This window comes from Carcharodon carcharias, chromosome 29, assembly GCF_017639515.1.
Source record: "Carcharodon carcharias isolate sCarCar2 chromosome 29, sCarCar2.pri, whole genome shotgun sequence".
NCBI classification, from domain to species: Eukaryota; Metazoa; Chordata; class Chondrichthyes; order Lamniformes; family Lamnidae; genus Carcharodon; species Carcharodon carcharias.
The window spans coordinates 5,981,924-6,125,096 of record NC_054495.1 but is presented as its reverse complement, the minus strand read 5'-3'; the positions used below and the strand labels follow the sequence as shown (position 1 = coordinate 6,125,096).

The window sequence follows — 143,173 nt, the reverse complement described above, 5'->3', positions numbered from 1 at the left end:
ACACTCACACAGATAGGCTCACACATTTCCGCCATTCCTGGAAATGTGTGTGAACACTCCCAAGCCAAATACAGTACGGGGTTAGATATTGAATAAAATTCCCTCTGCTCTGTCCAAGGAATTTTTAATTGCAGATATTCATTTTTGTTGTTTGGATGAACAGAACTCAAATTGCACAGTATCTGGGATTTAAACTCTTGTATATTTCAATCATTAGTTCAGGGCTCCACATTAAACATGCAGATAATTATAACCTTCCTCATACAGTTGCCTCTCTGTCCCAGCGTTTGTGTATTCTCCCTTTCTCCTGTTTTTTCACTTGCCTGAAGTCTTTGAATTATAGACATTGGTTAATCATTCCTTTCTCATGAAAATGTAAACTCCCGTCAAGCTGCTACAGAAGCAATCTAATGCAGTTAACAAAAAAACTGCACCTTGATTCATCAACCCCATTTCCTACTTTGAAAAGATCACGCACATTTCCAGAATGCAGGAATGTCTGAATTCTAACTGCTTCATCTCTTTTCCCAATACAATTGATAACACTTGACTGTAGAAGCGACATTCCACTGACAGGATCTGAGCCCCAAACTGAAACTTTAAGAAAAGTGACTGCTTATTTTAAACAGTGAAACTGAACTATTTGAAGTTATGATTCAATCACATCAGACAGAAATTTTGACCCTGTGAGGTGGAAGTTATCAGAATTACATTGTAACATGAAGTTACCCTGCTTACTGAGCTTAACAACATTTGCAGCATTTCCAAAATATAACATACATTGCTGTCTGTGTTGTGTGAATCCAGCTATGAAATATTTGTACATTTTACTGTGATGTGCTGACAGGCATGTGAAGATAAGGCCAATCTTAGACTTAAAAATCAACCAGTGACTCAACATCAATTGCAGCTTACGGGAGACACCCCCAAACTAATAGCCCATCATTTCCCCTTAAAACTTTGACAGATTTGCCACTGGTTCCCCCTGATCATTCTGATCAAATAGCCCTGATCCTTCTCAATTCCAGCAATACAACACTGTGATCACGAATGTTAATTTAATCATAAGACCATAAGACATAGGAGCAGAAATTAGGCCATTCGGCCCATCGAGTCTGCTCCACCATACTGTCATGGCTGATAAGTTTCTCAACCCCATTCTCCCGCCTTCTCCCCGTAACCTTTGATCCCCTTACCAATCAAGAACCTATCTATCTCGGTCTTAAATACACTCAATGACCTGGCCTCCACAGCCTTCTGTGGCAATGTATTCCATAGATTCACCACTCTCTGGCTAAAGAAGTTTCTCCTCATCTCTGTTCTAAAAGGTTTTCCCTTTACTCTGAGGCTGTGCTCTCGGGTCCTAGTCTCTCCTACTAATGGAAACATCTTCCCCACGTCCACTCTATCCAGGCCTTTCAGTATTCTGTAAGTTTCAATCAGATCCCCCCCTCATCCTTCTAAACTCCATCGAGTATAGACCCAGAGTCCTCAAACCTTCCTCATACGTTAAGCCTTTCATTCCTTGGATCGTTCTCGTGAACCTCCTCTGGACCCTCTCCAGGGCCAGAACATCCTTCCTGAGATATGGAGCCCAAAATTGCTCACAATATTCTAAATGTGGTCTGACCAGAGCCTTACAAAGCCTCAGCAGCACATCCCTGCTTTTAACTCTTGGTGTCCAGGTATCATTCTGTGAAACCTATGCTGCACTCAAATGGACAAGGACCCCGAAGTCTCTTGGAACTTCCACAGTTTCTAGTTTCAACATTTATTCAGTGCACTGTTCTATCCTTTTTCAATACAAAGTGCATTATCTTACGTTTGCCTACAATGAAGTCCATCCAGCACAGTTTAGTCCATTCACAAGATATTCATATCTCTTTGTAATTTGATGTTTCCAGCTGCACTGCTGTCTAATTTATTATGTCATTCGCAAACTAGGATATGGAGCATTCTATCACATCATCTGAAATGGTTAATAAATACAGCAAAACTGTGTATGTGTGTGTGTGTGTGTGTGTGTGTGTGCATTTCTGTCACATGGGAGCATAGGAACAGGAGGATGCCATTTGGTCCATCAAACCTGCTCTACCATTCAAACTGATTAAGGCTGATCATCTACCACTCCATCATTTTCCCCATATCCCCATATTCCTGATGTCATTAGTCTCCAGAAATCTAAAGATTTCTCCCTTGAACATTGCCAATGACTGAGCTTCCACAACCTCTAAGGTAGAGAATTCCAAAGATTCACCACCCTCTGAGTGACGAAATTCCTCCTCATCTCGGTCTGAAATGGCCCACTCTGAGACTGTGTCCCCTGGTTCTAGACTCCCCAGCGAGGGGAAACATCCTACCCACATCTACTCTGTCACATCCTGTAAGAATTGTCTAAGCTTCAATGGGATCACCTCTCCTTCTTTGAAAGCCCACAGAATACAGGCCCAGTTTCCTCAATCTCTCCTCATAAGACAATCCCACTCATCCCAGGGATGAGTCTAGTGAACCTTTGCTGCACTCCCTCAATGCCAAGTGTATCCTTCCTTAGATAAGGAGACCAAAACTGCTCACGATCTCCAGGCGATGTCTCACCAAGTCTCGCGAGAATTTCAGAAAGGTATTTTTACGAGTTAGTGATGAAAGCTCCATCCACATCTGCCCCTTCACAAGGCGATTTGGATTGAGAAAAGGATTTTGAAAGTGTCAATTTTGGATTTAAACATTAGCCATTGACTCAGCCTGATTCTGTCTCTGTGTGTTCATGTGTTTTGTAATTTCTGGCTATATGTGTTTTTCTTCTACACAGTCCCCATCAAACACTCCCAGGACAGGTACAGCACGGGGTTAGATACAGAGTAAAGCTCCCTCTACACTGTCCCCATCAAACACACCCAGGACAGGTACAACACGGGGTTACATACAGAGTAAAGCTCCCTCTACACTGTCCCCATCAAACACTCCCAGGACAGGTACAGCACGGGGTTACATACAGAGTAAAGCTCCCTCTACACTGTCCCCATCAAACACTCCCAGGACAGGTACAGCACGGGGTTAGATACAGAGTAAATCTCCCTCTACACTGTCCCCATCAAACACTCCCAGGACAGGTACAGCACGGGGTTAGATACAGAGTAAAGCTCCCTCTACACTGTCCCCATCAAACACACCCAGGACAGGTACAGCACGGGGTTAGATACAGAGTAAATCTCCCTCTACACTGTCCCCATCAAACACACCCAGGACAGGTACAGCACGGGGTTAGATACAGAGTAAATCTCCCTCTACACTGTCCCCATCAAACACACCCAGGACAGGTGCAGCACAGGGTTAGATACAGAGTAAAGCTCCCTCTACACTGTCCCCATCAAACACCCCCAGGACAGGTACAGCACGGGGTTAGATACAGAGTAAATCTCCCTCTACACTGTCCCCATCAAACACACCCAGGACAGGTACAGCACGGGGTTAGATACAGAGTAAATCTCCCTCTACACTGTCCCCATCAAACACTCCCAGGACAGGTACAGCACGGGGTTAAATACAGGGTAAAGCTCCCTCTACACTATCCCCATCAAAAACTCCATGGACAGGTACAGCACAGCGTTAGATACAGAGTAAAGCTCCCTCTACACTGTCCCCATCAAACACTCCCAGGACAGGTACAGCACGGGGTTAGATACAGAGTAAAGCTCCCTCTACACTGTCCCCATCAAACGCTCCCAGGACAGGTACAGCACGGGGTTAGATACAAAGTAAAGCTCCCTCTACACTGTCCCCATCAAACACTCCCAGGACAGGTACAGCATGGGGTTAGATACAGAGTATAGCTCCCTCTACACTGTCCCCATCAAACACTCCCAGGACAGGTACAGCACGGGGTTAGATACAGAGTAAATCTCCCTCTACACTGTCCCCATCAAACACTCCCAGGGCAGGTACAGCACGGGGTTAGATACAGAGTAAGGCTCCCTCTACACATCTATGGAGACACTGAGACACATAGTACCAAACACGGGAAGAGAGAGATGGATAGAGAGCGACAGAGATCGGGGCAAGACAGAAAGAGTGACAAGGCGAGAAAGAGAGAGACAGACAGAAAGTGAAAGAAGGATATTGGCTAGAACACATGGAAAGAGTCAAACAGCCGGGTCAGGATCGAGACTCACCCTGTCTCAGTCACTCAGACGGTCCTGTACCACCTGCCTTACTGTAGTCGGATTATGTGTTTGGGAGCAAGACAGGCACACGGGATTAGGATGACTGCTCATGTGGAGGATAAGCACCAGGAATCTATCAGTTCAGGGAGAATCAAACAAGGAAACTCTTAAACAAAGAAACTAGGAGCAGGAGTAGGCCATTCGGCCCTTTGAGACTGCTCCGCCATTCATTATGATTATGGCTGATCATCCAACTCAAGAAAAACCAAAGAGGCTGCATTAAGGGATATGGACCGGTTGACTGAGTGGGTAAGAACGTGGCAGATGGAATAGCATGTGGAAAAACGTGATTCTCTTTGGGAGGAAAAACAGAACAACAGAATCTTTATGAAATGGCGAGAAGCTATGCAACATTGTTGTCCAGAGGGATTTGGCAGTTCTTGTACACAGATCACAGAAAGTGAACATGCTGGTGTAGCCAACAAGTGGGAAGGCAAATGGTGAGTTGCTTTTTATTGCCAGGGAATTGGGGTACAAGGGTAAGTCTTCCTCTGATGATACAGGGATTTGGGGAGAAAATGGCTACTGTGAAGGAACTTAAAATGACTGACTGATGTTTGTGGATGTTTTTTTACAGATCCCCAGAGAGAGAAGAGGAGAATTAAAAGAGGTTAATAACCAGGGATCATCGATTATTAATAGGGGCATTGAGTACGAGAGCAAGGAGGTTCTGTTGAACTTGTATAAGGCATGAGCTAGGCCTCAGCTGGAGTATTGTGTCCTATTCTGGGTGCCACACCTTAGGAAGGATGTGAAGCTATTGGACAGAGAGCAGAAAAGATTCACGAGAATGGTTCCAGGGTTGAGGAACTTCAGTTACGGAGATAGGTTGGAGAAGTTGGGACAGTTTTCCTTGGAGAAAAGATGGATGAGGGGAGAATTGTTAGAGGTATACAAGATCCTGGCAGGGGTTTTGTGACACATTGGTTAGTGCCCCTACCTCTGAGCCAGTAGCTCCGGGTTTGAGTCCCACTTCAGGACTTGATGGCCATGGAAGGTATGTTCATAACGTGGTCAAACAGATTGATGATCAGCCTGGAAATCCTTCCAATGCGTCTGATGGCAGGCGGTAAGAGTGGGAGAGTCTCCTGGTCAGCCAGAACCTGCAGAAGACAATGGCAAACCACTGCAGTACCTTGTCAAGCATAACCATGGAGCAAGACATGGAGACCAAGGCCATCTTAGGATATGGTACCTGAAGAGAAAGAGATTCAAGACCATGACAAGCCTGGACAGAGTAGCCAGGGAAAAAGTATGTGTGTGTATTGAGTGTAACAACGTTTGCAGCATCTGATCAGACACACACACACACACAAACACAGGAGACAATAATTGCCATGTGTCACATATCCGTTATCTTTCCTTAGGTCTGGGGATGAAAACGCTCCTCAGTATTCCACGTGTGGTCTCAGCAAAACACTTGCAGCAAGACTTCCATACTCCTGTACTCCAATCTCTTAAACTTAACTATTGCATGGCGGAGGGAGTTCCCTTCTCCACCTTTAAAATGGAAGGAGATATCTTCTCTGTTTTGAAAATGAAGAGAGATCCCGTCTCCATCTTTAGAATGGAGGGAGATCCCTCCTCCATCTTTAAAATGGAGGGAGATCCCTTCCCCAACTTGTGATGTGGAAGTGCTGGAACCTACAATGGAGCAAAGAGGAAAGCTTATTCGTATTTGAAGCTGAAGCAGAAGCTGACACTGAGACACACACAACAACAATTTGCATTTATATAGCACCCGGAATGGAATTGTCCCAAGAAGCTTCACCAAAGCTTTATCGTGAAAAATGTAACCCGAGGCATTGGAAAGTTTGGAGACACATGACTAAAGTTATGGTCAAAAGAGGTTGGTGTTAGTAAGTGTCTCAATGGAGGAAAGGGAATTATTAAGACAGAGACGTTTAGGGAAGGAATTCCAGCGTTAGAGCCCAGGCAGTTGAAGGCACAGCCACCAATGGTGAAATGATTGAAATTGGGGATGCTCGGAGAGAGCGCGAGTTAAAGGAAAACTGATATCGGAGGATGGTGGGACAGGAGGAGATAGGGAGGGCCATTTACAGAATTCTACATCCCCTTGTGTGAAGAAGTGTTTAATTTCACTCTCGAAAGGGGTTCAGACTATTGTTAAATATTTAGGCTACGGCCCTAGTCCTAGACTCCACAACCAGTGAGCATTTCTCTCTATCTAACTATCAGTTTCCATTCTTCTCCTGAAAATTTTGATCAAGTTGCCCCTGATCGTTCAATATTCCAGGAAATACAATTCTCGTTTGTGTCTGCACATCTGTGTCTCTGTCACCTTTAAAGTACTAATGATAACTTAGCGAGGAGACAAATCTGTCATTAATGTGTCGGTGCTGTGCTCACATAAAATGGCCACTGTAAATAAACCTAAAATGGCTGAGTGACATTTATGGATATTTTGCAGATTCTCACAGAGACACAGAGGGAAGGGGAGAGACTAAGAGAAGTCACAGGCCGAGCAAGTATGAAAGAGAGAGAGAGACACCAATCGAGAGGGGGACCGAGTGACAGAGAGTGAAAGGAGGATATAGGTCATAGCACATGGGAAGAGGAGGATTCCATTTAATCCCTCAACCCTGTTCCGACATTCAATGAGATCATGGCTGATCTGTGATCTTACTCTATATCGCTTTACACTTTTAGCTACCAAAAATCTATCAACATCAGATTTAAACATTAACAAATGACTTAGAATCAACTGCTGTTTGCAATTATTTTTCATTGCCAGACATGTGGTGTACAAGAATAAATCTTGCTCCGATGTGACAGGGATTTGGGGAGAAAATGGCCACTGTGAAGAAACTTAAAATGGCTGACTGATGTTTCTGAATTTTTTTCTTACAGATTCCCAGAGAGAGAGAGAGAGAGAGACAAAGAGAGGTCAATAACCAGGGAGCATCAATTATTAATAGGGGCATAGAGTACAAGAGCAAGGAGGTTATGTTGAACTTGTATCAGGCATGACTGAGGCCTCACTGGATTCCTCATCAAAACAGCCAGCTCATCTGGATGAGCCGAATAGCCTCCTCCAGTGCTCCAATATTCTAAGACTCTATCTCTGAGCCTTTTCTGACCACTATTATTTCTTTATGTCATCTTTGAAAAGGATTCTGGCTGATGTAAAAAATTTAGACTGTGAACTTAATCCTAGTCTCCAGAAACAGCAAGAAGTGTTTCTCTCCATCTACCCTATCGGTTTCCATTATTCTCCTGAAAACTTTGATCAAATCACCCCTGATCCATTGAATTTCCAGGGAATATAACCCTTGTTTGTGTTATTACACCTCTTTGTAATTTAACCCTTGCTGTCCAGGTATCATTCTGATAAATCTACACTGAAACAAATGGACAGGGACTCCCAAGTCTCTTTGGACCTCCACTGTTCCCAGCATCTCACCATTTATAAAGGAATCTATTCTAATCCATCTTTCTCTATTTTGCCCATTAGCTTAAGACATTCATATCTCTTTGTCATGTGAAGCTTGCAGCTACAATGCTGACAATGCTGCCTCTATTTGTGCGCTTTGGCAAACTTGTGGCATTCTATCCTGTTATCTTAAACCGTTAATAAATACAGAGAAGCTGAGACACACACACGGGCTTTGCAGCAGCAGACAGAATGTGAACCATTCCATCCTGGAGCTTTATTCATTCCAGATTCAATTTTAGAAAATTCAGAATTCAAAATCACAACAGCAAAGTATGGAATTGGAACCTGCTACTTTCTGAATCACTAGCTCAGCTTTACAGATTAAAATATAAAAATTCACAATGTGAAATAGGAGAGGGCCTCACAACTTCAATTCCGTGATTCTCTGACATTGCATGTTTTGTAAATTACAATCTCTCTGCCTGCTCCAAGTGTCCGAAGACTTGGAAAGTTAGGTCAGACATTGGGAAACCACTTCATTCTTTTGGGACATTTCCTGTGAACAGCTCCTGCAAAGAAACACAATCCACAGCTTCTGCAATCAACTAAACCCACAATCTCCATTCAAACGACCTTCTGTCTGTCTAAAGAGAACTCACAATTCCTCTATGCAGGAACGTCAGCTTTTGTCACACTCCCCAACACCATTGCTAACAGTTTCTCAGGATGAGAAGAGTAGCTTCAACTGACAGATTCTGAGCCCCAAATTGAATCTTTAAGATATAAAAATAAAACTGAACCCCAAATCTCTCTGCACCCATTTTAACCTGGTCCCATTAGGTTTATATGGCCCCTCCTCAGCCTCTTGTCCAAAATGCATCACTTCACATTTCTCAGCATTGAAGTTAACTGTCATGTGTCTGTCTGCTTCATTTCAATCTCCTCTGCACCCTCTCAAGATCCCAAATAATGGAGATGTATGAAATGGTCAGGGGCCTAGTTGGAGTGGATGGCAAAGCCCATTTCCCCTGGCAGAGAGGTCAATAACTATAGATTGAATGTAAATGGTGGCAGGATGGGAGATGAATTGGGGAGTAATATTTTCACCCAGAGACTAGTGGGGAACTGGAACTCACTGCCTGAAAGGGTGGGAGAGGCAGAAACCCTCATCATATTTAAAATCACTGGAATATGCACTTAAAGGAATAAATTCTCCACATCTACACGGTCCCATTATACAATCCCAGAGGTCGTGCATCACAGGGTTAGATAGTGAATAAATCTCCCTCTACACTGTCCCCATCAAACACTCCCAGGACAGGTACAGCACGGGATTAGATACAGAGTAAAGCTCCCTCTACACTGTCCCCATCAAACACTCCCAGGACAGGTACAGCACGGGGTTAGATACAGAGTAAAGCTCCCTCTACACTGTCCCCATCAAACACTCCCAGGACAGGTACAGCACGGGGTTAGATACAGAGTAAAGCTCTCTCTACACTGTCCCCATCAATCACTCCCAGGACAGGAGTGTGATCCCTTCCCCATCTTTAAAATGGTGGAAGAAGTGAAGAATGAGTGAGTGAGGGGCAGAGTATGAGAGTGAGTGAGAGAGTGTGAGAGGAAGTGTGTTAGAGAGAGTGTGAACACCAGAGTGAGGCAGAGTTTGTGTGAGTGTGTGTGTATGGGAAAGGGTGTGTGTAGGAAGGTGTGAATGTGAGTGAGTCTGAGAAATGGAGGGAGATCCCCTTTCCATCTTTAAAATGGAAGATCCCTTTTCCATCTTTAAAATGGAGGGCGATCCCTTTTCCATCTTTAAAATGGAGGGAGATCCCTTTTCCATCTTTAAAATGGAGGGAGATCCCTTTTCCATCTTTCAAATGGAGGGAGATCCATTCTCCATCTTTGGAGTGGAGGGAGAGTGAAGTGTGAGTGAGTGAGGGACAGAGTATGAGGGTGAGTGAGTGAGAGAATAAGTGAGTGAATATATCTGTGTGTGTGAGGTAGAGAGAGAGAGGGAGAGAAATTGTGTGTTTGTATTTGTTTGTGTGTGTGTGTGAAAGAGAGAATATATCTGTGTCAGTGTGACTGTGTGTCAGGGTGTATGTGTGTGTGTCTGAGTGTATGAGAAAGTATATATCTTTGCAAGTTAGTGTGTGAGAGAGAGAGTCAATGTGTGTGTATGTGTGTGTGAGAGGGAGAATATATCTGTGAGCGTGACTGTGTGTGCAAGAGTGTATATGTGTGTGTGTCTGTGTATGAGAAAGAATATATCTGTATGTGTCTGTGTTTGTGTGAGAAAGAGAATATATCTGTGTGTGTGCCCACATATGTGAGAGAGAGTATGTGTGTGTTTGTGTGTGTATGCGTGTGTGTGTGTGTGTGTGTGTGTGTGTGTGTGTGTGAAAGACAGAATATATCTCTGTGTGTAACTGTCTGTGAGGTTATGTGTGTATGTGCCTGCATATATGAAAGCATAGAGTGAGAGAGTGTTTGTGTGTGTGTGAGAGAGAGAGGGAATATACCTGTATGAGTGTGACTCTGTGTGTGTGTGTCTACGTATGAGAAAGAATATATCTGTCTAGGTGTGTTTGTGTGAGAGAGTATGTGTGTGTGTTTGTGTGTGAGAGACCATATAAAATGTATGTGTGTTTGTGTGTGTCAGAGAGAGAACATATTTGCGTGACTGTGTGTGACGGCATGTGTGTGTGTGTGTTTGTGTCTTTAAGAAAGAATATGTCTGTGCAAGTGTGTGTGTGTTTGTGTTAGAGAGAGACTGTGTGTGTATCTCTGCATGAGAAAGAATATATCTGCGTGGGTGTGTTTGTGTGAGAGAGAGAATGTGTGTGTGTCAAAGAGAGAATATATCTGTGTGAGTGTGACTGTATGTGTGTATATGTGTGTGTGTATATATATATATGTGTGTGTGTGTGTGTGTGTGTGTGTGCACACGTGTGACTGTGTTTGTGTGTGTCTCTGTGTGTATGTGTGAGAGAGAGAATTGGTGTCTGCAGGAGAAAGGATGTGTGTGCGTGTGAGAGAGAATATGTGTGTGTGTGTGACTGTGTGTGTGGGTGAGTGTGTGAAAGAATATACTTGTGTGAGTGTGTGTGAGAGAAAGAGAGAATGTGTGTGTGTGTGAGAGAGCAAATAAAATGTGTGCATGTTTGTGTGTGTCAGAGAGAGAACATCTCTGCATGAGTGTGACTATGTGAGTGTGTCTTAGTATGAGAAAGAATATGTTTGTGTGGGCGTGTTTGTGTGAGGCAGAGAATGTGTGTGTGAGAGAGCATATATCTGTGTAAGTGTGCCCGTGTGTGCATGTGTGTGTGTGAGAGAGAGAGAGAATGTGTGTGTTTGTGTGCAAGAGGGAGAATATATCTTTGTGAGTGTGACTGTGTGTGTGTGTGTGTGTGTGTGTGTGTGCATGCATGCCAGGGTGTTTGTATGTGTCTCTGTGTATGTGAGAGAAAGAGAATTGGTGTCTGTAAGAGAGGGAATGTGTGTGCGTGTGAGAGAATATATGTGTGTGACTGTGTGTGTGGGTGTGTATGTATGAGAAAGGATATACCTGTGTGAGTGTGTGTGTGAGAGAGAGAGAGAATGTGCGTGTGAGCAAGAAAATATCTGTGTGAATGTGTGTGCGAGGGTATGTGTGCGTGATTGTGTGTGCACATGTATGAGAAAAAATATATCTGTGCCAGTGTGCGTGTGTCTAAGAGAGAGAGACTGTGTGTGTGTGTGTGAGAGAGAAAATATATCCGTAAATGTGATTGTGTGTGTGTGAGTGTGTGTGTGTGCGAGAGAGAGAGTGAGTAAGAGAGAGAATGTGTTTGCAATGTGAGAGAGAATATATCTTTTTGAGTGTGACTGTGTGTGATGGTGTTTGTGTGTGTGCCTGTATGTGTGAGAGAGAAAGGGAAAGAGAGAATTGATGTCTGTGTATAAGAAAGAATATATCTGTGGTGTGTGTGTTTGTGTGTCTGTGAGAGAAAGAGAGAGAGAGAACATATGTGTGAGGGAGAATGTATCTGTGAGTGTGACTGTGTGTGTGCTGGAGTATGAGAAAGAATATATGTTTGTGTGTCTGTGTTGGTGTGTGAGAGAGAAAATATGTGAGTGAATGTGCCCGCTTGTGGGAGAGAGAGAAAATGTGTGTATGTGTGTGAGAGGGAGAATATATCTTTGCGAGTGTGACTGTGTGTGTGTGTGTGAGGGTGTTTCTGTGTGTCTCTGTGTGTATGTGTGTGAGAGAGAGAGAATTGGAGTCTGTAAGAGAGAGAATGTGTGTGTGAGAGAGAGAATATATCTGTGTGTGAGATTGTGTGTGTGAGTGTATGAGAAAGAACATATCAGTGTGAGTGTGTGTGAGAGAGAGAATGTGCCTGAGTGTGTGTGAAAAAGAGAATGTATCTGTGTGAGAGTGACTGTGTGTGTGAAGGCATGTGTGTCGTGTGTGTGTGTGTCTGTGTGTATGAGAAAGAATATATCTGTGCAAGCATGTGTGAGTGAGAGAGAATGCGTGTGTCTGTGCCTGAGAGACAGAATGCGTGTGTGTGTGTGTGTGTGTGTGTGAGGCAGAATATATCTGTGAGTGTGATTGTATGTGTGTGTGAGGGTGTTTGTGTGTGTGTGTATGAGGGTGTGAATGTGTGTGTAAGTGTGCGTGAAGGAGAATATATCTGTGAGTGTGATTGTGTGTGTGTGGTGGTGGGTGTGTGTGTGGCAGTGGGTATGTGTGTGTGTGTGCACATGTATAAGAGGGAGATCCCTTCTCCAACTTCAAAATGGAGGGAGAGCCCTTCCCCAACTTGTGATGTGGAAGTGCTGGAACCTACAATGGAGCAAAGAGGAAAGCTTATTGGAGATTGAAGCTGAAGCAGAAGCTGACACTGAGACACACAACAACAAGAGGGGAAGAGAGAAAATATGTGTGACTGTGTTTGTGTGTGTGTGTGTGTGTGTGTGCGTGAGACAGAGAGAGAGAGAATGTGTGTGTATGGGTGCGAGAGTGAGAATATATCTTGGTGAGTTTGACTATGTGTGTGACTGTGTCTATGAGAGAGCGAAAGAGAGAATTGGTGTCTGTAAGACAATGTGTGCGCAAGAGAGAGAATATATCTGTGTGAGCGTGACTGTGTGTTTGCGTACGAGAAAGAATATGCCTGTGGGAGTGTGTATGTGAGAGAGGGAGAGAATGTGTGTGTGTATGTGGCTTGTATGAGAAATAATATATCCGTGTGAGTTTGTGTGAGAGGATGTGTGTGTGTGTGTGTGTGTGTATGTGTGTGTGTGTTTGTGTGTGAGAAAGAGAATACATCTCTGTGAGTGTGACTGTGTGTGAGGGTGCATGTGTGTGTGTATGAGAGAATATATCTGTGCACATGTGTGTGTGTGTGTGAGAGAGAATGTGTGTGTGTGAGTGAGAGAGAGGGAGAGACATAATGTGTGGGCGACTGTGTGTGTGTGTGTGTGTGTGTGTGTGTGTGTGTGTGTGTTTATGTATGAGAAAGAATGTGTGTGGGTGTCTTTGTGTGAGAGAATGTGCATCTGACTGTGTGTGAGAGACAGAAAGAGAGAATTGGTGTCTGTAAGAGAGAGAATGTGTGTATGTGTGTGAGAGAGAATGTATCTCTCTCTGAGTGTGACTGTGTGTATGTGTATGAGAAAGAATATATCTGTGTGAGTGTGTGAAAGAGAATATATCTGTGTGTGAGTGTCACTGTGTGAGGATGTGTCTGTGTGTGGATGTGTGTCTTTGCGTATAAGAAAGAATATATCTGTAGTGTGTGTGTGTGTCTGAGAGACAGAGGGAGAGAGAGAGAGAATGTGTGTGTAAGGGAGAATGTATCTGCGGGTGTGACTGTGTGTGCGTCGGAGTATGAGAAAGAATATATCTGTGTGTATCTGTGTTTGTGTGTGAGAGAGAAAATATGTGTGAGTGATCTTGTGTGTGTGAGAGAGACAGAATGTGAGAGAACGTGTGTGTGTGTGTGTGTGTGCGAGAGGGAGAATGCATCTTGGTGAGTTTGACTGCGTGTGTGTGACTGTGTGTATGAGAGCAAAAGAGAGAGCATTGGTATCTGTAAGAGAGAGAATGTGTGTGAGGATGAGAGAGAGGATATCTGTCTGGGTGTGTTTATGTGAGAGAGAGAACGTGTGCATGTTTGTGTGTGTGAGGGCATATATGTGTGTGTGGAAGGGAGAATATGCCTATGTGACTGTGCGTTTGAGGGCATGTGTGTGTGTGTGTGTAAGAGAGAATATATCTGTGTGTGTGTGTGTGTGAGAGAGAATGTGTGTGTTTCTCTATGTGTGTGTGGAAGGGAGAATATGCCTGTGTGAGTGTGACTGTGTGTTTGGGGGCATGTGTGTGTGTGTGTGTGTGTGTGTGTGTGTGTGTGTGTGTGTGTATGTGTGTGTGTGTGTGTATGAGAGAATATATCTGTGTGAGTGCGTGTGTGAGAGAGAGTTTGTGTTTGTGTATATGTATGAGAAAGAATATATTTGTGTGACTGTGTGTGTGAGAGAATGTGTGTGTTTCTCTATGTGTGTGTGGAAGGGAGAATATGCCTGTGTGAGTGTGACTGAGTGTTTGAGGGTATGTGTGTGTGCGTATATATAAGAAATAATGTATCTGTGCGAGTGTGTCTGTGTGAGAGTGTGTATGTGTGTATATGTTCATGTGTGAGAGAAAGAGAAAGAGAGAGTGTGTGGGTATGTGTGTGTGAGAGGGATAATATATCTGTGAGTGTGGCTGTGTGTGTGTGAGGGTGTCTGTGTCTGTGTTGTGTGTGTGAGAGAGAGAGAGAATTGGTGTCTATAAGAAGAGAATGTCTGTGTGTGTGTGTCTGTGTGTGAGAGAGAGAATATATCTGTGTGAATGCGTTTGTGAGAGAGATTTTGCGTGTGTGTATATATGAGAAAAAATATATCTGTGTGAGTGTGTGTTTGTTTCTCTATGTGTATGTAGAAGGGAGAATATGCCTGTGTGAGTGTGACTGTGTTTGAGGGCATATGTGTGTGTGTGTGTGTGTGTGTGTGTGTGTGTATAAGAAATAATGTATCTGTGCGAGTGTGTCTGTGTGAGAGTGTGCATGTGTTTGTGTGTGTGAGAGAGAGAAAGAGAGAGAGTCTGTGTGTGTTAGTGTGTGTGAGAGGGATAATATATCTGTGAGTGTGACTGTGTGTGTCTGAGGGTGTCTGTGTCTGAGTTGTGTGTGTGTGAGAGAGAGAGAGAGAGAATTGGTGTCTATAAGAAGAGAATGTGTGTGTGTGTGTGTGTGTGTGTGTGTGTGTGTGTGAGGGAGCATATATCTGTGAGTGTGACTGTGTGCGTGTGAGGGTATGTATGTGTATGTGACTGTGCATGGGGAAGAATATATCTGTGTGTGTCTGTGTTTGCACGTGAGGGAGAAAATATATCTATGTGAGTGTGCCTGCATATGTGTGTGAGAGAGAATATATGTGGGTGTGTGTGTATCTGCGTGTACGAGATAATATATCTATGTGAGTTTGTATGTGTGTGTGTGTGAGAGAGATAATGTGTGTGTGATTGTGTGAGAGAGAAAATGTGTGTGTCACAGAGAGAATATATCCACGTGTGTGCGTGTGTGTGTGTGTGGGTAAGAGAGAGAAAGTGCTTTTATGAGTGAGAGAGGGAGAATATACCTTGGTGAGTTTGACTGTGTACGAGAGAAAGAGAAAGAATTGGTGTCTGTATGAGAGAGAGAATGTATGCGTGTGAGGGAGAATATATCTGTGTGGGTGTGTTTGTATGAGAGAAAGAATGTGTGCTTGTTTGTGTGTATGAGAGCATATATCTGTCAGTGTGTTTGTGTGTGTAAGAGAGAGAGAAAGAATGTGTTTGTATGTGAGAGAGAGAATGTTTGTGTGTGAGAGAGAGAGAAAATGTGTATGTGTTTGTGTGTGAGAGAGAATGCTTGTGTGCGAGAGAGAGAAAATGTGTGCGTGTTTGTGTGTGAGAGAGAGAAAATGTGTGTCACAGAGAGAATATATCTTTGTGTGTATGAGTGAGAGAGAGAATGTGTGTGTGAGAGAGAAGATATATCTTTGTGAGTGTGACTGTGTGTCTGTAAGAGAGAGGATCTGTGTGAGAGAATGTATTTGTGTGAGTGCGATTGTGTGTTTCTGTGTGTGTGTGTGTGTGTGTGTGTGTGTTTGTGTGTGTGTGTGTGTGTGTGTGTGTATGAGAAAGAATATGCCTGTGTGAGTGTGTGTGAGAAAGAAAGTGTGTGTATGAGAAAGAATATATCTGTATGAGCGTGTGTGATAGAGAATGTATGTGTTTGTGTGCGTGTATGAGAAAAAATATATCTGTGCATATGTGTCTGACAGAGATGTGAGACAGAGAGAACGTGTGTGTGAGAGAGCGAGAGCAAGAGAGAGAATCACTGTATGTAAGAGAGAGAATGTGTGTGCATGTGAGAATGAAAATACCCTTGTGAGTGTGACTGTTTGTGTGTGCAATGTGTGTGTGTGTGAGAGAGAATATACCTGTGTGAGTGTGTGTGTGAGTCAGAGAGTTTGTGTGTGTGTGCATGTATGAGAAAATATATATCTCTGTGAGTGTGTGCATGAGAGAATGTGTGTGTTTCTCGATATGTGTGTAAAAGGGAGAACTGAGAGAGGGGGAGAGAGATGGGGCGAGAGGGAGAGAGAGTTGGGGTGAGAGATGGGGCGAGAGGGGGAGAGAGATGGGTGGGATGGATGGGCAGTTGGAGTGAGAGAGATGGGGCGAGAGTAGGGAGGTCATGTTGGAGTTGTATAGAACTTTGGTGAGGCCACAGCTGGAGTACTGTGTGCAGTTCTGGTCGCCACATTATAGGAAGGATGTGATTGCACTGGAGGGGATGCAGAGGAGATTCACCAGGATGTTGCCTGGGATGAAACATTTAAGTTCTGTAGAGAGGTTGGATAGACTTGGGTTGTTTCGTTGGAGCAGAGAAGACTGAAGGGTGACCTGATCGAGGTGTACAAGATTATGAGGGGCATGGACAGGGTGGATAGGGAGCAGCTGTTCCCCTTAGTTGAAGGGTCAGTCACGAGGGGGCATAAGTTCAAGGTGAGGGGCAGGAGGTTTAGGGGGGAAGTGAGGAAAAATTTTTTACCCAGAGGGTGGTGATGGTCTAGAATGCGCTGCCTGGGAGGGTGGTGGAGGCGGGTTGCCTCACATCCTTTAAAAAGTACCTGGATGAGCACTTGGCACATCATAACATTCAAGGCTATGGGCCAAGTGCTGGTAAATGGGATTAGGTAGGTAGGTCAGGAGTTTCTCACATGTCGGTGCAGACTCGATGGGCTGAAGGGCCTCTTCTGCACTGTGTGATTCTGTGAGGGGAGAGAGATGAGTGGGATGGAGAGAGTTGCAGTGACAGGGAGGGAGAGTTGAGGAGAGGGAACAAGGTGAGGCTGACAGGGAGGGAGAGATGGGTGGGGTGGAGAGAGTGATGGGGTGAGAGGGAGAGAGAGGGAGAGACGGGTGGATTCTCTCAAGCGAAATCAAACAGAGGAGAATTCAAGGAGTGACAGCACAGGAAGATCCCAAACAACAGCAATCATGTGGGTTAACAGAAAGCAGCTGGGGAGAGGATACTGCTCAGTTTTAATTGAATCTAAATTAATCAGTTATAAATGATAATGTCAGGATTTCCCACACACACACAGTCACTCACACACAGACACACACACACACATGCAGAGACACACTCACACATGCAGAGACATAAACACAGACTCAGAGACATACACAAACAAAGAGAGACGCACACACAGAGACACACTCATACACACACACAGATACACTCACACACTCACAGTGACATACACACCCACACAGCAACACACTCTCACAAAGACACACACTCACACACACAGAGACACACACACACGCACAGAGGCACACACACACACAGAGACACACACACACACAGACACACAGATACACACACACACAGTGACACACACACACACACTCAGCAACACACTCACACAAAGACACACACTCACACACACAGAGACATACACACACACACAGAGGCACACTCACACACACAGACACACACACACACACACACACTCACACACAGAGACACACACACACACAGAGACATACTCACAGACAGAGACACACACACACACAGACACACACACAGAGACATACTCACACACAGAGACACACACACACACAGAGACACACACACACAGACACAGACACACAGAGAGACACACACACAGAGACATACTCACACACAGAGACACACACACACACAGACACACACACAGAGACATACACACAGAGACACACACACAGAGACACACTCACACACAAAGACACACACATACACAGAGACACACTCACACACACAGAGACACACACACACACAGACACAGACACACACAGAGACACACACACAGAGACGCACTCACACACACAGAGACACACACACACACAGAGACACACACACGCACAGAGACACACTCACACTCACTGTACAATCCACTGTGAGATCAGTAAAACGTGCACAGGAACAAACAATCTCAGTAAAAACCCCCATGGGGAGGGGGGAGGTGCGTTTGGTGGTGGTGGTGGTGGTACTGCGAGTGTTTTAGGTGTTTGTGTGAGACCAGGGTTTGGAACTGGAGTAACACAACCAACAGGGGAAAGAAATCGAGGTTTAAAATTAACCCAAAAATAAAGACAGGCCCTTGTTGAAACCATGCCTGTCCTGGGGTTAACACCTCAATGGACAGGGCTCCTAGGGGAGAGACTGAGAGACAATCCAAACATGTCCGAGAATCAGGGGGTGAAGTCTGGATAACTCAGGATAAATGTGGGTCAGGATATTCCCAAACCAACGAACTCCCTGTACACTCTCTCTCTCTGGAGAGAGTGAACACACTCCCCACTCTGGTTCAATGTGTGTGTGTGTGTGTTTTATGTGTCTCAATCTGCTTTCGATTTGTTTGTGTTGGGAAATTGCTGAGAGACTGACTTGAGAGTGGCTGTGGGATCTTGCTGTGCTATATTGTGCTTTTAAAAAATGTCCTTGCTTTTGTCGATTTAACCAATTTTCTCTCTTTTTCTTTTGAGAACTTGTATTCTGAAAACTGGAAGGTGAGGATCCAAAGAGGGAAATTCTAGGACAAGGACAAGGACACGAGCTTCTTCCAGATGGGGATAGACTGAGTCCTTGTCCACAGGCTTCACCCACGTGAGTTGTGTCTGTTTATTAGCCCGATCGAGGTTTAATTTTCATCTCTGAGAGACAGAGAGAGTGAGTGTGAGGGGGACAGAGATGTGAGTGAGATAGGAAGAGAGACACAGAGAGAAACAGGGGAAGGGAAAGGTCTCTCAATCTGTTTTAGCCTTTGGTTTATAACTGGGATACTTTTGTATTTGGATGAGGCTGAGAGATTGTGTAACTGTGAAGGGGGGGGTGGTGGTGTTGAGGGGTGGAATCCTGGACTCTTGCTGTGCTATTTTGTTTAGAAATGTTCTTGCTTTGTGTTTTAGTCAATTCTTTTCTCTCTCTCTTTTCCCCAGGAATTTGGAGTTTGAAGACTGCAATGTGACTATGAATCCATGGGCAGGAGCTTTTCCCCAGCTTGGATGGATGGACTCAGACCTGTTCCACACCCCCTGACCCACCCACGTGAGTTGTGTCTCTTTATGACCCCGAGGTTTAATTTAAATCTCTGACGGACCCTGGTTTTTGGGTCATCGATGAAGCAGTTTCTGTTAGATGATGGGGTGCTGGATTTTGAAACCCTGGGGTTAAAATATCCCAGCCTTGCGATTAGTCACAAACACATTAACCCTTTGGTGTGTGACAAAGAGGAGGTTAAAATCTGAAATCTGAAGCTGTTTAAAAGCTTGTTATAATTCCAAAATAAGACAGGTGGGGAGACAGTGCGATGAAGTGGAATCTGTTCAGTCAGATTCACAGGGGCCACTCCTGTTCAGCTTACTGAGATTCGGACTTTAGATTTACCTGTGATTTTCTATGTGTCTATCTCCCTCAGCAGCTTTTCTCCCTCTCTCTCTTTCTCTTTCTCTCTCGCCAGCTTTCTTTGTGTCCATTTAAACCTTTAATCAATAAAAACTGTCCCAGAAACAGCAATGTGATTTGTCATTATATTTTAAATGGGGAGACAGGGACATTTCATCTCTCATTTCAATGCAGAGTACATGAGACAGAGGGAAGGAAAAAAGAAAGATGGACAGAGAGAACGAGCGAGGAAGAGGGATGGAGAAAGGGATAGGGACAAGGACCTAGATAGGAGCATCCATCTTTACCCTGAATGTGAGCGACGGGAGCAGAGAGAGAAAAGGGAGGGAGTGATTGAAACAGAGAGAGAGGGAAGCTGAGGTGGGTGGAGGTGTAAAAACAGGAGGGAGTGTGGAGGGGTATGGGAAAGAGAGACAGGGTCTGAGCGTCTCCAGTGTGTAGTCACTGGCTGCCTCCACTTACACTCTCTGAGATAGAATGAGATGTAAAAATAAATCCTGGGACGGTAATTTTAAATACTGTTCCAAAGCAATGAGCAGCCCCTTCCCAATCTGAAAGAGGGAGTTTAGCACCTTCCAGAGACTGATGGGGGAACAGGGGGAAGAATTTTAATTCAGTTTATGCAGCTTCTGTTTGTAGATTTTTCTCTCTCTCCGTCTCTCTCTCTCTCCATCCTCCTGAATGGACAAAGAGAGAGATAGTGATGGGAACAGAGTGGGAGAGAGAGCAAAACAGCAAGAGTTGAGAGTGTGGGGAGGGGGTGAAGAGACACAGGATCAGTGGGGTGGGTGGGGGTGTTGGGTGGTGGGGTGGGGTGGTCTCCCGTGTATAGTCACTGCCTGGCTCCCACTCACACCCTCCACAAAGTGTGATTTTCAGAGAGAAATCCCAGCTCAGTGATCTGTTTAAGAAGCTTCCTCAGTTACAAGAGGGAGTCTAATCCTTTCTGGGGTCTGAAGGATTGTCTCCAGAGTTGGGGAATACACACACACAGTGGGCAGGGGGGGTCTGGTGGAGTGGGGAAGGGGGTTTGCATTAGGTGTGAGGATTGGGGGTTGGGGTAGGTTGGGGTGGGGGGTGGGTGGTGGGGGGAAGGACTATTTCCCATCTGGAAATGTTCACACTGCTGCTGCTGGGATCTTGCTGTGCACACAGTGGCCTGTGCCCTTTTCCCACATGTGAGAGAGAGAGAGAAAGGAGAGGTCAGGGGAAAGAGGGGGAGAGATAAAACAGAGCGGAGTTGGGGTGGGTGGGGGGCTTAAAAGACACAGGGTCTGGGGGTCAGGGGAGAGAGAGAGGGGTCTCCCCATGTGCTGTCACTGTCCAGCTCCCAGTCACTGCCTTCCAGAAAGTGGGATTTGACACCCACTGAAATCCCGAGACAGTGATTTTAAAATGTCTCCTGAGAGAATCCAGTTGCTTCCCAGTTGGAATTTCAGCCCTTTCAGGGGGCAGGGCTTGGGGGGGGGAACTGAGGGGCTGACCCCAGACAGGGCAATTCACACGGAGCAGCAGAGGGGGTGAAGGTCGGGGGGGAGAGAGAGGGATTCACAGCAGGTGTGGAGATAGGGAAAGTCGTGGGATCCTGCTGTGTAAATAAAACCCAGAGGCTGCCAGCCTTTCCTGAACCTCAGCAGTGACCACACTTCAGAAACGGGGTTGACGGAGGGTGAAGCAGTCGGAGAGAGAGAGAGAGAGGGAGAGAGAGAGAGAGAGAGGGGGAGGGAGGGAGAGAGAGAGAGAGAGAGAGAAGGAGAGAGAGAGAGAGAGAGAGAGAGAGAGAGAGAAGGAGAGAGAGAGAGAGAGAGAGAAGGAGAGAGAGAGAGAGAGAGAGAAGGAGAGAGAGAGAGAGAGAGAGAGAGAGAGAGAGAAGGAGAGAGAGGGCCTGGAATTGGAATCCTGAGCCTGTATAAAGGCTGCTTCTCCTTGCAGAGCCATGTCTGTGTGTGTTAGACAGGCCAGGCCATGGCATTTCCAGGGTTCAATGGAAGGGGCAGCAGCCATTTCAATTCACTTTAATGTCGATCAGACGGGGGGTTTGTGGTGGGGCTGGGGGGTGGAGAGCAGCCCCCCAGTCTCTGTCTCTCCAGCTTTCTCTCTCTGTCTCTCCAGCCATTTCTGTCTATATTTCACCTTTCAATAAAATGTGATAAAACACCAATGTGATTTGTCATTATTCTAATTAGGGTGGGGGGAGGGTGTTGGGGGAGAGAGAGCGGGTGTGAGGCCCATTTCCCACTCCCTTTCCCGCAATCCTCAGCCAAAACATTTTTAACTGGCCACGAGCAGGTGGGCTGTGGGATCTTGCTGTGCGCACCCCCCACCCCACCCTGTTCCTTGCACTCCAACAGTGACGGCGCTTTAAAAATAAAAGATTGAGGGAAAGGAGGAGGGCGTGGAGGGAGGGGTGATGGGGGCAGAGAGAGAAAGAGGAACAGAATGAGGGAGAGTTCGACAGAGAGGGGGTAGGGGAGTTGGGGGCTCGGGGACACGGGAGGGAGACACAGGGTCTGGAGGTGTCCTCCTCCATTGTGGGACTGCTAGTGGGATCCTGCTGTGCAGAATTGCCTTAATTGTACCTCTAATAACTATTTCATTGACTGGCAGTGAGGTGGGGGGTGGGGAGGATCTGATTGTGGAATTATAAATGGAAAACATGGTCAGTGTGGTGTGGATTTTTGTTTGAGATGGTGAGACAGGAACTTTTCAGAGTAACATTTCTATCCAGCACTCACAGGGGCGTGGAATTAAAAAGGCCGGAACTTGTACCCGGGTCTAATTCACTAAGAACACAGGGCCTGTGTCTGAGAGCAATTAATGTAACGGTTAAAATTCCACTCATTGAGGTTCGACTGACATGCCTGTAGTTCCCTGGTTTATCCCTTCTTGAATAACAGTACCACATTGGCTGTCCTCCAGTCCTCTGGCACTGTTCCTGTGGCCAGAGACATATTGAAAATTATTGCCAACGCTCCTGCTATCTGCTCCCTTGACTCACTCAACAGCCTGGGATACATTTCATCCAGGCCTGGAGATTTATCTACTTTTAAGCCTGCCACACCACTTAGAACCTCCTCCCTTTCTATGCTAATTTATTAAATTATATCACAGTCCTTCTGCCTGATTTCCATACCCACATCATCCCTCTGACTTGTGAACACCGACACAAAGTACTCATTTAGAACTCTATCTTCGTCTTCCAGCTCCACGCACAAATTACCACTAGGGTCCTTAATGGGCCCTACTCTTTCCCCAGTTATCCTCTTACTCTTAATGTACTTGTAAAATAACTTTGGATTTTCCTTTATTTTACTTGCCAATGTGTTTTCATGCCCCCTTTTTGCTCTCCTAATTTCCTTTTTAAGTTCCCCCCTACACATTCTATACTCCTTTAGGAGCCCTCAGTATCTGCCATAAGCCTCCCTCTTTCTCTTTATCCAATCCTGTATATTCCTCGATATCCAGGGTTCCCTGGATTTGTTGGTCCCGTCCTTTATCTTTACTGGAATATGTTGGCCCTGTACTCTCCCTATTTCCTTCTTGAATGAGTCCCACTGCTCTGACGCAGCTTTACCTAAAAGTAGCTGCTCCCAATCCACTCTGGCCAAATCATATCTGATCTTATTAAAATCGGCCTTCCCCCAATTTAGAACTCTGATTTCTGGCCCATCCTTGTCCTTTTCCATAACAACCTTGAATCTAATGGAGTTATGATCACTATCTGCAAAATGCTCCCCCACTGATACCTCTACCACTTGCCCAGCTTCATTCCAGGACCGCACCCTCTCTTATAGGACCTTCTACGTACTGGCTTAAAAAGCTCTCCTGGATGCATTTTAAGAATTGCGCTCCCACTAAACCTTTCGCACTATGACTAACCCAGTTAATGTTGAGGAAGTTCAAATCCCCCACTATTACTATCCTATTATTTTTACACCTCTCTGAAATTTGCCTACATATCTGATGTTCTATTTCTCTCTGACTGTTTGGGGGCCTATGGTACACTCCTAGCAATGTGATTGTTCCTTTTTTATTTTTCAGTTCTACCCATATGGCTTCATTTGAGGAGCCTTCTAAGATGTCATCCCTCCTTACTACTGTAATTGATTCCTTGATCAATATTGCAATGCCCCCTCCTCTTTTACCTCCTTCCCTGTCTTGTCGGAAGACCTGATATCCTGGAATATTGAGCTGCCAATCCTGCCCCTCTCTCAACCATCTCTCTGTGACAGCAATGACATCATACTTCCATGTGTCAATTTGTGCTCTCAACTCATCTGCCTTATTCATCAGACTCATTGCATTAAAATAAATACCATCCAACCTTGCCAAACTCCCTTGTGCCTTAATTGGCCTATAATTTCCATGCCTTCCTGACTCACTTGCCCTCTCTTCTAATTTTGGCTGTGCATCTCCCCCTGCTGAATCTCCTCTCAGGATCCCATCCCTCTGCCAAGTTAGTTTAAACCCTCCCCAACAGCACTAGCAAACCTCCCCACAAGGATGTTGCTCCCATTCCGGTTCAGGTGCAACCCGTCTACATTGTACAGGTCCCACCGCCCCCAGAAATGGTCCCAATGTCCCAGAAATCTAAAGCCCTCCCTCCTGCACCATCTCTCCAGCCACGCAGTCATCTGGACTAACCTTCTATTTCTATAGTCACTGGCACCAGGCACCGGAAGTAATCCAGAGATTACTACCTTTGAGGTCCTGTTTTATAATCTGTTTCCTAGCTCCCTGTTGTTGTGTCTTTGATAAATAGATGCAGGTACAAGTTTTGATCATTTATTCAAGCAATTGCAAGGAGAGCACCATCTCAATACAGCTTGAGACAGTACACTGCTAAATTACAAGCATTCAACATATTTTTACATTATTGGTCACGTACAAGAACAGTTTCCAGATTCCAATCTTGTCAACATATAGGTTTACATTGAACAGACATCTCTGGTAACAGGTACATGCATCGTATATCCCTGTTTTCACCCAGGCAGAGACCTTCCCTCCTCCCTCAACTAGGACCATCTGTTCTTCCCCTATCTGCTGTAAACAGGCTCAATCTTAGTTGTTCTTTACAACCTAAGTCTCCAGTCTGACTCCCAGGGCCTTGCTGGTGATTGCAAACCCTGAGGGTGTACAAAGTTTGAGAGTGTATGAGGTTCATCTGGTGCTTTTTCACTGATGATGTACTTGCAGGCACTGGCAGCTTGGAGATTCCAACAGTATCATTCCCTTACAATAAATTCTTACTGAACCCCTTTATTTTCCCCGAACCATTACTGTATCCCTTTATTTCCCCATAACCCTCCCTAAATTCTGCTTGCAGGACCTAATCCCTCTTTCTACCTATGTCATTGGTACCACTATGCACCACAAGATCTGTTGTTTGCCCACTCCCTTTAGAATACCCTGCAGCTGTGTTGATGGGGTAGATAGACAGAGATAATTTCCTCTGGATGGTGTGGGGATGATGGTGTGGTGGGGGCTAGTGGATTGTCAGGGAGTCCAGAACAAGGGGCTCAGAACCTTAAAGTTTGAGCCAGACCTATTTGGGGGGGTGATGGCAGGAAGGGCTTCTTCACACAACGGGGAGTGAAAATCTGGAACCCCACCCCCCCCATGAAGAACTGTTGAGGCTGAGATTAATCCAAAACTTCAAATGTGAAATTGATAGATTTTTATTGAGTGGAGGGAATTAAGGGATACAGAACCAGAAAGATGGAGTTATATACAGGTCAGCCAAATTCTAATCAGATGATGGAATAGATTCAAGTCTAAACAACCTCTTCCTCTTCCTGTGCTATGGGGCTGAATGGCCTCCTCCTGTTCCTATGTAACAGGCTCAAGGGGCTGAATGGCCTCCTCCTGTTCCTGTGTAACAGTCTGGAGGAGCTAAATGGCCTCCTCCTGTTACTGTGTAACAGGCTCAAGGAGCTGAATCGCCTCCTCCTTTTCCTGTGTGACGGGCTCAAGGAGCTGAATGCCCTCCATCTGTTCCCGTGTAAAAGTCTAGAGGGGCTGAATGGCCTTCTCCTGTTCCCTGTAACAGGTTGGAGGGGCTGAATGTCCTCTTCCTGTTCCTGTGAAACTGGATGTAAGGGCTGAATGGCCTCCTAATGTTCCTATGAAACAGGCTCAAGGGGCTGAATCGCCTCCTCCTGTTCCTGTGTGACAGGCTGGAGGGGCTGAATGGCCACCTCCTCTTCCTGTGTAACAGGCCGGAGGGGCTGACTGGCCTCCTCCTGTCCTGGTGTAACAAGCTTGAGGGGCTGAATGGCTTCCTTTTACTTTGTAATAGGATGTAGTGGCTGAATGGCCTCCTACTGTTCCAGTGTAACAGGCTCAAGAGGCTGAATGGCTTCCAGCTCCTGTGTAACAGGCTCGAGGGGCTGAATGGCCTCCTCCTGTTCCTGTGTAACAGTCTCAAGGGGCTGAATGGCCCAAATGAAACCTCCTGACAACTGGTGGCAGCGCCAGGTATTGCAGCAGAGCATCACCCTCTGGGTGCCTGAGGACGGTACTGCCGCACAACACCGCCCTCAAATGTCAGAGCTCGGCACTGCCGCCCAACACCGCCTACTAGCGGGGGATTGATACCGCAGCCCCGCACTGCTCTCTGGTGCGCGGTTTCAGTACTGCAGCCCAAACCCCGTCCGCTGGTGAATGAAGGCAGTAACGCAGCACAACACCGCCCCCGGGTGATTGAATGTGGTACTGCAGCACAACACCACGCCCGAGTGACTGAATGTGGTACTGCAGCACAACACTGCTCCCGAGTGAGTGAATGTGGTACTGCAGCATAACACCGCCCCCGGGTGAGTGAATGTGGTACTGCAGCAGAATTCCGCCCCCGGGTGAGTGAATGTGGTACTGCAGCACAACACCGCCCCCGAGTGAGTGAATGTGGTACTGCAGCACAACACCGCCCCCGAGTGAGTGAATGTGGTACTGCAGCATAACACCGCCCCCGGGTGAGTGAATGTGGTACTGCAGCACAACACCGTCCCCGGGTGAGTGAATGTGGTACTGCAGCAGAATTCCGCCCCCGGGTGAGTGAATGTGGTACTGCAGCAGAATTCCGCCCCCGGGTGAGTGAATGTGGTACTGCAGCACAACACCGCCCCCGAGTGAGTGAATGTGGTACTGCAGCACAACACCGCACCCGGGTGAGTGAATGTGGTACTGCAGCACAACACCGCCCCCGGGTGTGAATGCGGGTGAGTGAATGTGGTACTGCAGCAGAACACCGCACCCGGGTGAATGAATGTGGTACTGCAGCATAACACCGTCCCCGGGTGAGTGAATGTGGTACTGCAGCAGAATTCCGCCCCCGGGTGAGTGAATGTGGTACTGCCGCACAACACCGCCCCCGGGTGAGTGAATGTGGTACTGCAGCACAACACCGCCCCCGGGTGAGTGAATGTGGTACTGCAGCACAACACCACCCCCGGGTGAGTGAATGTGGTACTGCAGCACAACACCGCTCCCGAGTGAATGAATGTGGTACTGCAGCACAACACTGCTCCCGAGTGAGTGAATGTGGTACTGCAGCACAACACCGCACCCGGGTGAGTGAATGTGGTACTGCAGCACAACACCGCCCCCGGGTGTGAATGCGGGTGAGTGAATGTGGTACTGCAGCACAACACCGCACCCGGGTGAATGAATGTGGTACTGCAGCACAACACCGTCCCCGGGTGAGTGAATGTGGTACTGCAGCAGAATTCCGCCCCCGGGTGAGTGAATGTGGTACTGCAGCACAACACCACCCCCGGGTGAGTGAATGTGGTACTGCAGCACAACACCTCCCCCGGGTGAGTGAATGTGGTACTGCAGCAGAACACCGCCCCCGGGTGAGTGAATGTGGTACTGCAGCAGAATTCCGCCCCCGGGTGAGTGAATGTGGTACTGCAGCACAACACCGTCCCTGGGTGAGTGAATGCGGTACTGCAGCAGAATTCCGCCCCCGGGTGAGTGAATGTGGTACTGCAGCACAACACCGCCCCCGGGTGAGTGAATGCGGTACTGCAGCACAACACCGCCCCCGGGTGAGTGAATGTGGTACTGCAGCACAACACCTCCCCCGGGTGAGTGAATGTGGTACTGCAGCACAACACCGCCCCCGAGTGAGTGAATGTGGTACTGCATGGGGGTTCCAGAGAGAATCGAAGTTGAGTCTCTGAGGTCCAATTTGCGGATGGACGATTATTTCTGCAGCTGAGCAAAACTCCATCCACGAGTGTGACCACTCAGCTACTGCAATTGCAGTTTTACAGCAAATATCAACATGAATTTCAAAGAAGATCCTAAATTGTTGCTCCAGCTTTGGGTTCTGCTGGGAATCTGCAGCTAGTTGCTAAAATCATGTAAACTCTTTATAATTTGAAAGCTGGAATTCGGCAGCTTTTATATATGTATAATGTTTATAGTTGTAAAAATCAGATCCCAGCAATAAAGAGCTTGTGTGAAAAAAATAATTTTGAAGTTAAAAATGCAGGATTTCATCACCAGAGGGCGGTATTGATTCTCATTGAAGATCGCAAGAGATTGCACTCAGAGATAGGGAGGGTTGTAGAGGCTGGAGGAGGTTCCAGAGATAGGGATGGTTGTAGGGGCTAGAGGAGGTTACAGAGATAGGGAGGGTTGTAGAGGCTGGAGGAGGTTCCAGAGATAGGGGTGGTTGTAGGGGCTGGAGGAGGTTACAGAGATAGGGAGGGTTGTAGAGGCTGGAGGAGGTTCCAGAGATAGGGATGGTTGTAGGGGCTGGAGGAGGTTACAGAGATAGGGAGGGTTGTAGAGGCTGGAGGAGGTTCCAGAGATAGGGAGGGTTGTAGAGGCTGGAGGAGGTTACAGGGATAGGCAGGGTTGTAGGGGCTGGAGGATATTACAGAGATATGGAGGGTTGTAGGAGCTGGAGGGGGTTACAGAGATAGGGAGGGGTGTGGGGGCTGGAGGAGGTTACAGAGATAGGGAGGGTTGTAGGAGCTGGAGGAGGTTACAGAGATAGGGAGGGGTGTGGGGGCTGGAGGAGGTTACAGAGATAGGGAGGGATGTGGGGGCTGGAGGATGTTACAGAAATATGGAGGGTTGTAGGGGCTGGAGGAGGTTACAGAGATAGGGAGGGTTGTAGGGGTTTGAGCAGGTTACAGAGATAGGGAGGGTTGTAGGTACTGGAGGAGGTTACAGAGATAGGGAGGGTTGTAGGGGCTGGAGGAGGTTACAGAGATAGGGAGGGTTGTAGGTACTGGAGGAGGTTACAGAGATAGGGAGAGTTGTAGTGTGTAGAGATAATAACCCTCTGTGTTATCCTGTATGTAACCCACTCTTCCCCCCCCCCCGTGTGTTTCCCAGTGTGTAACCCACTCTTCCCCCAGTGTTATCCTGTGTGTACACCACCCCTCCCCCCATGTTATCCCTGTATAACACATTCTTGCCCTTGTATGTATGCCATTCTCCCCCACCCCCGTTATCCAGTGTGTAACCTTCTCTTCCCACATTGTTATCCACTGAGTAACCCATTCTCCCCCCCCCACACACACCCCCCTCCCCCGTGTTACCCAGTGTGCAGCACATGCTGACTATGTTTTTTCCAGTGTGTAACCTACTCTTCCCCTAATGTTATCCAGTGTGTAACCCACCTTACCTGGTGTTATCCAATATGTAATCTACTCTTCCCCAGTGTTATCCAGTATGTAATACTCTTCCCACAGTGTTATATGGTAAGTAACCCACTCTCCCCAGTGTTAACCAGTGTGTAACCACTTTGCCCCCAGTGTTATCCAGTGTGTAACCCACTCTTCCTCCAGTGTTATCCAGTGTGTAACCCACTCTTCCCCCAGTGTTATCCAGTGTGTAACCTACCCTTCCCCCAGTGTTATCCTGTGTGTACACCACCCCTCCCCCCGTGTTATCCCTGTATAACACATTCTTGCCCTTGTATGTATGCCATTCTCCCCCCCCACCCCCCCCCCCCATTATCCAGTGTGTAACCTTCTCTTCCCACATTGTTATCCACTGAATAACCCATTCTCCCCCCCCCCACACACACACCCCCCTCCCCCGTGTTATCCAGTGTGCAGCACATGCTGACTATGTTTTTTCCAGTGTGTAACCTACTCTTCCCCTAATGTTATCCAGTGTGTAACCCACCTTACCTGGTGTTATCCAATATGTAATCTACTCTTCCCCAGTGTTATCCAGTATGTAATACTCTTCCCACAGTGTTATATAGTAAGTAACCCACTCTCCCCAGTGTTAACCAGTGTGTAACCACTTTGCCCCCAGTGTTATCCAGTGTGTAACCCACTCTTCCTCCAGTGTTATCCAGTGTGTAACCCACTCTTCCCCCAGTGTTATCCAGTGTGTAACCTACTCTTCCCCCAGTGTTATCCTGTGTATACACCACCCCTTCCCCCCTGTTATCCCTGTATAACACATTCTTGCCCTTGTATGTATGCCATTCTACCCCCCACCCCCCCCCCCCCACCACCGTTATCCAGTGTGTAACCTTCTCTTCCCACATTGTTATCCACTGAGTAACCCATTCTCCCCCCCCCACACACACACACACCCCTCCCCCGTGTTATCCAGTGTGTAACCTACTCTTCCCCCAGTGTTATCTAGTCTGTACCCCACTTTTTCCCCAGCATTATCCAGTGTGCAACACATGCTGCCTGAGTAATTTCCAGTGTGTAACCTGCTCTTCCCCTAATGTTATCCAGTGTGTAAACCACCCTTTCCCGGTGGTATCCAATGTGTAATCTACTCTTCACCAGTGTTATCCATTGTGTAATACACTCTCCCCACAGTGTTATATAGCAAGTAACCCATTCTTCCCCAGTGTTATGCAATGTGTAACCCACTCTTCCCCCAGTGTTATCCAGCATGTAACCACTTTCCCCCAGTGTTATCCAATGTGTAACCATCTCTTCCCCTTGTATGTATCCCACTCTACCCCTTGTGTTATCCAGTGTGTAACCCACTCTTCCCCCAGTGTTATCCAGTGTGTAACTCACTCTTCGCCTGGTGTTATCCAGTGTGTACCCCACTCTTACCCCAGTGTTATCCGGTGTGTAAGCCACTCTTCCCCCCTGTGTGTTACCCAGTGTGTAACCCAGTCTTCATCCAGTGTTATTCAGTGTGTAACCCACTCTTCCCCCCATGTTATCCATTGTGTACCACACTCTTCCCCCAGTGTTATCCAGTGTGTAACCCACTCTTCCCCCCATGTTATCCAGTGTGTAAGCCACTATTCCCCCTGTGTTATCCAGTGTGTAACCCAGTCTTCCCCCCGTGTTACCCAGTGTGTAACCCACTCTTCCCCCAGTGTTATCCAGTGTGTAAAGCACTCTTCCCCCCAGTGTTATCCACTGTGTAACCCACTCTTCCCCCAGTGTGTAACCCACTCTTCCCCCAGTGTGTATCCAATGTGTAACCCACTCTTCTCCACTGTGGTATCCAGTGTGTAACCCACTGTTCCCCCTGTGTTATCCAGTCTGTACCCTACTCTTCCCCTAGTGTGATCCAGTGTGTAACCCACTCTTCCCCCAGTGTTATCCAGTGTGTAAAGCACTCTTCCCCCCAGTGTTATCCACTGTGTAACCCACTCTTCCCCCAATGTGTAACCCACTCTTCCCCCCTGTGTTACCCAGTGTGTAACCCACTCTTCCCCCAGTGTTATCCAGTGTGTAAAGCACTCTTCCCCCCAGTGTTATCCACTGTGTAACCTACTCTTCCCCCAATGTGTCACCCACTCTTCCCCCCTGTGTTACCCAGTGTGTAACCCACTCTTCCCCCAGTGTTATCCAGTGTGTAAAGCACTCTTCCCCCCAGTGTTATCCACTGTGTAACCCACTCTTCCCCCAATGTGTAATCCACTCTTCCCCCCTGTGTTACCCAGTGTGTAACCCACTCTTCCCCTAGTGTTATCCAGTGTGTAAAGCACTCTTCCCCCCAGTGTTATCCACTGTGTAACCCACTCTTCCCCCAATGTGTAACCCACTCTTCCCCCCTGTGTGTTACCCAGTGTGTAACCCACTCTTCCCCCAGTGTTATCCAGTGTGTAACCCACTCTTCCCCCCGTGTTATCCAGTATGTAACCCACTGTTCCCTCTTTGTTATCCAGTATGTAATCCACTGTTCCCCGCTGTGTTATCCAGTGTAACCCACTCTTCCCACAGTGTTATCCAGTGTGTAACCCCCTCTTCCCCCAGTGTTGCCCTGTCCCCCCTCTGTCCTCCAGTGTGTAACCCACTCTTCCCCCCTCTGTTCTCCAGTGTGTAACCCACTCTTACCCCCTCTGTTCTCCAGTGTGTAACCCACTCTTCCCCCAGTGTGTAACCCACTCTTCCCCCAGTGTGTATCCAGTGTGTAACCCACTGTTCCCCCTGTGTTATCCAGTCTGTACCCTACTCTTCCCCTAGTGTGATCCAGTGTGTACCACACATTTCCCCAGTGTGATCAATTGTGTAACACACTCTCCCTTCATTTTTTTAAATAAAACAAACTGAAGGGCATAGTCCAGGGCAGGGGTTCCAGGTTCACCATGAGATCAGTGCTGAGTTAATTCACCTGAGTTGGAGCTGAATGGAATGGTGTTATCCAATGTGTAATCTACTCTTCCCCAGTGTTATCCACTGTGTAATCTACTCTTCCCCAGTGTTATCCACTGTGTAATCTACTCTTCCCCAGTGTTATCCACTGTGTAATCTACTCTTCCCCAGTGTTATCCACTGTGTAATCTACTCTTCCCCAGTGTTATCCACTGTGTAATCTACTCTTCCCCAGTGTTATCCACTGTGTAATCTACTCTTCCCCAGTGTTATCCACTGTGTAATCTACTCTTCCCCAGTGTTATCCACTGTGTAATCTACTCTTCCCCAGTGTTATCCACTGTGTAATCTACTCTTCCCCAGTGTTATCCACTGTGTAATCTACTCTTCCCCAGTGTTATCCACTGTGTAATCTACTCTTCCCCAGTGTTATCCACTGTGTAATCTACTCTTCCCCAGTGTTATCCACTGTGTAATCTACTCTTCCCCAGTGTTATCCACTGTGTAATCTACTCTTCCCCAGTGTTATCCACTGTGTAATCTACTCTTCCCCAGTGTTATCCACTGTGTAATCTACTCTTCCCCAGTGTTATCCACTGTGTAATCTACTCTTCCCCAGTGTTATCCACTGTGTAATCTACTCTTCCCCAGTGTTATCCAGTGTAATCTACTCTTCCCCAGTGTTATCCACTGTGTACTACACTCTTCCCACAGTATTATCAAGTATGTAATACACTCTTCCCATAGTTATATAGCAGGTAACCCAGTCTTACCCAGTGTTATGCAATGTGTAACCGCCTTTCCCCCATGTTATCCAGTGTGTAACCATCTCTTCCCCTTGTGTATATCCCACTCTTCCCCGTGTTATCCAGTGTGTAACCCACCCTTCCCTGAGTGTGTATCGTGTTTAACCCACTCTTCCCCCAGTGTTATCCAGTGTGTAACTATCTCTTCCCCTTGTATGTATCCCACTCTTGCCCCTGTGTTATCCAGTTTATAACCCACTCTACCCCCAGTGTTATGCAGTGTGTAACCCACTCTTCCCCGTGTGTAACCCACTCTTCCCCCAGTATTAAACAGTGTGTAACCCACTCTTCCCCCGTGTTACCCCATGTGTAACCCACTCTTCCCCCAGTGTGTTTTCAGTGTATAACCCAATCTTCCCCCTGTGTTATCCAGTGTGTAAACCACTCTACTCCCAGTGTGCATCCAATGTGTAACCCTCTCCTCCCCACTGTGTTATCCAGTGTTTAACCCACTCTTTCCCTAGTGTTATCCAGTGTGTAACCCAATCTTGCCCCAGTGTGTATCCAGTGTGTAACCCTCTCTTCCCCACTGTGTTATCCACTATTCCCCCATTGTTGCCCTGTGTGTAACCCACTCTTCACCCTGTGATTTCTGGTGTGTACCCTACTCTTCCCCTGGCGTGATCCAGTATGTAACCCACATTTCCCCCGGTGTGATCCAGTGTGGAACACTCTCTCCCTCCATTTTTTTTTTAATGAAATGAACTGAAGGGCATAGTCCGGGGCAGTGGCTCCAGGTTCACCATGAGATCAGTGCTGAGTTAATTCACCTGAGTTGGAGCTCACGCGGCACTGACTCTATCAGGCCTCATTATTCCTTCCTTAGGTTGAGGGAGTGAATCATCCTGGATTCCTACTCCTGATCACTGAGACCCTGCTACAAACTCTGGGACACTGGGTATTGGCTGAGGGCAGGAACAGGCTCCACTGTGATGCCTCCACAGTCGAACAACCGTTGATGCCACAGAACTCTCTGCAACTTCAGTTTGAGAGACTCTATAAATCCAGGCCTCTTCCTGTGGTCTGGAGAGAAGGACGCTTGGCTGCATGAGAGTGAATGAAGCGGGTGAGGCAGAGAGAGAACGAGGAAGGGGGTCAAAGAGAATGAGAGGGGATGACAGACAAAAATGGCAAAGAGGGCGAGAGAGAGAGAGAAGGGGAACGTAGAGAAGGGCGGACAGATAGAGAGAAGGGGGGACAGAAAGAAAGAAGGAGATAGATAGAGAAAGAAGGGGGACAGACTGAGGGAGAGGGGAAAGGGGACAGAGTGTCAGAAAGCAGGTAGAGAGAGAGAGAGAGAGAGAAGTGACAGGGAGCAACACTGGGATGAACCCAGGGTGACCAAGTGTCTGGTCTTATTTTGACTTTGTCCCACACCTCTTAAGGGGTGTCTTTCTTCCCTGTATTTCTAGAGCAGCCTGTGGGACACTGAGCCTGGGAGTCTCCGGGGGAAGTTTATGCCTCGAGTGGGATGGGGAGTGAGTGAGTCGGCCAGCAGAGATGGCAAAGCTGCAAAACAGCAACTTGGAGTTGATTCTAACCCTCACTGCTCCACCACCAACCCCCCGCAACCCCCCTGCCCTCCCCACCCCATTAAGGCCTCAAGACTCCTCTGCCCACCCACTCTAATGTTGAACCCCGTTCTCACCGTCACCAGCAACCTCACAGCCCTGGCCCCATGGCCAAAGTGTCCCTAGTTTTATTGTGTCAGGAGTTGGTCACCCAGAATGGCTGTTTCTGCACCGTGTAGGTCATGAGCCCTCTGGTTGAAAGGGCACTGGGGTGTCCTCGGGCTGGCCCTGGACAGGATGGGCCGAATGGCCTCCTCCTGTGCTGTAACTTTTCTATAGTCCATTCCCAGGGTGGTAGGGTTGACCAGGATTGGAGATGGGGGCCAGGGCTGTCAGGAAGAGGGTCCAGCTGGCTTGTTCTGCTTGTTCCTGTGGTCTCGTCCCAGTGGGAGAGACAGAGCAGTGATTTATTTTCAGAGAGTAGACTCTGATGGAGATCGAGCTTTCCCCTCAGGCTTGAAGCCAGACACTGTGGAAATCCTGCTCCCTCCCTCTGTCCCGTTCTCCCCGACCTCCAGGAGCAGACTGGAGGCTCCATTTCCCTTCGCTGCCAGCAGAGGGAGTGCGAGCAGGCTCCTCCATCATATAGCAATTTCGAGTTCCCTGGCCCCAACCGCTTCCTCTTCACCATGGACGTCCAATCCCTCTACACCTCCATCCCCCTCCGGGATGGTCTGAGGGCCCTTAGCTTCTTCCTCGAACAGAGGCCCGAACAATCCCCATCCACCACTACTCTCCTCCGTCCGGCTGAACTTGTTCTCTCACTGAACAATTTCTCCTTTAACTCCTCTCACTTCCTCTAAATAAGAGGTGTGGCTATGGGTACCCGCATGGGCCCCAGCTATGCCTGTCTCTTTATGGGGTATGTGGAACATTCCTTGTTCCAGTCGCACTCCGGCCCCCTTCCACAACTCTTTCTCCGGTACATCGATGATTACTTCGGTGCTGCTTCATCCTTCATCTGGACCTGGAAAAACTTATTAATTTTGCTTCCAATTTCCACCCCTCCATCATTTTCACATGGTCCATCTCTGACACTTCCCTTCCCTTCCTTGACCTCTCTGTCTCAATCTCTGGTGATAGACTGTCCACCAATATTCATTACAAGCCGACCGACTCCCACAGCTACCTCGAATACAGCTCCTCACACCCCGCTTCCTGTAAGGACTCCATTCCATTCTCTCAGTTCCTTCACCTCCGTCGCATCTGTTCCGATGATGCTACCTTCAAAAACAGTTCCTCTGACATGTCCTCCTTCTTCCTTAACCGAGGTTTTCCACCCACAGTAGTTGACAGGGCCCTCAACCGTGTCCGGCCCATCTCCCGCGCATCGGCCCTCACACCTTCCTCTCCCTCCCAGAAACATGATAGGGTCCCCCTTGTCCTCACTTATCACCCCACCAGCCTCCATATTCAAAGGATCATCCTCCGCCATTTCCGCCAACTCCAGCATGATGCCACCACCAAACATGTTTTTCCTTCACCACCTCCCCCCCACCCCCCGGTGGCATTCTGCAGGGATTGTTCCCTCCGGGACACCCTGTTCCACTCCTCCATCACCCCCTACATCTCAACCCCCTCCCATGGCACCTTCCCATGCAACCACAGAAGGTGCAACACCTGACCCTTTATTTCCTCTCTCCTCACCGTCCAAGGGCCCAAACACTCCTTTCAAGTGAAGCAGCATTTCACTTGCACTTCCCCCAACTTAGTCTACTGCATTCGCTGCTCCCAATGCGGTTTCCTCTACATTGGAGAGACCAAACGCAGACTGGGTGACTGCTTTCCAGAACACCTTCGGTCTGTCTGCAAGCATGACCCAGACCTCCCTGTCGCTTGCCATTTCAACACTCCACCCTGCTCTCATGCCCACATGTCTGTCCTTGGCTTGCTGCATTGTTCCAGTGAAGCTCAACGCAAACTGGAGGAACAACACCTCATCTTCTGACGAGGCACTTTACAGCCTTCCGGACTGAATATTAAATTCAACAATTTTAGATCATGAACTCTCTCCTCCATCCCCACCCCCTTTCTGATTCCCCCCCTTTTTTTCCCAATAATTTATATAGATTTTTCTTTTCCCACCTATTTCCATTATTTTTAAATGTGTGTCCACCCATCGTTTTATCTCTACCTTTTAGCCTATTTCGATCCCTTCCCCCCCACCCCACCCCTACTAGGGCTATCTGTACCTTGCTCGTCCTGCTTTCTACCCTTAATTAGCACATTCCTTTAGATAATATCACCACCTTCAACACCTCTTTGTCCTTTTGTCTGTGACATCTTTTGGTTATCTCCTCCTATCACTGGCCCTCTATTCAGCTCTACCTGTGCCCCCCACCCGCCCACTTAAACCAGCTTATATTTCACCTCTTCTCTATTTTTACTTAGTTCTGTTGAAGGGTCATGAGGACTCGAAACGTCAACTGTGTCCGCCGATGCTGCCAGACCTGCTGAGCTTTTCCGGGTATTTTTTGTTTTTGTCTCTGATTGGCTGGCTGATTGACAGCTGCGGAGCGGGGATCGCCGATTGGCTGAGTGCAACTTGGCGCGCGTCCTTCCTCCCATTGACAACGGTGGAGTGGTTCCCCCCTGGCGGAGCCAAATGATTGGCCGGGTTCAACGTGGGCGGGTCCGCCCGCCGGCCGCTGCGGAGCGGTGCCGCTGATTGGCTGCGTGCCGCATGGGCGTGTCCGCGCTCTGATTGACAGCGGTGGAGCGGTCGGAGCGGATCCGGTGATTGGCTGAGTGGTGCATGGGCGAGCCCAATCTCTGGTTGACGGTGGTGGAGCGGTTGGAGAGGAGCCGCGGATTGGTTGACTGCTTTGTGGGCGTGTCCACTCTTATTGACAGAGATGCAGCGGTCCGAACGGAGCCACTGATTGGCTGAGCGTTGTGTAGGCTTGTCTTCGTGAGCGGTGGAGCGGCGCCGCTGATTGGCTGAGTTGAATCCCATGTTAATCTCTTGCCCTGAACATGGCATCAGGCGGAGTGGGGAGCGGGAGCAAAGGAGCGGCCCCAACAGGTTGGTACTGGGGACAGGGGTGTGGTCGGTTACCAGGGAAACCTGGGGAGAGGGAGGGGGGGTCGGTTACCAGGGAAAACTGAGGAGAGGGGGGTCGGTTGCCAGGGAAACCTGGGGTGAAGGGGGGTCAGTTACCAGAGAAACCTGGGATGGAGGGGGGGGTCGGTTACCAGGGAAACCTGGGATGGAGGGGGGTCGGTTACCAGGGAAACCTGGGATGGAGGGGGGTCGGTTACCAGGGAAACCTGGGATGGAGGGGGGTCGGTTACCAGGGAAACCTGGGATGGAGGGGGGTCGGTTACCAGGGAAACCTGGGATGGAGGAGGGTCGGTTACCAGGGAAACCTGGGGAGAGGGCAGTCAGTTACCAGGGAAACCTGGGATGGAGGGGGGTCGGTTACCAGGGAAACCTGGGATGGAGGAGGGTCGGTTACCAGGGAAACCTGGGGAGAGGGCAGTCAGTTACCAGGGAAACTTGGGATGAAGTGGGGTCGGTTACCAGGGAAACCTACGGTGAAGGGGGGTCGGTTACCAGGGAAACCTGGGATGGAGGGGGATCGGTTGCCAAGGAAACTTGGAGTGCTAGTCGGTTACAAGGAATCCTTGGGATTGGAGGGGGCTGGTTTCCAGGGAAACCTTAGGATGGATGGGGCTGGTTACTGAGGAAACCTGAGATTGGAGGGAAACCTGAGATGAGGAGTCCTGGTTATAGGGATCACTATCCAGGTCTGTGTGTTACTGGTCCGGTAGCACAAGCACTGTGCCTGCTGTACCTAGGATGATCATATATCCCTGTTGATATCTCCCATCTTAAATTACTATGTCAATTTTTGCCATTTGTTTTTACTATGTCAACAGTCACAGTGGAGTACTAGCTCAGGCCTGTAGATGGCTCTTTGAAGTGAGTTTCCAAAATCCCTGTGAAATCTGTTACCAGCTTGTGAGAAACAATCTTTCCATTCAGATGTAGAGCTAACAAGACTATGGGGCAGCTGAACAGCAGTCACATGGAAGCTTCCCACTGCCAGGGGCCAGGGACACACAGGACTTTAACAAGCAGCGCATTTAAGGAGACGATACAATCAAAGAGTTGTTCTCATATTTGATGAAATGCTATGATCTACAACTCCTGTGAGAGCTGACTCTAGACTCCATTCCTGATTTTCAAACTAATCCCATTACGGGGTTTGATACAGGGCTATGGGGAGAAAGCGGGCCAGTGGGATTAGTTTGGGATTGATACAGGGCTATGGGGAGAGAGTGGGGCAGTGGGATTAGTTTGGGATTGATACAGTGCTATGGGAAGAGAGCGGGGCAGTGGGATTAGTTTGGGATTGATACAGGGCTATGGGAAGAGAGCGGGGCAGTGGGATTAGTTTGGGATTGATACAGTGCTATGGGAAGAGAGCGGGGCAGTGGGATGAGTTTGAGATTGATACAGGGCTATGGGGAGAGAGCGGGGCAGTGGGATTAGTTTGGGATTGATACAGTGCTATGGGAAGAGAGCGGGGCAGTGGGATGAGTTTGAGATTGATACAGGGCTATGGGGAGAGAGCGGGACAGTGGGATTAGTTTGGGATTGATACAGGACTATGGGGAGAGAGCGGGTCAGTGGGATTAGTTTGGGATTGATACGGGGCTGTGGGGAGACAGCAGGACAGTGGGAATAGTTTGGGATTGATACAGAGCTATGGGGAGAGAGCGGAACAGCGGGATTAGTTGGGATTGATACAGGGCTGTGGGGAGAGAGCAGGACAGTGGGAATAGTTTGGGATTGATACAGAGCTATGGGGAGAGAGCGGGACAGAAGGATTAGTTTGGGACTGATTCAGGGCTATGGGGAGAGAATTGGCCATGGGAGTGGTTGGGGTTTGATACAGGGCTATGCGGGGAGAGAGGGACAGTAGGATTAGTTTGGCATTGGTACAGGGCTATGGGGAGAGAGCGGGATAGTGAGATTAGTTTGGAATTGGTACAGGGCTATGGGGAGCGAGCGGGACAGTGGGATTAGTTTGGCATTGCTACAGGGCTATGTGGGGAGAGTTGGCCATGGGAGTGGTTTGGAATTGTTAGAAGACTATGTGGAGAGAGAGGACAGTGGGATTAGTTTGGGATTGGTACAGGGCTGATGGGAGAGAGGGACAGTGGGATTAGTTTGGGATTGGTACAGGGCTGATGGGAGAGAGGGGCAGTGGGATTAGTTTGGGATTGGTACAGAGCTATGGGGAGATAGGGACAGTGGGATTAGTTTGGGATTGGTACAAGGCTGTTGGGAGAGAGAGACAGTGGGATTAGTTTGCGATTGGTACAGGGCTATGGGGAGAGAGGGACAGTGGGATTAGTTTGGGATTGGTACAAGGCTGTTGGGAGAGAAGGACAGTGGGATTAGTTTGGGATTGGTACAGAGCTATGGGGAGATAGGGACAGTGGGATTAGTTTGGGATTGGGACAGATCTTTGGCGAGATAGGGACAGTGGGATTAGTTTGGGATTGGTACAGAGCTATGGGGAGATAGGGACAGTGGGATTAGTTTGGACTGGTACAAGGCTGTTGGGAGAGAGACAGTGGGATTAGTTTGGGATTGGTACAGGGCTGATGGGACAGAGGGACAGTGGGTTTAGTTTGGGATTGGTACAAGGCTGTTGGGAGAGAGAGACAGTGGGATTAGTTTGGGATTGGTACAGGGCTGATGAGAGAGAGGGACAGTGGGATTAGTTTGGGATTGGTACAAGGCTGTTGGGAGAGAGGGACAGTGGGATTAGTTTGGGATTGGTACAGGGCTGATGGGAGAGAGGGACTGTGGGATTAGTTTGGGAATGGTACAAGGCTGTTGGGAGAGAGGGACAGTGGGATTAGTTTGGGATTGGTACAAGGCTGTTGGGAGAGAGAGACAGTGGGATTAGTTTGGGATTGGTACAGGGCTTATGAGAGAGAGGGACAGTGGGATTAGTTTGGGATTGGTACAGGGCTATGGGGAGAGAGGGACAGTGGGATTAGTTTGGGATTGGTACAAGACTGTTGGGAGAGAAGGACAGTGGGATTAGTTTGGGATTGGTACAGAGCTATGGGGAGATAGGGACAGTGGGATTAGTTTGGGATTGGTACAGGGCTGATGGGAGAGAGGGACAGTGGGATTAGTTTGGGATTGGTACAGAGCTATGGGGAGATAGGGACAGTGGGATTAGTTTGGGATTGGTACAGGGCTATGGGGAGAGAGGGTCAGTGGGATTAGTTTGGGATTGATACAGCGCTGATGGGGGAGAGGGACAGTGGGATTAGTTTGGACTGGTACAAGGCTGTTGGGAGTGAGAGACAGTGGGATTAGTTTGGGATTGGTACAGGGCTGATGGGACAGAGGGACCGTGGGTTTAGTTTGGGATTGGTACAAGGCTGTTGGGAGAGAGGGACAGTGGGATTAGTTTGGGATTGGTACAGGGCTGTGGGGAGAGAGCGGGACAGTGGGATTAGTTTAGGATTGATACAAGGCTGTTGGGAGAGAGGGACAGTGGGATTAGTTTGGGATTGGTACAGGGCTGATGGGAGAGAGGGACAGTGGGATTAGTTTGGGATTGGTACAGAGCTATGGGGAGATTGGGACAGTGGGATTAGTTTGGGATTGGTACAGAGCTATGGGGAGACAGGGACAGTGGGATTAGTTTGGGATTGGTACAAGGCTGTTGGGAGAGAGGGACAGTGGGATTAGTTTGGGATTGGTACAGAGCTATGGGGAGATAGGGACAGTGGGATTAGTTTGGGATTGGTACAAGGCTGTTGGGAGAGAGAGACAGTGGGATTAGTTTGGGATTGGTACAGGGCTGATGGGAGAGAGGGACAGTGGGATTAGTTTGGGATTGGTACAAGGCTGTTGGGAGAGAGGGACAGTGGGATTAGTTTGGGATTGGTACAGGGCTGATGGGAGAGAGGGACAGAGGGATTTGTTTGGGATTGGTACAAGGCTGTTGGGAGAGAGGGACAGTGGGATTAGTTTGGGATTGGTACAGGGCTGATGGGAGAGAGGGACAGTGGGATTAGTTTGGGATTGGTACAGAGCTATGGGGAGATAGGAACGGTGGGATTAGTTTGGGATTGGTACAAGGCTGTTGGGAGAGAGGGACAGTGGGATTAGTTTGGGATTGGTACAGGGTTGATGGGAGAGAGGGACAGTGGGATTAGTTTGGATTGGTTCAGAGCTATGGGGAGATAGGGACAGTGGGATTAGTTTGGGATTGGGACAGAGCTTTGGGGAGATAGGGACAGTGGGATTAGTTTGGGATTGGTACAAGGCTGTTGGGAGAGAGGGACAGTGGGATTAGTTTGGGATTGGTACAGAGCTATGGGGAGATAGGGACAGTTGGATTAGTTTGGACTGGTACAAGGCTGTTGGGAGAGAGAGACAGTGGGATTAGTTTGGGATTGGTACAGGGCTGATGGGAGAGAGGGACAGTGGGTTTAGTTTGGGATTGGTACAAGGCTGTTGGGAGAGAGGGACAGTGGGATTAGTTTGGGATTGGTACAGGGCTGATGGGAGAGAGGGACAGTGGGATTAGTTTGGGATTGTTACAGGGCTGATGGGAGAGAGGGACAGTGGGATTAGTTTGGGATTGGTACAGGGCTGATGGGAGAGAGGGACATTGGGATTAGTTTGGGATTGGTACAGGGCTGATGGGAGAGAGCGACAGCGGGATTAGTTTGGGACTGGTACAGGGCTATGGGGAGAGAGGGACAGTGGGATTAGTTTGGGATTGGTACAAGGCTGTTGGGAGAGAGGGACAGTGGGATTAGTTTGGGATTGGTACAAGGCTGTTTGGAGAGAGGGACAGTGGGATTAGTTTGGGATTGATACAAGGCTGTTGGGAGAGAGGGACAGCGGGATTAGTTTGGGACTGGTACAGGGCTATGGGGAGATAGGGACAGTGGGATTAGTTTGGGATTGGTACAAGGCTGTTGGGAGAGAGGGACAGTGGGATTAGTTTGGGATTGGTACAGGGCTGATGGGAGAGAGGGACAGTGGGATTAGTTTGGGATTGATACAAGGCTGTTGGGAGAGAGGGACAGTGGGATTAGTTTGGGATTGGTACAGGGCTGATGGGAGAGAGGGGCAGTGGGATTAGTTTGGGATTGGTACAGAGCTATGGGGAGATAGGGACAGTGGGATTAGTTTGGGATTGGTACAGGGCTGTTGGGAGAGAGGGACAGTGGGATTTTTTTGGGATTGGTACAAGGCTGTTGGGAGAGAGAGACAGTGGGATTAGTTTGGGATTGGTACAGGGCTGATGAGAGAGAGGGACAGTGGGATTAGTTTGGGATTGGTACAGGGCTATGGGGAGAGAAGGACAGTGGGATTAGTTTGGGATTGGTACAAGGCTGTTGGGAGAGAGGGACAGTGGGATTAGTTTGGGATTGGTACAGGGCTGATGGGAGAGAAGGACAGTGGGATTAGTTTGGGATTGGTACAAGGCTGTTGGGAGAGAGGGACAGTGGGATTAGTTTGGGATTGGTACAGGGCTGATGGGAGAGAGGGGCAGTGGGATTAGTTTGGGATTGGTACAGGGCTATGGGGAGATAGGGACAGTGGGATTAGTTTGGGATTGGTACAAGGCTGTTGGGAGAGAGAGACAGTGGGATTAGTTTGGGATTGGTACAGGGCTATGGGGAGAGAGGGACAGTGGGATTAGTTTGGGATTGGTACAAGGCTGTTGGGAGAGAAGGACAGTGGGATTAGTTTGGGATTGGTACAGGGCTGATGGGAGAGAGGGACAGTGGGATTAGTTTGGGATTGATACAAGGCTGTTGGGAGAGAGGGACAGTGGGATTAGTTTGGGATTGGTACAGGGCTGATGGGAGAGAGGGGCAGTGGGATTAGTTTGGGATTGGTACAGAGCTATGGGGAGATAGGGACAGTGGGATTAGTTTGGGATTGGTACAGGGCTGTTGGGAGAGAGGGACAGTGGGATTAGTTTGGGATTGGTACAAGGCTGTTGGGAGAGAGAGACAGTGGGATTAGTTTGGGATTGGTACAGGGCTGATGAGAGAGAGGGGCAGTGGGATTAGTTTGGGATTGGTACAGGGCTATGGGGTGAGAAGGACAGTGGGATTAGTTTGGGATTGGTACAAGGCTGTTGGGAGAGAGGGACAGTGGGATTAGTTTGGGATTGGTACAGGGCTGATGGGAGAGAAGGACAGTGGGATTAGTTTGGGATTGGTACAAGGCTGTTGGGAGAGAGGGACAGTGGGATTAGTTTGGGATTGGTACAGGGCTGATGGGAGAGAGGGGCAGTGGGATTAGTTTGGGATTGGTACAGAGCTATGGGGAGATAGGGACAGTGGGATTAGTTTGGGATTGGTACAAGGCTGTTGGGAGAGAGAGACATTGGGATTAGTTTGCGATTGGTACAGGGCTATGGGGAGAGAGGGACAGTGGGATTAGTTTGGGATTGGTACAAGGCTGTTGGGAGAGAAGGACAGTGGGATTAGTTTGGGATTGGTACAGAGCTATGGGGAGATAGGGACAGTGGGATTAGTTTGGGATTGGGACAGATCTTTGGGGAGATAGGGACAGTGGGATTAGTTTGGGATTGATACAGCGCTGATGGGGGAGAGGGACAGTGGGATTAGTTTGGACTGGTACAAGGCTGTTGGGAGTGAGAGACAGTGGGATTAGTTTGGGATTGGTACAGGGCTGATGGGACAGAGGGACCGTGGGTTTAGTTTGGGATTGGTACAAGGCTTTTGGGAGAGAGGGACAGTGGGATTAGTTTGGGATTGGTACAGGGCTGTGGGGAGAGAGCGGGACAGTGGGATTAGTTTAGGATTGATACAAGGCTGTTGGGAGAGAGGGACAGTGGGATTAGTTTGGGATTGGTACAGGGCTGATGGGAGAGAGGGACAGTGGGATTAGTTTGGGATTGGTACAGAGCTATGGGGAGATTGGGACAGTGGGATTAGTTTGGGATTGGTACAGAGCTATGGGGAGACAGGGACAGTGGGATTAGTTTGGGATTGGTACAAGGCTGTTGGGAGAGAGGGACAGTGGGATTAGTTTGGGATTGGTACAGAGCTATGGGGAGATAGGGACAGTGGGATTAGTTTGGGATTGGTACAAGGCTGTTGGGAGAGAGAGACAGTGGGATTAGTTTGGGATTGGTACAGGGCTGATGGGAGAGAGGGACAGTGGGATTAGTTTGGGATTGGTACAAGGCTGTTGGGAGAGAGGGACAGTGGGATTAGTTTGGGATTGGTACAGGGCTGATGGGAGAGAGGGACAGTGGGATTAGTTTGGGATTGGTACAAGGCTGTTGGGAGAGAGGGACAGTGGGATTAGTTTGGGATTGGTACAGGGCTGATGGGAGAGAGGGACAGTGGGATTAGTTTGGGATTAGTACAAGGCTGTTGGGAGAGAGAGACAGTGGGATTAGTTTGGGATTGGTACAGGGCTGATGAGAGAGAGGAACAGTGGGATTAGTTTGGGATTAGTACAGGGCTATGGGGAGAGAAGGACAGTGGGATTAGTTTGGGATTGGTACAAGGCTGTTGGGAGAGAGGGACAGTGGGATTAGTTTGGGATTGGTACAGGGCTGATGGGAGAGAAGGACAGTGGGATTAGTTTGGGATTGGTACAAGGCTGTTGGGAGAGAGGGACAGTGGGCTTAGTTTGGGATTGGTACAGAGCTATGGGGAGATAGGGACAGTGGGATTAGTTTGGGATTGGTACAAGGCTGTTGGGAGAGAGAGACAGTGGGATTAGTTTGGGATTGGTACAGGGCTATGGGGAGAGAGGGACAGTGGGATTAGTTTGGGATTGGTACAAGGCTGTTGGGAGAGAAGGACAGTGGGATTAGTTTGGGATTGGTACAGGGCTGATGAGAGAGAGGGACAGTGGGATTAGTTTGGGATTGGTACAGGGCTATGGGGAGAGAAGGACAGTGGGATTCGTTTGGGATTGGTACAGGGCTGTTGGGAGAGAGGGACAGTGGGATTAGTTTGGGATTGGTACAGGGCTGATGGGAGAGAGGGACTGTGGGATTAGTTTGGGATTGGTACAAGGCTGTTGGGAGAGAAGGACAGTGGGATTAGTTTGGGATTGGTACAAGGCTGTTGGGAGAGAGAGACAGTGGGATTAGTTTGGGATTGGTACAGGGTTTATGAGAGAGAGGGACAGTGGGATTAGTTTGGGATTGGTACAGGGCTATGGGGAGAGAGGGACAGTGGGATTAGTTTGGGATTGGTACAAGGCTGTTAGGAGAGAAGGACAGTGGGATTAGTTTGGGATTGGTACAGAGCTATGGGGAGATAGGGACAGTGGGATTAGTTTGGGATTGGTACAGGGCTGATGGGAGAGAGGGACAGTGGGATTAGTTTGGGATTGGTACAGAGCTATGGGGAGATAGGGACAGTGGGATTAGTTTGGGATTGGTACAGGGCTATGGGGAGAGAGGGACAGTGGGATTAGTTTGGGATTGATACAGCGCTGATGGGGGAGAGCGACCGTGGGATTAGTTTGGACTGGTACAAGGCTGTTGGGAGAGAGAGACAGTGGGATTAGTTTGGGATTGGTACAGGGCTGATGGGACAGAGGGACAGTGGGTTTAGTTTGGGATTGGTACAAGGCTGTTGGGAGAGAGGGACAGTGGGATTAGTTTGGGATTGGTACAAGGCTGTTGGGAGAGAGAGACAGTGGGATTAGTTTGGGATTGGTACAGGGTTGATGAGAGAGAGGGAAAGTGGGATTAGTTTGGGATTGGTACAGGGCTATGGGGAGAGAAGGACAGTGGGACTAGTTTGGGATTGGTACAAGGCTGTTGGGAGAGAGGGACAGTGGGATTAGTTTGGGATTGGTACAGGGCTGATGGGAGAGAGGGACTGTGGGATTAGTTTGGGATTGGTACAAGGCTGTTGGGAGAGAGGGACAGTGGGATTAGTTTGGGATTGGTACAAGGCTGTTGGGAGAGAGAGACATTGGGATTAGTTTGGGATTGGTACAGGGTTTATGAGAGAGAGGGACAGTGGGATTAGTTTGGGATTGGTACAGGGCTATGGGGAGAGAGGGACAGTGGGATTAGTTTGGGATTGGTACAAGGCTGTTGGGAGAGAAGGACAGTGGGATTAGTTTGGGATTGGTACAGAGCTATGGGGAGATAGGGACAGTGGGATTAGTTTGGGATTGGTACAGGGCTGATGGGAGAGAGGGACAGTGGGATTAGTTTGGGATTGATACAGGACTGATGGGGGAGAGGGACAGTGGGATTACTTTGGGATTGGTACAGGGCTATGGGGAGAGAGGGACAGTGGGATTAGTTTGGGATTGGTACAGGGCTATGGGGAGAGAGTTGGCCATGGGAGTGGTTTGGGATTGTTACATGGCTATGTGGAGAGAGAGGATAGTAGGATGATTTTAGGATTGGTACAGGGCTATTGGGAGAGCGGGACAGTGGGATTAGTTTCGGATTGGTACAGGGCTCTGGGGAGAGATGGACAGTCGGATTTGTTTGTGATTGATACAGGGCTATGGGTAGAGAGGGACAGCGGGATAAGGTTGCGATTGGTACAGGGCTATGGGGAGAGAGGGTCAATGGGATTAGTTTGGGATTGGTACAGGGCTATGGGGAGAGAGGGACAGCGGGACTAGTTTGGGATTGGTACAGGGCTATGGGGAGAGAGGGACAGTCGGATTTGTTTGTGATTGATACAGGGCTATGGGGAGAGAGGGACAGTGGGATTAGTTTGGGATTGGTACAGGGTTATGGGTAGAGAGGAACAGCGGGATAAGGTTGCGATTGGTACAGGGCTATGGGGAGAGAGGGTCAATGGGATTAGTTTGGAATTGGTACAGGGCTATGGGGAGAGAGGGACAGCGGGACTAGTTTGGGATTGGTACAGGGCTATGGGGAGAGAGGGACAGCGGGATTAGTTTGGGATTGGTACAGGGCTATGGGGAGAGTGGAACAGTGGGATTAGTTTGGGATTGTTACAGGACTATGGGTAGAGAGTTGGGCTGTGGCATTAGTTTGGGACTGATTCAGTGCTATAGGGAGAGAGTTGGTCATGGTTTGGTTTGGGATTGGTGCAGGGCTATTGGGAGAGAGGGACAGAGGGATTAGTTTGGGATTGATACAGGGCTACGGGGAGACAGCGGGACAGTGGGATTTGTTTGGGATTGGTACATGGCTGTGGGGAGAGAGGACAGTGGGTTTAGTTTGGGATTGGTACAGGGCTATGTAGGGAGAGAGGGACAGTGGGATTAGTTTGGAATTGGTATAGGGCTATGGGGAGTGAGCGGAACAGTAGGATTAGTTTGGGATAGGTACAGGGCTATTGGGAGAGAGTGGGACAGTGGGATTAGTTTGGGATTTGTTCAGGGCTATGGGGAGAGAGCGGGACAGTGGGATTAGTTTGGGATTGGTACAGCGCTATGGGGAGAGAGTGGGTCAGTGGGATTAGTTTGGGATTGGTACAGGGCTATGGGATGAGAGTGGGGCAGTGGGATTAGTTTGGGATTGGTACAGGGCTATGGGGAGAGAGCGGGACAGTGGGATAAGTTTGGGATTGGTACAGGGCTATGTAGTGAGAGAGGGACAGTGGGATGAGTTCGGGATTGATACAGGGTTATGGGGAGAGAGCGGGACAGTGGGATTAGTTTGGTATTGGTACAGCGCTATGGGGAGAGAGCGGTACAGTGGGATTAGTTTGGGATTGGTACAGGGCTATGGGGAGAGAGTGGGGCAGTGGGTTTAGTTTGGGATTGGTACAGGGCTATGGGGTGGGAGCGGGACAGTGGGATGAGTTCGGGATTGATACAGGGCTATGGAGAGAGAGCGGGACAGTGGGATTAGTTTGGGATTGTTACAGGGCTATGGGGAGAAAAGGACAGTGGGATTAGTATGGGATTGGTACAGCACTATGGGGAGAGAGCGGGACAGTGGGATTACTTTGGGATTGGTAAAGCGCTATGGGGAGAGAGCGGGACAGTGTGATTAGTTTGGGATTGTTACAGGGCTGTGGGGAGAGAGCGGGACAGTGGGATTAGTTTGGGATTGGTACAGGGCTACGGGGAGTGAGCAGGACAGTGGGATTAGTTTGGGATAGGTACAGGGCTATGGGGAGAGAGCGGGACAGTGGGATTAGTTTGGGATAGGTACAGGGCTATGGGGAGAGAGTGGGACAGTGGGATTAGTTTGGGATTGGTACAGGGCTATGGGGAGAGAGCGGGACAGTGGGATTAGTTTGGGATAGGTACAGGGCTATGGGGAGAGAGTGGGACAGTGGGATTAGTTTGGGATTTGTACAGGGCTATGGGGAGAGAGCGGGACAGTGGGATTAGTTTGGGATTGGTACAGGGCTATGGGGAGAAAGGGACAGAGGGATTAGTTTGGGATTGGTACAGCGCTGTGGTGAGAGAGCGGGACAGTGGGATTAGTTTGGGATTGGTACAGGGCTATGGGGAGAAAGTGGGGCAGTGGGATTAGTTTGGGATTGGTACAGGGCTATGGGGAGAGAGCGGGACAGTGGGATTAGTTTGGGATTGGTACAGGGCTATGTGGGGAGAGAGGGACAGTGGGATGAGTTCGGGATTGATACAGGGCTATCGGGAGAGAGCGGGACAGTAGGATTAGTTTGGGATTGTTACGGGGCTATGGGGAGAAAGGGACAGTGGGATTAGTGTGGGATTGGTACAGCACTTTGGGGAGAGAGCGGGACAGTGGGATTAGTTTGGGATTGGTACAGGGCTATGTAGGGAGAGAGCAGGACAGTGGGATTAGTTTGGGATTGTTACAGGGCTGTGGGGAGAGAGCTGGACAGTGAGATTAGTTTGGGATTGGTACAGGGCTGTGGGGAGAGAGCGGGACAGTGGGATTAGTTTGGGATTGGTACAGGACTGTGGGAGAGAGCGGGACAGTGGGATTAGTTTGGGATTGGTACAGGGCTGTGGGGAGAGAGCGGGACAGTGGCCTGCTCCTCGTCCTAAACCTCCACAGCTTTCCAGATCCGATTTAATTTTAGGCCTTGTGACGTTGAATAGTACCAGGTCTCCACTTTGCTGGTGACTGTGAATCTGCTGAGTGGAACGTGTACCTCGCCGAGTAGCAGGAATGGAGCCCTCGAAGGAGCAACGGTTCACAACATTTCCTCAAAGAGCAGCTCTTCCATGTATCGACTCCTGAAGTGCTTTGTTCGAGGCCTGTGTGTTCCTGACCCTTCACAGTGGAAGGCTTGCTTGTGATCTATTTCTGAGTGTATCAGACAGAGCAACTCCTTTAAGGCCCGTCATCACCATAGCACCCTGACCGGGCAAATCTGTCCACCACCAGCACCCACTTCCCCCACACTCCTCATCAACACTGCAGTTTAGTTTGCTCACTAGAACATTGAGTTTGTTTTGAAGGCTATCTTGGTTGGTCTCAGGGTGTTGGGAGGAACATTAGTCAAGGCACTGGGAGGTCACTTGTACTCTCCTTCCAGCAGTGCTGTGTGATTTTGTTTTTTAGCTCAAATCCAAACAGAATGGCAGAGATATCATGCAGCACTAACTCAGCAATAACCTACTCACTGGTGCCCAGTTTGGGTTCCGCCAGGGTCACTCAGCTCCTGACCACACTACAGCCTTGGTCCAAACATGGACAAAAGAGCTGAACTCCCGAGGTGAGCTAAGAACTACTGCCCTTGACATCAAGGCAGCCTTTGACCGAGTGTGGCATCAAGCAGCCCCAGCAAAACTCAAATCAATGGGAATCAGGGGGAAAACTCTCCACTGGCTGGAGACATACCTTGTACAAAAGGGAGGTGGTATTGGTTGTTGGGGGTTAATCATCTCAGCTCCAGGACATCACTGCAGGAGTTCCTCAGGGTAGTGTCCTCGGCCCAACCATCTTCAGCTGCTTCATCAATGACCTTCCTTCCACCATAAGGTCAGAGGTGGGGATGTTGGCTGATGATTGCATAATGTTCAGCACCGTTCGCGACTCTTCAGATACTGAAGCAGTCTGTGCTCTTATGGAGTCAGACCAGGACTACGTCAGAATTTTAACTGATAAGTGGCAAATAACTTGCGTGTCACATAAGTGCCAGGCTATGACCATCTCCAAAAAGAGAGAATCCAGCTATCTCACCTTGACACTTAATGGCATTAGATCATGAGAAGGCAGTGGCGGGCATCAGGTCAGAAGTGGGGATGTTCGCTGATGATTGCATAATGTTCAGCACCATTCGCGACTCCTCAGATACTGAAGCAGTCCATGACCAAATGCAGGGAGACCTGGACAATATCCAGGCTTGGGCTGACAAGTGGCAAGTAACACTCATGCCACACAAGTGCCAGGCAACGACCATTCCAAACAAGAGAGAATCTAACCATCACCCCCCCTGACGTTCAATGGCATTACCATCACTGAATCCCCCACTATCAACATCCTGGGGGTTACCATTGACCAGAAACTGAACCAGACCAGCCATATAAATACTGTGGCTACAAGAGCAGGTCAGAAGCTGGGAATCCTGTTGTAACTCACCTCCTGTCTCCCCAAAGCCTGTCCACCATCTTCAAGTCACCAGTCTGGAGTGTGATGGAATACTCCCCACTTGCCTGGATGAGTGCAGCTCCCACAACACTCAGGAAGCTCGACACCAGTCAGAACAAAGCCACCACTTGATTGGTACCCCATCCATCACTTTAAACATTTGCCATTGTGTTCTATATACAAGATATACTGCAGTAACTGATGCACGGGCCTGGTGATATCCGCCTCCTGTAAACAAATAATAAAACATTTACCAAACCTCCTTCAGTAGCACCTTCCCAAGCTGTGACCTCTACAGCCTAAAAGGGTGAGGGCAGCTAGTGCATGGAAACACCACCACCTGCAAGTTCCCCTCCAAGTCACTCACCATCCTGTCTTGGAACTACATCGCCGTTCCTTCACTATCGCTGCATCAAAATCCTGGAACTCCCTCTCTAACAGCACTATGGGTGTACATACATCACATGGACTGCAGTGGTTCAAGAAGGCAGCTCACCACCACCTTCTAAAGGGCAATTAGGGATGGACAACAAATGCTAGCCTTGCCAGTGATGCCCACACCCCATGAAAGAATGATAAGAAAGCCCTGGTTTAACATCCATCCGAAAGATGTACCACCAACAGTGCACCGCTCCCTCAGCCCTGGTATTGGGAGTGTCGTCCTCGAGTGGGGCTTGAATCACACTAAGTGGTAACAGCCTCATCTTTGAACCACAATATCATTGGTTTGAACCATAGTCCAGAGATCCAATCCAAACACTGGGAGACTGTAGGCTCGATGACTGGATAGGTGTGGGTACAGGCTCTGGGGACTGTAGGCTCAGTGACTGGGTGGGCGGGGGTACAGGCTCTGGGAACTTTAGGCTCAGTGACTGGGTGGGTGAGGGTACAGTTTCTGGGGACAGTAAGCTTGGTGACTGGGTGGATGTGGGTATAGTCTCTGGGGACTGTATGCTCAGTGACTGGGTGGGTGTGGGTACAGTCTCTGGGGACTGTATGCTCAGTGACTGGGTGGGTGTGGGTACAGTCTCTTCGGACTGTATGTTCAGTGACTGGGTGAGTGTGGATACAGTCTCCGGGGGACTGTACGCTCAGTGACTGGGTGGGTGTGGGTACCCAGTGGCCTACTTCTGTGCTGTAGCCAATCTATGATTCTAAGTCCTTTCTTCTGGACTTGGTTGCAGTGAGGAGATGGGTGAGTTTTAGTTAAACTTGCGATTCTACACCAGTCCAATATCAGAGCACTGAAGGGATTGGACACCTCTCTTCCAGATAAAGCTGGGAGTGTGTGCGTCAGTTACTGGGCCGCCCTTGGACCTGTACTATCTGACAGAAGGAATGTGCACAGCCTTGGAGTTTGTTCTGACAAGGAGATAAAGGTATCGAAGGGCTGACAGAGTCAGAGCGCCGTCAACCGTGCTAGAACAGAATCAGTGTTCGCCGAGTTCGGCTCTTTCACACAGCTTACTCGAAAAGTAAAACTGGGTTTTTCCCCTCCGGGGATCCTTGCACGGGTTGGACTACAGCAGGTAAAATTAACCTTCCGTTCTGCATTCGTTCCTGGGATCTGGACCTCAAAGCTGGGGCTGGCACGCTTTGCCGGACCCTAGCCCTTCCTGAACCGCTGCAGTCCATGTGGTGTTGGTCCACCCATCACGCTGCTGTTCAGGAGGGAGCTCCAGGACTTAGACCCAGCGATGGTGAAGGGACGGCCAATTCATGTCCGAGTCAGGCTGCTGTGCGATGTGGAAACCCCACCTTTCTCTCTCCCCTCCTCTCTCCTGATCCCCGTGGCTTTCTTAGTAGCCCTTTTCCCTGCAGCCCTCGTGGTTTTCCTCCATGTCTCTCTCTTCTCGCGCTCCCTCCACCCTCCCCGCCCCCCGAGTGTGTCTCACTCCCTCCATCCCAGCCTCTCTCTCTTTCCCCTCCCAGCCTCTCTAATCCCACCATTGCTTCACTGTAACTGCACACCTGACAGAGGTTGGTCCCTCCGCGCCATACATTTATCTTGTTGGATCTGTTTTGTCCCTGGCTTTGGGTTCGGGCTGTTCCCCATGCTGTTGCCTCCCACATGGATGACCCTGCATTAGAACACTGGGGAGGTGGCATTGGTTAAGCGTTCAGAAGCTGAATTACTGCTGGGTGACTGGGTGGGTACAGTCTGTGGGGACTGTAAGCTGGATGGGTGGGGGTACAGTTTCTGGGGACAGTAGGCTCGGTGACTGGGTGGGTGTGGGTACAGTCTCTGGAGCTGTCGGCTCCGTGACTCAGTGTGTGAGGGGATAGTTTCTGGGGACTGTAGTCTCGGTGACTGGGGTTGGTGGGGATACAGTCTTTGGGGACTGTAGGCTCGGTGATTGGGTGGGGGTACAGTCTCTGGGGACTATGCTCGGTGCCCCATGGTTACGTAGCTTAGTCCAGGTGCTGCCTTTACCTGCTGTCTGGGGACTCCAAAGGTCTGACCCCTTATCTGCTCCCTTATCCTGCGTTGTTTGTTTGCATGAGTGTGAGTCAGCGTCTGCACTAACTGGAATGACATAACTGACCCACAAACTGTGCACCGGGATAAATAGAGGCAACTTCTAAACAAGCTCTGAGCCAAACCATCCCCCAGAATTACATCATGCCGTACAAAGGGTCAGACAGATTAGCGAGTCGAATACATGGCTTGGAGGGTGCTGTGGGAGACGGGTTTTGATTCGCGGGGTACTGGCATCAGCATTGGGGAAGGAGGGAGCCATTCCCATTGGGATGGGCTTCACTTAAACCGGCCTGGGATCAGTGCCCCCACAAATTGATGAACTGGGGCTTAGAATGTTGGGGGAGGACTCAGGTGAAGGAAGATTTATGAGTCCAAAGAGGAAATTCAAGGCAGTCGAACAATGTAGCAATCTGGGTAAAGGTAAGCAGAATGTGACAGGAAGGGAGAGAGAGTGTAATGGTGATAGTGCATCAGGGAATAAGGTCAAATAGGGAAAAATGGTCAAAAGTTAAAGGTGAATGCTTTTCGAACAAAATGGACAAATTAATTGTGCAAATTGAGTTAAATGAGTTTGATCTAATATTCATGACAGAGAAGTGGCTGCTTGGTGACCAAACATAGAAAATTTGATGGCTAGAAGGAGACTATTCAGCCCATTGTGTCTGTGCCAGCCAAATAATCGAGCCTCATCCTACTTTCCAGCTCTTGGGCCGTAGCGCTGTGGTTTAAAGCACTCCCAAGTGCATATCCAGATACTCTTTAAATGCAGTGAAGGTTCCTGCCTCCACCACCCTTTTCAAGCAGCGAGTTCCAGACACCCCCACAACCCTCTTGGGTGCAAAACCTTCCCCACAACTCCCCTCTCATCCTCCTACCAATTATTTTAAATTTAAGCCCCCCCTCCCCACCTCCGCCCCTCCGCCTATTGACCTCTCCGAGGGAAATAAGTCCTTCCGAATCCACTCTATCCAAGTCCCTCATCGTATCATAAACCCCAATTAAATCTCCTCTCGGGCTCCTCTGTTCCAGAGAAAACAGACTTGGGTGAAGGGACAGAGTGTAATATGTCCAAGTCTGAGGATGCTACAAAGTTTGATGGGAAAATAAGCTGTGAGGAGGACACAAGGAGCCTGCAGAGGGATGTGGACATGTTAAGTGAGTGCGCGAGAGAGTGACTAATGGAGTTAAATATGGGGAAATGTGTGGTTACTGACTTCGGCAGGAAGAGTAGAGAAGCTGATAAGCGGTGACTCTTAAATGTTAGTGTTCAGTGGGAGTTGGGTGTCCTTATACTGAAATTCATGCAGCTGCAGCAAACAATTAGGAAGGCAAATGGTGTGTTGGCCTTAATTACAAAGGCAGACAAAAATAAGGAAGTCCTGATGTAATTGTACAGGGCATTAGTGAGACCACACCTGGAGCACTGTGTCCAGTTCTTCATCTCAATTTCTTTAAGGAAGGATATACTTGCCTTAGAGGGGATGCAACAAAGACTCACTAGATTGATTCCTGGGATGAGGCGGGCTGTCCCATGAGGATAGATTGACCAGAATGGCCTATATGTTTGGAGTTTAGAAGAATGAGAGGTGATCTCATTGAAACACATTCCAAGAGGACTTGACAGGGTAGATGCTCAGAGGATTTTTTTCCCCTGACTGGAGAGTCAGGAGTTGAGAGGCACAGCTTCAGGATAAGGGATCGGCCATTTTGGACCGAGGTGAGCAGAGATGTCTTCACTCCGAGGGCTGCGAATCATAGAAACATAGAAAATAGGAGCAGGAGTGGGTCATTCGGCCCTTCGAGCCTGCTCCGCCTTCAATATGATCATGGCTGATCCTCTATCTCAACGCCGTACTCCCGCACTCTCCCCATATCCCTTGATGCCTCCAGAATCCAGAAATCTATCCATTTCCTTCTTAAATATGCGACTTGGCCTCCACAGCCTTCTGTGGTAGAGAATTCCACAGGTTCACCACTCTCCGAGTGAAGAGGTTTCCCCTCATCTCAGTCCTAAATGGTCTACCCCCTATCCTGAGACTGTGACCCCTTGTTCTAGAACCCCCAGCCAGAGCATCCAGTCTGTCCAGCTCTGCCAGAATTTTATATGTTTCAAGTAAATCCCCTCTCATTCTTCTAAACTCTAGTGAATACAGGCCTAGTCGACCCAATCTCTCCTCATATGACAATCCTGCCATCCCAGGAATCAGCCTGGTGAACCTTCACTACACTCCCTTTATGGCAAGTATATCCTTTCTTAGGTTAGGAGACTAAAACTGCACATCCAGGTGTGGTCTCACCAAGGCCCTGTACAGCTGCAGTAAGACATCCTTGCTCCTGTACTCAAGTCCTCTTGCAATGAAGGCCAATGTACCATTTGCCTTCTTAACTGCTTGCTGCACCTGCACGCTTGCTTTCAGTGATTGGTGTACAAGGACATCCAGGTCCCTTTGTACATCAACATTTCCCAGTCTATCGCCATTTAAGTAATACTCTGCCATTCTGTTTTTCCTTTCGAACGGGATAACTACACAGTTAACCATGTTATACTGCATCTGCCATGTATTTGCCCACTCACTCGACCTGTCTAAATCACCTTGAAATCTCTTTACACCCTCTTGATTGCTCACATTCCCACATTGTGTTGTGAGCAAACTTGGAAATATTACTTTTAGTTTCCTCATCCAAATCATTGATATATATTGTGAATAACTGGGGCCCAAGCACTGATCTCTGCGGTACCCCACTAGTCACCGCCTGTCACTCCAAAAAAGACCCGTTTATTCCTGCTCTTTGTTTCCTATCTGTTAACCAATTCTCAATCCATGCCAATATATTACCCCCAATCCCACGTGCTTTAATTTGACACACAAACCTCTTGTGTGAGACTTTATGAAAAGCTTTCTGAAAATCCAAATACACCACATCCACTGGTTCTCCCTTACCTATTCTGCTAGTTATGTCCTCAAAAAACTTCAGTAGGTTTATTAAACATGATTTCCCTCTCATAAATCCATGTCAACTTTGCCTAATCCCATTGATCTTTGAATCTTTGGAATTCTGTACCCCAGAGAGCTGTGGATGTTCAGTCATCGAGTAAACAAAGGCTGCAACTGTTAACTTTTTGGACTCTTTAAGGGAATCGAGAAATATGGGCATAAAGCAGGAAGATTAGCCATGAGCATCAGCAGCTTATACCTGCTCCTTTCTCTTGTGTTAAGTTTGCGGGTCGGTGATTCCCATTGAAAATAACAACTCGTGTTTATCTAACATCTTTGTAAGGTGGATTCATGCCCAAAGGTGCTTAGCAAATGCTTAATCATACAAATGTGAGATAATCTATTGGAATTTGCTCCACTGTCAACAGCACAGAAGCAGCAAATCCGAGGGAGGGGTCTGATATCAGCTGTCAAGTTGCTTTGGCTGCTGCTCCCTTTTAGCCTATCCCACAGAACTGAGTCAGGGCATGAAGTCACAGGAAATAGCCACGAGCACAATAGCTGCTCGTGTTTTCGTTTACTGACTTGCGACTGATGCGATCTTCCTGCCCAGGTCCTCAGTCCAGTGGGAAGGTTCAGTTCCTGAACAAACCAACAATGACGGACAGGGAAAGAAAGGAAGTACTCCCTGCTCCCTCCAGCCTCTCTCACACACCGCTTTGGTACCTTGTGCTTCACAATGCAGCCCTCAGCAGGTATAGAGGGCACACTTGGGTGATTGTTGGTGTAGTGGGTAAACTTACATCCGTTGCTGAAGCCCTCACCTGTGCCTTTGTTACTGCCAAACTCAACTATTCCGTTCCTCTCCGGGCTCAGCTCGCACTTAGTATCCTGCCTAAATTCGAACTCATCCAACACCCTGCTGCCCATAACTTAACTCTCACAAAGTCCTGTTTACTCATCACCTGTGTGCTCACTGACTTTCATTGGCTCCTTGTCCGACAAGGTATTGATTTTTTAAGTTTCTCATTCTCGTTTTTAATTGGTCTCATGGCCTCAACACTCCCAATCTCTATAACCTCTTCCAGCCCCTACCGTCCTCCCTATGTCTGTAACCTCCTCCAGCTCCTACAGCCTTCCCTGTCTCTGTAACCTCTTCCAGCCCCTACAGCCTTCCCTGTCTCTGTAACCTCTTCCAGCCCCTACAGCGCTCCCTATCTCTGTAACCTCCTCCAGCCCCTACAACCCTCCCTATCTCTGTAACCTCCTCCAGCCCCTGCAACCCTCCCTATCTCTGTAACATTCTGAAACCTCTTCCAGCCCCTACAGCCCTCCCTATCCCAGTAACCTCTTCCAGCCCCTAAAACTCTCCCTATCTCTGAAGCCTCTTCCAGCCCCTACAGCCCTCCCTATCTCTGAAACCTCTTCCAGCCCTTCTGAGACCTCTGGCCTCTTGCGCATCCCTGATTTCCATCGCTCCACCATTGGCAGCCATGTCTTCAGCTTCCTGGGCCCTAAGCTCTGGAATTCCTTCCCTCAACCTCTCTGCCTCTCTCTCCTCATTTCAGATGCTTCTTGAAATCTATCCCTGTGACCAAGCTTTTAGTCACCTGTCCTCATATCTCTTTATGTGGCTCAGTGTCAAATTTAATTTGATAATTGGTCCTGTGAAGTTTCTCGGGGCATTTCTGTCTGTTGAAAGTGCCATATAAATGCAGGGCATTGTTGCTGTTTGCATTATTCACTGAAGACTCTCAGAACTTCATTAGGACACTTACCATTCTTTATAGCATGGCCAACCCAGTCTGTGTTTAGAGACATCATTTAATTCACAGTAAGTAGATTTAGGTGATCCTGAGTTTCCTAATTACTAATTCCTCAGCTTTTTTAGTGCAGCCAGAAATAAAGATAATTATTCCCCCATAGCTTTGTTTAGTGAATGCACTGGTCAAAAATAGCGAAGCTGCAAGTTGGCGAATTTCGGCATCGTGAGTCCTTAATAAGTAAAGGAGCGGGAGGAGGCCATCCAGCCCCTTTGGCCTGGTCCACCATTCAGTTAGATCATGGCTGGTCTATGCCTTAACTCCATTTGCCAACCATGGTTCTGTAACCCTTAATAACCTTATCCAGCAAAAATCTATCCATCTCAGTTTTGAAATTTCCAGTTGACCCCCAGTCTCAAATGCTTTTTCTGGGGGAGAGAGTTGCGTGAAGAAGTGCCTCATGACCTTACCCCTAAACGGCCTGGCTCTAATGTTAAGAGTCTGTCATCTTGACCTGGAACTCCCATTGGAGGAAATAGTTTATTGCCATTTATCCTACCAACTCCTGAAGCATCTCCAGTAGATCATGGTCTTTTCTAGGCAATGTAATACACTAGAGTTCATTTTGCAAACAATAGAATTGAGAAGTAGAGAATTCATGTTAAACTTGTATCAAAGGTCAGAAGGGGGGATGTTCGCTGATGATTGCACAATGTTCAGCACAATTTGTGACTGCTCAGATACTGAAGCAGTCCATGTCCAAATGCAGCAAGACCTGGACAATATATAGGCTTGAGCTGACAAGTGGCAAATAACATTCATACCACACAAGTGCCAGGCAATGACTATCTCCAACAAGAGAGAATCTAACCATTGACCCTTGACATTCAATGGCTTTACCATTGCTGAATCCCCCACTATCAACATCCTGGGGGTTACCATTGACCAGAAACTGAACTGGCCTAGGCATATAAATACTGTAGCTACTAGAGCAGGTCAGAGGCTGGGAATCCTGCAGCGAGTAACTCACCTCCTCACTCCCCAAAGCCTGTCCACTATCTACAAGGCACAAGTCAGGAGTGTGATGGGATACTCCCCACTTGCCTGGATAAGTGCAGCTCCAACAACACTCAAGAAACTTGACACAATCCAGCACAAAGCAGCCGCTTGATTGGCACCCCATCCACAAACATTCACCCGCTCCACCACCGACGCACAGTAGCAGCAGTGTGTGTACCATCTACAAGATGCACTGCAGAAACTCACCAAGGCTCCTTAGACAGCGCCATCCAAACCCACAACCATTACCATCTAGAAGGACAAGGGCAGCAGATAGATGGGAACACCACCACCTGGAAGTTCCCCTCCAAGCTACTCACCATCCTGACTTGGAAATATGTCAGCCGTTCCTTCACTGTCACTGGGTCAAAATCTTGGAACTCCCTCCTAACAGCACTGTGGGTGCACCTACACCGCATGGACTGCAGCAGTTCAAGAAGGCAGCTCACCACCACCTTCCCAAGGGGCAATTAGGGATAGGCAATAAATGTGGGTCTAGCCAGCAACTCCAATGTCCCTTAAATGAATGAAAAAAATCTTAGTTGGGCCACACATAGAGCACTGTACTCAGTTCTGGTCTCATTACAATAAGGATATTGAGGTACTGGAGAAATGGAAACAGGATTTTCAAGGATGAAAGTAGAACTGAAAGGTTATACACGTTTGGAAAACTGAGCAGGCTGGCACCCTTACCTTTCGAAAAGAGAAGGCTGAGGGGTGATCATAATAAGGTTTCTTTTTAAATTTTGAGGGGGCTCGATGGGCTAGATGTAGAGGAAATATTTCTGCTGGCAGGGAGACCAGGACTAGGAGCCGTCAATATATGCGAGTCACTAATAAATCCAGTCGGGAATTCGACAGAAACTTCTTTACCCATCGGTGTAGACTCGATGGGCCGAAGGGCCTCCTCTGCACTGTGTGATTCTGTGATTCAGAGAGTGGTGAGAATGTGGAACTCGCTACCGCAGGAAGTGGTTGAGGGAAGTAGTATAGAGACATTTAGGGGGAGCTAGAAAAACACACGAGGGAGAAAGGATTGGAAGAATGTGCTGATTGGTGGGGGGGGGGGGTGGGCAGGCAACGAAGGAAAGTGGGGCGAGGCACTTGTGGAGCAAAAAGACCAGAATAGACCAGTTGGGCCAAATGGCCCGGCTCTGTCCTGTACACTCTATCGAATTTTTACATTGCAGAAGTTGAAAGTACGAGAGGTGATAAGTTACCTATTTCCCAGTTATTAAAAAAGTTCTTTTAAGATCTGGATCAGCTTAAGAGATGAGCAGAACCGCCATGTTAGTGGTAAAACACAGCCAGTATATATCCAACTACAAGGGCTCGCTGTTGTCGAGCAAACAGATGAGGTTAGCAGTTTGTGATGCAACTGCTTCTCCTGTGAACATTCGATAAAGCACTTTCCATTTCCTGTACAGATTCAGTAATATTCGTTCTCGCTCCTGTCTACTTTATATATTTCATATAATGCTGTCTTTCTTTCTCTCTCTCTCACACAAACACACACACACAAATACTCTGTGTACTTTATATAATGCTGTCTCTCACATACACATTCTGTTTATTTTATATGATGCTCACTTTTTCTTTCTCTGTGTACATTAAGTAATGCTGTGACTCTGTGTACATTACATAATGCTCTCTCTCTCTCACTCCCTGTGTACATTAGGTAATGGGCTCTCTCTCTCTCTTTCTCTGTTGTGTATCGTAAGCAATTCTCTCTCTTTGTCTCCCTCCCTCTCACTCTCTGTACGTTAAGTAGTGGTATACTATCCAATCTCTATGTGCATGAGGAAATTACCTCTTTCTCTCTCTCTTCTCTGTCTCCCTCTCTCACTCTCTGTACATTAGGTAATGGTATACTATCTAATCTCTATGTGCATGAGGAAATTACCTCTCTCTCTCTCTCTCTGTCTCCCTCCCTCTCACTCTCTGTACATTAGGTAATGATATACTATCTAATCTCTATGTGCATGAGGAAATTACCTCTCTCTCTCTCTCTGTCTCCCTCCCTCTCACTCTCTGTACATTAGGTAATGATATACTATCCAATCTCTATGTGCATGAGGAAATTACCTCTCTCTCTCTCTCTCTGTCTCCCTCCCTCTCACTCTCTGTACTTTAGGTAATGATAAACTATCCAATCTCTATGTGCATGAGGAAATGACCTCTCTTTCTCTTTCACTTCTCTGTGCATTACCTCGACCTGCCTTAAATCTTTTCTGTTGAAGTTGGTTGCCACAAATGCCTGTTTAACCCTTAAGCCCTTAAGATGTAATATTTTGGGTGAATTGTATTGGAAAGTCGTGAGAACAACATCACGGAAATGTTGTGAAACTCAGCCAAGTGTTGAGCGTGCCCATAGTCAGGCACCAGGGTGAGAACTGGTGTGTGCCCACGTAGCTGCCCGTCCCTCCATTGACACTGGCTGTTGGGTGTGACACTGGCTGGAGCAGCACACTGACTGAGGAATGCTGCTCTCTTAGGCCCTTGCTCTGCTACTTGTCAAATAACCCGCATCCTTCTAACCCCCACCCAGCTTTTAACTGGTTGGACTGTGTCCAACTGCAGAGCGAAGGGGAGGAACAGTCATTCATGTTCTGATCTGTTTCTCCCGTGACATCCTTGTGTGTTGCGTACGCTGCTGCCCTTTGCTCTAAATTAGCTCAGGTGGAAAGTGTTGAAAGAAGCCAGCTCAGGACTGTTACCGTTGTGTCTTTCTGGTTTTATTTATGACGCCTGTTGTGTGACCTAATATGAATTGTGCTGGGGGAGCCAGGAGGACGGCAGTTTGTACTTGCAGATTATAGCATCAACAACGGGCACTTTTTTGATTTGTCCTTGACGTGCAAGTCAGAGGCAAGGCCAATGTTCGTTACCCATCACTGGTTGTCCTTGAGAAGGCAATAGTGAGTCGCTGCCTTGACCTGTTGCAAGTGTAACATTTTGGTACAGCTGAGTGGCTTCCTGAACCCTTATAGGGGGGCAGAGAAGAGACAACCACATTGCAATGGGTCTGGAGTCCTGTGTAGACCAGACTGGGTAACGGTGGCCAATTTCCTTCCCTCAAAGGCAGCACTGAAACAGATGGGATTTTACAACAATCTGGTAGTTTCTTGGACACTAAGTTTTTCATTCCTGATTTTTATTTAATTAACTGAATTCAAATTCCCCAAGCTACCAATGTGCGACTTGATCTCCTGTCTCTCGCTCGATAATTCGGTCCTTTGGATTACTCGACCAGTAACCTAACCTGAAGCCCCTGTACCAGTATGCTTCACAGGAACAATTATCGGACAGAATTTAGCACTGAGTCGCATAGGGATCTATTCAGGTATTTGACCAGAAGCTTGATCCAAGATGTAAATTTTAAGGAGCTTTTTAAAGGAGGAGAGAGAGAGAGAGGTGGAGAAGTTTCAGGAGGGAATTACAGAACTTGGGGCCTAGGCAGCTGAAGGCACGGCCGCCAATGGTGGAGGGATTAAAATCTAGGATGTGCAAGAAGGCAGAATTAGAGAGACCTTGGAAGAATTTGAGCTGGGAATGGGTTGTGGGGGGTGGTGAGGGTTGTTGGCAAGACCATGATTTGAGTGTAACAATGAGAATTTTAAAATTGAGGCATTGCCAGACCAGGAGCCACGCCTTAGATTACCTGCTATCCAGCTCGGATTACCTGAGGAGATGCTCATCCAAGGATATGTCCCATCTTTCCAAAGTGTTCCACAGCCAGTGAGGTACTTTTTAAAGTGGAGTCTCCATTGTGACGTAGGGGAACGCAGCAGCTGATTTGAGCACAGCAAGCTTCCACAAACAGCAAGATGGTTGTGATCAGATAATCTGTTTTAGTGATGTTGGTTGAGGGATAACTATTGGCCCCAGGACACCAGGGGGAAAACTCCCCTGCTCTTCTGATAGTGCCAAGAGGGCCTTGGTTTAATGTCTCAGCTGAAAGATAGTACTTCTGACAGTAGGGTGCTCCCTTAGAAGGTTAATCCCTCAACCCTGATCCCTCCCACTGTGTGTCCCTTCCCCTCCCACTGTGTGCCCCTTCCCCTCCCACTGTGTCCCTTCCGGCAGTCCCCCCCACCCAACCCGCCCCCTTGCTTATTGGTACTGTTGGCCTGGATATTATTTTCAGTACTCTGGAGTGGGATATAACCTTCTAATTCAGAGGTAAAAGTGCTAGCCACTGAACCACAGCAGGCGCCATTGCTCTGTATCCCCACGTTGATGGTCAATGTGTAGTTTTCCACTTCAAGGCCAATGCATTCTTCTTGAGGCGCACTACCAAAAACCTCAAATCCTGGGTCCGCTCTGGGTGATGTGGAGGGCCCAGTCTGGGTCATGTAAACGGGAGGGGCCCAGTTTGGATGATGATGTCACGGCCGGAGGCCAAATTGGATGATGTCAGGGGGTGGGCCACCAACAGAAGGACTACCAGGTCCAACCTCACTTGGCCTCACCCTTCAGCTAATGTCCTTCCTCCTTCCATCCATATTTTCTTATATTCACTTTCAGGTTGTGAACAAGGCCAGCATTTGTTGCTCCTGGCCCCAACTGCCTTTGAGAAGGTGGTGATGAGCCGCCTTCTTGAACAACTGCAGTCCGTGTGGTGAAGTTGCTCCCGCAGTTCTTGTTCCAGGATTTTGACCCAACAACCATGAGGGAACGGTCGATATATTTTATCTTTTACAATAGGGACTACACTTCAAATGTACTTTAATGGCTGTAAAACTCTCAGGGATGTCCTGAAGTCAAGGTTGGCACTGTCCAACTTCATAGGTCCAAATCATGGGGGCCTGGATGAAGCCATTCCCATAGACCTGCTCTTGTCCTTCCAAATTTGACCCCCTCCGCCCCACCCCACCCAAAAAGGCTGTTGAGGCTGGAAAGATGGATTGAAAATTTTAAGACTGTTGGCTATTAGGGGAGATCAAACCATTATGGGGAAATGAAGTTAGGATGCAAAACAGCCATGAGCTGATTGTAGGGTGGAACAGGCTCGAGGGGCTGAATGGCCTCCTGGTGCGATACGATGGGCAGGAGGGACGTTTGAATGCTGGGACGCTGCAGTTCTAATCGCCATGCCCTTCTTTTCCCCTTCAGCCCCCGCTGTGTCCTCGTCATCCATGGACATACGGACCATGTTCCTCCTACTGAACTCCGTCACTGAAGACAACATCCGTTTCTTCCGGCAGAACCCCTCGGAGATGGGGCGGCGGTTCGTCACGGCCTTCACCCAGATCCAGGAGCACGGCCGTGGGCTACAGGCAGTCGTCCAGGGCTTCGCAGCGGTCTTCCCCATCTTCGACTTTGACGAGCGGACGCCAGCCAATGGCTACCGCAGCCTGATTAAGGTGGTGCGCTCCTGCATCCTGCACATCATCCACAAGTCCCGTTACATCTCCACAAACCGCCGCAGTATCTTCTTCAGGACCAACCACAACTGCATGGAGGTTGAGGCTTACTGCTCGGCCCTCTGCCAGCTTCGTGCCCTCGTCTACTTCGCCCAGAAGCTCCTGACCGCCAACAAGCACGGTGACCTGTTCTTCGGCGAGGAGAAGGGTCTCTCTGAGGACTTCCTGCACGAGTCCAACTCCATGCACAAGGGCTGCTTCTATGGGCGCTGTCTGGGCTTCCAGGTTAGTGCGGCCTACCCTCGTCTTTAACGCACCTTCATGGCCTTTTCCCCTCCTTATCTCTGTAACCTCCTCCAGCCCCTACGACCCTCCCTATCTCTGAAACCTCCTCCAGCCCCTGCAACCCTCCCTATCTCTGAAACCTCCTCCAGCTCCTACAACCCTCCCTATCTCTGTAACCCCCTCCAGTCTCTACAGCCCTCCCTATCTCTGTAACTTCCTCCAGCTCCTAAAGGCCTCCCTATCTCTATAATATCTTCTAGCCCCTACAACTCTCCCTACCTCTGTAACCTCCTCCAGCCCCTACAACTCCCCCATCTCTGTAGCCTCCTCCAGCGCCCACAATCCTCCCTATCTCTGTAACTTCCTGCAGCCCCTACAACCCTCCATATCTGTAACCTCCTCCAGGCCCTACGACCCTCCCTATCTCTGAAACCTCCTCCAGCCCCTACAACCCTCCCTATCTCTGTAACCCCCTCCAGCCTCTACAGCCCTCCCTATCTCTGTAACCCCCTCCATCCTCTACAGCCCCCCTATCTCTGTAACTTCCTCCAGCTCCTAAAAGCCACCCTAACTCTATAATATCCTCCAGCTCTACAACCCCCCCCCATGTCTGTAGCCTCCTCCAGCCCCCACAACCCTCCCTATCTCTGTAACCTCCTCCAGCCCCCACAACCCTCCCTATCTCTGTAACCTTCTGCAGCCCCGACAACCCTCCCTATCCCTGTAACCTCCTCCATCCCCTACAACCCTCCCTATCTCTGCAACCCTCTACAGCCCTCCCTATCCCTGTAACCTCCTCCAGCCCCTACAGCCCTCAGAGATCCCTGCATCGTAAGGCGCCTCACAGGAGTATTATTTGAAAGGAATTGATGAGCAATCCTCTGTTTTGTCCGTTCCACCATTGGTGGCCATGCCTTCAGAACCCTGGGACCCCAAGCTCTGGACTTCTGTCCACCTAAACCTCTCCACATCTCTCTCTCTCTTTCTTCTTCTTTAAGACACTCCTTAAAACCTTCCCCTTTGGCCAAGCTTTGGTCACAAGTCCTAAAAGCTGCTTCCATGGCTTGGTGTCCCATTTTTGTTGGACAGTCACTCCCGTGAAGCAGCTTGGGACATTTCAAATAGGTTTGTCACAAGGCTGCAGGAGATCACCAAGGTGGGAAGGGTCAAGGCCATGGAGTGGTGTCCATGGGATCTACCACGGCACGTGAACAGGGGTTGGTGGTGCCTCCGGCAGTAATACAGCCTCTGAGCACTGAAACCAGAGTGACCTGGATTCTGAAATCCTGGAATTCTCTGACTTGGAGCTCCTGACGGAGGCAAGCGACTGCTGCAAGTTGGGGAGATTTTCACGCAGTCCTTCCAGCAAAACAGTTTGTTTCAAAGTAAGGCCTGAAAATGTTGCTGTGCGCATCAATCACTGGCTAGGCCTCAGCTAGAGTATTATGGACTCCACACTCCAGGAAAGATGCAAATGCCTTAACAATAGGTCCAGAGGTGGATGTTACCAAGGATGAGGGACTTCAAATTATGAGAAGTGGCTGGAAAAATTCAGACTGTTCTCCTTGGAACAGAGCAAGTTAAGAAATGACTCAGTAGAGGTTTCCAGGATGATGAGAGCTTTTGATAGTATAGAGGCGGGGGAGAAAACCTGTCCCCTCTGGGGTGTGCATTAATAAACAGAGTTAAAATCATTGGTTTAAAAAGAAACCCAGAGGTTTCACTCAGGAGGGTTGCTGGGATCTGGAACACTGGACCTAAAAAGGTGGGGGAAGCTGATTCCATAGATATGGAAGGGAGTTGGACCGATCTTGAGGATGTAAAATTTACAGGGCTATGGGGAAAAACAGGGGGTGCGGTACTCAACACGACAGCTGTTTCAAACAGCCAGCACAGGCAGATATGATAGGGGGAATAGTCTCCTCCTGTCCTTGTAAATCTCCGAGATTTGCTCTCAGCCCAGAGAGCCAGGCATGGAGCTAACTGGACACTCTTCCATGTCGCAGTAGGTCTCCTTGCCACAGTACCCGGTCTCTGGCAAGTGGATCATGGAGCCATAGAATAGTGCAGCACAGAAGGCCATTTGGCCCATTGAATCCATGCAGGTTCTTTCCAAGTGCAATCCCGGTTAGTCCAACTCCCCCCCCTCTCTTATCCCCACATCTCTGCAGCATTTTCTCCTTCAAGCGTTTACCCAATTTTTCCTTTGAAGGCTTAAGGTGATTCTGCCTCCCCCCGCCCTGTCAGGTCAGTGCGACCCTCATCCAAACCACTCATTGCGTTAAAGAGTTTTTCCTCAAGTCACCTCTGGTTTTTTTTTTTGCCAATGGCCATGAATCCTGTGCCCTCTAGTTTTCGACCCTTCAGCTATCCGGAAACAGTTTCTCCTCGCTCACTCCATGGTCATGATTTTTGAACACCTCTGTCCAATCCCCTCTCTTGACCTCCTCTGCTTCTCAGGAGGACAGCCCCAGCTTTTCCAGCCTATCCCTGTAACTCCCTGGAACCAGTGTAGTAAATCTCTCCTGTACTCACTCCAAAGCCTTCATGTCCACCCTGATGGGCGGCTGCCCAGAATTGGACATCATACTTCATCTGGGGTCATGCAAGTGTTTTATTGGAGCTTTAGCATAGCTTCCTGGAGTTTGTACTCTGTGCCTCTATTTGTAAAGCCCAGGATCCCGTCAGCTTTATTAACTGCATTGTTAACCTGTCCTGCCACCTTCAAAGATTTGTGCACTAAAACCCCCCAGATTTCTCTCTTCATGCACCCCCTTTAAATTTGTAGCATCTCCTCATTCTTTGCACCAAAATGTTTCACCTGAGACTTCGGAGAGAGACAACGGCTCCCACCCCCACCCTCTCCACAAGAACTTCTCCACAGATTCCCCTGCAGGGGAGTGGAACTCTGACCTCTTCCCGCTTCTCATCAATCCAATCCACAAGCGTCGGACAGCTTGATGACATCCCGCCGGCCCCCTGTAGTTTAGTCTGATTCCTGGTTCACTCTGCACTGTCACAAGTCACGTGAAAGAGAGGGGACACCCTGGTCACGCGGTAAAAGCACAGAACCGTATTAAAGGATTGGAGAACATAAGGGGGCTTAAGAGCTCAGTGTTTGCACACAGTGTGTGTCGTGTGTTGCCAAGACCTGACTGCTTGTGCAGCCTCAACTCTGCCTCTTTCCTCACTGCTTCAGTTTTCTCCCCAACCCTTTGACCCTTGCTGGGGGAAAGAGTTAGAGAGAGCCCCCACTTGTGAGGTGAGCACATGAGCCAGGGTGGGTGGTCTGATCAGCGAGGGCAAGATTGCTGGACCTAAATCTCTGCAAAGCCAACAAACAGCCAGACAGCCCTCCCACCAATGCACCCACTGCCCCCACAGCTGCCCGGTCTCTGCACAGGAGCTCCGCCATTTCCAGCACAGTGCTGGCTGTGTTTCTCACACACACATACTGCCCTCACAATCACTATCCTCTCTCACACACAGAGAGAGAGAGAGACCCTACGTTTACACAGATACACTGCCTTCATATGTGAGTCCACTCCTTCCTTCTCAACATTTTGTGTCAGTCAAATTGAGTAACAGATCTGTTGTGGTATCCCTTCCCTATTTTACTTCCCTCACTTCTCCTCCCACACTCTTCATCCTCCCAGAGGGCAGATAAATGCAGTGGCCTCCCTGCAGTTCCCATAATAGACTTAGTTCTGTAACAGCTATATACTATCAGTATAAGCCCTTGTGAAGTAAACTATTGTTATTATATTATGGGCAGGCGTCCAGCAGCTCCTGATGCTGTCTGTCTGTACTTGGTGCTGATTGTCTGCAGTGCCAATGAATGCTAGGATCAGAGCTCACAGCCTCCACTCTCCACGTAGGCTAGACCAAATCCACACCCTGTGCCAAAGTGAACTGTAACTATCACCCAGCTCTCCAATTCTACACAGTGTCATTTCAAACTTGGTTTGGGTTTGGTCTGTCACTGTATAACACGGGTACAGTGCTGGTTTGTACAGGTCTGTCACTGTATAACACAGGGATACAGTACTGGTGGGGACATGTCTGTCACTGTATAACACTGGGGTACAGTGCTGGATTGTACAGGTCTGTCACTGTATAACACAGGGATACAGTACTGGTGGGGACATGTCTGTCACTGTATAACACTGGGGTACAGTGCTGGATTGTACAGGTCTGTCACTGTATAACACCGGGATACAGTACTGGTGGGAACGGGTCTGACACTGTATGACTCTGGGGTACGGTACTGGTGGAGACATGTCTGTCACTGTATAACACTGGGGTACAGTACTGGTGGGGACAGGTCTGTCACTGTATAACACTGGGGTACATTACTGGTGGGGACGGGTCTGTCACTGTATGACACTGGGATACAGTACTGGTCTGTCACTGTATAACACTGGGATACAGTATTGGTGGGGACATGTCTGTCACTGTATAACACTGGGGTACAGTACTGGTGGGGACATGTCTGTCACTGTATAACACTGGGGTACAGTACTGGTGGGGATGGGTCTGTCACTGTATAACACTGGGGTACAGTACTGTTGGGGGCAGGTCTGTCACTGTATAACACTGAGGTACAGTACTGGTGGGGACAGGTCTATCACTGTATAACACTGGGGTACAGTACTGGTGGGGACAGGTCTGTCACTGTATAACACTGGGGTACAGTATTGGTGGGGACAGGTCTGTCACTGTATAACACTGGTACAGTATTGATGTGGACAGGTCTGTCACTGTATAACACTGGAGTACAGTACTGGTGGGGACAGGTCTGTCACTGTATAACACTGGGATACAGTACTGGTGGGTACAGATCTGTCACTGTATAACATTGAGGTATGGTACCAGTGGGGACAGGTCTGTCACTGTATAACACTGGGGTACAGTATTGGTGGGGACAGGTCTGTCACTGTATAACACTGGGGTACAGTACTGGTGGGGACAGGTCTGTCACTGTATAACATTGAGGTACAGTACTGGTGGGTACAGATCTGTCACTGTATAACATTGAGGTATGGTACTGAATTACAGTTAAGGTTGTGTGAGCTTGGGATTGATAAAGAGACTGCTGGATTCTGTGTGCCCGTGGGCTGCAGAGGGAAAATCAGTGGAAAGCGGACTGGTTGTTGCCCAGGAGAATGTGTGGGAGAGGTTACATGCACTGAGAACCAACTGAAGACCGGCTGAGACTGGGCTGGTGTGGCTCTCCAGCTGAGTATAATGGTGGTCCAAGAGCGAGCGACCTGGGACGTGTTGCAGGAAGGTTCAGCAGAGGAGGGACCAGTGGGAATGTAGGTGCTCCCCATCCCCTCCCTCCCTCCCTTCACAGGCTCCATTCTCCAGGCTCTCTTTCCTGGGCACCCCCCCACTCTGAATGCGGAGCAGATCCAAGCTGCTGGCTGGTGCTTGGTGCTGGTGGACACTCCCTGTGCTGCAGCAGTATGACCATCCTGCATGTTAGCCAGAACACAAATGTGAGTCGACCTCAGGATGGGGTATCACAGGCACCTCTCGGTCAACTATACTACTGACACTCGGTGCACGTTGGAGAAGTCAGTTGATACATGTAGAGCTGTAACCCAGCACTCTCTGGAGAATTAAAAGCAGGAGAGCCTCTTACCACATCTCACATTTCAGCAATGTCTTTGACATCATAAACTGCAGAAAGAAAATGGATGCGGAGACAAAGAAGGAAACATTAGAAAGATTGGACAAACGCTGGGTAAAACTGAAAGGATTTAAGAAGGAGTTCTCCTGACCAGCGTTTCCTCTTCCACCCTCTGTGAGCTTGAGTTTATCCAAAGCTCTGCTACCTTTACCCGAACATGCACCAAGTCCCATTCACCCGTCTCTCACTGCCCTTGTGACCTGTCAACATCCTGACCAGAAACTGAACTGGATCAGCCATATAAATACTGTGACCTGCTCTTGTAGCCAGAGGCTGGGAATTCAGCGGGGAGTAACTCACCTCCTGACTTCCCCAAAGCCCGTCCATCATCTACTAGGCACAAGTCAGGAGTGTGATGGAATACTCTCCAGTTGTCTGGATGAGTGCAGCTCCAATAAAACTCAAGAAGCTCAACAACATTCAAGACAAAGCAGTCCACTTGATTAGCACCCCTTCCACCACAGATGCACAGTGGCAGCAGTGTGTGTACCATCTACAAGATGCACTGCAGCAACTCACCAAGGCTTCTTTAATAGCACCTTCCAAACTCACGACCTCTGCCACCTGGAGGACAAGGGCAGCAGACACATGGGGGACACCACCACTTGGAAGTTCCCCTCCAAGCCACTCGCCATCCTGACTTGGAAATATATCGGCCGTCCCTTCACTGTCGCTGGGTCAAAATCCTGGAACTCCCTCCCTAATTGTACTGCGTGTGTACCTACACCACAGGAACTGCAACGGTTCAAGAAAGCAAATCACTACCACCTTCTCAATTAGGGGTGGCTAATAAATGCTGGCCTAGCCAGTGATGCCCATATCCCGTGAACAAATAAATGAAAAAAAAACTATTGGCTCCCAGCCTACACTGCCTTGTGTTCAGATTCACCCATGGCCTCACACCTCCCCATAGATAGAATAACAGTTGTGATCATATTGGCTGATAGAGCAAACTCAAGGGGCCAAATGTCCTACTTCAGCATCCATTATTTATGTTCTATTTCTGTAACGCCCTCCAGCCCTACCAGCCTCAGTGATCTCTGCTTTCCTCCAATTTTTGGACTCTCTTAAGCAACCCACCATTGGCAGCTGTGCCTTCAGCTTAATTCCCTACCCCTCTCTCCACCTTCAAGACACTCCTTAACATCAACCTCTTTGACCAAGCTCTAGGTCACCTGTCCTAATGCCTCCTGTTGAGATGGGTATCAACTTTTGGCTGATAATCTTACTGCGAAATGCCTTGTGACACTTTACCACAATAAAGGTGCTATAGAAATACAGGTTGTCGCTTGAGAGGAAGATGAAGAGACGAAGAGGTTAGGAAGGGACGTCCAGATCTTGGGATCTGGTGGGATTGAAGGCATGACTGCCAATGGTGGAGTAAGGGGAACCTGGTGGGATTGTGGAGCTGGAGAAGGTTACAGCGCTACTGAGGGGTCAGGCCACAGAGGGCTTTGAACACAAGCATGAGAATTGTAACTGAAATATTGGTCTCCTTATTTAAGGAAGGATGTAGATGCATTAGAAGCAGTTCAGAGAAGGCTTACTAGTCTAATACCCAGAATGGGTGGACTGTCTTATGTGGAAATGTTGGACAGGTTAGCCTGTACCCAGTGGAGTTTCGAAGAGGAAGAGGCAACTTGATTGAAACCTTTAAGTTCCTGTGGGGGTCTTGACAGGGTGGATGTGGAGAGGATGTTTCCTCTTGTGGGAGAATCTAGAATAAGGGGTCACTGTTTAAAAACAAGGGGTCGCCCATTTAAGACAGAAATGAGAATTTTTTTCTATCAGAGGGTAGTGAGTTTTTGGAACACCCCCCTTCCTCAAAAGGCAGTGGAAGCAGAGTCTTTGAATATTTTTAAGGCCGATGTAGATAGATTCTTGATGAGCAAGTGGGTGAAAGGTTATCAGGCTAGGCGGGAGGTTACAATCCGATCAGCCTTGATCTTATTGAATGGCGGTGCAGGCTCGAGGGGCCGAATGGCCTCCTCCTGCTCTGAATTTGTATGTTCATATACACTGGGGCAATGTAAAGTGAACATGCTTCCTGTCTTATTTTGTTCATGTCTAGAATTGCTTCCCTTGGAGTGATTGGGTTTGGAGTTTGGAATTGCCCTGCAGTTCCTCTCCTGTTTTCCACGCCTCAGTGATCCGACTTGCTGATCAGGTGATTGGAAGTGAAAGAAGAAACCCAGGTGTGCTGGCAAGTCTGCCAAAACCTGGGAGAGAGGCGCCCAAGGTCAACAGAGAGTGTGTGAGCTGGGGTCATTCTTGCCTGCAGCATTAACATAACCTGTTGTGCTGATCGATGGGCCCCCTTTGCAAGATCCCAACCCACTCCCTTTTCCCTTCTCCCCATTGAACGCTGCAATATTCCCCTCAGTAGAGAGAGAAACTCGAGAGCAATAGTTAGTTTTGACCTGTTAATTTTAAAGGAACAATGACTCGCCCAAAGCTTCGTATGTCTAATAAGGTATGTTTATTTGAACACACGATTATAAATACAACATTCTGGCAATGCAATGCCCTCGTTACCCTATCCTAGTAGTACAATACTCTCACAACATAATGTCCCAATGTGTTAAGAGCTGGTGGTCATACATTCACCTTGGAGGGGCCAGTTTGTGTTGAATATGGATCCTCCTCCCAATGATCAGTCAGGCTCTTCCTTCCTCAGCTCGAGTAATGAGTTTACCGTACAGGTTGAGAGGTTACCTCAACAGTCTCTTTCTCGCCCTTTATTCCAAGGAGGGCCAAGCTGATCTCCTGACGATCTCTTTTGGTCTAATCGGGGTTCGACTTCGCCCAAAATGTCCAATCCCCGGACGGAGCTGTTTGCGTGAGCAGACTCGTCCTGGTGCTGTCCATCTTCCTCAGATGTCCTCCGGCAAACTTCCAGCACTTGAAGGGCCACAGCAAGAGCTGTGGGGCCGTGGATTGGCTGAATAGCTTTCGCAAGTCTCAACTGTTGAAGCCATTGCCTTCAAGATGGGAAAGTCTGTGAGAAAGGCCTGCAGATCACCAAGTTCTCCATGATCTCACTTTGCTAGCTGTCCAAGGCCTCCCTCAGTCATCATTGTTTTTATTATCGCTTGGCTGCAGCTCAGCCAGTTTAATTTTAAAACAACCTGGAAAATAAGCATTTTTTCCCCTCCACCAGCACCGTTTCTAGCTCCTCAAGGCCCGCTGGTTGAACGTCGAGCTCAAAAATTATGTCAAAAAGCTTCTTCCCCTTGCACGCCACTCCCAGAGTAGGTCACAGCCCCACAGCCTTCTGATTCAGTCTCAGGATGTGGACATCACTGGCAAGGTGCCACTTATTGCCCATCTCCCATCCTCTTGGAAAGTGATGGTGGGTTGCTTTCCTGAACCAGTTTGGCGTGATTGAGCATCTTGCGCTGGATAGCTTCACAGAGCAGCTACCTGGTGGTCACATATATAACTTCAAGAGGACATAGGTTGCTGGAATGGGCGGACAAGTGGCAGATGAAATTCGATGCAGAGAAGTGTGAAGTGATTCATTTTGGTTGGAAGGATGCGGAGAGACAATATAAAATAAAGGGTATGGATTTAAAGGGGCTGCAAGCAGCAGAGGGACCTGGATGTATATGTGCACAAATCATTGAAAGTGGCAGAACAGGTTGAGAGTGCAGTTAATAAAGCATACAGCATCTTAGGCTTTATTAATAGGGGATAGAGTACAAAAGCAAGGAGGTTATGTTAAATCTTTATAAAACACTGGTTCAGCCTCAACTAGAGTATTGCTGAGTGCCAATCTTTAGGAAGGATGTGAAAGCATTAGAGAGAGTGCAGAAAAGATTACAAGAATGGTTCCAGCGATGAAGAACTTTGGTTATGTAGATAGATTGGAGAAGTTGGGAGAAGAGAAGGTTGAGAGGAGATTTGATAGAGGTATTCAGGATCATGAGAGGCCTGGACAGAGTAGATAGGGAGAAACTGTTCCCATTGGTGGAAGGATCGAGAACAAGAGGGCACAGATTTGAGGCAATCGGTAAAGGAAGCAATGGAGACATGAGGAGAAACTTTTCCACCCGGTGAGTGGTCAGGATCTGGAATGCAGTGCCTGAGAGTGTGGTGGAGACGGGGCATCACTAGTCCAGTAACATGAGATAAACCTGAGATAAATCCAATAGGGAATTCAGGAGAAACTGCTTTACCCGGAGAGTGGTGAGAATGTGGAACTCTCTACCACAGGGAGTGGGATAGATACATTTATGTGGGAAGCTGGATAAACACACGAGGGAGAAAGGAATAGAAGGACACGGTGATGGGGTGAGGTGAAGAGGGAGTGGCAGGAGGCTCATGTGGAGCATGAAAACCAGTTTAGCTCAGTTAGCCTGAACAGGCTATAATGTAACTCTTCTTCATGCTGTCATATCACCACCGCTCGCCCACACTCCAAAGTGAGGGTGCTATTACTGAGCCCGGATTTAGCTGTGGGATCATGCTGCCCTCCTCTGTATCCAGCTGGAGTTGACATTCCACTTTCGAGACCTCTCTGCACAGTTCTTTCTCATGTGCCTCCATCTCCGTCGCTCCTGTGGTGAGCGTGAAGACTTTGTTGCCCTGTTGGGTTGGTGCTGCGCTGTCAGGGAGAGCCGTTGGTTGGCCCACAAACCCACAAGCACACGCAGGGCGACTGTCACTTGGCCTCCCACCAAGCTTGCAGCACCAGGACAGACACTAGCCCTCTGGCAGCCCACTGTCCTCACTGAGGATGTAGCTACTGCTCACTGCCCCTGACCAGGGCCTGGTGGATACCATGAAACAAGAACAAAAAAAAATTGCTGGAAAAATTCAGCAGGCTTGGCATCATTGGTGGAGAGAAAGACAGAGTTAACGTTTCGAGTCCGTATGACTCTCCTTCAGAAATGGATACCGTGGTGGGTGTGAGGGCACTGTGCACTGGGTGGGCTCTGCATGGGGCAGGGTGCCCTCTGCTGTTTCTGAGTGCGAGACGGCTTGGCATCGGTACAGTGTACTCTGTCACTACCCCCTGCTCTGTTTAAGACTGTGAAGGGCCACCTAACACCTAGGAAACAGAAGAACAGGCGGGTGCCATTCAGCCCCTCCAGCCTGTTACACAGGAGGAGGAGGCCATTCAGCCCCTCCAGCCTGTTACACAGGAAGAGGAGGAGGCCATTCAGCTCCTCCAGCCTGTTACACAGGAAGAGGAGGAGGCCATTCAGCCCCTCCAACCTGTTACACAGGAAGAGGAGGAGGCCATTCAGCCCATCCAGCCTGTTACACAGGAAGAGGAGGAGGCCATTCAGCCCCTCCAGCCTGTTACACAGGAAGAGGAGGAGGCCATTCAGCCCCTCCAGCCTGTTACACAGGAAGAGGAGGAGGCCATTCAGCCCCTCCAGCCTGTTACACAGGAAGAGGAGGAGGCCATTCAGCCCCTCCAGCCTGTTACACTGGAAGAGGAGGAGGCCATTCAGCCCCTCCCTGTTACACAGGAAGAGAAGGAGGCCATTTGGCCCCTTCAGCCTGTTACGTGGGAATAAGAGGAGGCTGTTGGGGGTTGGTGGGAGACTGAGTTCCAGTTTTTCACTCCTTTTCATGTGAGGAAGTGCTTCCTGACATCTCCAAATGGCCTGGCTTTCATTTTAAATGTTCTGCCCCCTTGTTCTAGGCTCCCGTCACCTCCCCACCCCAACTCAGCACCAGAGGAAATAATTTCTCTCTATTGACCCTATCAAATCCTTTAATCATTTTAAACACCTCGAACAGACGACCCCTTCATCTTCTGTACTCGAGGGAATACAAGCCTAGTCTGTGTGGCCTTCCCTCCTAATGTAACCCTTTGTTCTGAATCTGCGCTGCATTCCATCCAAGGCCAGTACAACTTCCCTAAGATGCCACGATCATTATAGCACGTAACTGTGGGACGTTGGAAGACCCAATGAGATGGACCCGGCTTGTCTTTTAGTCTATCAATTCCTGTGGAAAATTTGATTTTGCTGCTGGTCCGCCTGACTTTAATTGTAGGGTTGAAGTTACTGTTACTTGAAGACAACTGTTCTTGACTTTCTCCCCCCACCAGGGGTAACAGCTTCCCTATACCTGCCTTACCATACCCCTCTAACATTATAATTGAGCCCTTTGTTCCCGATGCGCCTCTGCTAATTGCCTCGTCTGCAATGCTGACCATTTCTCCATTCATGTTGGCAGGACTGGTGCTCTGTACTGTCCTCTAGCGACAGTACAGTTACTTAGCTTGCAACCACTGAACACAATTGAAAAGGCTAATGGAGCGTTGGCCATTATATTAGAGGACTAAAATACAAGGGGTAGAAGTCATGCTCCGGGTGTACGGAGCCCTGGTCAGACCACATCCGGAGTCACTGTAAACAGTTCTTGGTACCACACGTTAGGAAGGATGTATTGGCCTTGGAAGGAGTACAGTGTAGACTGAGAAACAAAGAAAGCTGTGCATTTGTATAGCACTCTTCATGGCCACTGGACGTCTCAAAGCACTTTGCAGCCAATTAAGTGCTTTTTGAAGTGTAATCACTGTTGTAATGTAGGAAACGCGACAGCCAATTTGCGCACAGCAAGCTCCCACAAACGGCAGCGTGGTAAGGACCCGATAATCTGTTTTTGCGATGTTGATTGATGGATAAATATTGGCCGGGACACCGGGGATAAATTCCGTGGTTTTCTTGGAAATAATGCCATGGGATCTTTTGCATTCACCCAAGCGGGCAGCTGGGGACCCTGGTGTAACGCCTCATCCAAAGGACGGCACCTTTGACAGTATGGCACTCCCTCTGTACTGCAATGTCTACCTTGATTTTTGCGCTCAAGCCCTGGAGTGGGGCACGAACCGAGGACTTTTTCTTTCTTTTCATTCTTTCATGGGATGTGGGCGTCGCTGGCGATGCCAGTGTTCATTGCCCGCCCCTAATTGCCCATGAACTGAGTGGCTTGCTTGGCCATTTCAGAGGGCAGTTAAGACTCAACCACGTGGCTGTTGGGTCTGGAGTCACACATGGGCCAGACCAGGTAAGGACGGCAGGTTTCCTTCCCTAAAGGATATCAGTGAACCAGATGGGGTTTTTACAACAATCGATGATAGTTGGCATGGTCACCGTTACTGAGACTAGCTTTCAAATCCTGATTTATTGATTGAATTTAAATTCCACCAGCTGCAGTGGTGGGATTTGAACCCATGTCCCTGCAGCATTAGCCTGGGCTCCTGGGTTACTAGTCCAGTGACATTACCACTCACCAACATCTTTCCAGGTGTGACTCGGAGACCAGACTGCAACCAACAATTTACCAAAATGACTCCTGGACTCCAAGGGTTAAATAATGAGGTGAGATTATGCACAAACGAGGCTTGTATTCCCTGGAATTTAGAAGACTAAGGAGTAATTTGATTGAGTTTTTCAAGATATCAAGGGGAGCAGAGAGCATATATGGAGAGTAATAATTTCCACTGGCTGGTGAGTCTAGGACTAGGGGGCACAGTCTGAAAATTCAAGCCAGACCTATCATGAGTGAAATTGGGAAATACATCTACAGGCAAAGGGTGATAGAACTATGGAACTCTCTTCTGCAAATGGCAATTATTGCTGGATCATTTGTTAATTTTAAATCTAAGCTTCATGGATTGTTGTCAAGTGAAGGTGTCAAAGTATAGGGGCAAAGGCAAGTATTTAGTTACAGGTCAATTATTATCTCATTGACTGCTGGAACAGATCCCAGGGGTCAAACAGCCTCCTCCTGTTCCTGTATTCCTTCTGACCTTTTATTTGTTCCTTGCAGTTTACGCCTGCGATCCGCCCCTTCTTGCAAACTATCTCAATCGGCCTGGTGTCGTTTGGGGAAAACTACAGACGACACGGAACCGGCTTAGGTAAGGAGCGGGTGTTTGTGCACAAGTATCTTCACACATTCTGTGTTTACTTGTGTGTGTGTCTGTGTGTGTCTCTGTGTGTGTGTGTCTGTGTGTGTGTGTGTGTGTGTGTGTGTGTGTGTTTGTCATTCTGTCTAGTCTGGCTGGCACGCACGCATGCATACATGCGTGTGGCTTCCCTGTATATCTGCCAGGCAACTGATTGAGTGTGTTTGCTATGTGCCTTCGTTTTTATGGTGTTTTGTATCTATCTCCATGCCTATGTGGGTGTCATTTTGGTTCTTGTTATTAGAGACAAACTCCAGCAGCCAAGTTGTCACTGAATACAAAAAGCCTGTCATAATTGATCTATTGAACCCCATGCATTTGTTGAACACTCCATGTCCCAAGCTCCAGTGTCCGTAGGACTTTCCCTGGACCCATCGACCATGGTCTGTTTCGCAGCCAACAGATCCGCCGTGCACAGCAGATACTGAAACTGTCCAGAACAGTTTACTCTGTATCTAATCCTGTGCTGTACCTGTCCTGGGAGTGTTTGATGGGGACAGTGTAGAGGGAGCTTTACTCTGTATCTAACCCCGTGCTGTACCTGTCCTGTGAGTGTTTGACGGGGACAGTGTAGAGGGAGCTTTACTCTGTATCTAATCCTGTGCTGTACCTGTCCTGGGAGTGTTTGATGGGGACAGTGTAGAGGGAGCTTTGCTCTGTATCTAATCCTGTGCTGTACCTGTCCTGGGAGTGTTTGATGGGGACAGTGTAGAGGGAGCTTTACTCTGTATCTAACCCCGTGCTGTACCTATCCTGGGAGTGATTGATGGGGACAGTGTAGAGGGAGATTTACTCTGTATCTAACCCTGTGCTGTACCTGTCCTGGGAGTGTTTGATGGGGACAGTGTAGAGGGAGCTTTACTCTGTATCTAACCCCGTGCTGTACCTGTCCTGGGAGTGTTTGATGGGAACAGTGTAGAGGGAGCTTTACTCTGTATCTAATCCTGTGCTGTACCTGTCCTGGGAGTGTTTGATGGGGACAGTGTAGAGGGAGATTTACTCTGTATCTAACCCCGTGCTGTACCTGTCCTGGGAGTGTTTGATGAGGACAGTGTAGAGGGAGCTTTACTCTGTATCTAATCCTGTGCTGTACCTGTCCTGGGAGTGTTTGATGGGATAGTGTAGAGGGAGATTTACACTGTATCTAACCCCGTGCTGTACCTGTCCTGGGAGTGTTTGATGGGGACAGTGTAGAGGGAGCTTTACTCTGTATCTAACCCCGTGCTGTACCTGTCCTGGGAGTGTTTGATGGGGACGGTGTAGAGGGAGATTTACTCTGTATCTAACCCCGTGCTGTACCTGTCCTGGGAGTGTTTGATGGGGACAGTGTAGAGGGAGCTTTACTCTGTATCTAACCCCGTGCTGTACCTGTCCTGGGAGTGTTTGATGGGGACAGTGTAGAGGGAGCTTTACTCTGTATCTAATCCCGTGCTGTACCTGTCCTGGGAGTGTTTGATGGGGACGGTGTAGAGGGAGCTTTACTCTGTATCTAACCCCGTGCTGTACCTGTCCTGGGAGTGTTTGTTGGGGACAGTGTAGAGGGAACTTTACTTTGTGTCTAACCCCGTGCTGTACCTGTCCTGGGAGTGTTTGATGGGGACAGTGTAGAGGGAGCTTTACTCTGTATCTAACCCCGTGCTGTCCCTGTCCTGGGAGTGTTTGCTTCAATCGGAAACAGTTACATTCTGTGAATTTTGGGCTGTGAAATGGATGTGAACATAATGAGAAGGGAGGTTTGATTGTGAGTGTTCAGTAACATTGAAATGTTTGTCTCTGCTTGAACCTAATGCCTTCACTAGTGGAAGTCGGTAGCCTACCGCAGTACGGTGAGTACTTTTCAATTTCTCTCTAAAGAAATAAAAGCCTTTGGCGTTGTGAAACAGTGAGCAGAATCTTACACTCTTCGGATACCAGCGTGAGTCAGCATCATTTCAGGATTCCAGTCCTGCTCTGACTCCTGCCTGGGAGATCTTCCTTGGTGCAGCCAATTAAGGGGCCGACTCTGGGTCTGCCATCCAATCAAGGGCAGCACGTGGGTCCCTGTGGCTGCGAGCCCCAGTCTCAGGCCCCGCAGCCTTGGACGAACAGCAGGCCCACCGTGCAGGAGGAGACTGCCAGAGCGCCTCCATTTTGAGGTGCCTTCTCCAGTGGTTCCTCACTTTAATGAAGAGTGGGCACACATGCCTGTGTAGGGATACTGCCTCCAGCGGAAGGCTAGAGATTGCAGCTGTAGTGCGCTGGTCAAAGTTGTCCTGGTGGCAGGTTGAGTGTGGGCTGGACCCCCCCCCCCGCCCCTCCCGCCTCACCCAGCCCAAAAGGCCAGCCATCTGCAGGAACATGCCGGACTTACCTCCCCAGTGGTGTCCCGGCCCCAGTCAGCCCACTAACAGGCGGTTATTTGTACAGATTGGTGGCCCACCACTTGCATCCCTCACGTTCCCGTTTACCCCATGTTCAAGCCCACCCTCGTGGGGCCGGGAAGATTCCACCCAGCGTGAGCCATCACTTCTCTTGGGAGGGATTCCGAATCTTTCGGCTCACCTGTCTATTTCTTTGTGGTCTCGCCACCTTTCTGCCTCTAACCCTCCCGTGCGCTGCATTTCCATCTCCCCTTCTCTTCAACAGCCTCCTCAGGGCCTATCTCTTCATCCTTCACTTACACTCATTATCAATTGCCTCCCTTGGTCACTGTGCATCTTCATGGACTCTCTCTGAAATTGCCCGTGAATCTTTGTGTTTAACTCCACTGTGTCAACGTATGCTGTTATTTGGAACATGGGACCAGGAGTAGGCATTCAACCACTTGAGCTAGTTCTGCCTTTCCCTGAGATCTGTATGTATCTCAACTTCATTTCCCCACCTTATCTCCACATCCCTTGATATCTTTAAAGATTGAAGTTGATAGATCATTGTTAGGTAAAGTATCATTTGTTTCATCTCCCTGCCCAGCATCCACATCCTTTCGGAGGGGAAAGTTCCAGATTTCCACTCCCCTTCGTAAGAATAAGTGCTTTCTGGTATCACCCCTCAATGGCCCACTGGTAAATTTAAGATTTATCACACACCATCCTGACTTGGAAATATATCGGCCGTTCCTTCACTGTCGCTGGGTCAAAATCCTGGGACTCCCTCCCTAACAGCACTGTGGGTGTACCTACACCACAGGGACTGCAGCGGCTAAAGAAGGCGGCTCACCATCACCTTCTCAAGGGGCAATTAGGGATAGGCAATAAATGCTGGCCCGGCCAGCGATGCCCTCATGGTGAACGATTAAAAAAAACTACACCCACCAACCCTTGATTTTGCGCATCCCCAACCAGAGAAAATATTTTCTATCTACTCCATCAACTACTTAAGTCATCTTAAACACCTTGTTTAGATCACCCCTTAACCTTCCTATATTCAAGGGTTTACAAGCCCTATCTGTACAACCGGTCCTCATAATTTAACCCTTTCAGCCCTGGGACTATTCTAGTGAACATGCGCTATTTCCCTTCCAAGGCTAATGTGCCCTTCGTGAGGTCCGGTGCCCAGAACTGAACACAGTTACTCCAGATAAAAGTCCATTCAAGGCTCTTGTTATTTTCCATCCCTGCTTGAAATGAATGGCCAACATTTCATTAGCCTTTTCGATTAGTTCTCTCCACTAGCTTTTAGTGATTTCCCAACTCTCTTTGTTTCTCCACCGTCTGTCACCGTTAAGAAAATATTCCAACCTTTTTAAAAGCAAAAAACTGTGGATGCTGGAAATCCAAAACAAAAACAAAAATACCTGGAAAAACTCAGCAGGTCTGGCAGCATCTCATTTCACCTCTTTTCTATTTTTACTTAGCTCTGTTGAAGAGTCATTCCGGACTCGAAACGTTAACTGTGTTCCTCTCCGCAGATGCTGCCAGACCTGCTGAGCTTTTCCAGGTACTTTTGTTTTTGTTTCCAATCTTTTTACTTGGGTACAAGGTGGACGAGCTCACTGTTCCCACGTTGAGTTCCATCTGCCATGGTTTTGCTCACCCACAGTCTATCAATATCCCCCCCATAACTTTCTGCTCCAGTCTCCACTGCTCGATGTGTCACCTAACTTGGTGTTATCGGCAAACTTAGATGATGGAGTACATTGCCGTATGTTTAAATCATTTATAATCGTAATTTAAAAGCTGAGGCCTCAGTACCTATTCCTGGATGACACCATCCATCCAACTGGAGTTAATATCCATTATCCCCTATTCTCTGCCTCCAGTCTCCTAACCCTTTCCCTACCCATGTCATAAGCTTATCTACAATTGCACACACACTCACTTTTGCTTAGAACCTCTTGCGTGAAACCTTTACTGAAGGTTTAGTGCCTCCAGGAAGCCCATAATAATAACATGCATAGCCATTCCCTTATCCACCATGTTGGTAACCTCCTCAAAAGATTGAATTAAATTAGCCAGACCTGGCTTCCCCTTCTCAAAGCCATGCTGGCTCTCCCTGATCAAGTGGTGTTTGCTCAGGTGCCCAGTTTCTCTATCTTTAAACGTCAGATTCCAGTCATTTCCCCACAACTAACAGCGCGGTGGGTGGACTGCAGCCATTCAAAGCTCATCAACACCTCCTCAAGGGCTGTTAGGGATGGGCAACTAGTGCTGGCCTTGCCAACGATGCCCACATCCTGTGAAAGAATTTTAAAAAAGAAACAGACCTGTAGCTACCTAGTTTCTCTCTTCCCGACTTTCTAAAGAAACAAAGAGAGTGACATTTAAATCGGGTGGGTGAGACATTCATCCAGTGCCCCGTCTGCCCCCCACCCCCCCGCCATCGGGTGAGGGTGAAGCATTGCACGGCCACTGCTGGGAGAAGCACAGGGGAATTATACCCGGAGTCCTGGTCCCAATATTTGTCAAGCAAAACCTCCCAATAACGGATTAAAAACTCATTGTCCCATTGCTGCTGTTTGTGGGATCTTGCTGTGCACAGCTTGGCTGCTGCATTTCCTACATTACAACAGCGACCAGGCTTCAAGGGGAAAGTCATTCGCTGGCCGGGAAGCGACCTGAGGTGGGTGCATAAACGGGGCTGCTTTCTGAAGGCTGGGATATCGGGAGGCTCTCTCCTCATCATCGTCCCTGGACGTTCCCCTCCCTTGGTCTCTCAGCTGTCGGACTGATTCCCTTGCAGGTGTCGCCGCCACCTCCATCTTCACCAGCGGCAAGTACGCCATTGACCCCGAGCTCCGCGGCTCCGAGTTCGAGCGGCTTACCCAGAACCTGGACGTGCACTTCTGGAAGGCCTTCTGGAACATCACCGAAACTGAGCTGCTGGCAGTAAGTACCAACGCTCCCCGAGACCGAGGGTTCAGAGGGTAAGGACCCACCTGAGGTGTAAATACAGGGAAGGGGGTGGGAAGAGATAACTAGACGGGCTGTCTTAAGCACCGAAGTAAACGGACTGGGCCTGTGTCTGTGCTGCTGGACTCTGTGTAACATCACCGGTACATGCTAACTGAGCTTTCTGACTGTGTTCCTCATTCTTTCCCTCCTTGCCAGTCTCTGGTGACTCTAACATCCACCGCTGTCCGTGTGAACAAGACGCTGTCCGTCCCGCCCGTCCCCTTTGAGATGCCACTGCTTGCTGACCCCAACTTGATGGTCGTCATCACTCCTCCAGTGGCTCATTCTGGCCCCGGACCCGTACAGATGAGACTCATCTCCTACGAGCTGCGAGATGGACAGGTAAATGCAATGGTTCTCCCTGGGCTGGCTGTGATCTCGTGCGATGTCTCGAGATACCGCCCCCTCCCCCCCCCCCCCCCCCACCCCCTCAGCCATTCTTAACCAGAAATGTAAAATTCCTTCGGTTGTCTGTCAGAGCAGAATTTTTAACCCAATCCATGCTCCCTTTGTTGTTTGTTTGAGCAAACGGTGTGAAGCAAGTGTGTGCTCCCCATGTTGTTTCAGCAGAGAGGGGGAATGTGTATATATATATATCTCTGAAGCAGTCATATGGACTGGAAACGTTAACTCTGTGTCTCTCTCCACAGACACTGCCAGACCTGCTGAGTTTTCCAGCATTTCCTGTTTTTGATTGAGTCACAGGGACCCCTAGTGGTAGACTCCTGGAACCACAGGCTAACAAGGGAACTGCAGTCTCTCAGAGACCTCTATTGGTAGACTCCTTGTACTATAGTCTCAGGGACTCAGGTTGGACTCCTGTTACTGCAGACTCACAGGGACCCCCTAGTGGTAGACACCTGGTGATGTAGTCTCAGAGACCCCCAGGGCTGGACCCCCAGTACTGCAGACTCTGAGACCCCCTAGTGGTAGACGCCTTGTAATGTAGTCGCACAAAGACCCCCAGGGGTGTATCCCTGATACAGCAGACTCACAGGGACCCCTAGTGGTAGACTCCTGGTAATGTAGTCTTACAGGGACCCCCAGAACTGTATCCCTAGCACTGCAGATTCACAGGGACACCTAGTGGTAGACTCCTGGTGATGTAGTCACACAGAGACCCCCAGAACTGTATCCCTCGCGCTGCAGACTCACAGGAATGCCTAGTGGTAGACTCCTGGTGACATAGTCTCAGAAACCCCCTTGGATGGACCCCCAGCACTGCAGACTCACAGGGACACCTGGTGGTACAAACAAAAATAGAAAATGCTGGAAAAACTCAGCAGGTCCAACAGCATCTGTGGATAAAAACTAGAGGAAGAGCTTAGTCAAGAGTCTTCAGTAAATGTTAGCACTGGTTCAGTGTGGATATGAAGTTGCTATGTTTGACTCCCTGCCATCACAGATGTAACGCTATCAGGTTGTTGACATGTTGATCTGCCCTTCCGAAGTGTTAGTTATTATTTTCTTGCATTTCCCGTTGATATTAGGACAGTGATGAGCTCAATGAACTCTGCAAACCTGAGGCTCAGCTGGGTCTTGACATACGCCTGAAAACCAAGAAAGCTCCACGGTCAAAGTTCCTCATTGTTCATTTCCACGGTGGAGGGTTTGTGGCTCAAACCTCAAAATCACATGAGGTAAGAACAAGTCGAATCCTTTGTGTCTCCTGATTCAGGAGAGCAGCAAGGTTTATTTTTAGCTCTTAACAAAGACAGTCCAGCTCAAGAAAGGGAAGAGCAAGCACTCCAGGGCAGGTGCAGCATGGGATTAGATACAGAGTAAAGCTCCCTCTACACTGTCCCCATCAAACACTCCCAGGACAGGTACAGCACGGGGTTAGATACAGAGTAAAGCTCCCTCTACACTGTCCCCATCAAACACTCCCAGGACAGGTACAGCACGGGGTTAGATACAGAATAGATCTCCCTCTACACTGTCCCCATCAAACACTCCCAGGACAGGTACAGCACGGGGTTAGATACAGAGTAAAGCTCCCTCTACACTGTCCCCATCAAACACTCTCAGGACAGGTACAGCACGGGGTTAGATACAGAGTACAGCTCCCCCTACACTGTCCCCATCAAACACTCCCAGGACAGGTACAGCACGGGGTTAGATACAGAGTAAAGCTCCCTCTACACTGTCCCCATCAAACACTCCCAGGACAGGTACAGCACGGGGTCACCCCTCCCTGCGTTCCCCTCTCTCCGATCCCCACCCCCATGTTTCCTGCCACCCCACTGTTTCCCCATCCTCCTTTCCCCCTTTAGCTACCTCCCCCCCTTTTCCCCTCCCCACTTTCCCCCTCCATCTCCCCCTTTCCACCTCACCCCCCCCACTTCCACCCCACCCCCTCGCCCCCACCGCCTTGCCCCCTCCCCTTCCCCCCTCGCCCCTCCCCCTCCCCTTCCCCCCCTCGCCCCTCCCCCCTCCCCTTCCTTCCTCGCCCCTCCACTTCCCCCCTCGCCCCTCCCCTTGCCCCTCCCCTCGCCCCTTCCCCCTCCCCTCGCCCCTCACTCCCTCGCCCCTCTCCCTTCGCCCCCTCACCCCTCGTCCCTCACCCCTCGCCCCCCCTTCCCTCACCCCCTTCCTCCCTCACCCCTTCCCCTCACCCCTCCCCCTTGCTCCCTAGCCCCTCCCCCTTGTTCCCTCACCCCTCCCCCTTGCTCCCTCGCCCCTCTCCCTTGCTCCCTCGCCCCTTCCTCCCTCGCCCCATCTTTCCTCCTTCCCTCCCCAAACCCTCTCGCCTTGCTGTTCACCACAATGATAGTCTTCTGTCTTCTCCATCTCTCCCTTCATCCTCCACCCCTTGCGGATTCTCCCTCTTGCTACTGATTGCCACAATGGTGTTCACCTCCATCTCTTTGCCCCACTTAGCGCCAGTCTCCCCTTTGGTGCTGGACATCACAGTGATGGTGAATTCTCGCCTTGCTTACCCAGCTTCTTGGCTGGTGTGCTCCTGTCCCGGTGCTTCTTGGTATGTTTCCTGTTGTCTGCCCCATCTCTAACTCTCTGTTTCTTTCACTTAGCCTTACCTGAAGAGCTGGGCCCACGAGCTGGACTCACCAATCCTTTCCATTGACTACTCGCTGGCCCCGGAGGCCCCCTTCCCGCGGGCTCTTGAGGAGTGTTTCTTCGCTTACTGCTGGGCAGTACGGAACTGCCACCTCTTGGGTACGCCTCCCCTCCGCTTGTAATTGCAGAAGCCGCGGAGAAAGGCTGCAGGGTGGTATACAGAGGGGGCGGGGTCAATCAGGACACAGTGACTGGGGGACACCCGTGTCATGGTTAACAGACTATGATGGGCCAAGGAGGCATACAGTGAAGGAGCGGAGGCTTTCAGAGCTCCCTCTACACTCTCCCCGTCACAGCACAGGTACAGCACGGGGTTAGATACAGAGTAAAGCTCCCTCTACACTGTCCCCATCAAACACTCCCAGGACAGGTACAGCACGGGGTTAGATACAGAGTAAAGCTCCCTCTACACTGTCCCCATCAAACACTCCCAGGACAGGTACAACACGGGGTTAGATACAGAGTAAAGCTCCCTCTACACTGTCACCATCAAACACTCCCAGGACAGGTACAGCACGGGGTTAGATACAGAGTAAAGCTCCCTCTACACTGTCCCCATCAAACACTCCCAGGACAGGTACAGCACGGGGTTAGATACAGAGTAAATCTCCCTCTACACCGTCCCCATCAAACACTCCCAGGACAGGTACAGCACGGGGTTAGATACAGAGTAAAGCTCCCTCTACACTGTCCCCATCAAACACTCCCAGGACAGGTACAGCACAGGGTTAGATACAGGGTAAAGCTCCCTCTTCACTGTCCCCATCAAACACTCCCAGGACAGGTACAGCACGGGGTTAGACACAGCGTAAATCTCCCTCTTCACTGTCCCCATCAAACACTCCCAGGAAGGTACAGCACGGGGCTAGATACAGAGTAAAGCTCCCTTTGCACTGCTGTCCTGTTATCTTTCTGTTTGCATTTGCTACAAAGGAACAGACTTCAGCATTGCAAAGGCAGACTCTTCCCCAGCCCCCCATCTCTTTCTCTCTCTCTCTCTCTCTTCCCCCTCTTCCCTCTCTCTCCCCCTTCTGTCTCTCTCTCTCTCTCTCTCTCTCTCCCTCAATTCTCTATTTCTCCCCCCTCTGTCTTTCTCTCTCTCTCTCCCCACTCAGTCTCTCTCTCCCCACTCAGTCTCTGTCTCTCTCCCCCTGTCTTTCTCTCTTCCCCTGTCTTTCTATCCCCACCCCTCTGTCTCTCTCTCTCCCCCCTCTGTCTCTCTCTCTTTCTCCCCGCCCCATCTACGTCTCTCTCTCTCTCCCCACCTATGTCTCTCTCTCTCCCCCCAGCCTGTGGTCTCTCTCTCCACCGCTGTCTATCTGTGTCTCTCTCTCCTCTGTCTGGCCTCTCTCTTTCCCCCCCGCTGTCTGTCTCTCTATCATCCCTCTCTCCCTCTCCCTCCTCTGTCTCCGCCTCTCCCCCCCTCGGTGCCTCTCCGCCTCTCCTTCTTTCCGCCTCTCCCCCACTCTCTCTCTTCACCCCCCCCCCCCCCCCCCCCGATCCCCCCCCGGTCAACTTATCTTGGAGACGTGTGGTGGAAATGAGTGTGCGGTGATCTACACCAGTCGCTGTGTGGAGCAGCTGCCACTATGCTGGGTTCAAGAGTCTATCCAATGTACTGAAATCTTCCACCGCCTGCAGTTGTTCCCTGTGTGTTCTCACCCTCGTTTTCTCTTTTACCCCCCCGCCCCCCCACCCCTCCCCCCTCCGTCCATCAGGCTCGACTGGAGAACGGATCTGCCTGGCAGGGGACAGCGCCGGAGGGAACCTCTGCATCACTGTGACCATGCGGGCCGCGTCCTACGGCATCCGGCTGCCCGACGGGATCATGGCAGCCTACCCTGCCACCCTGCTCCAGGCCAGCGCCTCACCATCCCGTCTGCTCACCTTCATCGACCCCCTGCTGCCTCTCAGTGTCCTGTCCAAGTGCTTGAGTGCGTACGCAGGTAAGAGTCATGGCAGCTGCACACAAACCCGAGTCTGAGCGTCTGGACGGGTGTCTGGGTGTCTGGGTAGGCACAGCATCCTCTTGGAAGCGGACAGCAAATATCCAGCACCTTTAACAACCCCGGGATGTCTTGCCAGGTTGAATAGCCGTGAATTACGCGGTGTCAGCTGTGAACCAGTGGGTATCATGCTCTGTTGTCTTGGAGTCAGAAGGTCGTGGGTTCGAGCTCCACTCTAGAGAATCATACGAAAGAGGGAGCAGGAGTAGGCCATTCGGCCCCTCGAACCTGCTCCGCCCTTCAATAAGATCACGGCTGACCCTGTTTGGGTTTCGAATTCCGCATTCCCACCTACCCCCGATAACCTTTGATTCCCTTGCCTAACAAGAATCCATCCAAAATAAGTTAAGAGCAAAATACCGCGGATGCTGGAAATCTGAAACAAAAACAAAAATAGCTGGAAAACTCGAATCGATCCACCTCCACCTTAAAAATACCCAGTGACCCCGTCTCCACCACCTTCTGAGGCAGGGAGTTCCACGGTCACACAAGCTTCTGAGAGAAAAAAAATTCTCCTCATTTCTGTCCTTAAAGGGCGACCCCTAATTTTAAAACAGTGCCCCCTAGTTCTGGACTCAGCCACAAGAGGAAAGGTCCTTGTCCACCTTGTCAATACCGGTATTATATCTTCAATCAAATCACCCCTCACTCTTCTAAACTCCAGTGGAAACAAGTCCAGTTTGTCCAGCCTTTCCTCATAAGACAACCCAGGTATCAATCAAGTAAACCTCACCTGAACCACCTCCAACATCTTTTACATCCTTCCTTAAATAAGGAGATCACAACTGCACACAATATTCAAAATGTGGTCAAATGTGGCCCTATATCACTGAAGAATAAATCCTTACTTTTATGTTCAATTCCTCTTGTAATAAAGGATAGCATTCCATTAACCTTCTGTACCTGCGTACCAACTTTTTCTGACTCGTACTAGAACACCTAGATCCCCCTGCCTCCTGGAATTCTGCGGTGCTTCTCTGTTTCAGTAATACTCTGTTGTTTTATTCATCCTGCCAAAGTGAACAACTTCACATTTCCCCACATCATACCCCATCTACCAAATTTTTGCCCACTCGCTCAACCTATCTATATCCATCTGCAGCCACCTTATGCCCTCTTCACAACATCTTTTCCTGCCCATCTTTTAGTCATCAGAAAATTTAGCTACCATTGATGTAAATTGCAAGGAGTTGAGCCCCCAGCACAGACTCCTGCGGGACTCCACTCGTCACATCCTGCCAGTCAGGAAAAAAAGGCCCATTTATGCATACTCTCTGCTTTCCGCTAGCCAGCCAATCTCCTATCCATGCTAGTATGTTACCCCCAACACCATGAGCTTTTGCCTTCCGCAAAAACCTTTGACCTTATCAAATGCCTTCTGGAAATCCAAGTACAGTACATCGACAGGCTCCCCGTTATCCACAGCACGTTACTCCTTCAGAGAACTCCAATAAATTGGTGAAACATGATTCCCCTTTCACAAAACCGTGCTGACTTTTCCCGATTACCTTCAGTTTTTCTAAGTGCCCAGCTATAACCTCCTTAATGCTCAATTCGAACACCTTCACAACAGACGTCAAGTTAACTGGCCTATAGTTCCTTGTTTTCTGCCTCTCTCCCTTCTTGAACAGAGGGGTTATATTTGCTACTTTCCAGTCTGATGGAACCTTTCCGGAATCTAGGGAATTGTCGAAAATTAACACCAAAGCACCTACAATCTCATTAGCCATCTCTTTTAAGACCCGAGGATGAAGTCCATCAGTACCCAGAGACTTGTCAGCCCGCAGTTCCATCAGTTGGCTCAGTACCACTTCCCTAGTGATTGTAATTTCACCAAGTTCCTCTCTCCCTTCCGCCTCCTGATTTACAGCTATTACTGGAATGTTTATTTGTACCCTCGGTAGTGAAGGCAGAAGCAAAACGTTTGTTCATTTCATTGGCCATTTCCTTATTATCTATTATTAACTCCCCACTCTCACTCTCTAGAGGACCAACACTTACTTTACTTACTCTGTTCCTTTTTAAATACCTATAGAGACTCTTGCCATCCATTTTTACATTTCTAGCTAGCTTCCTCTCATACTTAATTTCGTTCTCCTGATTAACCTTTTAATCATTCTCCACTGTTCCTTATATTCTGACAAATCATCTGACCAGCCATCCATCTTTATGCAGTTACATGCTTTTGCCTTAAGTTTGATGCTTTCCTTAAGTACTTTAGTTAACCACAGATGGTGGGTCCGCCGCTTAGAATTTTTCTTTATGGGGATATTTCAGAATAATCAGAATAAGTACATTCTTACAATAAACGTCTGCCAGTGTTTCTTTGTTTATCTATCTCCTAACCTGGTATCCCAGTTCACTTCAGCTAGTTCAGCTTTCATCCCCACATAGTTGCTCTTATTTAAGTTTATAATACTAGAGCCCATAATCTCGAGCCCATTTCCAGATTGACACTGTCAGTGCCAGTCCCGAGGGAGCACCATAATGTGGAAGGGCCAATCCTGAGGGAGTGCTGCGCTGTCGGAGGGTCAGTACTGAGGGAGTGCTGCACTGTCGGAGGGTCAGTACTGAGGGAGTGCTGCGCTGTCAGAGGGTCAGTACTGAGGGAGTGCTGCACTGTCAGAGGGTCAGTACTGAGGGAGAGCTGCACTGTCAGAGGGTCAGTACTGAAGGAGTGCTGCACTGTCAGAGGGTCAATACTGAGGGAGTGCTGCACTGTCGGAGGGGCAGGACTGAGGGAGTGCTGCACTGTCGGAGGGTCAGTACTGAAGGAGTGCTGCACTGTTGGAGGGTCAGTACTGAGGGAGTGCTGCACTGTCGGAGAGTCAGTACTGAGGGAGTGCTGCACTGTCAGAGGGTTAGTACTGAGGGAGTGCTGCACTGTCAAGGGGCAGTACTGAGGGAGTGCTGCACTGTCAGAGGGTCAGTATTGAGAGAGTGCTGCACTGTTGAAGGTGCTGTTTTTGAGATGTGATATTTGTAGGCTGTGAAAACTATTGGAATGTGGTGAAAGGTACTATAAAAATGCAAGTCTCTCATTCATGTGGAACACCACTCCTCCAAGTCACTCACCATCTGCATATGTGCTGCGGCTCTTCACCTCGCACCGGCCTGCCCTGACACACAGCTCATTTCACTCCCTCCCCGACACACAGCTCATTTCTCCCCCCCCACCCTGACACACAGCCCATTTCTCCCCCCTCCCAGACACACAGCCCATTTCTCCCCCCACCCCGACACACAGCCCATTTCTCCCCCCCAACCCCAACACACAGCCCATTTCTCCCCCCACCCCGACACACAGCCCATTTCTCCCCCGACCCCGACACACAGCCCATTTCTCCCCCGACCCCGACACACAGCCCATTTCTCCCCCGACCCTGACACACAGCCCATTTCTCCCCCGACCCTGACACACAGCCCATTTCTCCCCCGACCCTGACACACAGCCCATTTCTCCCCCGACCCCGACACACAGCCCATTTCTCCCCCCCCACCCTGACACACAGCCCATTTCTCCCCCGACCCTGACACACAGCCCATTTCTCCCCCCTCCCAGACACACAGCCCGTTTCTCCCCCTCCCCGACACACAGCCCATTTCACCCCCTCCCCACCACAAAGCCCATTTCTCCCCCTCCCCACCACACAGCCCATTTCTCCCCCTCCCCACCACACAGCCCATTTCACCCCCTCCCCACCATAAAGCCCATTTCTCCCCCTCCCCACCACACAGCCCATTTCTCCCCCGACCCCGACACACAGCCCATTTCACCCCACCCCGACACACAGCCCATTTCTCCCCCGACCCCGACACACAGCCCATTTCACCCCACCCCGACACACAGCCCATTTCACCCCACCCCGACACACAGCCCATTTCACCCCACCCCGACACACAGCCCATTTCTCCCCCGACCCCGACACACAGCCCATTTCACCCCACCCCGACACACAGCCCATTTCACCCCACCCCGACACACAGCCCATTTCACCCCACCCCGACACACAGCCCATTTCACCCCACCCCGACACACAGCCCATTTCACCCCCTCCCCGCCACACAGCCCATTTCTCCCCCTCCCCACCACACAGCCCATTTCACCCCCTCCCCACCACAAAGCCCATTTCTCCCCCTCCCCACCACACAGCCCATTTCACCCCCTCCCCGCCACACAGCCCATTTCACCCCCTCCCCGACACACAGCCCATTTCACCCCCTCCCCACCACAAAGCCCATTTCACCCCCTCCCCACCACACAGCCCATTTCTCCCCCACCCCGACACACAGCCCATTTCACCCCACCCCGACACACAGCCCATTTCACCCCACCCCGACACACAGCCCATTTCTCCCCACCCCGACACACAGCCCATTTCTCCCTCCACCCCGACACACAGCCCATTTCACCCCACCCCGACACACAGCCCATTTCTCCCCCCCAACCCCGACACACAGCCCATTTCTCCCCACCCCGACACACAGCCCATTTCACCCCACCCCGACACACAGCCCATTTCACCCCCTCCCCGCCACACAGCCCATTTCTCTCTCCACCCCGACACACAGCCCATTTCTCCCCCCCAACCCCGACACACAGCCCATTTCTCCCCCGACCCCGACTCACAGCCCATTTCTCCCCCCACCCTGACACACAGCCCATTTCTCCCCCCACCCCGACACACAGCCCATTTCACCCCACCCCGACACACAGCCCATTTCACCCTACCCCGACACACAGCCCATTTCACCCCACCCCGACACACAGCCCATTTCACCCCACCCCGACACACAGCCCATTTCACCCCACCCCGACACACAGCCCGTTTCTCCCCCGACCCCGACACACAGCCCATTTCTCCCCCCCAACCCCGACACACAGCCCGTTTCTCCCCCGACCCCGACACACAGCCCATTTCTCCCTCCACCCCGACACACAGCCCATTTCTCCCCCCCAACCCCGACACAGCCCATTTCTCCCTCCACCCCGACACACAGCCCATTTCTTCCCCACCCTGACACACAGTCCATTTCTCCGCCCACCCCATTACAGGGCCTCTTTCTCTCTCTGCCCCCTCCTGCCCATTCCCACTACACCACCGTCTCCACCCCCCCCACTCCACCGTGCGATTCCAGACTGGGATCCTGGGCTGTACTCTCCCTGACTCTGGTTAACCGTGTGTTGCAGGTACAGAGCCTGTGTCGAGTGCCTCCTCGAACAAGGTGGATACACTGAGCATGGTGCAGAATGACGCAGCCCTGCTGCTTCGCGACATCCGACTGGGGGCCTCTGCCTGGCTCAATTCATTGCTGGACAACGGCAAGACCAGTGGCAAGAGCAGCAACAGGCCCGGTGAGTACCCCTGCACAGCCATGTCAGATTTCATCCTCTCTGCCTCTGTAACCAACTCCCCCCGCCTCTGAAAACCGCCTCTCCCAATCCCCCACCCTGAACTCACTCCTGCCGCACGCCCGCCTCATCTCTGGAACCTCCTCTAGACTTCAGGTCCTTCCGTATCTCTCTGGCCCTCCAACCGCGGCCTCTATGCAATCCTGGCTGAGATCGTTCCCTCCGTGACACCCTGGTCCACTCCTCCATCACCCCCTACTCCTCAACCCCCACCTACGGCACCTCCCCATGCCCACGCAAAATATGCAACTTCCCCTTCACCTGCCCCTTCACTTCCTCTCTCCACACCGTCCAAGGGCCCAAACACTCCTTTCAAGTGAAGCAGCATTTCACTTGCACTTCCCCCAACTTAGTCTACTGTATTCGTTGCTTCCAATGTGGTTTCCTCTACATTGGAGAGACCAAACGTAAACTGGGAGACTGCTCTGCAGAACACCTGCGGTCTGTCCGCAAGAATGACCCAAGCCTCCCTGTCGCTTGCCATTTCAACACTCCACTCTGCTCTCTTGCCCACACGTCTGTCCTTGGCTTGCTGCATTGTTCCAGTGAAGCTCAACACAAATTGGAGGAACAGCACCTCATCTTCCCACTAGGCATTTTACAGCCTTCTGGACTGAATATTGAGTTCAACAACTTTAGATCGTGAACTCCCTCCTCCATCCCCACCCACTTTCCGTTTCTTTCCCCCTTTCTTTTGTTTTTTCCAATAATTTATGTAGATTTTACTTTTCCCACCTATTTCCATTATTTTTAAATGTATTCCACCCATGGTTTATTTCACCCCACCCCCCACTCGAGCTACCTTCCTTGCCCTGCTCTCCAATCTTAATTAGCACATTCTTTTAGATTATATCACCACCTTCAACACCTCTTTGTTCTTTTGTCTGTGACATCTTTTGGTTATCTCCTCCTATCACTGCTTGCTTGAACCTTCAACTCCCCCTTCTTCGCCCCCCCCCACCCTGCACCCGAACCAGTTTATATTTCACCCCTTTCCTATTTCTACTTAGTTCTGTTGAAAGGTCATGAGGACTCCAAACGTCAACTGTGCTCTTCTACGCCGATGCTGCCAGACCTGCTGAGTTTTTCCAGGTATTCCTGTTTTTGTTTTGTCTTATATTCTATGCCTTGGCTAATAAAGGCAAGTTTCCCATATTCCTTCTAAACCACCTTATCTACATGTGCTGCTGCCTTCAGGGATCTATGGACATGTACACCAAGGACCCTCTGATCCTCTGTACTTCCTAGGGTCCTAACATTTATTGTGTATTCCCTTGCCATGCTAGTCTTCCCAAAATGCCTCAAAATGGAGGAAGGGAGCTGCGCGCGGGTGAAAGATAAGCGGCAGAAAAAGGGGCCGTGTGCACGCGAGAAAGGACTGGCGGATGGGGGGGGTCACGTGGCTGAGTAGCGATGGGGGTAGCGCCTGCACGAGGTGTGGTGGATGATCGGGTGAGGAGTTGCACGCAAGAGGAGCACGTGAGCTGGGCGAGCATGAGAGGGATGTGATGGAGCGGGGGCTGATTGCATGTGAGAGGAGTGGTGGAGGGGCTGGGCACGAGAGGGAGGCGGTAGGGAGGGGGCTGTGCACGTGAAAGCAAAACTGGGTGAATGAGAGAGAGAGAGAGAAGCGGCAGGGAAAGGGCTGGACTTGAGAGAGAGAAACGGCAGGGAGGGGGCTGGACTTGAGAGAGAGAAACGGCAGGGAGGGGGCTGGGCTCAGGAGAGAGTAACGGCAGGGAGGGGGCTGGACTCAAAAGAGATAGAGAAGTGGCAGGGAGGGGGCTAGACTAGTGAGAGAGAGAAACGGCAGGGAGGGGGCTGGACTCGAGAGAGAGAGAAACGGCAGGGAGGGGGCCGGACTCGAGAGAGAGAGAGAAACGGCAGGGAGGGGGCTGGACTCGAGAGAGAGAGAAACGGCAGGGAGGGGGCTGGACTCGAGAGAGAGAAACGGCAGGGAGGGGGCTGGACTCGAGAGAGAGAAACGGCAGGGAGGGGGCTGGACTAGTGAGAGAGAAACGGCAGGGAGGGGGCTGGACTCGAGAGAGAGAAACGGCAGGGAGGGGGCTGGACTCGAGAGAGAGAAACGGCAGGGAGGGGGCTGGACTCGAGAGAGAGAAACAGCAGGGAGGGGGCTGGACTCGAGAGAGAGAAACGGCAGGGAGGGGGCTGGACTCGAGAGAGAGAAACAGCAGGGAGGGGGCTGGACTCGAGAGAGAGAGAGAGAAGCGGCAGGGAGGGGGCTGGACTAGTGAGAGAGAAGCGGCAGGGAGGGGGCTGGACTAGTGAGAGAGAAACGGCAGGGAGGGGCTGGACTAGTGAGAGAGAAACGGCAGGGAGGGGGCCGGACTCGAGAGAGAGAGAGAAGCGGCAGGGAGGGGGCTGGACTAGTGAGAGAGAAACGGCAGGGAGGGGGCTGGACTCGAGAGAGAGAAACGGCAGGGAGGGGGCCGGACTCGAGAGAGAGAGAGAAGCGGCAGGGAGGGGGCTGGACTATTGAGAGAGAAACGGCAGGGAGGGGCTGGACTAGTGAGAGAGAAACGGCAGGGAGGGGGCCGGACTCGAGAGAGAGAGAGAGAAGCGGCAGGGAGGGGGCTGGACTAGTGAGAGAGAAGCGGCAGGGAGGGGGCTGGACTAGTGAGAGAGAAACGGCAGGGAGGGGGCTGGACTCGAGAGAGAGAAACGGCAGGGAGGGGTCTGGATTCAGGAGAGAGAAGCGGCAGGGAGGGGGCTGGACTCGAGAGAGAGAAACGGCAGGGAGGGGGCTGGACTCGAGAGAGAGAAACGGCAGGGAGGGGGCTGGACTCGAGAGAGAGAAACGGCAGGGAGGGGTCAGGACTCGAGAGAGAGGAATGGCAGGGAGGGGGCTGGATTCAGGAGAGAGAAGCGGCAGGGAGGGGGCTGGACTAGTGAGAGAGAGAAAAGCAGCAGGGAGGGGTCTGGACTCGAGAGAGAGAAACGGCAGGGAGGGGGCTGGACTAGTGAGAGAGAGAAAAGCAGCAGGGAGGGGTCTGGACTCGAGAGAGAGAAGCGGCAGGGTGGGGGCTGGACTAGTGAGAGAGAGAGAGAGAAACGGCAGGGAGGGGGCTGGACTCGAGAGAGAGAGAGAAACGGCAGGGAGGGGGCTGGACTCGAGAGAGAGAGAAGCGGCAGGGAGGGGGCTGGACTCGAGAGAGAGAGAGAGAGAGAGAAACGCCAGGGAGGTTGCTGGACTAGTGAGAGAGAGAGAGAAACGGCAGGGAGGGGGCTTGACTCGAGTGAGAGAAACAGCAGGGAGGGGGCTGGACTGGAGAGATAGAGAGAAGAGGCAGGGAGGGGGCTGGACTCGAGAAAGAGGTGGTAGGGAGGGGGCTGGACTCGAGAGAGAGAGAGAGAGAGAAGTGGCAGGGAGGGGGCTGGACTCGAGAGAGAAACGGCAGGGAGGAGGCCGGACTCGAGAGAGAGAGAGAAACGGCAGGGAGGGGGCCGGACTCGAGAGAGAGAGAGAAACGGCAGGGAGGCGGATGGACTCGAGAGAGAGAGAGAAACGGCAGGGAGGGGGATGGATTCGAGAGAGAGAGAGAAACGGCAGGGAGGGGGATGGACTCGAGAGAGAGAGAGAAACGGCAGGGAGGGGGCCGGACTCGAGAGAGAGAGAGAAACGGCAGGGAGGGGGATGGACTAGTGAGAGAGAGAGAAGCGGCAGGGAGGGGGCTGGACTAGTGAGAGAGAGAGAAACGGCAGGGAGGGGGCTGGACAAGTGAGAGAGAGAAACAGCAGGGAGGGGTCTGGACTCGAGAGAGAGAAATGGCAGGGAGGGTGCTGGATTCAGGAGAGAGAAGCGGCAGGGAGGGGGCTGGACAAGTGAGAGAGAGAGAAACGGCAGGGAGGGGGCTGGACTAGTGAGAGAGAAACGGCAGGGAGGGGGCTGGACTAGTGAGAGAGAAACGCCAGGGAGGGGGCTGGACTAGTGAGAGAGAGAGAAGCGGCAGGGAGGGGGCTGGACTCGAGAGAGAGAGAGAGAGAAACGGCAGGGAGGGGGTTGGACTAGTGAGAGAGAGAAACGGCAGGGAGGGGGCTGGACTAGTGAGAGAGAGAGAGAAACGGCAGGGAGGGGGCTTGACTCGAGTGAGAGAAACAGCAGGGAGGGGGCTGGACTGGAGAGATAGAGAGAAGAGGCAGGGAGGCGGCTGGACTCGAGAAAGAGGTGGTAAGGAGGGGGCTGGACTCGAGAGAGAGAAACGGCAGGGAGGGGGCTGGACTAGTGAGAGAGAAACGGCAGGGAGGGGGCTGAACTCGAGAGAGAAACGGCAGGGAGGGGGCTGGACTAGTGAGAGAGAAACGGCAGGGAGGGGGCTGAACTCAAGAGAGAGAAACAGCAGGGAGGGGGCTGGACTCGAGAGAGAGAGAGAGAGAGAAGTGGCAGGGAGGGGGCTGGACTCGAGAGAGAGAGAAACGGCAGGGAGGGGGCTGGACTCGAGAGAGAGAGAGAAGCGGCAGGGAGGGGGCTGGACTCGAGAGAGAGAGAGAAGCGGCAGGGAGGGGGCTGGACTCGAGAGAGAGAGAGAAGCGGCAGGGAGGGGGCTTGACTCGAGTGAGAGAAACAGCAGGGAGGGGGCTGGACTCGAGAGAGAGAGAGAAGCGGCAGGGAGGGGGCTGGACTAGTGAGAGAGAGAGAGAAGCGGCAGGGAGGGGGCTTGACTCGAGTGAGAGAAACAACAGGGAGGGGGCTGGACTAGTGAGAGATAGAGAGAAGAGGCAGGGAGGGGGCTGGACTCGAGAAAGAGGTGGTAGGGAGGGGGCTGGACTCGAGAGAGAAACGGCAGGGAGGGGGCCGGACTCGAGAGAGAGAGAGAAACGGCAGGGAGGGGGCTGGACTCGAGAGAGAGAGAGAAACGGCAGGGAGGGGGCTGGACTCAAGAGAGAGAAACGGCAGGGAGGGGGCTGGACTCGAGAGAGGGAGAAAGAAATGGCAGGGAGGGGGCTGGACTAGTGAGAGAGAGAGAAGCGGCAGGGAGGGGGCTGGACTAGTGAGAGAGAGAGAAGCGGCAGGGAGGGGGCTGGACTAGTGAGAGAGAAACGGCAGGGAGGGGGCTGGACTTGAGAGAGGGAGAAAGAAATGGCAGGGAGGGGGCTGGACTAGTGAGAGAGAGAGAAGCGGCAGGGAGGGGGCTGGACTAGTGAGAGAGAGAGAAGCGGCAGGGAGGGGGCTGGACTAGTGAGAGAGAAACGGCAGGGAGGGGTCTGGACTCGAGAGAGAGAGAGAGAAACGGCAGGGAGGGGGCTGGACTTGAGAGAGAGAAACGGCAGGGAGGGGGCTGAACTAGTGAGAGAGAGAGAAACAGCAGGGAGGGGTCTGGACTCGAGAGAGAGAGAGAAGCGGCAGGGAGGGGGCTGGACTACTGAGAGAGAGAGAAACAGCAGGGAGGGGGCTGGACTCGAGAGAGAGAGAGAAGCGGCAGGGAGGGGGCTGGACTAGTGAGAGAGAGAGAAACAGCAGGGAGGGGTCTGGACTCGAGAGAGAGAGAGAAACAGCAGGGAGGGGGCTGGACTAGTGAGAGAGAAACGGCAGGGAGGGGGCTGGACTAGTGAGAGAGAGAGAAGCGGCAGGGAGGGGGCTGGACTAGTGAGAGAGAGAGAAGCGGCAGGGAGGGGGCTGGACTCGAGAGAGAGAGAGAGAGAGAAACGCCAGGGAGGTTGCTGGACTAGTGAGAGAGAGAGAGAAACGGCAGGGAGGGGGCTTGACTCGAGTGAGAGAAACAGCAGGGAGGGGGCTGGACTGGAGAGATAGAGAGAAGAGGCAGGGAGGGGGCTGGACTCGAGAAAGAGGTGGTAGGGAGGGGGCTGGACTCGAGAGAGAAACGGCAGGGAGGGGGCTGGACTAGTGAGAGAGAAACGGCAGGGAGGGGGCCGGACTCGAGAGAGAGAGAGAGAAACGGCAGGGAGGGGGCTGGACTCAAGAGAGAGAAACGGCAGGGAGGGGGCTGGACTAGTGAGAGAGAGAGAAGCGGCAGGGAGGGGGCTGGACTAGTGAGAGAGAGAGAAGCGGCAGGGAGGGGGCTGGACTAGTGAGAGAGAAACGGCAGGGAGGGGGCTTGACTTGAGAGAGGGAGAAAGAAATGGCAGGGAGGGGGCTGGACTAGTGAGAGAGAGAGAAGCGGCAGGGAGGGGGCTGGACTAGTGAGAGAGAGAGAAGCGGCAGGGAGGGGGCTGGACTAGTGAGAGAGAGAGAAACAGCAGGGAGGGGTCTGGACTCGAGAGAGAGAGAGAGAAACGGCAGGGAGGGGTCTGGACTCGAGAGAGAGAGAGAAACGGCAGGGAGGGGGCTGGACTAGTGAGAGAGAGAAACGGCAGGGAGGGGGCTGGACTCGAGAGAGAGAAACGGCAGGGAGGGGGCTGGACTAGTGAGAGAGAGAGAAACGGCAGGGAGGGGGCTGGACTAGTGAGAGAGAGAGAAACAGCAGGGAGGGGGCTGGACTCGAGAGAGAGAGAGAAACGGCAGGGAGGGGGCTGGACTAGTGAGAGAGAGAGAAACAGCAGGGAGGGGGCTGGACTAGTGAGAGAGAGAGAAGCGGCAGGGAGGGGGCTGGACTCGAGAGAGGGAGAGAAATGGCAGGGAGGGGGCTGGACTAGTGAGAGAGAGAGAAACGGCAGGGAGGGGGCTGGACTCGAGAGAGGGAGAGAAACGGCAGGGAGGGGGCTGGACAAGTGAGAGAGAGAGAAACGGCAGGGAGGGGGCTGGACAAGTGAGAGAGAGAGAAGCGGCAGGGAGGGGGCTGGACTCGAGAGAGAGAAACGCCAGGGAGGGGGCTGGACTAGTGAGAGAGAGAGAGAAACGGCAGGGAGGGGGCTTGACTCGAGTGAGAGAAACAGCAGGGAGGGGGCTGGACTGGAGAGATAGAGAGAAGAGGCAGGGAGGGGGCTGGACTCGAGAGAGAGAAACGGCAGGGAGGGGGCTGGACTCGAGAGAGAGAAGCGGCAGAGAGGGGCTGAACTCGAGAGAGAGAAACGGCAGGGAGGGGGCTGGACTAGTGAGAGAGAGAAACAGCAGGGAGTGGTCTGGACTCGAGAGAGAGGAATGGCAGGGAGGGGGCTGGACTCGAGAGAGGGAGAAAGAAATGGCAGGGAGGGGGCTGGACTAGTGAGAGAGAGAGAAACGGCAGGGAGGGGGCTGGACTCGAGAGAGGGAGAAAGAAATGGCAGGGAGGGGGCTGGACTAGTGAGAGAGAGAGAAACGGCAGGGAGGGGGCTGGACTAGTGAGAGAGAAACGGCAGGGAGGGGGCTGGACTAGTGAGAGAGAAGCGGCAGGGAGGGGGCTGGACTCGAGAGAGAAGCGGCAGGGAGGGGGCTGGACTCGAGAGAGAGAGAGAAGTGGCAGGGAGGGGGCTGGACTCGAGAGAAAGAGAAACGGCAGGGAGGGGGCTGGACTCGAGAGAGAGAGAGAAGCTTCAGGGAGGGGGCTGGACTCGAGAGAGAGAGAGAAGCTTCAGGGAGGGGGCTGGACTTGAGAGAGAGAGAGAAGCGGCAGGGAGGGGGCTGGACTCGAGAGAGAGAGAGAGAAGCGGCAGGGAGGGGGCTGGACTCGAGAGAGAGAGAGAGAGAACTGGCAGGGAGGGGGCTGGACTAGTGAGAGAGAGAGAAACGGCAGGGAGGGGGCTGGACTAGTGAGAGAGAGAGAGAAACGGCAGGGAGGGGCCTTGACTAGTGAGAGAGAGAGAGAAACGGCAGGGAGAGGGCTGGACTAGTGAGAGAGAGAGAGAAACGGCAGGGAGGGGCCTAGACTCGAGTGAGAGAAACAGCAGGGAGGGGGCTGGACTGGAGAGATAGAGAGAAGAGGCAGGGAGGGGGCTGGACTCGAGAAAGAGGTGGTAGGGAGGGGGCTGGACTCGAGAGAGAGAAACGGCAGGGAGGGGGCTGGACTCGAGAGAGAGAAGCGGCAGGGAGGGGGCTGGACTCGAGAGAGAGAGAGAAGCGGCAGGGAGGGGGCTGGACTTGAAAGAGAGAGAGAAGCGGCAGGGAGGGGGCTAGACTTGAGAGAGAGAGAGAAGCGGCAGGGAGGGGGCTGGACTTGAGAGAGAGAGAGAAGCGGCAGGGAGGGGGCTGGACTTGAGAGAGAGAGAGAAGCGGCAGGGAGGGGGCTGGACTTGAGAGAGAGAGAGAAGCGGCAGGGAGGGGGCTGGACTTGAGAGAGAGAGCGAAGCGGCAGGGAGGGGGCTGGACTAGTGAGAGAGAGAGAAACGGCAGGGAGGGGGCTGGACTAGTGAGAGAGAGAGAAATGGCAGGGAGGGGGCTTGACTCTAGAGAAAGAAGTGGCAGGGAGGGGGCTGGACTAGTGAGAGAGAAATGGCAGGGAGGGGGCTGGATTCAGGAGAGAGAAGCGGCAGGGAGGGTGCTGGACTCGAGAGAGAGAGAGAAACGGCAGGGAGGGGGCTGGACTCGAGAGAGAGAGAAAGAAACGGCAGGGAGGGGGCTGGACTAGTGAGAGAGAGAGAAACGGCAGGGAGGGGGCTGGACTAGTGAGAGAGAGAGAAACGCCAGGGAGGGGGCTGGACTAGTGAGAGAGAAACAGCAGGGAGGGGGCTGGACTAGTGAGAGAGAAAAACGGCAGGGAGGGGGCTGGACTAGTGAGAGAGAGAGAAACGGCAGGGAGGGGGCTGGACGAGTGAGAGAGAAACAGCAGGGAGGGGGCTGGACTAGTGAGAGAGAAACAGCAGGGAGGGGGCTGGACTAGTGAGAGAGAAAAACGGCAGGGAGGGGGCTGGACTAGTGAGAGAGAGAGAAACGGCAGGGAGGGGGCTGGACTAGTGAGAGAGAGAGAAATGGCAGGGAGGGGGCTGGACGAGTGAGAGAGAAACGGCAGGGAGGGGGCTGGACTCAAGAGAGAGAAACGGCAGGGAGGGGGCTGGACTCGAGAGAGGGAGAAAGAAATGGCAGGGAGGGGGCTGGACTAGTGAGAGAGAGAGAAGCGGCAGGGAGGGGGCTGGACTAGTGAGAGAGAGAGAAGCGGCAGGGAGGGGGCTGGACTAGTGAGAGAGAAACGGCAGGGAGGGGGCTGGACTTGAGAGAGGGAGAAAGAAATGGCAGGGAGGGGGCTGGACTAGTGAGAGAGAGAGAAGCGGCAGGGAGGGGGCTGGACTAGTGAGAGAGAGAGAAGCGGCAGGGAGGGGGCTGGACTAGTGAGAGAGAAACGGCAGGGAGGGGTCTGGACTCGAGAGAGAGAGAGAAACGGCAGGGAGGGGGCTGGACTTGAGAGAGAGAAACGGCAGGGAGGGGGCTGAACTAGTGAGAGAGAGAGAAACAGCAGGGAGGGGTCTGGACTCGAGAGAGAGAGAGAAGCGGCAGGGAGGGGGCTGGACTACTGAGAGAGAGAGAAACAGCAGGGAGGGGGCTGGACTCGAGAGAGAGAGAGAGAAGCGGCAGGGAGGGGGCTGGACTAGTGAGAGAGAGAGAAACAGCAGGGAGGGGTCTGGACTCGAGAGAGAGAGAGAAACAGCAGGGAGGGGGCTGGACTAGTGAGAGAGAAACGGCAGGGAGGGGGCTGGACTAGTGAGAGAGAGAGAAGCGGCAGGGAGGGGGCTGGACTAGTGAGAGAGAGAGAAGCGGCAGGGAGGGGGCTGGACTCGAGAGAGAGAGAGAGAGAGAAACGCCAGGGAGGTTGCTGGACTAGTGAGAGAGAGAGAGAAACGGCAGGGAGGGGGCTTGACTCGAGTGAGAGAAACAGCAGGGAGGGGGCTGGACTGGAGAGATAGAGAGAAGAGGCAGGGAGGGGGCTGGACTCGAGAAAGAGGTGGTAGGGAGGGGGCTGGACTCGAGAGAGAAACGGCAGGGAGGGGGCTGGACTAGTGAGAGAGAAACGGCAGGGAGGGGGCCGGACTCGAGAGAGAGAGAGAGAAACGGCAGGGAGGGGGCTGGACTCAAGAGAGAGAAACGGCAGGGAGGGGGCTGGACTAGTGAGAGAGAGAGAAGCGGCAGGGAGGGGGCTGGACTAGTGAGAGAGAGAGAAGCGGCAGGGAGGGGGCTGGACTAGTGAGAGAGAAACGGCAGGGAGGGGGCTGGACTAGTGAGAGAGAAACGGCAGGGAGGGGGCTTGACTTGAGAGAGGGAGAAAGAAATGGCAGGGAGGGGGCTGGACTAGTGAGAGAGAGAGAAGCGGCAGGGAGGGGGCTGGACTAGTGAGAGAGAGAGAAGCGGCAGGGAGGGGGCTGGACTAGTGAGAGAGAGAGAAACAGCAGGGAGGGGTCTGGACTCGAGAGAGAGAGAGAGAAACGGCAGGGAGGGGTCTGGACTCGAGAGAGAGAGAGAAACGGCAGGGAGGGGGCTGGACTAGTGAGAGAGAGAAACGGCAGGGAGGGGGCTGGACTCGAGAGAGAGAAACGGCAGGGAGGGGGCTGGACTAGTGAGAGAGAGAGAAACGGCAGGGAGGGGGCTGGACTAGTGAGAGAGAGAGAAACAGCAGGGAGGGGGCTGGACTCGAGAGAGAGAGAGAAACGGCAGGGAGGGGGCTGGACTAGTGAGAGAGAGAGAAACAGCAGGGAGGGGGCTGGACTAGTGAGAGAGAGAGAAGCGGCAGGGAGGGGGCTGGACTCGAGAGAGGGAGAGAAATGGCAGGGAGGGGGCTGGACTAGTGAGAGAGAGAGAAACGGCAGGGAGGGGGCTGGACTCGAGAGAGGGAGAGAAACGGCAGGGAGGGGGCTGGACAAGTGAGAGAGAGAGAAACGGCAGGGAGGGGGCTGGACAAGTGAGAGAGAGAGAAGCGGCAGGGAGGGGGCTGGACTCGAGAGAGAGAAACGCCAGGGAGGGGGCTGGACTAGTGAGAGAGAGAGAGAAACGGCAGGGAGGGGGCTTGACTCGAGTGAGAGAAACAGCAGGGAGGGGGCTGGACTGGAGAGATAGAGAGAAGAGGCAGGGAGGGGGCTGGACTCGAGAGAGAGAAACGGCAGGGAGGGGGCTGGACTCGAGAGAGAGAAGCGGCAGAGAGGGGCTGAACTCGAGAGAGAGAAACGGCAGGGAGGGGGCTGGACTAGTGAGAGAGAGAAACAGCAGGGAGTGGTCTGGACTCGAGAGAGAGGAATGGCAGGGAGGGGGCTGGACTCGAGAGAGGGAGAAAGAAATGGCAGGGAGGGGGCTGGACTAGTGAGAGAGAGAGAAACGGCAGGGAGGGGGCTGGACTCGAGAGAGGGAGAAAGAAATGGCAGGGAGGGGGCTGGACTAGTGAGAGAGAGAGAAACGGCAGGGAGGGGGCTGGACTAGTGAGAGAGAAACGGCAGGGAGGGGGCTGGACTAGTGAGAGAGAAGCGGCAGGGAGGGGGCTGGACTCGAGAGAGAAGCGGCAGGGAGGGGGCTGGACTCGAGAGAGAGAGAGAAGTGGCAGGGAGGGGGCTGGACTCGAGAGAAAGAGAAACGGCAGGGAGGGGGCTGGACTCGAGAGAGAGAGAGAAGCTTCAGGGAGGGGGCTGGACTCGAGAGAGAGAGAGAAGCTTCAGGGAGGGGGCTGGACTTGAGAGAGAGAGAGAAGCGGCAGGGAGGGGGCTGGACTCGAGAGAGAGAGAGAGAAGCGGCAGGGAGGGGGCTGGACTCGAGAGAGAGAGAGAGAGAACTGGCAGGGAGGGGGCTGGACTAGTGAGAGAGAGAGAAACGGCAGGGAGGGGGCTGGACTAGTGAGAGAGAGAGAGAAACGGCAGGGAGGGGCCTTGACTAGTGAGAGAGAGAGAGAAACGGCAGGGAGAGGGCTGGACTAGTGAGAGAGAGAGAGAAACGGCAGGGAGGGGCCTAGACTCGAGTGAGAGAAACAGCAGGGAGGGGGCTGGACTGGAGAGATAGAGAGAAGAGGCAGGGAGGGGGCTGGACTCGAGAAAGAGGTGGTAGGGAGGGGGCTGGACTCGAGAGAGAGAAACGGCAGGGAGGGGGCTGGACTCGAGAGAGAGAAGCGGCAGGGAGGGGGCTGGACTCGAGAGAGAGAGAGAAGCGGCAGGGAGGGGGCTGGACTTGAAAGAGAGAGAGAAGCGGCAGGGAGGGGGCTAGACTTGAGAGAGAGAGAGAAGCGGCAGGGAGGGGGCTGGACTTGAGAGAGAGAGAGAAGCGGCAGGGAGGGGGCTGGACTTGAGAGAGAGAGAGAAGCGGCAGGGAGGGGGCTGGACTTGAGAGAGAGAGAGAAGCGGCAGGGAGGGGGCTGGACTTGAGAGAGAGAGCGAAGCGGCAGGGAGGGGGCTGGACTAGTGAGAGAGAGAGAAACGGCAGGGAGGGGGCTGGACTAGTGAGAGAGAGAGAAATGGCAGGGAGGGGGCTTGACTCTAGAGAAAGAAGTGGCAGGGAGGGGGCTGGACTAGTGAGAGAGAAATGGCAGGGAGGGGGCTGGATTCAGGAGAGAGAAGCGGCAGGGAGGGTGCTGGACTCGAGAGAGAGAGAGAAACGGCAGGGAGGGGGCTGGACTCGAGAGAGAGAAAGAAACGGCAGGGAGGGGGCTGGACTAGTGAGAGAGAGAGAAACGGCAGGGAGGGGGCTGGACTAGTGAGAGAGAGAGAAACGCCAGGGAGGGGGCTGGACTAGTGAGAGAGAAACAGCAGGGAGGGGGCTGGACTAGTGAGAGAGAAAAACGGCAGGGAGGGGGCTGGACTAGTGAGAGAGAGAGAAACGGCAGGGAGGGGGCTGGACGAGTGAGAGAGAAACAGCAGGGAGGGGGCTGGACTAGTGAGAGAGAAACAGCAGGGAGGGGGCTGGACTAGTGAGAGAGAAAAACGGCAGGGAGGGGGCTGGACTAGTGAGAGAGAGAGAAACGGCAGGGAGGGGGCTGGACTAGTGAGAGAGAGAGAAATGGCAGGGAGGGGGCTGGACGAGTGAGAGAGAAACGGCAGGGAGGGGGCTGGACTTGAGAGAGAGAAAAACGGCAGGGAGGGGGCTGGACTCGAGAGAGAGAAAAACGGCAGGGAGGGGGCTGGACTAGTGAGAGAGAGAGAAATGGCAGGGAGGGGGCTGGACGAGTGAGAGAGAAACGGCAGGGAGGGGGCTGGACTAGTGAGAGAGAGAGAAATGGCAGGGAGGGGGCTGGACTAGTGAGAGAGAGAGAAACGGCAGGGAGGGGGCTGGACTAGTGAGAGAGAGAGAAATGGCAGGGAGGGGGCTGGACTAGTGAGAGAGAGAGAAACGGCAGGGAGGGGGCTGGACTAGTGAGAGAGAGAGAAACGGCAGGGAGGGGGCTGGACTAGTGAGAGAGAGAGAAATGGCAGGGAGGGGGCTGGACTCGAGAGAGAGAAACGGCAGGGAGGGGGCTGGACTAGTGAGAGAGAAACGGCAGGGAGGGGGCTGAACTCGAGAGTGAAACGGCAGGGAGGGGGCTGGACTAGTGAGAGAGAAACGGCAGGGAGGGGGCTGAACTCAAGAGAGAGAAACAGCAGGGAGGGGGCTGGACTCGAGAGAGAGAGAGAGAGAGAAGTGGCAGGGAGGGGGCTGGACTCGAGAGAGAGAGAAACGGCAGGGAGGGGGCTGGACTCGAGAGAGAGAGAGAAGCGGCAGGGAGGGGGCTGGACTCGAGAGAGAGAGAGAAGCGGCAGGGAGGGGGCTGGACTCGAGAGAGAGAGAGAAGCGGCAGGGAGGGGGCTGGACTAGTGAGAGAGAGAGAGAAGCGGCAGGGAGGGGGCTTGACTCGAGTGAGAGAAACAGCAGGGAGGGGGCTGGACTGAAGAGATAGAGAGAAGAGGCAGGGAGGGGGCTGGACTCGAGAAAGAGGTGGTAGGGAGGGGGCTGGACTCGAGAGAGAAACGGCAGGGAGGGGGCCGGACTCGAGAGAGAGAGAGAGAAACGGCAGGGAGGGGGCCGGACTCGAGAGAGAGAGAGAAACGGCAGGGAGGGGGCTGGACTCAAGAGAGAGAAACGGCAGGGAGGGGGCTGGACTAGTGAGAGAGAGAGAAGCGGCAGGGAGGGGGCTGGACTAGTGAGAGAGAGAGAAGCGGCAGGGAGGGGGCTGGACTAGTGAGAGAGAGAGAAGCGGCAGGGAGGGGGCTGGACTAGTGAGAGAGAGAGAAACAGCAGGGAGGGGTCTGGACTCGAGAGAGAAACGGCAGGGAGGGGTCTGGACTCGAGAGAGAGAGAGAAACGGCAGGGAGGGGGCTGGACTAGTGAGAGAGAGAAACGGCAGGGAGGGGGCTGGACTCGAGAGAGAGAAACGGCAGGGTGGGGGCTGGACTAGTGAGAGAGAGAGAAACGGCAGGGAGGGGGCTGGACTAGTGAGAGAGAGAGAAACAGCAGGGAGGGGGCTGGACTCGAGAGAGAGAGAGAAACGGCAGGGAGGGGGCTGGACTAGTGAGAGAGAGAGAAACAGCAGGGAGGGGGCTGGACTAGTGAGAGAGAGAGAAACGGCAGGGAGGGGGCTGGACTCGACAGAGGGAGAGAAATGGCAGGGAGGGGGCTGGACTAGTGAGAGAGAGAGAAACGGCAGGGAGGGGGCTGGACTCGAGAGAGGGAGAGAAACGGCAGGGAGGGGGCTGGACAAGTGAGAGAGAGAGAAACGGCAGGGAGGGGGCTGGACAAGTGAGAGAGAGAGAAGCGGCAGGGAGGGGGCTGGACTCGAGAGAGAGAAACGCCAGGGAGGGGGCTGGACTAGTGAGAGAGAGAGAGAAACGGCAGGGAGGGGGCTTGACTCGAGTGAGAGAAACAGCAGGGAGGGGGCTGGACTGGAGAGATAGAGAGAAGAGGCAGGGAGGGGGCTGGACTCGAGAGAGAGAAACGGCAGGGAGGGGGCTGGACTCGAGAGAGAGAAGCGGCAGGGAGGGGCTGAACTCGAGAGAGAGAAACGGCAGGGAGGGGGCTGGACTAGTGAGAGAGAGAAACAGCAGGGAGTGGTCTGGACTCGAGAGAGAGGAATGGCAGGGAGGGGGCTGGACTCGAGAGAGGGAGAAAGAAATGGCAGGGAGGTGGCTGGACTAGTGAGAGAGAGAGAAACGGCAGGGAGGGGGCTGGACTCGAGAGAGGGAGAAAGAAATGGCAGGGAGGGGGCTGGACTAGTGAGAGAGAGAGAAACGGCAGGGAGGGGGCTGGACTAGTGAGAGAGAAACGGCAGGGAGGGGGCTGGACTAGTGAGAGAGAAGCGGCAGGGAGGGGGCTGGACTCGAGAGAGAAGCGGCAGGGAGGGGGCTGGACTCGAGAGAGAGAGAGAGAGAGAAGTGGCAGGGAGGGGGCTGGACTCGAGAGAAAGAGAAACGGCAGGGAGGGGGCTGGACTCGAGAGAGAGAGAGAAGCTTCAGGGAGGGGGCTGGACTCGAGAGAGAGAGAGAAGCTTCAGGGAGGGGGCTGGACTTGAGAGAGAGAGAGAAGCGGCAGGGAGGGGGCTGGACTCGAGAGAGAGAGAGAGAAGCGGCAGGGAGGGGGCTGGACTCGAGAGAGAGAGAGAGAGAGAAATGGCAGGGAGGGGTCTGGACTAGTGAGAGAGAGAGAAACGGCAGGGAGGGGGCTGGACTAGTGAGAGAGAGAGAGAAACGGCAGGGAGGGGCCTTGACTAGTGAGAGAGAGAGAGAAACGGCAGGGAGGGGGCTGGACTAGTGAGAGAGAGAGAGAAACGGCAGGGAGGGGCCTTGACTCGAGTGAGAGAAACAGCAGGGAGGTGGCTGGACTGGAGAGATAGAGAGAAGAGGCAGGGTGGGGGCTGGACTCGAGAAAGAGGTGGTAGGGAGGGGGCTGGACTCGAGAGAGAGAAACGGCAGGAGGGGGCTGGACTCGAGAGAGAGAAGCGGCAGGGAGGGGGCTGGACTCGAGAGAGAGAGAGAAGCGGCAGGGAGGGGGCTGGACTTGAAAGAGAGAGAGAAGCGGCAGGGAGGGGGCTGGACTTGAGAGAGAGAGAGAAGCGGCAGGGAGGGGGCTGGACTTGAGAGAGAGAGAGAAGCGGCAGGGAGGGGGCTGGACTTGAGAGAGAGAGAGAAGCGGCAGGGAGGGGGCTGGACTTGAGAGAGAGAGAGAAGCGGCAGGGAGGGGGCTGGACTTGAGAGAGAGAGAGAAGCGGCAGGGAGGGGGCTGGACTTGAGAGAGAGAGAGAAGCGGCAGGGAGGGGGCTGGACTTGAGAGAGAGAGAGAAGCGGCAGGGAGGGGGCTGGACTAGTGAGAGAGAGAGAAACGGCAGGGAGGGGGCTGGACTAGTGAGAGAGAGAGAAATGGCAGGGAGGGGGCTTGACTCTAGAGAAAGAAGTGGCAGGGAGGGGGCTGGACTAGTGAGAGAGAAATGGCAGGGAGGGGGCTGGATTCAGGAGAGAGAAGCGGCAGGGAGGGTGCTGGACTCGAGAGAGAGAGAGAAACGGCAGGGAGGGGGCTGGACTCGAGAGAGAGAGAGAAACGGCAGGGAGGGGGCTGGACTCGAGAGAGAGAGAGAAACGGCAGGGAGGGGGCTGGACTAGTGAGAGAGAGAGAAACGGCAGGGAGGGGGCTGGACTAGTGAGAGAGAGAGAAACGCCAGGGAGGGGGCTGGACTAGTGAGAGAGAAACAGCAGGGAGGGGGCTGGACTAGTGAGAGAGAAAAACGGCAGGGAGGGGGCTGGACTAGTGAGAGAGAGAGAAACAGCAGGGAGGGGGCTGGACGAGTGAGAGAGAAACGGCAGGGAGGGGGCTGGACTAGTGAGAGAGAAACAGCAGGGAGGGGGCTGGACTAGTGAGAGAGAAAAACGGCAGGGAGGGGGCTGGACTAGTGAGAGAGAGAGAAATGGCAGGGAGGGGGCTGGACTAGTGAGAGAGAGAGAAATAGCAGGGAGGGGGCTGGACGAGTGAGAGAGAAACGGCAGGGAGGGGGCTGGACTTGAGAGAGAGAAAAACGGCAGGGAGGGGGCTGGACTCGAGAGAGAGAAAAACGGCAGGGAGGGGGCTGGACTAGTGAGAGAGAGAGAAATGGCAGGGAGGGGGCTGGACGAGTGAGAGAGAAACGGCAGGGAGGGGGCTGGACTAGTGAGAGAGAGAGAAATGGCAGGGAGGGGGCTGGACAAGTGAGAGAGAGAGAAACGGCAGGGAGGGGGCTGGACTAGTGAGAGAGAGAGAATGGCAGGGAGGGGGCTGGACTAGTGAGAGAGAGAGAAACGGCAGGGAGGGGGCTGGACTAGTGAGAGAGAGAGAAATGGCAGGGAGGGGGCTGGACTAGTGAGAGAGAGAGAAACGGCAGGAAGGGGGCTGGACTAGTGAGAAAGAGAGAAATGGCAGGGAGGGGGCTTGACTCTAGAGAAAGAAGTGGCAGGGAGGGGGCTGGACTAGTGAGAGAGAAATGGCAGGGAGGGGGCTGGATTCAGGAGAGAGAAGCGGCAGGGAGGGTGCTGGACTCGAGAGAGAGAGAGAAACGGCAGGGAGGGGGCTGGACTCGAGAGAGAGAGAGAAACGGCAGGGAGGGGGCTGGACTAGTGAGAGAGAAACAGCAGGGAGGGGGCTGGACTAGTGAGAGAGAAAAACGGCAGGGAGGGGGCTGGACTAGTGAGAGAGAGAGAAACGGCAGGGAGGGGGCTGGACTAGTGAGAGAGAGAGAAATGGCAGGGAGGGGGCTGGACGAGTGAGAGAGAGAGAAATGGCAGGGAGGGGGCTGGACTCGAGAGAGAGAAACGGCAGGGAGGGGGCTGGACTAGTGAGAGAGAAACGGCAGGGAGGGGGCTGAACTCGAGAGTGAAACGGCAGGGAGGGGGCTGGACTAGTGAGAGAGAAACGGCAGGGAGGGGGCTGAACTCAAGAGAGAGAAACAGCAGGGAGGGGGGCTGGACTCGAGAGAGAGAGAGAGAGAGAGAGAGAAGTGGCAGGGAGGGGGCTGGACTCGAGAGAGAGAGAAACGGCAGGGAGGGGGCTGGACTCGAGAGAGAGAGAGAAGCGGCAGGGAGGGGGCTGGACTCGAGAGAGAGAGAGAAGCGGCAGGGAGGGGGCTGGACTCGAGAGAGAGAGAGAAGCGGCAGGGAGGGGGCTGGACTAGTGAGAGAGAGAGAGAAGCGGCAGGGAGGGGGCTTGACTCGAGTGAGAGAAACAGCAGGGAGGGGGCTGGACTGGAGAGATAGAGAGAAGAGGCAGGGAGGGGGCTGGACTCGAGAAAGAGGTGGTAGGGAGGGGGCTGGACTCGAGAGAGAAACGGCAGGGAGGGGGCCGGACTCGAGAGAGAGAGAGAAACGGCAGGGAGGGGGCCGGACTCGAGAGAGAGAAACGGCAGGGAGGGGGCTGGACTAGTGAGAGAGAGAGAAGCGGCAGGGAGGGGGCTGGACTAGTGAGAGAGAGAGAAGCGGCAGGGAGGGGGCTGGACTAGTGAGAGAGAAACGGCAGGGAGGGGGCTGGACTAGTGAGAGAGAAACGGCAGGGAGGGGGCTTGACTTGAGAGAGGGAGAAAGAAATGGCAGGGAGGGGGCTGGACTAGTGAGAGAGAGACAAGCGGCAGGGAGGGGGCTGGACTAGTGAGAGAGAGAGAAGCGGCAGGGAGGGGGCTGGACTAGTGAGAGAGAGAGAAACAGCAGGGAGGGGTCTGGACTCGAGAGAGAAACGGCAGGGAGGGGTCTGGACTCGAGAGAGAGAGAGAAACGGCAGGGAGGGGGCTGGACTAGTGAGAGAGAGAAACGGCAGGGAGGGGGCTGGACTCGAGAGAGAGAAACGGCAGGGAGGGGGCTGGACTAGTGAGAGAGAGAGAAACGGCAGGGAGGGGGCTGGACTAGTGAGAGAGAGAGAAACAGCAGGGAGGGGGCTGGACTCGAGAGAGAGAGAGAAATGGCAGGGAGGGGGCTGGACTAGTGAGAGAGAGAGAAACAGCAGGGAGGGGGCTGGACTAGTGAGAGAGAGAGAAACGGCAGGGAGGGGGCTGGACTCGAGAGAGGGAGAGAAATGGCAGGGAGGGGGCTGGACTAGTGAGAGAGAGAGAAACGGCAGGGAGGGGGCTGGACTCGAGAGAGGGAGAGAAACGGCAGGGAGGGGGCTGGACAAGTGAGAGAGAGAGAAAACGGCAGGGAGGGGGCTGGACAAGTGAGAGAGAGAGAAGCGGCAGGGAGGGGGCTGGACTCGAGAGAGAGAAACGCCAGGGAGGGGGCTGGACTAGTGAGAGAGAGAGAGAAACGGCAGGGAGGGGGCTTGACTCGAGTGAGAGAAACAGCAGGGAGGGGGCTGGACTGGAGAGATAGAGAGAAGAGGCAGGGAGGGGGCTGGACTCGAGAGAGAGAAACGGCAGGGAGGGGGCTGGACTCGAGAGAGAGAAGCGGCAGGGAGGGGCTGAACTCGAGAGAGAGAAACGGCAGGGAGGGGGCTGGACTAGTGAGAGAGAGAAACAGCAGGGAGTGGTCTGGACTCGAGAGAGAGGAATGGCAGGGAGGGGGCTGGACTCGAGAGAGGGAGAAAGAAATGGCAGGGAGGGGGCTGGACTAGTGAGAGAGAGAAACGGCAGGGAGGGGGCTGGACTCGAGAGAGGGAGAAAGAAATGGCAGGGAGGGGGCTGGACTAGTGAGAGAGAGAGAAACGGCAGGGAGGGGGCTGGACTAGTGAGAGAGAAACGGCAGGGAGGGGGCTGGACTAGTGAGAGAGAAGTGGCAGGGAGGGGGCTGGACTCGAGAGAGAAGCGGCAGGGAGGGGGCTGGACTCGAGAGAGAGAGAGAAGTGGCAGGGAGGGGGGCTGGACTCGAGAGAAAGAGAAACGGCAGGGAGGGGGCTGGACTCGAGAGAGAGAGAGAAGCTTCAGGGAGGGGGCTGGACTTGAGAGAGAGAGAGAAGCGGCAGGGAGGGGGCTGGACTAGTGAGAGAGAGAGAAACGGCAGGGAGGGGGCTGGACTAGTGAGAGAGAGAGAAACAGCAGGGAGGGGGCTGGACTCGAGAGAGAGAGAGAAATGGCAGGGAGGGGGCTGGACTAGTGAGAGAGAGAGAAACAGCAGGGAGGGGGCTGGACTAGTGAGAGAGAGAGAAACGGCAGGGAGGGGGCTGGACTCGAGAGAGGGAGAGAAATGGCAGGGAGGGGGCTGGACTAGTGAGAGAGAGAGAAACGGCAGGGAGGGGGCTGGACTCGAGAGAGGGAGAGAAACGGCAGGGAGGGGGCTGGACAAGTGAGAGAGAGAGAAACGGCAGGGAGGGGGCTGGACAAGTGAGAGAGAGAGAAGCGGCAGGGAGGGGGCTGGACTCGAGAGAGAGAAACGCCAGGGAGGGGGCTGGACTAGTGAGAGAGAGAGAGAAACGGCAGGGAGGGGGCTTGACTCGAGTGAGAGAAACAGCAGGGAGGGGGCTGGACTGGAGAGATAGAGAGAAGAGGCAGGGAGGGGGCTGGACTCGAGAGAGAGAAACGGCAGGGAGGGGGCTGGACTCGAGAGAGAGAAGCGGCAGGGAGGGGCTGAACTCGAGAGAGAGAAACGGCAGGGAGGGGGCTGGACTAGTGAGAGAGAGAAACAGCAGGGAGTGGTCTGGACTCGAGAGAGAGGAATGGCAGGGAGGGGGCTGGACTCGAGAGAGGGAGAAAGAAATGGCAGGGAGGGGGCTGGACTAGTGAGAGAGAGAAACGGCAGGGAGGGGGCTGGACTCGAGAGAGGGAGAAAGAAATGGCAGGGAGGGGGCTGGACTAGTGAGAGAGAGAGAAACGGCAGGGAGGGGGCTGGACTAGTGAGAGAGAAACGGCAGGGAGGGGGCTGGACTAGTGAGAGAGAAGTGGCAGGGAGGGGGCTGGACTCGAGAGAGAAGCGGCAGGGAGGGGGCTGGACTCGAGAGAGAGAGAGAAGTGGCAGGGAGGGGGCTGGACTCGAGAGAAAGAGAAACGGCAGGGAGGGGGCTGGACTCGAGAGAGAGAGAGAAGCTTCAGGGAGGGGGCTGGACTCGAGAGAGAGAGAGAAGCTTCAGGGAGGGGGCTGGACTTGAGAGAGAGAGAGAAGCGGCAGGGAGGGGGCTGGACTCGAGAGAGAGAGAGAGAAGCGGCAGGGAGGGGGCTGGACTCGAGAGAGAGAGAGACAGAAATGGCAGGGAGGGGGCTGGACTAGTGAGAGAGAGAGAAACGGCAGGGAGGGGGCTGGACTAGTGAGAGAGAGAGAGAAACGGCAGGGAGGGGCCTTGACTAGTGAGAGAGAGAGAGAAACGGCAGGGAGGGGGCTGGACTAGTGAGAGAGAGAGAAACGGCAGGGAGGGGCCTTGACTCGAGTGAGAGAAACAGCAGGGAGGGGGCTGGACTGGAGAGATAGAGAGAAGAGGCAGGGTGGGGGCTGGACTTGAGAAAGAGGTGGTAGGGAGGGGGCTGGACTCGAGAGAGAGAAACGGCAGGGAGGGGGCTGGACTCGAGAGAGAGAAGCGGCAGGGAGGGGGCTGGACTCGAGAGAGAGAGAGAAGCGGCAGGGAGGGGGCTGGACTTGAAAGAGAGAGAGAAGCGGCAGGGAGGGGGCTGGACTTGAGAGAGAGAGAGAAGCGGCAGGGAGGGGGCTGGACTTGAGAGAGAGAGAGAGAAGCGGCAGGGAGGGGGCTGGACTTGAGAGAGAGAGAGAAGCGGCAGGGAGGGGGCTGGACTTGAGAGAGAGAGAGAAGCGGCTGGGAGGGGGCTGGACTTGAGAGAGAGAGAGAAGCGGCAGGGAGGGGGCTGGACTAGTGAGAGAGAGAGAAACGGCAGGGAGGGGGCTGGACTAGTGAGAGAGAGAGAAATGGCAGGGAGGGGGCTTGACTCTAGAGAAAGAAGTGGCAGGGAGGGGGCTGGACTAGTGAGAGAGAAATGGCAGGGAGGGGGCTGGATTCAGGAGAGAGAAGCGGCAGGGAGGGTGCTGGACTCGAGAGAGAGAGAGAAACGGCAGGGAGGGGGCTGGACTCGAGAGAGAGAGAGAAACGGCAGGGAGGGGGCTGGACTAGTGAGAGAGAGAGAAACGGCAGGGAGGGGGCTGGACTAGTGAGAGAGAGAGAAACGCCAGGGAGGGGGCTGGACTAGTGAGAGAGAAACAGCAGGGAGGGGGCTGGACTAGTGAGAGAGAAAAACGGCAGGGAGGGGGCTGGACTAGTGAGAGAGAGAGAAACAGCAGGGAGGGGGCTGGACGAGTGAGAGAGAAACGGCAGGGAGGGGGCTGGATTAGTGAGAGAGAAACAGCAGGGAGGGGGCTGGACTAGTGAGAGAGAAAAACGGCAGGGAGGGGGCTGGACTAGTGAGAGAGAGAGAAACGGCAGGGAGGGGGCTGGACTAGTGAGAGAGAGAGAAATGGCAGGGAGGGGGCTGGACGAGTGAGAGAGAAACGGCAGGGAGGGGGCTGGACTTGAGAGAGAGAAAAACGGCAGGGAGGGGGCTGGACTCGAGAGAGAGAAAAACGGCAGGGAGGGGGCTGGACTAGTGAGAGAGAGAGAAATGGCAGGGAGGGGGCTGGACGAGTGAGAGAGAAACGGCAGGGAGGGGGCTGGACTAGTGAGAGAGAGAGAAATGGCAGGGAGGGGGCTGGACTAGTGAGAGAGAGAGAAACGGCAGGGAGGGGGCTGGACTAGTGAGAGAGAGAGAATGGCAGGGAGGGGGCTGGACTAGTGAGAGAGAGAGAAACGGCAGGGAGGGGGCTGGACTATTGAGAGAGAGAGAGAAACGGCAGGGAGGGGGCTGGACTAGTGAGAGAGAGAGAAATGGCAGGGAGGGGGCTGGACGAGTGAGAGAGAAACGGCAGGGAGGGGGCTGGACTCGAGAGAGAGAAAAACGGCAGGGAGGGGGCTGGACTAGTGAGAGAGAGAGAAATGGCAGGGAGGGGGCTGGACGAGTGAGAGAGAAGCGGCAGGGAGGGGGCTGGACTTGAGAGAGAGAAAAACGGCAGGGAGGGAGCTGGACTTGAGAGAGAGCGAGAAATGGCAGGGAGGGGGCTGGACTTGAGAGAGAGAAAAACGGCAGGGAGGGGGCTGGACTAGTGAGAGAGAAACGGCAGGGAGGGGGCTGGACTCGAGAAAGAGAGAAACGGCAGGGAGGGGTCTGGACTCGAGAAAGAAAGAAACGGCAGGGAGGGGTCTGGACTCGAGAAAGAGAGAAGCGGCAGGGAGGGGCTGGACTCGAGAGAGAGAGAGAGAGAGAAACGGCAGGGAGGGGGCTGGACTCGAGAAAGAGAGAGAGAGAAACGGCAGGGAGGGGGCTGGACTCGAGAGAGAGAGAGAGAGAAACGGCAGGGAGGGGGCTGGACTCGAGAGAGAGAGAGAGAAGCGGCAGGGAGGGGGCTGGACTCGAGAGAGAGAGAGAGAGAGAAACGGCAGGGAGGGGGCTGGATTCCGGACAGAGAAGCGGCAAGGAGGGGCCTGGACTAATGAGAGAGAGAGAGAGAGAGAAGCGGCGGGGGGGGGGCTCGACTCGAGAGAGAGAGAGAAACGCCAGGGAGGGGGCTGGACTAGTGAGAGAGAGAGAGAGAGAAGCGGCGGGCGGGGGGCTCGACTCGAGAGAGAGAGAGAGAAGCGGCAGGGAGGGGGCTGGACTAATGAGAGAGAGAGAAACGCCAGGGTGGGGGCTGGGCTTGAGAGAGAGAAGCGGCAGGGAGGGGGCTGGATTCAGGAGAGAGAAACGGCAGGGAGGGGGCTGGATTCAGGAGAGAGAAACGGCAGGGAGGGGGCTGGATTCAGGAGAGAGAAACGGCAGGGAGGGGGCTGGACTAGTGAGAGAGAGAGAGAAGCGGCAGGGAGGGGGCTGGACTCGAGAGCAAGAGAGAGAAGCGGCAGGGAGGGGGCTGGACTAGTGAGAGAGAGAGAGAAGCGGCAGGGAGGGGGCTGGACTCGAGAGAGAGAGAGAGAGAGAAGCGGCAGGGAGGGGGCTGGACTAGTGAGAGAGAGAGAGAGAAGCGGCTTGGAGGGGGCTGCACTCGAGAGCGAGAGAAACGGCAGGGAGGGGGCTGGATTCAGGAGAGAGAAGCGGCAGGGAGGGGGCTGGACTCGAGAGCGAGAGAAACGGCAGGGAGGGGGCTGGATTCAGGAGAGAGAAGCGGCAGGGAGGGGGCTGGACTCGTGAGCGAGAGAAACAGCAGGGAGGGGGCTGGATTCAGGAGAGAGCGAGAGAAACGGCAGGGAGGGGGCTGGATTCAGGAGAGAGAAGCGGCAGGGAGGGGGCTGGACTCGAGAGCGAGAGAAACGGCAGGGAGGGGGCTGGACTCGAGAGAGAGAGAGAAACGGCAGGGAGGGGGCTGGACTAGTGAGAGAGTGAGAGAGAAACGGCAGGGAGGGGGCTGGACTCGAGAGAGAGAGAAACGGCAGGGAGGGGGCTGGACTCAAGAGAGCGAAGCGGCAGGGAGGTGGCTGGACTAGTGAGAGAGAGAGAAGCGGCAGGGTGGGGGCTGGACTAGTGAGAGAGAAACGGCAGGGAGGGGGCTGGATTCAGGAGAGAGAAGCGGCAGGGAGGGGGCTGCATTCAGGAGAGAGAAGCGGCAAGGAGGGGGCTGGACTAGTGAGAGAGAGAGAGAGAGAAACGGCAGGGAGGGGGCTGGACTCGAGAGCGAGAGAAACGGCAGGGAGGGGGCTGGACTAGTGAGAGAGAGAGAGAAACGGCAGGGAGGGGGCTGGACTCGAGAGCGAGAGAAACGGCAGGGAGGGGGCTGGACTAGTGAGAGAGAGAGAAAAACGGCAGGGAGGGGGCTGACTAGTGAGAGAGAGAGAGAAACGGCAGGGAGGGGGCTGACTAGTGAGAGAGAGAGAGAAGCGGCAGGGAGGGGGCTGACTAGTGAGAGAGAGAGAGAAACGGCAGGGAGGGGGCTGGACTAGTGAGAGAGAGAGAGAGAGAAGCGGCGGGGGGGGGCTGGACTCGAGAGAGAGAAGCGGCAGGGAGGGGGCTGGATTAGTGAGAGAGAGAGAGAAATGGCAGGGAGGGGGCTGGATTCAGGAGAGAGAAACGGCAGGGAGGGGGCTGGACTAGTGAGAGAGAGAGAGAAACGGCAGGGAGGGGGCTGGATTCAGGAGAGAGAGAGAAACGGCAGGGAGGGGGCTGGATTCAGGAGAGAGAAACGGCAGGGAGGGGGCTGGACTAGTGAGAGAGAGAGAGAAACGGCAGGGAGGGGGCTGGACTCGAGAGAGAGAGAGAGAGAAGCGGCAGGGAGGGGGCTGGATTCAGGAGAGAGAGAGAAACGGCAGGGAGGGGGCTGGACTAGTGAGAGAGAAACGGCAGGGAGGGGGCTGGACTAGTGAGAGAGAGAGAGAAACGGCAGGGAGGGGGCTGGACTAGTGAGAGAGAGAGAGAAACGGCAGGGAGGGGGCTGGATTCAGGAGAGAGAGAGAAACGGCAGGGAGGGGGCTGGACTCGAGAGAGAGAGAGAGAAACGGCAGGGAGGGGGCTGCGCGCATCACGTACATAAGGGTCCCTGCGCGGATGAGTGGAGTGGCCTCGCGTGCGAGAGAGTGATGGGGTGGGGGCCACGTGCCCCTGATCGGGAGTGGCGTCGGGGAGGGGCCGCCTTCTTGAGATGAATTGTGGGGTGGTGGGGGCACATGCATGTGACCAAGGGGAGTGGTAGAGGTGCCTCTCACAACGAGAGGAGTGGCCGTTTACCTGTGAGGGAGGAGTCGGCACACGTACATATGAAAGGAGTGGCGGAGAGCCACGTGCGCACACATGTCGTGGCAAAGCGGCTGGGTGCGCTCTTGCCAGATCAGTGGCTGGATTGGTTCAGGACTTAGTTTCCCCCACCTCAGCTGTGCACAGGTAATGCTGGCTCTGTGGGGTTGCTGTCTTTCCGTTGAGATGTCGCTGGCCCTCGAGCTGCCTCCTTGCCACCTCTCAACCCTGAGCTCTGTCTTGTCTCCGCAGTCGGATTGCAGCTCTGGGCCTGTCTCAGGCGCCCCCTCACCCTGCTGGTGCACCTGCTGCGACTCGAGAAGCCGGTCCTTTCTAACTATCTTGTCTCTGGTAGGAAGCATCTCTGTGCCGTAACCTTGCAACCCTATGGCTTTTCTTTCCGAGCAACCCTCACATTAATCAGTAACCCACATTGGTATGGTACCTTTCAGTCAGCTGTTCCTTCCTATGTGTGTCACTATGCTTTCTTTTGACACCTTTGCTTGCTTTTGCTCTGTATCCCGTCTCTTGTGCCGTATCGCCTGTCTGCTTGGGTCCTTTATCACCTCGGCCTCTCATTGCTTGCCTCACTCGCTAGCTAGCTTTGCACTCACCCAGATCCCACCCTATTATTGGAATAAGAGCCAGGGGAGTTTTCTCTGGTGTCCTGTGCCTAGTATTTTCCCCTTAACCAAAACCACTAAAACCGATTAGCAGTCGCTTGACAGTACAGAGCTTGAATATTGCTGAAGAGACAGAAGCGATTCACCTTGCTCTCATCAGGACAAACACAAGAATGCCAAATTTCAAATTATGACAGCAATTTATACACCAGGAAAAAAAGGTGCTGATTGGTTGGCAAGTTAACTCTGGTCGAGGCATTGCCATGGGGAACTACAGGCTCCCCAAGCTCCTGGGTAATTCAAAAAAAGGGGCAGGGGCTTGAACATATTCCTTTTATTTGCAGAGAATGGGACCCTGTGTATGAATGAATGTCGCTTCTCACAAGCAGAAATAAGCCATGTTACAAGCTCGACTGATTATCTTAAATTGGCTGCTAAGAATGTTATGTCCCTTCTATCACACCTAAAAATACATTAACATTAACAGCCAAGATAATCAGTGGATTTGGGCATCGCTGGTTGGGCCAGCATTTATTGCCCATCCCTAATTGCCCCTTGAGAAGGTGGGAGTGAGCTGCCTTCTTGAGCCGCTGCAGTCCATGTGGTGTAGGTACACCCACAGCGCTGTTAGGGAGGGAGTTCCAGGATTTTGACCCAGCGACAGTGAAGGAACGGCCGATATATTTCCAAGTCAGGATGGTGAGTGTCTTGGAGGGGAACTTGCAGGTGGTGGTGTTCCCATGTGTCTGCTGCCCTTGTCCTTCTAGTTGGTAGTGGTCGTGGGTTTGGAAGGCACTGCCGAAGGAGCCTTGGTGAGTTTCTGCAGTGCATCTTGTAGATGGTACACACTGCTGCTACTGTGCGTCGGTGGTGGAGGGAGTGAATGTTTAAGGTTGTAGATGGGGTGCCAGTCAAGTGGGCTTTGTCCTGGATAGTGTCAAGCTCCTTGAGTGTTGTGGGAGCTGCACTCATCCAGGCAAGTGGATCGTATTCCATCTCACCCCTGACTTGTGCCTTGTAGATTTGTGGACAGGCTTTGGGGAGTGAAGAGGTGAGTTACTCGCTGCAGGATTCCTAGCCTCTGACCTGCTCTGGTAGCCACAGTATTTATATGGATAGTCCAGTTCAGTTTCTGGTCATTGGTAACCCCCCAGGATGTTGATAGTGAGGGTTTCAGCAATGGTAATATTATTGAACATCATGGGTTAGATTCTCTCTTGTTGGAGATGGTCATTGCCTGACACTTGTGTGGTGTGAATGTTACTTGCCACTTGTCAGCCCAAGCCTGAATATTGTCCAGGTCTTGCTGCATTTGGACAAGGGCTGCTTCAGCATCTGAGGAGTCGCAAATAGTGCTGAACATCGTGCAGTCATCAGCAAACATCCCCACTTCTGACCTTATGGTAGAGGGAAGGCCATTGATTGAAGCAGCGGAAGATGGCTGGGTGATCATTTGAAATTTGCCGTTCTTGTGTTTGTCCTGATGAGTGCATGACGAGAAGCTTCAGCAACATGTCCCCCTTTCCAGCAATAAAGTAGATGACCTGTTCTTTAACACATTGCTGTCAGTGGGACCTGGCTGGGGGCAAATCGGCTGCCCCGTTTCCAACATTACAACTGCACTTCGAAATAAAAAAAGGCACTTCTGTGGATGTGAAGCACTTTCAGACGGGCTGAGGTAGTGAAAGGCGCTATAGACCTGCACGTCCCTCCTAACAGCTCTGTGCCAAGCGGTGGGATTAGTCCTGGGATCGGTGGGGTTTAAGCACGGGCTTTTGGTTTTGGGGGTGAAAAGGGAGGAGGTTTTGAAGTTATGACTGAGACTGAGACTAAGATGAGCCCTGTCTTCTTCTTCCCTCCACCCCATCCCACCCCACCCAACCACAACTACTCTTGCCCCCCACTCAACCACGGTCAGAGGCGGTGCGGAAGAGCTGCTCGGAAGCTGCCTTGACCGGGACCACCACCAGATCCTCCTCGGACCACGAGCACAAGTTTGTGATTAGCCGGACCTGCCGGGAGCTGGGCGAGGACACCCCGCCCTCCAGCAGGCAGAGCCTGCCGGACCGGGAAGCCGACGCCCGGGCCCAAGCCGGCGGTAGGCCCAGAGCCGGCTTCTACCAGGAAGGGGAGGAAGGAGAGGAGGGGCAGAGGAGCCAGCCCGGCGAGGAAGGAGTGCGGACGACCGAGTTCCCCGGAGGGTTCCAGCCCCTCCGCAGCGACACAGCAACAGCCAACATTAAACTGCAGACAACAGCCATTGTGAAAAACCCCTTCATGTCTCCGCTGCTGGCCCCAGATGACATGCTCCGGGGGCTGCCGCCTATACACCTAGTGGTGAGTGTCAGTTCATACCTAATTTACCCCACCTCCATCGCCCAATGGCCTCTCCCTAGCCAGCACCCTGGGGGTCCAGATTCTGCAGGCACCAGATCTCCTCACTCAGCTCGCCAGACTTCACCAGTCTCAACAGAAATTTAAAACCTTCACAGTTGACCCCCTTGTGAAGACAAATACGTTCCCTGCGATCCCCTTGTGAATACTCACACACCCACTGGAACCCCCTTGTGAATACTCACACACCCACTGGGACCCCCTTGTGAATACTCACACACCCACTGGGACCCCCTTGTGAATACTCACACACCCACTGGGACCCCCTTGTGAATACTCACACACCCACTGGGACCCCCTTGTGAATATTCACACACCCACTGGGACCCCCTTGTGAATACTCACACACCCACTGGGACCCCCTTGTGAATATTCACACACCCACTGGGACCCCCTTGTGAATACTCTCACACCCACTGGGACCCCCTTGTGAATACTCACACACCCACTGAGACCAGACCCCCTTGTGAATACTCACACACCCACTGGGACCCCCTTGTGAATACTCTCACACCCACTGGGACCCCCTTGTGAATACTCTCACACCCACTAGGACCCCCTTGTGAATACTCACACACCCACTGGGACCCCCTTGTGAATATTCACACACCCACTGGGACCCCCTTGTGAATACTCACACACTCACTGGGACCCCCTTGTGAATACTCACACGCCCACTGGGACCCCCTTGTGAATACTCTCACACCCACTGGGGCCCCCTTGTGAATACTCACACGCCCACTGGGACCCCCTTGAGAATACTCACACACCCACTGGGACCAGACCCCCTTGTGAATACTCACACACCCACTGGGACCCCCTTGTTAATACTCACACACCCACTGGGACCCCCTTGTGAATACTCTCACACACACTGGGACCAGACCCGCTTGTGAATATTCACAAGCCCACTGGGACCCCCTTGTGAATACTCACACACCCACTAGGACCAGACTCCCTTGTGAATATTCTCACACCCACTGGGACCCCCTTGTGAATGCTCACACGCCCACTGAGACCTCCTTGTGAATACTCACACGCCCACTGGGACCAGACCCCCTTGTGAATACTCACACGCCCACTGGGACCCCCTTGTGAATACTCTCACACCCACTGGGACCCCCTTGTGAATACTCACACACCCACTGGGACCCCCTTGTTAATACTCACACACACACTGGGACCCCCTTGTGAATACTCTCACACCCACTGGGAACCCCTTGTGAATACTCTCACACCCACTGGGACCCCCTTGTGAATACTCACACACCCACTGGGACCCCCTTGTGAATACTCACACACCCACTGGGACCCCCTTGTGAATATTCACACACCCACTGGTATCCCTTTGTGAATACTCACACACCCACTGAGACCAGACCCCCTTGTGAATACTCACACACCCACTGGGGCCCCCTTGTGAATACTCACACACCCACTGGGACCCCCTTGTGAATACTCACACACCCACTGGGAGACCCTTGTGAATACTCTCACACCCACTGGGACCCCCTTGTGAATACTCACACACCCACTGGGACCCCCTTGTGAATACTCACACACCCACTGGGACCCCCTTGTGAATACTCTCACACCCACTGGGACCCCCTTGTGAATAATCACACGCCCACTGGGACCCCCTTGTGAATAATCACACGCCCACTGGGACCCCCTTGTGAATACTCTCACACCCACTGGGACCCCCTTGTGAATACTCACACACCCACTGGGACCCCCTTGTGAATACTCACATACCCACTGAGACCAGGTCCCCTCGTGAATACTCACATACCCACTGGGACCCCCTTGTGAATACTCACACACCCACTGAGACCAGACCCCCTTGTGAATACTCACACACCCACTGGGACACCCTTGTGAATACTCTCACACCCACTGGGACCCCCTTGTGAATACTCTCACACCCACTGGGACCCCCTTGTGAATAATCACACGCCCACTGGGACCCCCTTGTGAATAATCACACGCCCACTGGGACCCCCTTGTAAATAATCACACGCCCACTGGGACCCCCTTCTGAATAATCACACGGCCACTGGGTCCCCCTTGTGAATAATCACACGGCCACTGAGACCCCCTTGTGAATAATCACACGGCCACTGGGACCCCCTTGTGAATAATCACACACCCACTGGGACCCCCTTGTGAATACTCTCACACCCTCTGGGACCCCCTTGTGAATACTCACACACCCACTGGGACCGGACCCCCTTGTGAATACTCACACACCCACTGGGACCCCCTTGTGAATACTCACACACCCACTGGGACCCCCTTGTGAATACTCACACACCCACTGAGACCAGGTCCCCTCGTGAAAACTCACATACCCACTGGGACCCCCTTGTGAATACTCACACACCCACTGAGACCAGACCCCCTTGTGAATACTCACACACCCACTGGGACCCCCTTGTGAATACTCACACACCTACTGGGACCCCCTTGTGAGTACTCACACACCCACTGAGACCAGACCCCCTTGTGAATACTCACACACCCACTGGGACCCCCTTGTGAATACTCACACACCCACTGGGACCCCCTTGTGAATACTCACACACCCACTGGGACCATCTGGTGACTACTCACACACCCACTGGGACCCCCTTGTGAATATTCACACACCCACTGAGACCAGAGCCCCTTGTGAATACTCACACACCCACTGGGACCCCCTTGTGAATACTCACACACCTACTGGGACCCCCTTGTGAATACTCACACACCCAATCAGACCAGACCCCCTTGTGAATACTCAGATACCCACTGAGACCCCCTTGTGAATACTCACACATCCACTGGGACCCCCTTGTGAATACTCACACAATCCCTCAGAATGCCTGTAAATACTGGCAGATCTACTGGGACACCCTTGTGTATATATACACACTCTCCGGGACTCCCTCTAGATACTGACACACTCCCCGGGACCCCTTGTAAATACTGACAACCCCCCACCACCCTGGGACTCCCTGTAAATATTGACAACACCCCCCCACCCCGGAGATTCCCTGTAAATACTGACAACCCCCCCCACCTTCCCGGAGATTCCCTGTAACTACTGACACATACCCCTCGGAGCCCCTGTGAATACTGACACGCTCCCTGGAGCCCCTAGAAATACTGACATGGGCACACTCTCTGGGATCCCCTGTAAGTACTGACACGCTGCCCAGGACACCCTGTAAATACTGACACATTCCCCAGGACACCCTGTAAATACTGGCACTCTCCCTGGGGACCCCTTGTAAATACTGTAGCACACACTGGGGGACCCTTGTGAATACGGACGCTCTATTAGGAACCCCTGTAAATACTGACATACTCTCAGGAACCCCCTGTGAATACTGACACACACCCTGGGGACGCCCTGTAAATACTGTAGCACACACTGGGGGACACACTGGAGGGCGGTCTCTCAGGAACCCCTGTAAATACTGACATACTCTCAGGAACCCCCTGTGAATACTGACGCACTCCCTGGGGACGCCCTGTAAACACTGACCCACTCTCTGGTACTCCCTGTAAATACTGAAATTCTCCTCAGGACTCCATCTAAATATTGACATAATCTCCTGGACCACCTGTAAATACTGATACACTCGCTGGGAACCACTGTCAATATTCACACACTCCCCAGGGTTCCCCTGTATATACTGATACTCTCCCCAGGGACCCCCTGAAATTTACCGACACACTCTGAGACTCCCTGTAAATACTGATACTCTCCCTGGGACTCCCTGTAAATACTGATACTCTCCCTGGGACTCCCTGTAAATACTGATACTCTCCCTGGGACTCCCTGTAAATACTGATACTCTCCCTGGGACTTCCTGTAAATACAGATACTCTCCCTAGGGTATCTCTGTAAATACTGACGCACTCCTTAGGAACAGCTGCAAATTCTGACACAGTCCCCGGGAAACCCTGTAAATACTGACACAGTCCCTAGGAGCAGCTGCAAATACTGACACACTCCCCGGAACACCCTGTAAATACTGACACACTCCCTGTAAATACTGACACACTCTCTGGGAAACCCTGTAAATACTGACACACTCCCTGGGAATCCCTGTAAATACTGACACACTCCCCGGAACACCCTGCAAATACTGACACACTCCCCGCAGATCCCCTGTAAATACTGACACACTCCCCGGAACACCCTGTAAATACTGACACACACCCCGGGAAACCCTGTAAATACTGACACAGTCCCTAGGAGCAGCTGCAAATACTGACACACTCCCCGGAGCACCCTGTAAATACTGACACACTCCCTGGGAAACCCTGTAAATACTGACACACTCCCCGGAACACCCTGTAAATACTGACACACTCCCCGCGGATCCCCTGTAAATACTGACACACTCCCCGGAACACCCTGTAAATACTGACACACACCCTGGGAAACCCTGTAAATACTGACACGGTCCCCGGGAAACCCTGTAAATACTGACACGGTCCCCGGGAAGCCCTGTAAATACTGACACGGTCCCCGGGAAGCCCTGTAAATACTGACACGGTCCCCGGGAAGCCCTGTAAATACTGACACGGTCCCCGGGAAGCCCTGTAAATACTGACACGGTCCCCGGGAAGCCCTGTAAATATTCACACACTTTCCCCGGGACACCCTGTCAATATTCACACACTCCCCGGGACACCCTGTCAATATTCACACGCTCCCCGGGACACCCTGTCAATATTCACACGCTCCCCGGGACACCCTGTCAATATTCACACGCTCCCCGGGACACCCTGTCAATATTCACACGCTCCCCGGGACACCCTGTCAATATTCACACACTCCCCGGGACACCCTGTCAATATTCACACACTCCCCGGGACACTCTGTAAATGGACTGTGATGATCTCCATGCCAGATGTCCAGCTGTGACTCAGTAGGGTCCAGCACTCTCTCTTGCTGCTGAATCAGCAAGTCGCGGGTTCAAGGCTCAGCACCAGAGACTTGAGCACCTGGGCCAGGCCTACACACGCCCAGTGTGCTGCGGTACTGAGGGAGCCCCACATTATCGGAGCTGGCGTCTTTCAGATGAGACACTCAATCCAGGCCCCACCTTCCCCCTCAGCTAGATGTCAAAAGTTAGAGGCCGCTTCTTGAAAGAAGAATAGAGGAGTTCTCCCTGGGGTCAGTATTTATCCCTCACCCAGCATCACAAAAATATGCTAGCTGGCCTTGTGCACGTTGCTATTTTTGGGATCCTGCTGTGGCAAATTGCAACAAGGGAATGCAAATTTCCCCCCCCAACCCCACTCCGGTGTCCTGGCCCATGTGCTCCTCGCTTTAATTGAGATGGGGATTGATTTGGGAGCGGCGCGGTTCGGGTCACGGTGTGGGTCAGACACTCAGTTTGCAGACGGTGGTGTGGGATGGATATTGAATAGTGCTCTCCTCCTCCTCCCCCTGCTTCAGGCCTGCGCCCTGGACCCCATGCTGGACGACTCGGTGATGTTCGCCAAGCGGCTGCGTCGCGCGGGGCAGACGGTGAGCCTGTGCGTGGTGGAGGACCTTCCCCACGGCTTCCTCAGCCTCTCCCACCTCTCCCGCGAGACCAAGGAGGCGTCCAACATCTGCGTGGTCAAGATCCGGGAAGTCCTCCAGGGCCCGGCCACCGCCTCCTCCTCCTCCTCCGCCGCCCAGACTCGCAAGCACCGCAAGCTGGAGAGGGCGGGAGCCAAGCCCGCGCCCGCTGCCGAGGTCGGGCAGCCCGAGGACCTGACCGTGGTCTCCAACCGAGAAATCGGGGCCTAGACCATCCAATGGTGTCTGCACTCTCCTCGTGCACGAGTGAACAGTTGCGTGATGTGTATCGGTGGGCGTGCAGATTGCAGAGTTTTCTATATCTTCTTATTCCGCTTTCATCCTCAGACTAACCCCACCTTTTCAAAAGGGCTGTGACTGTTCGGGGGACTGCCCTGGGGTCGCAGGGCGTTCAGTGTGGGTTTCTCCCAAATGCAATCTCCCCCACCCCCCCCACCATCGCCAGGGATTGCGCACACGTCTATGTGAAGCAAAAGGTATGATCGCATATCCACCCCCTCCCCTCCATTGCCTTTGCTGTGAGCGCAGAGCTCCAGCGCGCTCAGGCAGCCGTGTGAGCCCGCACACCCTGCAGAACACAGCGATAGTACGTGGGGGGGGTCTAAGCACAGACGCGAAGCCCATTGCAAGACGTGCCCTGAGGAGGACAGGGGGGGTGGGGGGGGGGGGGTGGTGCGCCAGGAGCACCCTTGCTCGTACGTGAGACCTGACACGAATGGAGACCAAAGCACAATGCTTATTTTTGGCCAGTGCAGGGAAGGTGCAATTTACTTCATCTGAATTGTTTGGACTGCTGCCTTTATACCTGTGACTGTGTGTGTGTGTGTGTCTGTGTGTGTCCGTCTATCTGTGTGTCTGTCTGCGTGTCTATGTGTACATGTGTAAGTGAGAGCCTGTGTTTTTCTGTCTTTGAGTCTGTATCTGTTACTTTTGTTAAATTCATGTACTATTATGTATGTATAAATATATATATATTATATACATATATTATATATATATTATATATATATATACATATAATATATATATATAATTTTTAATGAATTGTTTATGCTGTCTTTTACATTACTGACAGAGATCATGTATTTATTCTATTACCTCCCCTGCTTCATTCCCCCTGATGCCCAGGGCTGGCTGCAGGTGGTATCGCCCCTGTTTGTGAGCGACATCCCACTGCAGTCACAGAGCACGCGAGGCTTGTGTCACAGCTCCCCACCCCTCAACACAGCAGGCTCTTCGAGTGCTCTCAGTCCGACACTTGGTCTCTTATTGACCCTGTCGGGAGCTGCGCTTCACCTAGGAATCTGGTCTCCCTGCCCCTGCACAAAAGGTAAGACGTGAGGCAAAGCTGCAAGATGGCATTCAAGCGTGCTCCTGTTATTTTGGAACTTCTTTTTTCATTCGTTCACGGGATGTGGGCTTCTCTGGCTGGGCCAGCATTTATTGCCCATCCCTAATTGCCCCTTGAGAAGGCGGTGGTGAGCTGCCTCCTTGAGCCACTGCAGTCCCTGTGGTGTAGGTACAGCCACACTGCTGTTAGGGAGGGAGTTCCAGGATTTTGACCCATCGACACTGAAGGAACGGCCGATATATTTCCAAGTCAGGGTGGTGAGTGACTTGGGGAACACCACCGCCTGGAAGTTCCCCTCATTGTGTCTGCTGCCCTTGTCCTTCCAGATGGTAGCGGTCATGGGATTGGAAGGTGTTGTCAGAGGAGACTTGGTGAATTCCTGCAGTGCATCTTGTAGATGATACCCACACTGCTGTTCCTGTGCATCATTGGTGGAGGGAGTGAATGTTTGTGGATGTGGTGCCAATCAAGCGGGGCTGCTTTGTCCTGGAGGATGTCAAGTTCCTTGAGTGTTGTGGGAGCTGCACTCATCCAGGCAAATGGACAGTATTCCATCATGCTCCTGACTTGTGCCTTGTAGATGGTGGACAGGGCTTGTGGAATCAGAAATTGAGTTACTCACTGCAGGATTCCCAGCCTTTGACCTGCTTTTGTAGCCACAGTATTTATATGGTTGGTCCAGTTCAATTTCTAGTTAATAGTAACCCCCAAGATGTTGATAGTGGGGGATTCCATGATGATAATGCCATTGAATGTCATGGGGCGATGGTTAGATTCTCTCCTGTTGGAGATGGTCATTGTCTGGCCCTTGTGTGGCATGAATGTTATTTGCCACATGCCAGCCCAAGCCTGGATATTGTCCAAGTCTTGCTGCATTTGGACATGGACCGCTTCAGCATCTGAGGAGTCACGAATGGTGCTGAACATTGTGTAATCATCAGCGAACAGCGAATGTGCACCCCCAGTGTGTGAGCCCATGACAAACCTATCTCAGACAAGACAGGCTCTGAGGGTCCCAGGGAGGGTGGGCTGAGCATGTTTGAAAGAGAGATGTTGCACTGAATTTTAGACTGAAGGTATTTGTCTAACTACATGGTCTAGATTTTAGGAGGGGGAGAGAGAGGAGGAGAATGAGGGGAGAGGGAGGAGGAGGAGGACAGGGGAGAGAGAGGAGGAGGAGGACAGGGGGGAGAGAGGAGGAGGAGGACAGGGGAGAGAGAGGAGGAGGACAGGGGAGAGAGGAGGAGCACAAGGGAGAGAGAGGAGGAGCACAGGGGAGAGAGAGGAGGAGCACAGGGGAGAGAGAGGAGGAGCACAGGGGAGAGAGAGGAGGAGGACAAGGGAGAGAGAGGAGGAGGAGGAGGACAGGGGAGAGAGAGGAGGAGGACAGGGGAGAGAGAGGAGGAGGACAGGGGAGAGAGAGGAGGAGGACAGGGGAGAGAGAGGAGGAGGACAGGGGAGAGAGAGGAGGAGGACAGGGGAGAGAGAGGAGGAGGACAGGGGAGAGAGAGGAGGAGGAGGAGGACAGGGGAGAGAGAGGAGGGGGAGGGGGAGAGAGAGCGGGGGAGAGGAGAGAGAGCGGGGAGGGGGACAGAGAGCGGGGGAGGGGGAGAGAGAGTGGGGAGGGGGAGACAGTGGAGGAGGAGCATGGGGGAGAGAGATGAGGAGAAGGGAGAGAGGGGAGGGGAAAATGCAGAGAGAGTTGGGAGGATGAGAGAAAGGGAAGTTCTATGAAGCTGTTGTGAAGGAGGGAGGGGGATGTTGAGGTTTGATTGGTCAGTTTATCAAGTACTGAAGGGTAAAATTCTACACTAAACAATCCATAATAACTCCTTCCCATGTGGCCTTTGACCCATGATTGGGATATCTCAGCACCTTCATTATTGCCTTGTCCACTGGTGTCCAGTCACTAACACATGCCCCCTTCTCTACTCCCCTCTCCCTCCTTTCATTCCCTCCACTCACGCCCTCTGCCCCACTCCCCTTGCCCACTCTCCCACCAACACTCCCTCTCCTCCTTGTCACTCCTCTCCCCATCTCCCCTACCCCTTCTCCTCCCTCCCACCTCTCTCTAACTGACCCATTTCCCTCTCTCTCTAACTGACCCATTTCCCTCTCTCTAACTGACCCATTTCCCCCTCTAACAGACCCATTTCCCTCTCTCTCTAACTGACCCATTTCCCTCTCTCTCTAACTGACCCATTTCCCTCTCTCTCTAACTGACCCATTTCCCTCTCTCTCTAACTGACCCATTTCCCTCTCTCTCTAACTGACCCATTTCCCTCTCTCTAACTGACCCATTTCCCCCTCTCTCTAACAGACCCATTTCCCTCTCTCTCTAACTGACCCATTTCCCTATCTCTAACTGACCCATTTCCCTCTCTCTAACAGACCCATTTCACTCTCTCTCTAACTGACCCATTTCCCTCTCTCTTTCTAACTGACCCATTTCCCTATATCTAACTGACCCATTTCCCTCTCTCTAACAGACCCATTTCCCTCTCTCTAACTGACCCATTTCCCTCTCTCTAACTGACCCATTTCCCTCTCTCTCTCTCTAACTGACCCATTTCCCTCTCTCTCTCTGACTGACCCATTTCCCTCCCTCTCTCTAACTGACCCATTTCCCCCTCTCTCTGACTGACCCATTTCCCCCTCTCTCTGACTGACCCATTTCCCTCTCTCTCTAACTGACCCATTTCCCTCTCTCTCTAACTGACCCATTTCCCCCTCTCTCTAACTGACCCATTTCCCTCTCTATCTAACTGACCCATTTACCCCCTCTCTCTCTGACTGACCCATTTCCCCTCTCTCTAACTGACCCATTTCCCTCTCTCTCTAACTGACCCATTTCCCTCTCTCTCTAACTGACCCATTTCCCTCTCTAACTAACCCATTTCCCTCTCTCTCTCTAACTGACCCTTTTCCTTCCTCTCTCTCTCTCTAACTGGTCCATTTCCCTCTCTCTCTAACTGACCCATTTCCCTCTCTCTCTAACTGACCCATTTCCCTCTCTCTCTAACTGACCCATTTCCCTCTCTCTCTCTAACTGACCCATTTCCCTCTCTCTCTAACTGACCCATATCCCTCTCTCTCTAACTGACCCATTTCCCTCTCTCTCTAACTGACCTATTTCCCTCTCTCTCTAACTGACCCATTTCCCTCTCTCTCTAACTGACCCATATCCCTCTCTCTCTAAGTGACCCATTTCCCCCTCTGTCTAACTGACCCATTTCCCCCTCTGTCTAACTGACCCATTTCCCTCTCTGTCTAACTGACCCATTTCCCCCTCTGTCTAACTGACCCATTTCCCTCTCTAACTAACCCATTCCCCTCTCTCTCTCTAACTGACCCATTTCCCTCTCTAACTAACCCATTCCCCTCTCTCTCTAACTGACCTATTTCCCTCTCTAACTAACCCATTTCCCTCTCTCTAACTGACCCATTTCCTCTCTCTCTCTCTCTCTCTACTGACCCTTTTCCTTCCTCTCTCTCTCTCACTGACCCATTTCCCTCTCTCTAACTGACCTATTTCCTCCCTCTCTCTCTCTGTAACTGACCCTTTTCCTTCCTCTCTCTCTCTCTAACTGACCCATTTCCCTCTCTCTCTAACTGATCCATTTCCCTCTCTCTCTAACTGACCCATTTCCCTCTCTCTCTAACTGACCCATTTCCCCCTCTAACTGACCCATTTCCCCCTCTGTCTAGCTGACCCATTTCCCTCTCTCTCTAACTGACCCATTTCCCTCTCTCTCTAACTGACCCATTTCCCTCTCTCTCTAACTGACCCATTTCCCCCTCTGTCTAATTGACCCATTTCCCTCTCTCTCTAACTGACCCATTTCCCTCTCTAACTAACCCATTTCCCTCTCTCTCTCTAACTGACCCTTTTCCTTCCTCTCTCTCTAACTGACCCATTTCCCTCTCTCTCTAACTGGTCCATTTCCCTCTCTCTCTAACTGACCCATTTCCCTCTCTCTAACTGACCCATTTCCCTCTCTCTCTAACTGACCCATTTCCCTCTCTCTAACTGACCCATTTCCCTCTCTCTCTAACTGACCCATTTCCCTCTCTCTCTAACTGACCCATTTCCCTCTCTCTCTCTGACTGACCCATTTCCCTCCCTCTCTCTAACTGACCCATTTCCCCCTCTCTCTGACTGACCCATTTCCCCCTCTCTCTGACTGACCCATTTCCCTCTCTCTCTAACTGACCCATTTCCCTCTCTCTCTAACTGACCCATTTCCCCCTCTCTCTAACTGACCCATTTCCCTCTCTATCTAACTGACCCATTTACCCCCTCTCTCTCTGACTGACCCATTTCCCCTCTCTCTAACTGACCCATTTCCCTCTCTCTCTAACTGACCCATTTCCCTCTCTAACTAACCCATTTCCCTCTCTCTCTCTAACTGACCCTTTTCCTTCCTCTCTCTCTCTCTAACTGGTCCATTTCCCTCTCTCTCTAACTGACCCATTTCCCTCTCTCTCTAACTGACCCATTTCCCTCTCTCTCTAACTGACCCATTTCCCTCTCTCTCTCTAACTGACCCATTTCCCTCTCTCTCTAACTGACCCATATCCCTCTCTCTCTAACTGACCCATTTCCCTCTCTCTCTAACTGACCTATTTCCCTCTCTCTCTAACTGACCCATTTCCCTCTCTCTCTAACTGACCCATATCCCTCTCTCTCTAAGTGACCCATTTCCCCCTCTGTCTAACTGACCCATTTCCCCCTCTGTCTAACTGACCCATTTCCCTCTCTGTCTAACTGACCCATTTCCCCCTCTGTCTAACTGACCCATTTCCCTCTCTAACTAACCCATTCCCCTCTCTCTCTCTAACTGACCCATTTCCCTCTCTAACTAACCCATTCCCCTCTCTCTCTAACTGACCTATTTCCCTCTCTAACTAACCCATTTCCCTCTCTCTAACTGACCCATTTCCTCTCTCTCTCTCTCTCTCTACTGACCCTTTTCCTTCCTCTCTCTCTCTCACTGACCCATTTCCCTCTCTCTAACTGACCTATTTCCTCCCTCTCTCTCTCTGTAACTGACCCTTTTCCTTCCTCTCTCTCTCTCTAACTGACCCATTTCCCTCTCTCTCTAACTGATCCATTTCCCTCTCTCTCTAACTGACCCATTTCCCTCTCTCTCTAACTGACCCATTTCCCCCTCTAACTGACCCATTTCCCCCTCTGTCTAGCTGACCCATTTCCCTCTCTCTCTAACTGACCCATTTCCCTCTCTCTCTAACTGACCCATTTCCCTCTCTCTCTAACTGACCCATTTCCCCCTCTGTCTAATTGACCCATTTCCCTCTCTCTCTAACTGACCCATTTCCCTCTCTAACTAACCCATTTCCCTCTCTCTCTCTAACTGACCCTTTTCCTTCCTCTCTCTCTAACTGACCCATTTCCCTCTCTCTCTAACTGGTCCATTTCCCTCTCTCTCTAACTGACCCATTTCCCTCTCTCTAACTGACCCATTTCCCTCTCTCTCTAACTGACCCATTTCCCTCTCTCTAACTGACCCATTTCCCTCTCTCTCTAACTGACCCATTTCCCTCTCTCTCTAACTGACCCATTTCCCTCTGTCTAGTTGACCCATTTCCCTCTCTCTCTCTAACTGACCCATTTCCCTCTCTAACTAACCCATTTCCCTCTCTCTCTCTAACTGACCCTTTTCCTTCCTCTCTCTCTCTCTCTCACTGACCCATTTCCCTCTCTCTAACTGACCCATTTCCTCCCTCGCTCTCTCTCTAACTGACCCTTTTCCTTCCTCTCTCTCTCTAACTGACCCATTTCCCCCTCTCTCTAACTGACCCATTTCCCTCTCTCTCTAACTGACCTATTTCCCTCTCTCTAACTGACCCATTTCCTCTCTCTCTAACTGACCCTTTTCCTTCCTCTCTCTCTAACTGACCCATTTCCCTCTCTCTAACTGACCAATTTCCTCTCTCTCTCTCTAACTGACCCTTTTCCTTCCTCTCTCTCTCTCTCACTGACCCATTTCCCTCTCTCTAACTGACCCATTTCCCTCTCTCTCTAACTGACCCATTTCCTCCCTCTCTCTCTAACTGACCCTTTTCCTTCCTCTCTCTCTCTAACTGACCCATTTCCCTCTCTCTCTAACTGACCCATTTCCCTCTCTCTAAATGACCTATTTCCCTCTCTCTAACTGACCCATTTCCTCTCTCTCTCTCTAACTGACCCTTTTCCTTTCTTTCTCTCTCTAACTGACCCATTTCCCTCTCTCTAACTGACCCACTTCCTCTCTCTCTCTCTAACTGACCCTTTTCCTTCCTCTCTCTCTCACTGACCCATTTCCCTCTCTCTAACTGACCCATTTCCTCCCTCGCTCTCTCTCTAACTGACCCTTTTCCTTCCTCTCTCTCTCTCTAACTGACCCATTTCCCTCCTCTAACTGACCCTTTTCCTTCCTCTCTCTCTAACTGACCCATTTCCCTCTCTCTCTAACTGACCCATTTCCTCCCTCTCTCTCTCTCTCTAACTGACCCTTTTCCTTCCACTCTCTCTCTAACTGACCCATTTCCCTCTCTCTCTAACTGACCCATTTCCTCCCTCTCTCTCTCTCTCTAACTGACCCATTTCCTCCCTCTCTCTCTAACTGACCCTTTTCCTTCCTCTCTCTCTAACTGACCCATTTCCCTCTCTCTCTAACTGACCCATTTCCTCCCTCTCTCTCTCTCTCTAACTGACCCATTTCCCTCTCTCTCTAACTGACCCATTTCCTCCCTCTCTCTCTCTAACTGACCCTTTTCCTTCCTCTCTCTCTCTCTCTCTCACTGACCCATATGACTCTCTCTCTCTCTGTCTCTAATTGACCTATATGCCCTCTTTACCATGCTATTATTTCATGGTTACAGCATAGGTGGAGGACATTCGACCATCGTGAATTTGCTGGCACTCCCCAAGAGCAACTTGCCTGTCCTACTTCCCAACATTTTAACATCGCTCTGCAGATGTTTTTCCCTTCAGCTAAATATCTGATTCTCTTTTGCAAGCCACGAATGAACCTGCCTCCACCACATTAAAGGCTGTGCATTCCAGATCCTGATCACTCCGTGCAGAAAAAAGTTCTCCATGTGTTGTTTGTTTTTTAAATAACCTTTACCCCCCTCCCCCCTCCATTAAATTATATTTTCCTTTTTAAGAACACATTTTTCTTATAAATATCTGTTACCCCACTTCGTCTTTCAATCCCATTGGCTGATGTGAATTCATGGCTGTCACTGGGTCTCAGCCTGACCTCGGAGAAGTGAACCCAGCAGGAACGAGGCCAACAGGCCGATCACCAGGGGGGATTGGGATTGGAGACTACTTCATTTGAACATTAAAGAAAACCTTTAATTCCAGACTGTGTCCCAGACTTATCAGTGTGTGTGTGTGTGTGTGTGTGTGTGTTTGTTTCTGAATTTCTGTGACTGAGATTGTGTGTGTGTGTGACCGTGAGAGTTTCTTTGAGAGAGCAACTGTGAATGGACGTGTGAGTGGCTGTAAGTAGTTGAGTGTAAGTGAATCTGGAGGAATAACTGAGAGTGAGAGCGACTGGCTGAGTGTGCGGGTGAATGGTTGAGTGAATGACCGCTTGACTGACTGACAAGTGTGAGTGGCTGTGCGATTGTGGACGAGTGTGGCTGTTTGACTGTGAAGGACGAATGGACTGCATTTGTGTGACTGACCCCTTGGCTGACTGTGTCACTGTGTGACTAACTGACTAACTATGATTGAATGTGTATCCACATGTAATCTCATTGCAGCACAACTCATTGGAGCCTGATCAAGAGCAGGAACCTATGGGGATTTTTTCCCCCCAGGAACAGTTTAGCTGAGTGTAACCATACACCATCCCCTGCCCCCAAAGCCTTTGCCAAAACCTCCTTTTTTCCACTGCAAGGAACTATCTCGGCACTGTCCAGTGACTGAGCCTGCAACCCACATCTCACTCCGTATATGGCTCAGTACATCAGACAAGCTTATATTAAAGACTTACAGCTAAAGGCCACCAGAAGTCTCCAAGTGCTGCGGGGCACTGTTGGAGGTGCTGTCCTTCAGTTGAGATGCTAAACTGCGTTCCCCCCCTCTCGGGTGGACAAAAGGATCTCGCAGCCGCTGTTTCGAGCTGGTCTCCAGTACCCTGTGCCTTGAAGCATTCCCTCAGCCCTCATCACTAAAACAGGTCGACTGGACGCTATCACAGCGCAGTGTGGGGCATCTCGCTGTGCACAAGTTGGCTGCTGAATTCCCGACAATGGTGGCTGCGCCCAGAAAGAGCGCCGAACACATAAAAGCGGGCATTGTGGCTGTTCAGGAGCAGAAGTAGGCCATTCAGCCCATCGAGTCCGCACCACCATTCAGTGAGATCACGTCTGATCTGATAATCCTCAATTCCACTTTCTTGCCTTTTCTTCATAACCCTTGATTCCCTTGCTGATTAAAAATCTGTTTATCGCAGCCTTGGATATTCTTGACGACCCAGCCTCTACAGCCCTCTGCGGTAAAGAATTCCACAGATTAACCGCTCTCTGAGAGAAGAAATTCCTCCTCGTCTCTGTCTTAAATGGGCGAGCCATTGCTCTGAGATTATGCCCTCTGGTCCCAGACTCTCCCACCAGGGGAAACAACCTCTCAGCATCTACCCTGTCAAGAATCTTATATATTTCTTCCATGTGTCCTTGGGTTTTGAAAGGCGCTGAAGAAAGGGGAATCTTTCTGATGTCATACTCTCTTTTCTTTTTTGCTGAACTTCATCGGTTTCCCTGATTTTATATTTGAATGGAGGCTCCTTAGCTGCCCAGCTAGGCAGAGTGACCACACCACTGGCACGAGGGGGGCACCAGCCAGAGACTACAGTCACTCTCATGGCCTGTTTTGATGAGCAAGCTGTTCACTCTGCAAATATCCCGGGGCCATGGGCCCTGGCCTGTGTATTAACATCGCTATATACTTTATTCTAAATACTTCGCTGGTTACATTAATTCAAAGCTTTGTGTTTTAATCCATGTTTGTATCAACTTGCCAGGGCAACATTTGTTATTGCCCTATATCTGTGCAACTCAGTGACCTACTAGGGGCCTGTTTCAAGGGGCAGTTTACCCTATCCCTGTGCAACTCAGTGACCTACTGGGGGCCTCTTTCAAGGGACAGTTACCCTATATCTCTGCAACTCAGTAACCTACTAGGAGCCTCTTTCAAGGGGCAGTTTACCCTATCCCTGTGCAACTGAGTGACCTACTAGGGGCCTCTTTCAAGGGACAGTTACCCTATCCATGTGCAACTCAGTGACCTACTAGGAGCCTCTTTCAAGGGGCAGTTTACCCTATCCCTGTGCAACTCAGTGACCCACTAGGAGCCTCTTTCAAGGGGCAGTTTACCCTATCCCTGTGCAACTCAGTGACCTACCAGGAGCCTCTTTCAAGGGGCAGTTTACCCTATCCCTGTGCAACTGAGTGACCTACTAGGGGCCTCTTTCAAGGAACAGTTACCCTATCCATGTGCAACTCAGTGACCTACTAGGAGCCTCTTTCAAGGGGCAGTTACCCTATCCCTGTGCAACTCAGTGACCTACTAGGGGCCTCTTTCAAGGGGCAGTTACCCTATCCCTGTGCAACTGAGAGACCTACCAGGGGCCTCATTCAAGGTGCAGTCCACCCTATCCCTGTGCAACTCAGTGACCTACTCGGGGCCCATTTCAGGGGGCAATTAACTAAGAGTCATTGCTGTGGGTCTTGAGTAAGAAGGGCAAATGTCCTTATCTCAGGGGCATTAGAGACCAGAAACAATTGTAATGCTCACTTTTTTATTCCAGGATTTCAGTTAAATTGCCGCGGTGGTGGGATTTGAACTCAGGTCTCATAATGCAGAAAGTTGGACTAATGAGTTTATAAGTCCAGTAAAATGACCATCGGGCTACTCCACCCTGTAATTACAGTGATATCAGGACATTGGCACTGTTGATATAAATATAAAAGGTAGATATCGTTAATTGTTTACATTGTGGGATGACACCGATAGGTAAGTCACACACTCCTCACACATACAGGGTCCCTTTAATCGGGAGCGCGCTGGAGGCGGCCTGTCGGGGACGCGCAGCGGCTGATGCTGAAGATGGCCGGGTCCGCAGCGGAGTCCGGCACCGGGACACTGCGGCTGGAGCGGCTCGTCCTCCTCCTCCTTCTCCTCTACCTGATGGCGGCCGCCCGCCAGCGCACTGCAGCCAAGTACGTGAGCGGCAGCATCAGCACCAAGGAGGTGAGACAGCGGCAGGGGAGAGGGGGGGGGCGGGGAGAGAGGGGGGGAGGGGGGGGGGGGGGGGAGAGGGTGAGGGGGGGAGAGGGGGGGGGGGGGGCGGGGGGGAGAGGGGGGGGAGGGGGGGGAGGAGGGGGGGGGAGAGAGGGGGCGGGAGGGGGAGAGAGGTGGGGGGGGCGAGAGAGGGGGGACGTGGGTGGGGGGGGAGAGAGAGGGGGGGAGAGAGGGGGGGAGGGACGGGAGTGGGGGGGGGAGAGAGGGGGGGAGGGAGGGGGGTGGGGGGGAGGGACGGGGGTGGGGGGGAGAGAGGGGGGGGAAGGGGGGGGAGAGAGGGGGAGAGGAGGGGGGAGGGTGGGGAGAGAGGGGGGAGGGTGGGGAGAGAGGGGGGAGGGGGTAGGAGAGGGGAGAGAGGGGGGGAGAGAGGGGGGAGAGAGGGGGGGAAGGGAGGGGGGGGAGGGAGGGGGGGGATGGGGGGAAGGGGGGGGAGAGGAGGGGGGGAGGGAGGGGGGGGATGGGGGGGAGAGAGGGGGGGGAGAGAGGGGGGAGAGAGGGGGGGGAGAAGGGGGGGAGGGGGGGGGAGGGGGAGAGGTGGGGGGGGAGAGAGGGGGGGTGGTGGGGGGGGAGAGAGGGGGGAGAGAGGGGGGAGGGACGGGGAGAGGGGGGAGGGACGGGGGTGGGGGGGAGGAGAGGGGGGGACGTGGGGTGGGGGGGAGAGAGGGGGGAGGACGGGGGGTGGGGGGGAGAGAGGGGCGGGCGGGGGTGGGGTGGAGAGGAAGAGGGGGGAGGGACGGGGGTGGGGGAGAGAGGGGGGAGGGGCGGGGGTGGGGGAGAGAGGGGGGAGGGGCGGGGGTGGGGAGAGAGGGGGGAGGGGCGGGGGTGGGGGAGAGAGGGGGGAGGGGCGGGGGTGGGGGAGAGAGGGGGGAGGGGCGGGGGTGGGAGGGGAGAGAGGGGGCAGGGACGGGGGTGGGGGGAGAGAGGGGGGAGGGACGGGGGTGGGGGGGAGAGAGGGGGGAGGGACGGGGGTGGGGGGTGAGAGAGGGGGGACGGGGGTGGGGGGGAGAGAGGGGGGAGGGACAGGGGTGGGGGGGAGAGAGGGGGGAGGGACGGGGGTGGGGGGTGAGAGAGGGGGGACGGGGGTGGGGGGGAGAGAGGGGGGAGGGACAGGGGTGGGGGGGAGAGAGGGGGGAGGGACGGGGGTGGGGGGTGAGAGAGGGGGGACGGGGGTGGGGGGGAGAGAGGGGGCAGGGACAGGGGTGGGGGGGAGAGAGGGGGCAGGGACGGGGGTGGGGGGGGAGAGAGGGGGGCAGGGACGGGGGTGGGGGGGAGAGGGGGCAGGGACGGGGGTGGGGGGGAGAGAGGGGGGGGCGGGGGTGGGGGGGAGAGAGGGGGGGCGGGGGTGGGGGGGAGAGAGGGGGGGGCGGGGGTGGGGGGGAGAGAGGGGGGGCGGGGGGTGGGGGGGAGAGAGGGGGGGGCGGGGGGTGGGGGGGGAGAGAGGGGGGACGGGGTTTGGGGAGGTGAGAGGGTTGGACGGGGGTGTGGGGGGGAGAGGGGGGGAGGGGCGGGGTTGGGGGGGAGAGAAGGGGGGACGTGGGTGGGGGAGATGGGGGTGGGGGGGAGAAAGAGGAGGGACGGGGGGAGGGAGAGAGGGGGGATGTGGGGGAGAGAGGGGGGAATGGGGGGGGGAACGGGGGGAGAGGGGGAACAGGGGAAGGGGAGGGGGGGAGAGGAAGGGGAGGGGGGAACAGGGGGAGGGGGAGAGGGGGAACACGGGGAAGGGGAAAGGGGGGAGGGGTAAGGGGGGAGGGGGAACAAGGCGGAGGGGTAGAGGAGGAACAGGGGGAAAGGAGGAGGGGGTAAGGGGGGAGGGGAACAGGGGGGAGGGGGAGAGGGGGGAGGGGGAACAGGGTGAGGGGGGGGAGGGGGAACAGGGGGAGGGGGAGAGAGAGAGAGAGAGGGGACCGAGGGAGAGAGGGGACCGGGGGAGTGAGGGAGGGAGAGAGGGGACCGGGGGAGAGAGGGAGGGAGAGAGGGGACTGGGGGAGAGAGGGAGAGGGGACCGGGGGAGAGAGGGAGCGAGAGAGGGGACTGGAGGAGAGAGGGAGGGAGAGAGAGAGAGGGGACCGTGTGGACAGAGAGAGAGGGGACCAGGGGAGAGAGGGAGGGAGGGAGAGAGAGAGGGGACCGGGAGAAAGAGGGAGGGAAGGAGAGAGAGAGGGGACCGGAGGAGAGGGAGAGGGAACCGGGGGAGAGAGGGAGAGAGAGAGAGAGAGGGAACTGGGGAGGGAGAGAGAGAGAGGGGGAACCGGGGAGAGAGAGAGAGAGGGGGAACCGGAGAGAGAGAGAGAGAGAGGGAACCGGAGAGAGAGAGAGAGAGACAGAGAGAGAGAGAGAGAGAGGGAACCGGGGAGAGGGAGGGAGGGAGAGAGGGAACCGGGGAGAGGGAGGGAGGGAGAGAGAGAGAGAGGGAGATCCGGGAGAAAGAGAGAGAGGGAACTGGGGAGAGGGAGGGAGGGAGGGAGGGAGGGAGAGGGGGAACCGGGGAGAGGGAAGGAGGGAGAGAGAGAGAGAGAGGGAGATCCAGGAGAGGGAGAGAGAGGGAACTGGGGAGAGGGAGGGAGGGAGAGGGGGAACCGGGGAGAGGGAAGTAGGGAGAGAGAGAGAGAGAGGGAGATCCAGGAGAAGGAGAGGGAGAGAGAGGGAGGTAACCGGGGGAGAGGGAGGGAACTGGGGGAGTGGGAGAGAGATAGAGAGAACCGGGGAGAGGGAGGGAGGGAGGGGGAGAGAGAGAGAGAGGGAGATCCGGGAGAGGGAGGGAGGGAGAGAGAGGGAGGGACCCGGGGGAGAGGGAGGGAACTGGGGGAGAGGGAGAGAGAGAGGGAACCGGGGGAGAGAGAGAGAGGGAACCAAGGGAGTGGGAGGGAGGGAGGGAGAGAGAGAGGAAAGCGGGGGAGAGGGTGAGAGAGAGAAAGGGAACCGGGGGAGAGGGAGGGAGGGAGAGAGAGAGAGGGAAGCGGGGGAGAGGGTGAGAGAGAGAAAGGGAACCGGGGGAGAGGGAGGAAGGGAGAG

The 143,173-nt window shown here is 52.1% G+C and overlaps 1 protein-coding gene across 1 annotated transcript; it reads left to right on the top strand.

Annotated features, from left to right (window-relative positions):
* The first annotated feature begins 37,468 nt into the window (after window positions 1-37,468).
* Window positions 37,469-129,120, top strand: lipeb (lipase, hormone-sensitive b). The gene is made up of 11 exons (XM_041176758.1): window positions 37,469-37,602; window positions 64,468-65,003; window positions 78,493-78,583; window positions 83,789-83,934; window positions 84,157-84,342; window positions 85,491-85,640; window positions 87,033-87,177; window positions 88,797-89,024; window positions 94,276-94,440; window positions 122,427-122,845; window positions 128,361-129,120. Exons 1-11 carry the CDS (start codon window positions 37,554-37,556, stop codon window positions 128,697-128,699), a joined length of 2,454 nt encoding a protein of 817 aa, XP_041032692.1. The 5' UTR covers window positions 37,469-37,553; the 3' UTR covers window positions 128,700-129,120.
* The last annotated feature ends 14,053 nt before the right edge of the window (window positions 129,121-143,173 follow it).

Coding starts and splice junctions, on each gene's coding strand:
- lipeb (XM_041176758.1), top strand. CDS start 37,554: ATGGCATCAGGCGGAGTGGGGAGCGGGAGCAAAGGAGCGGCCCCAACA. Junction 78,584..83,788: donor ACGACACGGAACCGGCTTAG/GTAAGGAGCGGG, acceptor ATTCCCTTGCAG/GTGTCGCCGCCACCTCCATC. Junction 84,343..85,490: donor ACGAGCTGCGAGATGGACAG/GTAAATGCAATG, acceptor CGTTGATATTAG/GACAGTGATGAGCTCAATGA.